General features: G+C 34.8%; 2 protein-coding genes, 1 long non-coding RNA gene and 2 pseudogenes across 3 annotated transcripts; 4 read left to right on the forward strand and 1 right to left on the reverse strand.

The window, feature by feature from the left end:
- The first annotated feature begins 28,185 nt into the window (after window positions 1-28,185).
- LOC120079621 (uncharacterized) lies at window positions 28,186-30,558 on the forward strand (annotated as a pseudogene).
- A 1,537-nt stretch (window positions 30,559-32,095) lies between these two features.
- LOC120079690 (Transducin/WD40 repeat-like superfamily protein) lies at window positions 32,096-44,933 on the reverse strand. The gene is made up of 5 exons (XM_039033996.2): window positions 44,189-44,933; window positions 43,775-43,832; window positions 32,947-33,184; window positions 32,700-32,773; window positions 32,096-32,501 (listed from the first exon to the last, which is right to left on the reverse strand). The coding sequence occupies exons 1-5, from the start codon at window positions 44,815-44,817 to the stop codon at window positions 32,448-32,450; spliced, it is 1,053 nt and encodes a 350-aa protein (XP_038889924.1). The 5' UTR covers window positions 44,818-44,933; the 3' UTR covers window positions 32,096-32,447.
- Window positions 37,002-41,170, forward strand: LOC150035664 (uncharacterized). The gene is made up of 2 exons (XR_016530201.1): window positions 37,002-37,116; window positions 41,113-41,170. It is a non-coding gene; the product is annotated as an uncharacterized LOC150035664 (long non-coding RNA).
- Window positions 44,934-45,502: 569 nt separating the features above from the next.
- LOC150035665 (uncharacterized) lies at window positions 45,503-46,553 on the forward strand (annotated as a pseudogene).
- A 30,279-nt stretch (window positions 46,554-76,832) lies between these two features.
- On the forward strand, window positions 76,833-113,728 carry LOC150035666 (uncharacterized). The gene is made up of 2 exons (XM_090314390.1): window positions 76,833-76,960; window positions 113,101-113,728. The coding sequence occupies exons 1-2, from the start codon at window positions 76,833-76,835 to the stop codon at window positions 113,726-113,728; spliced, it is 756 nt and encodes a 251-aa protein (XP_090170516.1).
- Window positions 113,729-144,179: the final 30,451 nt, after the last annotated feature.

A 144,179-nucleotide genomic window follows, 5' to 3' on the forward strand; every position in this document is an offset into this window, starting at 1 on the left:
TATGAAAATGATTCATGTTTCTTCACTAAAAGAAAATAATTACGGAAAAAAAAACATATTTTTATGTGACTAATTTTCTGTAGGTGTATTTTGGTATCAAGCGCTAATGACAAATAATTATCACCATTAATGTCAAATGCTACAAATTCTAATTTTGTAATATTTTTCATAGTTACACTATTAAAAATATTATATTTATATTAAAAATTTAATATATATCAAATATGTAAAATAACATTTAATTTATTAATTATAACGAAGAGAAAAAAAATCAATATCTTAAAGACCTACCTTTAGCGGAAAAAAATGGTAGGAACTCGTGCTAATATGTATTGTAAAATTGAGGAGCACAACAATACACAAATATCGAGAAATTATAATATTAAAATAAGATAAATAAACAACTTAAAAGAAAATAAGAAATTTATGAAATTATGAAATTTTCTCTAATTTTTTTTTTTTCAAAAAGTTAGGATTTCTCACCAATATTTACACGCTCATATAAACCCACAAAATGTCTCTATTTATAGACAATTTGGCAAGTAGGAGGTGGACTTATTTGGACACTAATAATGTGTAGTAAAACAAATGACCAACATATACAAAGATACATGGAGACATGAAGGATGAACATCTATTTATTTTATTGTAATATTTATATAATAAGAACTTTTACCAGTAAAAGAAAAATTGGAGAAAATTATTATTTGAACCATAATGAGCCTGATATAATGCACAATAAAGTTGGGGCAGAGGTCCACTATAATTACTTAAACTTTTAGGCCATAATATGTGGGCTTGTTGGGCCTTAAATATGGGCTGATCTGCGGTGTAAATTTCTGGTTTGGACCTTTTGGTGGGGCAGTTGGATTTTGCCGCAAATCTTCAGACCTTGGTGTTCAAAGTGTATAAATACAGTTAATGATAATTTAAAGCACTTTTAGAGTTAATAATTAAATACATATTAATATTTTTAAAGAATTATAAATATAATAAAATTCACTCGTAATAGATTCTATCGTTGATAAACTTTTATTTACAATATGGTCTATCACTAATAGATTTTGAGAGTATGACCTAAATTTTGTATTGTGTTGTACCTGTTAATATTTTTGGCTTGATTATTATATTTGCAACTGTCCTATGATAAAATTAGAAAATTAATTCACAATTTTGATAGATAGACAAAAAATTAAAATGAAATCGATAATGTGTACGAATGAAAATAAATGAAATAACTTGTTTCTAAAATTTTAAAAGTACCCCTATCAATATTTATCAAACGTATATAAACAACTTATAAGGGAATAGGGAAACAAAGAAAATAATTAATCTGAATCTAAAAAATTCAGATTGTTACCTTAAAACAATTCTGTTTCCTCTATGGTACTCAATTTGCTATGAACAATTGCTTCACAGGATAGAATTTACCAATTGAAAGGATTGAATCCCGCGGTGGAAGTGAGTGATCGCTTTGTATTTAACTTTGTTTTGAAAAATATTAATACAGAAAAGAAAATGGACAATGGTTAAGCACATAAAAAATACGGTGAGAAGAATGTGATTACCTTTGAAGAATTTTCTTCTTCTCTTCCCCAAGTCTCGAATAAAAACACGAATTCTCCTTCTCGCACCACCAAAAGAGACTTTCCCGCTATTCTCTTGGTCAAGAACCCAGTTGTGTGGGAATCTTTCGAGGGAATTAATAGAGAACTCCTCTATGTTTTTCTTTTTTTTGGCTTTTGAGACAATTTCGTGAGAGAATTATTCTTGAAAGAGAGAGTGTGTGAATGATATGTAAAAAATCCAACCTACTCTCCGCGTAGGGGATTTTTTTTTTTTTAATTATATATATACATATACATATATATATACATATATAATAATTAATTAATTTAATTAAGTATCATATATTTAATTAAGTCTATATTTGAATCACATTAAAATGCACATCTCTCTCTTATAACCTATAGTTTTAATATGAATCTCATTCATATTAAGTTTAGCCTATAGATTTAATATGAATCCAATTCATATTATTTAATATTTGAATCATATCCAAATGCATTAAGTCTCTCATATTATATAGTTTAATTTTGAATCTTATTCATAATCAACTTTATATTATAATGTATTTATAAACATTATGTTGTTGTATCATATACAATTAACATTAAATCCCTTAATAAATTTGAACATTTCAAATCCTTTCAATATCTAATGATCATTGGTTTATCCATTGTGAGCTACTAGGGGAACCTAATCGACCTACAATTATAAGTTCCAATGATTAGAGATTAATTAATTAAACCCTTTAATTAAATTAATCAACATTCATTAACTATGGAGCAGTCCCTAAAGACCCCAGTTTAAAACTGTAGAATATTTTGTTTCTACTAATATAATCATTACAAGTAAGTTGGTCCTTCACGAGTCATTCATAATTACAGCTGGGTCAAATTACCGTTTACTCATGTAATTACTTCTTACTCCTTAAATACCACTGGTTCTCTAGTGAACAATCTATTTATGGTCTAACCATAAACCAAGCCCCTTTCGAGCCAAGAAGAAAGTGGGACCCCATTATTAGAGATTCAGTGTCAGCACTTAGGGAACAATTTATCTACTTAACCTAAAGACGGGAAGGGGTGAATTCCATCTTGTGTAACTATGTTCCTAGCTCCCCACTCGGTCTCATCCTCAAAGTGATGGACATATTGAATCGGTGACTTAGACCACTCTCACTCATACAAATCAAAGGACGATCCTTCGTAGGCATGAATCCATAACTCACTCGAAATTGAGACTGAGTTACATATTGTCATCGTTTGAAATATTAATCTCTTCAGTCAATGGTGTTACAAAGAGAGATTAAATATTTCGTAATTCAGTCTTATAGAAACTCTTTATATAGAATACCTCCACTCACATGCCTTTACATGAATGATTTAGATCAAATCATTTGTAATATTTACAAAGTAGGTCGTATCTGTATTGTTACTAGAATAAGGTACTAAACCTTATATGTATACTATATACATTTTAGGTTATTACTTGAACATGATCCACTTGTATATTAACCATATTCTGTTCAAGTTACAATAAACAACTTTGGATTTTAGTTTATTAGATTGAGTTATACAAGTCCAAATGTCAAATAAAATATATTTTATTTTATTAAATAAATAATTTATTTACAATGTACAGACCACGAGTTTAGGCATAAACCCCAACATCAATAATATGTGAATGCATCATTTCAACCACAGGACCAAGCGAACTTCATAGCATTCGAATAACTGAATAGAAAAGAGAAGAATTGGAACAATAATTCCCTTGGGTTTTTTGTGTGTATAAATTTGATAAGAAAATTACATATTTATAAAGTTTTTGTGGTCATTCAAATAGTCACAACGTATAAAGTTGTGTCTTTTGAGAAAAGACATCTCCTTTCATATGATTGTGTTCTTTAAAAAAAAAAAAAAAAAAAAAAAGGAAAAAAAAGGAAAAAAAACATTTTTTTACTTTGACATTTGGTTTGTGTATCATTTGGGTTACTAAATTATCAAACTCAATAATTTTATTCATGAGACTTAGTCTTTTTGTAGCATGATTGGTCCATTAGTTGGTTTTTCTTTAATTCTTAATAGAAAGCTGACATGACACCTATATTCTATTAAAAAATAATTTCTTAAAATTTTAAATTATTAAATTAAATAATAATATATCTTAATATATTTTTTTTCTTTTTTCTCTCTTCTTCTTTTCTTTCTAGGGTTAATAGTTACACTTTTTTCTTCCTCATTTTTCTTTTATTCTTCTTTCTCTCTTCATCTTTCTTTTCTAATTTTCTCCTTTCTCTCATCTCTTTCCCTTCTTCCTTTCTCTTTCTCTGCACCTTTTCCTTCTCCTCCTTCTCCCTTAGTTGTCATAAAAGGAAAAAAAAAAAAAAAAAGAAAAGAAAAGAAACGCAATAGAGAAGGGAAAGGAAGGACGAGAAACGTGTATATATATATATATATAGCTTGGTGATTGCGACTATGGGAGGGAGAATGTTTGAAGAAAAGGAGAAAGAAGAAGATAGAGAGAGAAAAAGAAATGAAAATATTTATTTTTTAAATTTTATTTATTATCTTTTTGGTCATTAATTTTAATTAATTAATGTTTTGATGATAACAAACTTTCTCTTATTCACTAATAATTTTAGTATTTTGAAGTGTCCATTGTGTAGAGCTCGAAACAATAATTCCAACGTTATTTGAATTACTAAAACTAGAGCTCAAACGGAGAAAATATAGGCGAAACAAGCTTAATAGAAAAATCTGGAGCTGGTGACATGACAAATTATGTTTCATCAAAGTGGACCAATTGAAATGTGTCATTTGGAACAGTGAGAAGTGACACATGGTGGACTTTTGATTTTTTGGATTGGTTTTAAAAAGAAAATGAATTTAATACTATTTTATGTTTGTCTAACAGCTAGTTGTGGACACATAGTGAACATTAGCTTTTTGTTGGGTTTTAAAAGATATATATAATTATATTATTTTTTTTTTGTTTGTGTCTAACGGCTAGTTAAGTTTAAATCGCCATCATTTAATTTTCTTTTACCAACATCCAATGACCCAATTTGAATTTAGTTTTCACCTACTTCTCTCTTTATTTAAACTCATCTTCTTTTCCAAGCTTTCAACAACAATTTCACATCTTTTTACAATCTTCCATAATTTATTAAGCCTTCATTGTTGCTCTTTCCAAGCTTCAATTTTCTTCTTTTTCATCTTATTTGTAAAACTGGAATGGGCCTTATAAGAGTCTTCTCTATATATCAAAGCCCAATAAGCAATTATCTATTGATCTGGCCCAAAAACTAAAAATTGGTAGGAACCACAAAGTGCCACGTCTCAGACTGAAAAGAAAAGATAAGAAGAAAACAAATTTCATTTCTGCCTTTCATTTTGATTCAGATGAAAGTTTATTCAACTAGAGTTCTTTTTCTTTCTAACTCTCTTGAATATTCTATGCAGATTCAAAGGTAAAAGTAAGAGATGAAGCATGCATCATAAGCAATTGAAAGGAGGAGAAGAGAATCAACTTAAAGACTATAGTGGTTTGGTCTAAATGATCTACATCCACTTTACAAAGGTATGAAGAATTCTTTATTCAAGTCTTTTTGTTGTACATTATAGATCTATCTCTTAAGCACATACATATTTCTTTATTTATACATAGAGAGTTAGTTTACAACAGATGTTAGTTTTGTTCCAGTTAACTTCTCTAACTGTTATTTTTTGTTTCTTCTGAGAGGTGAGTTGGTTGAATAAGCTTTAGTTGGATTTTGAGCTGATTACAGGTAAATTTTAGCTCATTTGTTTTACAATTCTCCATCTTAAGCTAAAGATTTTCTTATACCTTGTTTTATGTTATGAAGCTTCAAACTTCAGCTAGATTAGCTTGGATCGAGGCACTGTTTTAGTCAAAAAAATCAGATAAGTTTTCTTCTGTCTACATCTTTTATTCTGTCCTGGAATTGAGGATTTTTAGTTAAGTGCATTGCACTCTGATTATCACAATGTATGCCCATTGTGTCTTGAGTGAAACCAAAGTCTTTTATAAGTCCTTGTAGCCATTTTGCTTCTTTTACAACTTCTGTCAAAGCAATAAACTTTGCTTATGTTGTAGATAAAGCAACAATAGACTGTAGATTAAATTTCCAGCTGATAGTATTACCTTTAAATTGAAATACATACCCTAATAATAACCTTCGTTTGTCTAGATCACTAACAAAAACTAAGTCAGAGTAGCCTATTGGATTTAGGCTAGTTGAATCAGGGTGTCTATATAAGAGACCCTTTCTCTGAGATCCCACTAGGTATCTAAAAACCCACTTAGTAGCCTCCCAATGTGCCTTCCCTGGATTGCTCATATACTTGCTCACTAAGCTGAAACAGTGAGCTAAATCAGGTCTAGTACACATTATTAGGTACATTAGACTACTTATGACACTGGATTAGGGAATTCTATCCATTACACTATTTTGTTCTTTAGTGGTTGGAGAGTCTTTAGCTGATAGTTTGAAGTGTTGTGCTAAGGGGTACTAATAGCCTTGACATTTAACATTTTGAACCTCTTTAATACTCTAGATGTATAATCTGTCTGACATAGAAATAGTTCTCCCTTAGTTTTGTATCTGTAGATCTCCATCCCTAGAATTTTCCTCACAGCCCCTAGGTCTTTCATATCAAACTCCTTGCTCATTTGAGCTTTAATTTCATTTAGTTCAACTGTATTACTTCCAACCAATAGCATATCATCTACATATAGTAGAAGATGTGCTTCTTCTCTATTTTCACTCTCTTATGTAAACACATGAATCATAGCCGCTTCTCTTAAACTGTAGACTAGATGTAAACTCATCAAAACGTTTATACTGGCACCTTGGAGACTGTTTAAGCCTATATAGGGACTTCTTCAACAAACAAACTAGATCTTCTGATCCTTTCTTCTTGTAACCTTCGGGCTAAGACATATAAATAGTCTCTTTCAGTTTTCCATGTAGGAAAGCTGTGGTCACATCAAGTTGCTCTAACTCTAGGTTTTTGTAAGCCACTATAGCTAGAAGCACTCTAATAGAAGTATGTTTTACCATAGGGGAGAAGATCATTGTGGTCTGGTTGGGATTGGTGTCCTAATTCTCCAGAGTCTCGTAGTTTGTAATATACACATTGTTATAAATAAAATAAAAGTTATTTCATACTGACATTTACTCATATCCAATAAACAAAGCTCCATGGTTATCGTATGTAAACTTAAGCATGTATATGAGATATACAACTGGATCATGCCTTAAGTGATACCTAAATAGGTCTTTAGTATAAGGATTAAGGTGGGATTCTTGATTCTAGTGACACTACGGATACGGCTCGCTTTGTAGAGGTTTGCAAGTATTGTGAACTACTACAAATGGTAGATCTTGACCATTCATGTAGAGACATGCGAACGAGGATGTCCTATACAAAGAGTTTTTATAAGATCGAACCACGAGATGATTCATCTCTATATATAATGTCGTTGATACTGGAGACTTACATCTCACCTAAATAACCATAGGTAACATGACCTCAATCTTGAGTGTTTTGGGAACTCCTGTCTTTGAGGGCGTTCCTTTGATTAGTATGGGTGAGAGTGGCTAGATTGCTAACTCAACATGCCTACCTTTCTGGGGACTTGTCTAATTTGGGAGCTGTAAACTCGGTTACACAAGATGGAATTCACTCTTTCCCCGAAGCAGAGGCAAGTAGATAGATTGCTCCCTTAAGGGTTGATTCTGGGGCTTGAACATAGTGGCCACAACTTCTCTTTAGAAGAGAGAACTCAGTCATAGTAGGACTATGACTTATGTTCATTAGAGGGATTAGTGGTACTTAAGGAGTTAGATGTAACTATAGGGACATAACGGTTATTAACCGAGCTGTACTTACGAGCGATGTGTGAAGGGTTATCGCACTATTGATTGGTTAAGATTAACACATAATATATCTGTAGTAAGGAGAGTTCAGCTATCAGTCTTTAGTGGAGTGCCTGACAGTTAACAGATGGTGAATCTTGTGACTAAAGAGTTTAGTCAGTTATTCACGTACCGTTGGAGTTTCGAGCTATAGGTTCACAAGGTCCCCTTTGCAGCTCAATGGATTCAAGTTGAGGATCAGTTCTTGGTGTTGATTTGAAATGTTCAAATTGACAAGTGGTAATTCGACTATATATGATATGATCGGTATAGTGTATGAGATACATCAAGTGGAGGATTAATGTAAATGAGATTTACATTAAGAACCATGGAATAGAAAAAGAGCTATGGTTTATATGTTTCATGAGATGAAATATTAAAACTATAGGTTATAAATATAGTATGGTAAGTTAGTTATCATTTATATTTATAATAATATTAATTATTGGATAATTATCTTTTTTTCTTTAATAACCAATTGAGTGGGAGGTTATTGGTGGTTTCATGGTAACCGTGAGATAAAATAAAAAAGGTTTTCCTAATTTTAGTAATTTTTGCAAGTTGTTGTTTTGAGAATTCCATTCTCGAAAATTACTCACAGAAAGGTTGTCAAGTAAATATGATTTACTAAACGACAGATTGGAGAGACTAGACGATCGTGGAGTTTTTCTATACGATAGACACTCAGCTGGCCAATGAATTAAACGATCGCATAGCTTTTGTTAAACGATTGGGCATCTTCTATATGATAGACATTTGTCATCTCCCACTTGCTCTCCTACGGTTTCTGCCTCTAGCCAAGTCCACAAAAAGGCCACACTTCTGGATTTTCACACCGAGAATACCAAGGTAACCTTTTTAGTGATGTCATACTCAACTCGACATTAGTCAAGGTTCTATGGAGGCCGTTCGTTGCGTTCGCTATGTTCGTGACCTTGGTGATTGTTTTGTTCGAGTTCGCTATGATCGTGCAGTGTAGCGGTCATGGTGTACGAGCGTTTGAATGTTGCAGTCTTGCAAGTTGATCGAGCATTCGTGATCAAGGGGTCTTGAAGATGAGTCTTCAAAGTTATGTGAATTCTTCCCTTTGATCGTGTAGTAAAGCATGCTGTAATTTATGTTTTGCGCATAGCATGTTGTTTCCATTTGTGATTGTAATTGTGTTGTTCATATATGATTGAAATTTGAAACGATCCTTCCCTGCTTATGGAAATTCTCATGTCCGATTTCCTTCAGGTCTAGCCCTTCTCCTTGAATATATCCCCTAGCTACTAGTCTAGCCTTGTATTTAACTCCACCTTCATTTGACTTTCCCAGCTTTTTCTTAAAAATCCATTTGCAGGACACCACTTTCTGTTTAGGAGGTAAAGTAACCAAAGTCCATGTCTCATTCTTATATAAAGAACACATTTCACTATTCATTGCCCTCACCCATTGTTTTCTTTATTTGTTGTTAATGGCTTCTTCATAGCTTTTAGGTCCATCATCATTTAGGTCATCACAAAGGTTAGCAAAAGCAACATAATCATCCTCTCTGTACCTTTGTGATCATCTTCTTTTCCTTCTAGTTTTATCTCTTGTTAGAGTGTAGTCTGTTAAGTTCTGAGGTTGAGGTTCTTAGGTTTCTGCTTGGGTTTTTGCCTCTATCCTTGTCTCTAATTCTTCAGGTTGATATGGGTGATCAGTTTGAATAGGATTGAAAGAAGTTTAAGGAACATCAGAGAATTTCATCTCATAGTGGTCTTGAGTCACTGTTCCACACCAATTTTAGTTGGTTTAAAATCTTCAGAGTCCATATAAAGTACTTCTTCTCTGAATACAACATCTTTGTTGATTATGCTTCGATTAGATCTGAAATCCCACAACTTGAACCCTTTAGTTCCTTCTGGATAGCCAATGAACATACATTTCACAGCCCTAGGTTGAACTTTCCCTTATTTGACATGAATATAGCCTATGCAGCCAAAAGGCTTCAGAAAAGATAGGTTAAATGGGTGGCTTGACCACACTTCTTCAGGTGTTTTAAAATTAATAGTTGAACATGGACTCTTATTGACAGTAAAACATGTTGTAGTTATTGCCTCTGCCCAAAAGGATTTTGCCACTTTAGCTTCTGACATCATACATCTAACCCTCTCTAGGATAGTTCTATTCATCCTTTCAGCTACTCATTCTGTTGTGGGTTGTAGGCACTGTTTTGTGTCTAATTATTCCATTCTCGATACAAAAATTATTAAATTAACTGCCTAGGAACTTTAGTCCATTGTCTGTCATTAAGTATTTAACTCTCTTATTAGATTGATTCTCAACAGTAGATTTCCAATGATTAAATTTATCGAATGTTTGGTCTCTAGTTTTTAGTAAATATACCCAAACCTTCCTTGAGTAATGATGACAGGAAATTAGTTGTCAATTACTCAACAACTAAAATTCCGTGGACGCAATATGCGATGCATGTCCTTAATGTATGTGTTGATTATCATGCGTCGTGGTCATGCGTTGGAATGACTTTGCGTTAACAAATGTATGCGATGACCATGTGTCTTGTCACAAGCTTTCTTGTGCTCACGCCAAGTATAACGCGAATGCAAGTTTCTTGGGTGATCTGAGGTCGAACTCAGGGATGTAACTAAATGCTATGCGATAATGTGCATGCAGTGGTTGAATAAAAGAATGATGGAGGGGTTTCTATGCTAACACTACTCCTACTCCTAAGTAACAGACGACATAATGTGAATAAGAATGAGAGGTACAGATGCGACAACTATGGATTGGGAGTAAATGGATGGAAAATAGATAAAATGTGAAGATGTCTTCATTGCACCTCTTAAGAGTGACCGCAAGGGAAACCTTAGTCAACACAAGCTATGCTGTCATGCTACACACACTTGAGCCTACTTCTAGGACGTATACAATGTATATGCGAAAGTGCCGAGAAGCATGACAGCCTAAACCCCTATAACCCGCTCACGTGCTTTCATCGCATGAGCATGATGGCCGCATATCACCACTATATCCTATTTCTTGGACGCATGCAATATCCTATCCGTAGGGTGCATACACTATGTGATGGCAAACAGAGCTTATTCCTAAATCTCCATTCTTGCTTATGCAAACCTAATCTAGCTCTTCCGAGCATCGATTCTAACCTAGCTCTCTCGAGTCTTAGGTTTTTTCTTTATACTCTCTCTTGAGTAGCTCTAAAGGTGCAGTCAAACTCATACATAAGACAAGGTAACCACATAAACTTGGCGAACGTAAGATTATTCCTATCTTTTGTGAATACTTGCTTACATTGCTTAATATGACCAACCACTTACCCTCCCAGGCAGTTAGTTGTTGCTGAATCTACTCATGGACAAGTGTGCTATAGCTTCGCACTAAGCAAATAAGGTTTTCTCACACACTCACGCAACACACACCTTTCGATTGTTTGCTACATGCTTCATATCTCTAATCCATATGACTAAGTATGCGATACTCTAGCAATTTTACTAAGTGATGCAATGAAAGTTAAGGATGTTAAGTAAAGAAATATGGAGATGGAATCGAGGGAAACACAGAGATGCATTGAACACATAATATATTAATTCCTTAATCACAAAATTTAATACAATACAATATAAGAAAATAAAATGACCAGTTGGAAGCAATGTCTTGCTTCCAGCGGATGTGCGTCAAGGCTACCGGTGGTGCCATGGAAGAGCAGTGGAGCTGACTCTCTCGAGATCTAACTCCGGTCGAAGGCTCCGATCGTCACTCGGAGGGAGATGAAGAACTCTCAAGCTTTCTTCTCATGCATTTGTCTTGATCACAAGGATCCGCCTAAAGGCGAACCTCAGGCAAAAACCTTGGATGCCTTGAAATTCTACTCATCGACTTCTTTATATAGAGCCTGGATCATCGACAGCATTAATGGACTACTCTAATTCTGACATTCGCAGCACGTTAGTCCTTTTCTGAATCTCTGCTGCTAACGGCGTGGTAGGTGAAATGTCAACATCATCTTTTGATTTTCTCGAGAGATACGTTGATGCGTTCATTCCACCAACCTTGCAGTGATCCAACTATTATATGTTATCATGTAGCCACAATCGTGCAATGACCGCATTCGCTTGATACCACAACTTCTACACGATGACCACAATCGCTTAACGATCGCAACTCCTATGCGATGGACACATGCAGCTGATTACCGCAACATTCATGCGTTCGCCTTTGCGATTGAGAGTTCTCCGCATGCGGTCGTTTATGCAGTGGTCTTGCTTCCGCGTTTGCGTCCACTTCTTGTGTTAGCTACAAAAATAGAACATTGAATGAATAATAATGCATAATAATAGGATAGCCGAGATTTCTCATGTTGAACGACGCAAGCTCATTTTCTCATAAATTCCTAACATAATTGTCGCATATTCTGCTTAACAGCCCTCATAATTCTAAATAAAAGGCCTAAGATGACATGCATTTCTGCATGTCATCAAGTAATCATCTATTAGAGAGAGAAAATACCTTGAGCCATTCCATAATTGTGTCTTTGCTGGTCCCCACAAATCAGCATGTATCTAGCTTAAAATTTCAGTGTTTATATAAGTCCTCTTCACAAATTTTGTCTCTTAGACTTCCTATAGATACAATTTTCACAAAAATTCAGTCTCTTAGTATCCTTTAACTTGATCAACCCCTGCTTCTGTAGCTCTTGAATTCCCCTCTCACACATATGTGAGAGTCTTTTATGTCACAAATCGACCTCACCCCCTTCAGGCTTCTGTGCTATAAATGACTGAGTTGGTAATGTAACATTTCTCACAAAGTACGACCCATTAGACTTCATCCTAGTAAAGTCTAAGATGCTGATTTGAAATTTTCTTCACCCAGTAGACCTTTGAAATTTCTAGGCTTCCATTCTTCCCAACAAACTTACAGCCTTGGTCATCAAGCATTTCGTAAGAAATCAGATTCCTTCTAAGTTGTGGAACATGTCTTACTTCTTTGAGGAGTATGTCTCTATTGTCTTGGAGTTTCCGGACCACTGAGCCTATTCCAATTACCTTACAGGTGTGATTGTCTCCCATGAACACTGATCCACCATCCCATGATTTATAGGAGATAAACCAAGCCTTTGATGATGTCATGTGATAAGTAAAACCCGAGTCTAACACCCAGTCTTCTTTAGATGCATGGCCATTTGCTTTTTCTTCAGTGGTCACAAGAATTTCTGTGAATTCAAAACCATCCTCTCCAATAGAGACATTGCCTCTTCCATGTTCCTTTGGCTTATTGCAATCTTTTCTGTATGGTTTCTTCTTTCTCTCCAGACAATCTCTCTTGAAATGTCTTTCTTTGTGGCAAAAGAAACATTTCAAGACTGACTTATCCCTCTGTGCTCGATTCCTCTTCTGAAAGTTAGATTTCCCTTTCTTGAGAAAGATTTTCCTTTTGTAAAGAGATTCAGCATCACCACTGGCCTTGGATTCAACTTTAAGCTCTAATTCTTTACTTTTCGGGACTATGATTACATTATCAACAGAAATTTAGTCCTTTTCATACTTCAACGTTTCCTTCACATCCATATAACTCTCGTGTAGAGAGTTTATTAGAATTACTGGCTCATTGTCTTCTCCTAACTTGTCCTCTGCTTGAGCGAACTCATTTATGAGTTTCTTGAACTTATCAAGGTTTTCATCTAAGGATTTTGAAGAACTCATTCTGAAAGAAAACAATTTTTCCCTCACATAGAGCTTGTTAGGCACATCTTTCTTCATATAAAGCTTCTTCAACTTCTCCCATACCTCATAGGTTGTATTTTCTTTGATGACTTGCCTTAGAACATTATCTGAAGTATTCAAAATCAGTGCTCCATAGGCCACTTGCTCCATATTTTATATTTTCGATTCAGTGAGAGTTTTAGGTAAAAATTTATGATCTTTAAGAGCTTTTTAAGCTTTCTGTGATGCCAAAAAAGCTTGAATTCTCTTCATCCATAGCTGAAAATCTCAATTTCCTATGAATTTCTCTACCTCATATCGAGCTTTTTTCATCTCCAACTTTCTTGATCTTTTGGACAGGTTCTTTGAGCAATCTTGGAGCTTTCTTGAAGAACCAACTCTGATACCAGTTGTTGTAAAGCTGGAATGAGCCTTATAGGAGTCTTCTCTATATATAAAAGAAAGCCCAATAAGCAATTATTTACTGATCTGGCCCAAAAACTAAAAATTGGTAGATGTTGTATGAAACAAAAAGTGCCACGTCTCAGACTGAAAAGAAAATATGAGAAGAAAAAAAAATTTCATTTCTGCCTTTCATTTTGGTTCAGATGAAAGTTTCTTCAGCTAGGGTTCTTTTTCTCTCTAACGCTCTTAAACATTCTATGCAGATTCAAAGGTAAAAGTAAGAGATGAAACATACATCATAAGCAATGAAAGGAGGAGAAGCGGATCAATTCAACAATTATAGCAGCTCGGTCTAAAGGACCTACATCCACTTTACAAAGGTATGAAGAATTCTTTATTCAAGTCTTTTTGTCATACATTACAAATCTATCTCAAGCACATACATATTTCTTTATTTATACATATAGAGTTAGTTTACAATAGATGTTAGTTTTATTCTAAGTAACTTCTCTAACTGTTATTTTCTGTTTCTTCTGAGAGGTGAGCTGGTTGAAAAAGCTTTAGCTGGATCTTGAGCTGATTACAGGTAAATTTTAGCTCATCTGTTTTATATTATTCTTGAGAGATATTTATGTATGGTGAAGATTGATTTGTTGTGAATTCAAAATTTGAAATCGACTCTTTTAGAGAGTTTTTCAAATGTGCTTTTAATTTTTCCAAATATTTTGTAAGAGTTGCTCTTGATCCTGAAAAAAAGTGGTTGTAACGGTTTGACCCTAATATGTGGAAAGGATTGAGTTTGTCTTGAACTCGCAAAAAGAGCGGTATCTGGAAAGAGTCGGTGAGATTCTTATTTAAAATCTCATGAGATTCTTATTCAAAATCTCAAAAGGTGCTTGGAAAACTGAATGTAGGTCGAGTTTGACCGAACCAATATAAAAATATCCAATGTTAACTTATCTATCCCTATACTACTTTAATTGCAATTATTGTGTTATTATAGTTTATTACATTAAATTAATTACAATATTTGTTCTTGAAATTTATTATTCATATTTGTTTACTTTGATTGGTAGTTCTTTGATAATGAATGTGTGAGTCTCATTATCAATCTTGTTATTAAAATTAAATAAGGTGCTTAAAAATGTGAATTTCAATTTTTGTTGATTATTTGGGATTGAACTTATTTGCATATAATTCTTTTTTAAATTACTAATTAACATAATTATAATAATTTGTTTAATTGGGCCCAAACTAGTAAAAAGTTTTCAATAATTTTAATAAACCCTATTCACCCCCTTTAGGGTTGTCATACTGATCCTACATTAATATTTATAAAATAAGAAAATAATAATAACAATAAATAAAAGTACCATGGTGTTCTCTTAGTAATTAACAGGAAAATGATGGAAATACCTAGGGTGCGACCAAAAGTAAACTTCAAAGTTTGAAATTGCAGGGACCCAACCGTAAATAAGAAAATAATAATAACAATAAATAAAAGTACTATAGTGTTCTCTTAGTAATTAACAGGAAAATGATAGAAATACCTAGGGTGCGACCAAAAGTAAACTTCAGGAGTAAAACTATTAAGTTTGAAATTGCAGGGACCCAACCGTAAATCAAATTAAACTTCAAAAATCAAAAGTGTACAATTAACTTTATTCACATTTTCCAACAAACCCCCAATGAATAAAATTAACATAAAACTACTCACATTTTCCAACAAATCCCCAATGAATAAAATTAACATAAAAATACTTAAAAATACCTACTTTTAAAAAAATGAAATAAAGTTACCCGTGAAGCCTAAATACATCAAGATAAGTAGTTTTTTTTTTCTTTTTTTCTTTTTTTTAGAAAAAGAAAAAAATTTATACTACCTCATTGAAGGAACTCTTGAACAAGAGTATCCATGAGTGGGTTTAGATTTCTCCAATTTCATTGTGATCGAATTACCACACATATATTCTAACAAACAGATTTACATTGTAACACTAATTATAGGTATGTTTTAACAATTAAAATACAACAGATTAAGTAAATGTACCAGTTGAAGACAATCTTCACTCGAACTCAGTCCAACAGAAGCAACTCCTTTATGCTTCTTATCACCAGCAATTAGTCGCCTACACGATCAGCAGCACACAAACAAACACCAATCGGGGACGACATCATCACTCGAAGCCCTCGGTATTCTCGGAGTGAGAATCCAAAGGGTTGACTTTGATGAAATTGGTAGAGGAAGGAGGAAAAGACGATCGTATAGTACGAACAAGCAAGTGGGAGATACTAGATGACTATCGTATAGTCGGGTGCTTGTCGTTTAGAGAAAGGTACACGATCGTGTAGGTTTTACTAAGCGATCGTCTAGTAAATAGTAAGAGATCGTTTAGGTCTGCTTGGCGCACTAAGTGATCGTTTAGAAAATGTAAGTCGTCGTTTAGAAATCGCGTGTGAACGTTTAATGCACAGGTGTGCGATTGTTTAGAACGATGGGCGCTATCGCATAGGCTCTCAATGCTAAGCGATCGTGAAGTTTTCACACCGTGAGCGAATTTCTGAGTATCTTACAAAATGAAGCCAATTTTCATTTTATTCTTCAGTTACAAGAACCGAATTCAATTTTCCCACTTTCGCACGATTCTGGATAAATTCTCGGATAATTACTCATAGCTGCCTATTTAATTAAATAATGAATATAATCATATTATATTCTTAACCTATAATTTGATATCACATATCTACTATAGAAATTTCTCCTCTACTTGATATAAATCATATTTATATCTAATTTCCTCCAAAATAATGTATCTCATACGTTTAGTCAATTATATCATATATAATTAACCAGTTCAATTATATCATATATAATCGAACTCCCTCTTGTCAATTTAAACATTTCAAACTGACCCAAAAACTTATTCTTACCACAGATATATTTCTGTGTCTATCGAATATAACAAATCATGAGTACAATGACCCTTCATATATGCTCGTAAGTACAGCTGGGTCAATTTACCGTTTTGCCCTTGTAGTTACATCTCACTCCCTAAGTACCACTGATTCCTCTAATGAACAATAAAACATAGTTCAACTATGTGTGAACACCTCTCGGGCCAAGAGAAGGTATGTGGCGCCACATTGTTCAAGCCCTAGAATCAACCCTTAAGGGAGTTATCTATCTACTTGCCCCTGCATCGGAGAAGGAATGAATTCCATCTTGCGTAGCTGAGTTCCCAGCTCCCAAATAAGACGAATCCCCAAAGTAGTAGGTTTGAGTCGGCGACCTGGCCACTTGTACCCATACAAATCAAAGAACCACCCTCAATGGCAGAAGTTCCCAACTCACTCAGAATTAAGGTCATGTTACCTATGGTCATCCTAGTGAAGTGAAGTCTCTATCATGAACGATGTTATATAACGAGAAATTAACACTTTGTGGTCAGGTCTTATACAAACTCTTTGTATAAGACGCCCCTGCTCGCATGTCCCCTACATAAATGATCAGGATCAGACCATCTGTGACAAGTCACATTAATTGTGACCATTCCACAAAGAGGTCGCATCCGTAGTGTTACCAGGATAAGGTTTCCTTCCTATATCCATATACTACAGACCATTTTGGTTATCACTTAAGACATGATCCACTTATATGTCACCATATACATGCTCAAAATACATCCAGATAACCATGGATTTTAGGTTTATTGGTTTGTGGTAAAGCAAATAAAGCATTCAACTGAGCAAAATCAAGAAGTAAAGTAAAATATCATATATTATACATCACAAGCATTCGTACAAACTGTTTACAAACTACAGGACACGAAACTTTAGGGCATCAACCCCAACAATCTCCCACTTGTCCTAAAGTGAAGTGGGGTGTACAAAAACTAGTACAAAATAATAAACTAGGGCATAAAAGCCCAGGAAAATCTCCCACTTGCCTTAGTCCAACCGCGGGCGATCCTGTAGACCCATGCTTTGAAGGTAAACCTCAAACACTGTAGCCGTGAGAACCTTCGTAAACAGGTTAGCAACATTGTGCTCCGAAGTGATCTTTGTGACGATCATATCCCCTCGATGCACTATCTCGCAGATCAAGTGATACTTCCGCTCTATGTGTTTGTCGCGCCTGTGACTTCTAGGCTCCTTGGAGTTCGTCATTGCCTTACTATTATCACAATAGAGGGTAATGGGCCTAGACATATTTGGAACAACTACCAGTTTTGTCTAGAACAGCTTCACAAACTGCTACGTACTCTGCCTCCATAGTAGAGTCAGTAATGCACCCCTGCTTAGTGCTTCGCCATACTACAGCTCCTCTGTTAAAAGTAAAGACTGAGCCTGAAATGGATTTGCGAGAGTCCCTATCAGTCTGAAAGTTAGAATTCGTGTATCCAGTAAGGATCAAATCCCTAGATCCATACATGAGCATGTAGTCCCTTGTTCTCCGAAGATACTTGAGAATGTTCTTCACTACGGTCCAGTGACCCTAACCTGAGGTAGACTGATACCTACTGACTATGCCCACAACAAAGCAGATGTCTAGTCGAGTACAGAGCATCACGTACATCAAACTGCCAACGGAAAATGCACATGGGATCCGTCTCATCTCCTTAACCTCTTAAGGCGTCTCAGGACACATGTCCTTAGACAAAGTGACTCCATGCCTGAACGGAAGTAGGCTCCTCTTGGAGTCATGCATCAAGTACTTGAGTAACATCTTGTCAGTGTATGATGCCTCAGACAGTGCTAGCACTTTGTTCTTACGATCCTGAAATATTTGTATACCCAGAACAAACTGCAGTCAGTAGACCTACATCATTCCCAATGAGTAGTATATCGTCTACATACAACACTAAGAATACTACTGAAGCATTGATGATCTTCTTGTAGACATAAGGTTCATCAACGTTCTGGTCAAAGTCATACGACTTGATCGCAGTATCAAACTGTATGTTCCAAGATCTAGACGCTTGTTTCAGCCCATAAATGGACCGATTTAGCTTGATAACCTTTTGCTCTTGACCTTAGGCTATGAATCCCTTGGGTTGCACCATGTAAATAGTCTTCTCAAGATTGCCTTTCAGAAAGGTCGTCTTGACATCCATTTTCCAGATCTCATAATTATAATGAGCTGCAATGGATAGGAGGATGCGGATCGACTTCGACATGGCAACAAGCGAGAAATTCTCCTCATAGTCGACTCCCTCTACCTGAGTATATAACCCTTTGCCACAAGTCGAGCCTTGAATGTATGCACCTTCCCTTAACACCCTGTTTCGTTTGTAGATCCATTTACAACCTATAGGTCTTACCCCATCAGGCTGATCTACAAAATCCTATACTGAGTTGAAGTACATTAACTCCACCTCCAGATCTATGGCCTTGAACCATTCATCCCGATCAACATCCTCCATTACCTTCTGATAAGACAACGGATCCTCAACGTCGTCATCTGCTACCATAGCAAGGATTTTCGTGAAATCCAGATAGCGAATGGGTGGGTTCGCAACCCTCCTACTGCGTCGAGGTTCCCTCAACTCTTGAGGTGGAACCGACCTACTTGATGAACTACCATCAACAACTCTTGCTGATGAAGCAGGCTCTTCAACAACTCTTGTTGAAGTTTCAGTAGTTTCATTGGAAAGCTCACGCAACACGACTTTACTTTGTGGACTGTGGTCTCTAATATGATCCTCCTCCAAAAAAGTAGCTTTCATAGATCATAAAAATAAACCCCTCGTGTACCTTTGAGGTAGCCTACAAAGAGGCATAACCTCGACCAAGGTTCCAACTTCTTAGGATTTTCCTCAAGCACATGTGCAAGGTAACCCCAAATGCGGAAGGACGTAAACTAGCTTTACACCTGTTCCACAACTCCAGAGGTGTTCTCGAAACACTCTTGGAGGGAACACAGTTGAGTATGTATACTGCGGTCTCCACTGCGAAACCCTAAAACGAGTCCGGTAAAGAAGCATAACTCATCGTCGAACGAACCATGTCCAACAAGGTTCTACTTCTCGTCTCCACTACACCATTTTGCTAAGGTGTACCCGGCGTTGATTTGGGAAACGATTCCATGTTCTATCAAATAGTCCTGCCGAGTCCAAAAACTCTCCACCTCGATCCAATCGAAGTGTTTTAATCTGTCTATCCAATGTGTTTTCAACTTCAGCCTTGAACTCTTTGAACTATTCAAAGGATTCAGACTTTCGTTGCATAAGATAAATATACTCATACCTAGAGTAATATCAGTAAAACTAACTCATAGCCACCTTGGGCTTGTACATTCATAGGACCACAAAGGTCAGAATGTACTAACTCAAGAGACTCTTTAGCTCAATAACCTTTTCCAGTAAAAGGTCTTTTAGTTATCTTACCCTCAAGGCAAGATTCGTACACCGGTAAAAAAATTTCTTCTAACTCACATAGAAGTTCATTCTTCATCAATCTCTCAATCCTATTGAGATTGATATACCTTAATCGAAGATACCAAATTTGGACATTTTTTTTTGGAGAAATTCGTTGACGTTTAGATTGAGTTACGGTAGTTTTAAACAACTCAGTGTTATGGAGGGAACTAATCACTAACGGTCATAACACATACAAGTTACTTTCCAGATACGCTGTACGAATATTAACACCATCTTTATGAATAAATGCTTTATCCACATTAAACGAAATAGTGTATTTACATTGTAGCAAGTATTTTACAGAGGAACAGGAATAATATATACATCATTTAAAACTAGAAATCTATTCTGTAAAGATAACTGGATCCCTCCCACTGCCACAGCTGAGACAACTGAAGGAACTCTTGTTCAAGAGTACCTACGAGCAGAAGCGGATCTTTCCAATTCATTGTGACAAAATTACCATATATACATTCAAAACATACTAATATGCATTCATAATATTAATTCCCTCTTGTCAATTTGAACATTTCAAACTGACCCAAAAACTGATTCTCAACTTTATCCAAACTACCGAGGGGACCTTATGGACCTATGGTTCGAAGCTCTAACGGTACGTGAATAGCTGACTAAACTCTTTAGCCACGAGATCCACCATCCGTTAACTGCCAGGCATTCCACTAAAGACCAACAGCTGAACTCTTCTTACCACATATATATTTATGTGTCCATCGGATATAACCAATCATGTGTACGATCATCCTTCACAGATGTTCGTAAGTACAGCTAGGCTAATTTACCATTTTGCCTCTATAGTTACATCTCAATCTATAAGTACCACTGATTCCTTTAATAAATAATACAACATAGTCCAACTATGTGTGAACATCTATCGGGCCAAGAGAAGTGTGTGGCGTCACATCATTCAAGCCCTGGAATCAGCTCTTAAGGGAGCTATCTATCTACTTGCCTCTATATCAAGGAAGGAGTGAATTCTGTCTTGCGTAACTAAATTCCCAGCTCCCAAATCAGATGAATCCCTAAAGTGGTAGGTTTAAGTCGGCGACCTAGCCACTTACATCCATACAAATAAAAGGACTGCCCTCAATGACAGAAGTTTCCAACTCACTCAAGATTGAGGTCATGTTACCTATGGTCATCCTTGTGAAGTGAAGTCTTTATCATGAATGGTGTTATATAACGAGACGTTAACACTTCATGGTTAGGTCTTATACAAACTCTTTGTATAGGACACCCCCGCTCACATGTCCCCTACACGAATGATCAGGATCAGACCAACTATGACAAGTCACAACACTTGTGACCATTCCACAAAGCAGGCAGCATCAATAGTGTTACCAAGATAAGGTTTCCCTCCTATATCCATATACTACAGACCATTTTGGTTATAACTTAAGACATGATCTACTTGTATGTCACCACATAAATGCTTAAGATACATCCAGATAATCAGGGATTTTAGGTTTATTGGTTTGTGGTAAAGCAAATAAAGTATTCAACTGAGCAAAATCAAGAAGTGAAGTAAAATATCATATATTATACAGCACAAGCGTTCATACAAACTGTTTACAAACTATAGGACACGAGACTTTAGGACATCAACCCCAACACTCATGAGTTAAAAATGGCATGCATCCATATCAGCAATGTTGAGGAAATGAGCTGGAAAATCCTAAGCCCATATACCATCTTGAAGGTTGACCCTAGTTTCTTTTGTTAAAGCATCAACTAACTGATTACACTATCTATTTACATAATTAAAGGAAACACAACTGAAGCACTTCTTCAGCGATAATGCTTCGTCAACACAACTCCCAATCTCGTTCAATGTAAAATGATCGTTGTTGATGAGATTTACAGCCAGAAGACAGTCTGAATGAACCCTAAGATTGAAAATTCCAAGCGATAGAGCCAATTTCAATCCTTCGATGATCTCAAGTAGTTCAACAACCATAGGAGAAAAATCCATGGCAAGGTTCTTTGATAGTAATGTAATTACAAAGCCATCAAAGCTTCAAATAGCAGCCCCTAGACCAGTTGAAGTAGAATTCACAGTCCATGCAACATCTACATTAAGAGAAAAAGAACCTTGAGGAGGAGGAAACCAATTCTTGTTGCATGCAGGCCGAAACTTGTGTCTTCTGCCTGGGAGCATATCATTTTGAAGAGAACCCCTAGTAGATTGCTCGTGGTAATCTCTTATCCATCTGCTTTTTGCTTCTACTGGAGTTAAATTTACTCCATTAATAATTGCATTCCTATCATTCCACATATCCCAACAGGATATAGCAATCAGTTCCATATTTTTTAAGATACAAGAGTATTGTGGTGCAATCCATATATTTATGAAACTGCTGTTGAAATTTTCTTCTAACAGATGGTTATTCATAATTAATTCCCAAATCCCCTTAGCTCTTCTACGTGTGAAAAAGATATGATCTAATGATTCTGATTCGTTTTGACAAACAGGATATACTAGGAAAAGATCGAATCCTTTGTTACAAAGATTAACTCTTGTAGGGATGATAATTTTTAGAGCCCTCCAAATAATCAACTTTATGTTCGAAGGGATATTGAACTTCCATAAGTTCTTCCACACCATCTCCTTAGTATTTTCACTTGTAGAACAGTAACACAATGTTGAATGTTGGAACCACTTATATCTAGACTTAACAGAGTAAGGTCATATTTGTCAAAATGCCAACAAAATTTATCCTTAGCATTCAAATTAATTGAAATTATGATAATTAGATCTATATCTGCTTCTTGAGTAGTCTCCTTAAGTACTTCCATATTCCATTGACTCGACTAAGTAATAAAATCAGAAACCAAAGCAAAACTGAACTTATTTTTGATACACACTGGTTTAAATAATAATTCTTTAGGAATCCAAGGTAATCAAACATCTTAATAGAATTGCCATTAGCCAAGTAGAATCTAATTCCTTCCTTTAAAAAAGAACAACCCACATTAAACTTTTCCACAAATAAGAAGATTTCTTTCCCACTTTTTTCTTCTAAAATGCTACAATCCCCGAAGATAAGTAGACTTGGGCTTAAAACTTTCCCTAGTAAAATTAAAGAAATTTAAGTTTTCTTCCTTAGACATGCATCTTCACATTAATATTTTACAATCATGACTTTTACATAATAACGTGATTGTGTTGGATTTGAATGGACACCTTTTGGATGTCAATTGGTTGAAAGTTTTTCTTAAATAGAAAATGACACACACAAACTAAACTTATGTTTGTTACAAAGTTTTCAACACTTTGTCTCGGAATAATCTATTCAAAAACATCTATTTTCCCACTAACAAGGGTTTTCTATACCATTGTGCATTTTCTATTTGCTCACCCTATTTTTAATTAATTAATTACCTATCTAACAAAATTAGTATAATTATTTATTTTAATAAGTCAATAATAATTTATTAAAATATTTGTTCAATTCCTTTATACAAGTAATAAATAAATGCAAATACTTATGTGCCTAAAATAATTAATTAGTTAACAATATATTAAATATATTTCATTAGTTAAATTAAGTTAGTAAAAAAATTATTTTTCGATAATTAACTTAATATAAGTATAAAATATTCATTTTTTAATAGAACTTACATTTAACTACCCAATTAAAATGATTATTTTGTTGTTAATTAATTATTTTTTATAAAATTAGTATATTAAAATTATATAAGATTACCATGATTAATTTCATAAAATAAATATCAACATAATTCATTTCCTTCGAATCCCTATAACGTTTTCATGCACAACCAAATACAACAAACTTTTATTCCCCACAATCTTATTTTTTAGACATGTGATTCTCAGACATCTAAAAAATCTTAAACCAAACAATTCTATAAAATAAATTATTAGAGTGAGAAAGAATATTGCAGCTCAAATTTGACAACTTTTGAAGAATAGATGCAATTATATTACCATTTTAAATTTTGCATCATGAGTTATTTGTATAATATTTGAAAAATAGATAAACGTAAACTTTTACAAATATTTGATGATTAAATAATGTAAATTTTTTTATAACTATGATTTTATATATTTTTATGCATGTCATTTAATTTTTCTAAAATATTATATAAGTATATTATATTTAAATCTAAACTATAAAAAATGAAAAAAGGGAAAATAAAATACCAGAAACGATAAACTAAAATAGATGTAAAACAAGTTTTTTTTTTTTCACTAAACAAGAAACATAAATATAAATGTCGAATGAAAATTTGTTTTTGTTTCATTTTTTTAATAAATAAGAAACAAAAATAGTTATAAAAATTATTTCAATGAACCAAGAAATTGAAAATAGAATTATTATCAAACAATTTTCAAAAATAGAATTGAGATGGACGGCCAAACGCATATTCCTTGAATTTTTCAAAAAATCCAGTAACAAAAACATAATCCAAATTGCCTAAGAAAAAAAAAAAAAAAAGTCAATATTCCCGGATGTTTAATTCATACCCATCAAAATAGTATCTGCAATCCTAAACATATTTTAAGTCTAATAACTTACATCAATATTTTAACTCTCATGCGACGTTTTCATTGTACCTATTAGGTTACGAGTTAAGACTTTGATGTATAACTTAGGGCCAATATAATTTTATAAACTCTCACGAATATTCTATTAAATAGCACATTCTTTTTTTATTATTGTTTTAGAAAACAAACCAGAAGGTAGCTATCAATTTTATTGTTATAGAAATCATATAGCAAGTTTTTTTTTTTCAATAAGAGTAAGATTAAGAACGTGTTTGGACTTCCTTTTTCAAGTGTTTAATTTAAAAAATAAGTCATTTTAGAAAAAAATGAATGTTTAGCAACCACACAAAATAATTTTTGAAGAATATTTTCAACAATTTTTATCAAAAGTATTTAAATAAAAATGAGTTTTTCGAAAAATATTTTTTCTCAAGTCAATAAAAACAGACCTAAATTTATGGTTTTGCATGGTTCTTCCACATAAATATTCTTTTTAATCTCATTGAAGGTAAGAATACATTCTTTTACCATATGTTTTTATACCATTTAATTATACTTTCTTTTCAATTAAAAATAACAAAAAAATAGATTTCAGAACACGAATGAATGTGTCGCAAGAAAGGGCATAGGACCAAAAAAAAAAAAAAAAAAACGAAGAAGAAGAAAATAAAGGTTCAAACGAAGTTTGAATTTAGATTAAAATAAATATTTTATAGTTTGAATTTACTATTTAGTGACTACACTTTTGAACTGGTCATTATAATGATTGCAATACTAACAACTAAAGAAGAAATTTGGAAATGGAAGGAATGTCTATTGGTTTAATATTAAAAAACAAAAATTAAAAACTAAATGGTTACCAAAATGCGCCTTCTTAATACACATTTTTATCTTCTTCTTCTTTTTCTTCTATTTTCATCATCTAAACAAAATGCGCATAGCTCAACTGATAGCATAAAACATGTATTATTAATTTTGAAGTCAAAACATCGATTTCTCATATATGAAAATTTGTATGGGTAGCCCCTATTTAGGAGTCAACTCGAAATTTGGCCTCACTTTAAAAAAAAGGCCCAAAAATTGACCTTTGGCTCATGTTAGCCGGGTGCGAAAGTACCGTTTTAGCCCAAACTGCGTGCGAGGCCAGATGCAACCCAGATTTCTCACCCTTTCCTCTCGTTTCTTCATCTCGTTCCCCACTTCATGTTGCCCTCCATTTTTTTCCTTGATTTTTACCTTCTTTTGAACTCTTCCTCTTGCTTTTTCCTCTCGTTTTGATTCACGCTCCAACTTATATTTTTTATTCGAGAAGAAGAAGACGACATTGACATAAACAGAAGAAATCACCGAAAAAAGGAGGACAACTGAAGAACAGAGGGTGAGAATGAAATTTCGCCGAAAAAATGGAGGAAAAAAATAAAAGAGCGACGTAAACATAAATCGTCGAGAAAGAAAAAAGAAAATCGCTGAAAAACAAAGGACATCATAAACAGAAGAAATCATCAGAAAAGGAAAAAGAAAAAGGAAAAGAGGAAGAAGAAGAAAGGCAGAAAAAACAGGAAAAAAAATCTGCAAAAGATAGAAGGAAGAAAGATTAAAAGTGGTAAATTCACATAATAATGATGTCCACATAAGACACAAATAGAATAAATTGAGAAGTGGGACCAAATTTCGAGATGATCCTAAAATCAGAGTCATCGGTGCCAAATTCCCTTTCTCATATTCCATATAATCAAAAAATTAAAAAAAAACGATGTAATATCTTGAAAACTAACACAAGTAATTTACAAAAGAAGAAGCTGCATAAAGCACTCACGAACTCTAAAATTTGTTATACCCGTGAATTTTTTTTATTCGATCAATTGATTCCTATATATATATTTTTAAATTCTTGCAATCGAAATTTTGACATCAACATCCACCTCAATCACTTAATTCTTAATTTTAAACGATTATCAATACTGATATTAAACCCGAGTATATCAATATTTTTATCATTTAATTCACAACAAAACTTCACATCCACTTCATCTTAAATTCTTAAATTTTTAATTTATATATAATTGAAATTTTCAAGTTTGCTTTTACGTAAATGTTCTCAATTTTAAATTTAATTAGATGTCAATTCAATAAAAGAAAAACATTAAAATATGTGCTAATTCACGGACAAAAGTAAATGTAAAATTTTAGTCTTAAATTCTAAACTTTTTTTAATTATCATGTGCTTGAAAATTTTCAATTTTACCATGACATGCTAGTTTAATATAGTTTTGTTGATTTTCTTTCTAAACTTCGAATTTCATCGAAATCACTTCAATAAAGTAATATACATATATCACACTATATGTATATTGTGATCTACATATTAATTGTAAATGGCTAACAAAGAGAAACAAGGTTTTCATTATATCTAAGCTTCAGGAGGTCCAAATTGGGGAGATTTTCAAAAACAAAAAGGAAAAAAAATAAAACAATAATTGTCTTCTTCCAGCATTGAATCAGAGTATAAAGATGGTTTTTTATTATTAAAAAGAGAGAGAAAGTAAAACAACCATTACAAGTAATCATCCAACAATCATAGTAGAGATTCTCCAAAATCTAGCAAATGATTCGTCGTTTTTATTATGATCACACACATTGGACCATAATCTACAATTCCTGCTTTCTCTTATTCCTCGTCTCAAAAATAAGATGTTAGTAGGGGTATTTAATCAGAAAAATAAGGTATTCTCGGAGAAAAAAAAAAGGAAAAAACAACCATTACAAGTAATCATCTAGCAATCATAGTAGAGGTTCTCGAAAATCTAGCAAACAATTCATCGTTTTCGTTATGATTACTCGTCTTAGAGATAAGATGTTAGTGAAAGGGTATTTAATTAGAAGAACAAGATACTCTCGAGAGAAACAAAAGTACAACAGATATTACAAATAATCATCCAACAATCATATAAGAGGTTAGATTTTAAAAAATCTAGTAGTGATTCGTCATTTTCATTAAGATCACATACTAAACCATAACCTACAATTCCAGCTAGTTCCACGATTACTCGTCCAAGAGATAAGATGTTAGTGAATGGCATTTCTCTGATTCATTATATCCAAGTATCAAGAGGTCAAAATTAGGGAGAATTTTTCAAAAGGAAAAAAGATAATTGTTTTGTTTCAGCATTTGAATCAGAGTAAAAAATACAAAAACAACCATCACAAGCAGTCATCAACAATCGTAGTAATAGAGGTTCTTGCAAAATCTAGCAAAGGATTCGTTGTTTTCACTATGATCACACTGAGCCATAACCTACAACACGGCGTATTGAAGCTTCAAGCAATCACTTAATCACAAGCACTGACTTTTATCCCTTAGCAATCAGTACAATGCCACGAATCTTCAAAACTGTAAAAGTGATTGAAAACTAGTTAAAGAATTTAATGGCCACAGGCTTCTGGCCTAGCCTAGCTAGTAGCTATGCTCTGCTCGACTATAATAGGGTGCCAAACGTTATCTCCAAGGTAAACCATTCTTATTTAAGCACTCTAGTTATGGATATATCAGGATTGTTGGTATGTTTGTTAGTGAGGCATCTTAGTAATTAGCTATAAAGTTTGTTGGGATTTTTGGTTATAAATAAAGGGAGTGAATTGGGAGCAAGGTAGGAATGATTTTAGTATGAATTTCCATTGAGACTTTGGAAGAGAGCAGCCTCTCAGATGTCTATAATATATCGTCACTTCTTTTGATATTGCGTTCTGTATATTTCATGAGTTTTCTGGCTAGGTATCCTAACATCTTATTCTTCTGAAAGGTAATAATATATGTGGTGTAGCTTCTTAAATTCCTTGGCTTCTTCAAACTGTTTTATTCCTATTCATTTTTCTGGTTTTGGAGATTGAGCTTTCTTTCAATTCCAGGTTCTTCCTTTTTTTTTAGCATTCAAATATTTTCCCACCTTCTATAGGTTTATAGTTTTCAAGTATTCTTCACTTCTTTCTATTAAAGAGATTATAACGAGATAGAAGGCACTATGTTTTCTGACTTATTTACACGAATGGTACTGGAACATATCAATTTGATATGGAATTACTGGGGCATTGAGTTTCTAGTCTTGGCAAACTTCGTTTTCCAAGTTATCCTAATTTTCTGTGGAAGTCTTAGAAGGCACACACCCATATAAGCTCAGTTTAACTGTTTGGCTTTCTTACGTACTTCTTGCTAGAACTGCAACTGTTGTTCTCGGCAAGCTCACAACAATCGACATAGGCAGTCAACAGCGCAACACGCATAGCCAAGTTGAGGCATTGTTGGCACCACTGATGTTCATGCAAATAGGAAGTCCAGATACAATAACAGCCTACTCAATTGAAGACAACCAACTAGGAGTGAGGCACGTTTTCAGTACTGTAATCCAAGTGGGAATTGTGTTTTACGTTCTTATAAGGTCATGGACAGATTCCAAAACATCGTTTCTTTACTTGTCAATGTCTTTGGCTGGAATAATCAAGTATGGTGAGACTTCATGGGCTCTAAAATCAGCACTCAATGCCAACTTGGACTTGACAATTGCTGATTTAAACAAATATAAAGTAGCTGATTTGTTTAACAAATTGCCACAGGGAGAGAATGAACTTCCAGAGGCAAAATTAATCATAATAGCTTACTACAGATTTTGCTGCCTAAAACCTCATCTTGAGAATTGGCCTTACTATCCAATTGTTTCTAATGACAAAAATCTAAACATTGGTAATTGTAAGTATGAAGATGTGTTCAAAATTACAGATTCTGAATTGGATTTCATGTATTATGCGCTCTACACTAAGGCGCCAATTATATATACTCGTACGGGATTAATTCTTCGTTTCATAAATTTGCTTAGCATGATTGCTGCACTATGGGGATTGTCTGCATTGTTCAAGGATGCATTTGTGTATAATATTAGTATTGGCCTCATCTATTTTGTGTTGATAGCATCTTTGATAATTGAGATTTATCAGATCTTGAGACTACCATTCACAGATTGGGCTATAGTACAGATGGTACGGTACCATGAAGCTCGTCCTATCCTTGGGGGTTTCTTGCAGTCTCTAGCCCCTCAGTCGGCAACTTGGAGAAGGTGGTCTAACAAAATGGGGCAGTTCAATCTTTTAGACTTCTGCTTGCAAACCAAGCATCAGAACTACATCATAAGCAAAATTCTCCGATTTTGGAGGATGGATATGAAACTCCGAAAGCAATCGAGTTTGAATCGAATTGAAGTCCAACCAGAAGTGAAAGAACCTGTGGTCACAGAACTGAGAGAGATAGAGAAGATCAAAGGAAAAGAAAAATTTGATCAAAGAGGCCAATGGACAATCGATAGGTACCAAACGGAACTGAAACTCGATGACGAAGGCAAATTGATCAAAGCACTTAAAACTGTATCGGAGAGGGTTTTCGATACGAGCATCTTTATATGGCACATCACAACAGTTATTTTCTATACTCGTGAGACTACTGTATGCAATAAAATGAAAGCCATCATGAGTCTATCAGATTATATGATGTATCTTATGGCAACTCGTCCACATGTGATATCAACAACTGGAGATATTATATTTAATCATGTATGTGTGAGGCTTGGGAAGTTCATAAGAACTGAATGTAGAAAGAGAGATCATATATGCAATGATATTTTGAAATCACAGGAAGAAGGTAATATGCTTGAAGTTGAAGCAAGTGAATCAGAAGCAGAGAAAGCAGTTGTAGGGAATTGGGATTTGCTGAAGGATGTAAAAGAACTTGTAGATAGCCTATTGACTCTGAGCAATGAAAACAGATGGAAGGTAATTGGCAGCATGTGGTTTGAGATGTTGGGATATGCTGCAAGTAAATGTGAAATGGAATATCATTCAGAACACATCAGACAAGGTGGTGAATTGATCACTCATGTTGGGCTTTTGATAGCCCATAATGTGAAGAGAATCCAGCTATTTCTAGTAGGTTTTCAACTTCTTTTTCCTTGAGATATGAAATTTGATTGCCCGTAAGGAAGTTTTATGTAGTTTTTTTTTTTTTTTTTTGGTTCAATGATTTATTTTGTAAAAAGCATCATGCATATGAAGTTCCCTCCTATCTAGAATGCTACATGGCATTTTTTGATAATAAAAGTTATATTTCAAGGGTTTCTTTCAAGTGGATTGAAAATATGTATACAAATCCCGGATCTAATAACATTTTCAAGGAAGAAAAAGTTTGTTAGAACCCAAATATATTGAAATTTAAACGGCAACTAGACTACAGATAAATCAAGTAATTCAAGGTACTTGGACCCTCCCAATCTTGAGATCACACTCAAGCCCTAATTCACTCACCAAAATATTGTCTATCTTCCCTGTTCTCCTTATATCTTTTTATAACCAAATTCCATAACTCACTCCCCTAACTAATTACTAATATACCCTTAATACTCTAATAATACCCTAATACCATTCCTATCAAAGTTGTCATGGATTGAAATAAATAAATAAAAGGAAAAAGGAAAAAGAAAGTGAACACACATCTAATAGTTCAGAAATTAGGCTTACAAAACATAATTATTTGCCTGTAAAAAAAAGTTTTAATTTCTCTCATTATATATATATATATATATACATTAACTATTTCTCATTCTCTTGAACATGAACTTTCTCCAATTACCATATGTGCTATATCTCATTACTCCCATGTTTAACAATATATTAACTTAGAGTGGACAATCATGCTTGGCATCGTGATAATTCCAGCTGTAGAAGATGGAGATCAGAAAAATCTCTCAACTTGTTAAATAAAAGAATAAAACTACACAAAGATGACAACTATAAATCATAAACAATGCAAAAACAGTAATAGGCTAAAATACTATCATAGTCCCTATGCTTTGGGTTCCTTCCATGTTAGTCCTTGTACTTTCAATTGTCTAATTTTAATCGTTGTATTTTCAATAAATCTTAAACTTAGTCCTTCAAAGTCAATTTTTATAAAAATTGGTTAAATAATAATAATAAATTTTATATTAGAAAAGACAATATAGGAGTATAGTTTCAAAATTTTAGAAAAGAAACACTAATAGAGAATAATTATTTTTGAAAAAAAAACAATAATAACTGCTGGGACTAATTTTAAGATTTAATGAACTCACATAAATTAAAATTGGACATTCGAAAGTATATAGACTAAAATGAAACAAAACCCAAAATATAGGATCAAAATGATATTTTAACCAACAATAATATGAATAGGGAAACCCAACACCAGAGGTAACTCCAAAATCCTATCCCATTCATATATTCAGTGATTATGCATTTTCCATATCAAACATGTTTACTCTAATGATGAAATGAAGTATCCTGGCATGGCCGCATGAGTAACTTCTCATAACTAATTAGCAGATAAGGTTTGTACTCGGTCAGAAAAGTTAAAAAAAAAATACCTGCATCTGCCAATGTACAATTCAATCATAACTAATAATGCCAATTAAAAGTTTTCGATAGAGCTAACTATTTTACATTCTGTAACATAATATTGGGAAACAAAAGTTATTCTATTTGGTATAAAAAATCAAAAGTGAAGCATCAAGCTGAGGAGTTGAATGAAGAACAGATTAAACACATGTCAAATACAATGCAAAATAACATCATAGCTATCCCTCTGATATGGTCGCTGACCAGTATGAAAATCCATACCAAAATTGAGTTCCAATTATGTGGTAAACAAACAAAGCTACAGCCACAAAATTTACATGAGCCTAAAACTAAGAAATTAGATGCACTCAATGAGAGATAAAAAGCTATAGATACTCCTTAAATCGTTAAAGGAATTTATATAGTGGTGCACTGGAACCTGATGATTTAGAAAAGACGATGACTTCTCAAAATCAAGATCTTGACAGGATGGCAATGGATTCCCACTCCAAGTTACATATCACTTCCTGCATAGCATAATTGGAGAGTCTCAAAACATAGCCACCCCAACCCCAACCTAAACCCTCGCAGCACTTTTAAATAAGAAACCAATTTTCACAGTTAGGGGACGAACACTCACTTTCAGTTAGAACTAGAGATCTTACCATCACAACAGGTAAAGTAGACAACACAAGTTCGCATAAAATAGTATATGGACAACTTACTGATGGGTGATGACGGTCAATGTCAAAACCATTAATTGCACATGGTTCTGCCAGCAGGTCCACAGGCTGCTTGCCTACAAGTCATATAATTAAAAAAAAGTTGAGCCAGTCTATGCATATGGATTAGAAAATAATTCTTTTCAGGCATTAGAAAACAGAAACAATATAAAGCAACAAAATGACTTTGGATAAACGATGGTTGGACCCCAGCCCACCAATCAAACAGGTCAACAACACCAATTCGTACCTTGCTCAATACTAGTTAGAATCCCGTCCTCAGAGCAGATCATAGCAGGTAAAATCTGTGAAGATGACATGCCACCTAGGTTGCCAGACTTAATATAAGGATCATAGTGAACCTCCCAAACCTCACTTTCACATGGCGAAGGATTTGATGTTTTGCTCCCTTCTAGACCCGAAAGAATGATAGGCTGCTGTTGTGACCTCAAATCCCAGGCAAAGACAGTACCAAAAGAGCCCCCTGCCTAACATGGGGAATAATAAACACTCTAATATCGCAGCTCATCAATAAGGGCAGAATAAGAAAGATGGAACAAAACCCCCACAGCACTTTTAGACAAGAAACCAATTTTCACAGTTAGGGAACAACACACACTTTCCGTTCGAACTAGAGATCTTAACATCACAGCAAGTAAAGTAGACAACACCAGTTCACATAAAATAGTATATGGACAACGTGTGTGTGCAGGTGTGTGCGTGTGATTCAATTTTATAAATTAGCTCAATAACTCCATCAAGTTAACAATCATATGTTTTTCTATAATTTAATTAGCTCGATAACTCTGTCAAAGTAATCTACTAAAAGACTAAGATCAAGAGGACTTATGAGGAGTTTGAACAGATAGCTCATTTAGCCACTATCCAAACTGAATTGATATGAACTGCCGAGGTCTTTAAACTTTTATTCATATTTTTATTTAATAATTTTGATTCAATTTTGTTGCTTTTCGACTTTATCCTTTCTAAAACATATTAAAAAGGGCCTCTTGAGGATTCATAAATAATTTATCCTTTCTAAAACTATCCAATGTTAATTTTGTCTCTCCATATTGTACTCACTGAATTATTTCATTTATCAATTAAACGTTTCTTATCAAGAAAAAAAAACATATCAAAAAGGGGCCAGGCTTAGTCTTCTTGTCATATTCATGACATGGCATTTAGAATTTTGTTGGGAAGCCATCTAAAACCTTGCCATTAGGTATCAAGTTGTTGAGGATAGAATATGATGAATTGAGTTTTAGCCTTTTTCACTTTTCCTTCCAAGTTTAGCCAACAACATCTTGAATATCCATGCCTTGAGTTGCATGCCAAGAACATTCAAGTACGATTAATCATTCAATCTTTTGGAGTATTTTTCTTTAGGGCCAAGAAGCTGATCTTTCTGTTGAGATTTTGATCTTAAGTCTCTCCGTGTCTAACCTAACCTAGGGTCAAAATCGAATGGATTCGGGAGTTTTAGTGTTTGTGACTTAGGAGCTCATGTAACTAAATAGTTCCTAATTATCATTAGGGTTTTCACATCATTTGGATCAGAGCACTTTTCATATTACATCATGAATGGTAGAGAGTAAAGAAAAAATTTCTCTCACGAAGTTTTAGGATAGAAATATTAAGTTTGAATTTTTTCATTGAAGACTGCAACAAGACTTGAGACCCATATCTAATGTAATGAAGCACCCTCCCTCCTCTTTCCTCTCTCTTCCCATCTTGAGCCATAATCGTCTCAAGCCACCATGCCTCTCGCCGCAACCATCGATCAGAAAAATTTCTCTATTGCCATTTATGAGTCCTCAAGGGGCACTCAGGCAAAGATTATTGAAAGGAAAATTATCCTTATCAACCCAATCCATCTCACTGTTCTCGAAAGCTCTTGACTAGCTTGCCTCTTCCTTCAACACCCTTTGCAAAGAACCCTGCAATTTCAAGTTTGGAAGACACCTGTCCTTTATCTAATGTTTAAGGAATCTTAGATAACCCATTGAATTACTAACAGCTCAAGAGCATATTATTGACATCAACGCTGCAAATCGATGTGGCTCAATGAGGATGACGAAAATACGAGCTGCTCATCTTGTAGAGTTCGTCAAGGTGATCCTCTTTTGCACTTCTTATTTATATTAGTTTCGGATTTTCTTAGCCGACTTATGGCCTATAGTGCTCGTCTAGGTAATATTATGACAAGTCCAATGACACCCTTTTGTTTTCAACTGCCTTGGTACATCCTTTTGAGATTGTTAATATTTTTTGGAGGGCCACTGGTTTAAAAATAAATCTTCCCAAGAATGAGTTGCTTGGGATCCATGTTGATGATTCTGAGATGGATTTGATGCTGTCTACGTTTGGTTGCAAACAGGGTCAGTGGCCATCGACCTACCTTGGTCTTCCCTTGGGTGGAAATTCTAAGACTTTCGTTTTGGCAACCTGTCATTGAGTGCATCCAACACAAGTTTCTGTTAGGTTTCTTCTCACCTGTGAACAACAACCTAACAAGCAAACAAGACAAAACAGAGCACAGTACTCTGGGAAAGATGTATTGATACTAAATTCAGCAGTACAATCAGAAATCCCTTAAATGGCAATACAAGGAAAAGGAAACAAACAAGCCTGACTGTTCACTATAGCAAAATAAGCAAGAAAAGAGAAATCATAGAAAAAGATGGAACCAGCATATCAGAGTGCTGGAATATCTCTCCCTCATAAAGCTCCTCTCAGCTTTACTCCAATTATTCCCTGCCTTTTCTGATCCCTGGGCCGTCCTTTTTATAACCGCTTTGGTGGTCCCTCAACAGAATTCCAACCTTCTCCCATTCCTTTCTATGTAATTCCCATCTTACCCCTTCTTTTATATTGGAATAGAATTGGGGGTTTTACAATACCGCCCTTCTCGAATTGCACCTTGTCCTCAAGGTGGAAGTGAGGGAACCGTTGTTTCTTCAGGGGAACTCCTTCCCAAGTGGCTTCATCTTCAGGCATCCCTTTCCATTTTACCAACCACTCATTGGTAGCCATTTCTCTGTTCCATCGCACCCCTAAAACGGTTTCTAGAGAGACTTGTAATTCAAATTCTTCCGACAAGGTTGGTGATTGATGTTGCACCCGATGGGCTTCGCCCAACTTCTTTTTGAGCTGGAAAATGTGAAACACATTGTGGATAGATGTTTTGGGTTGTAGGTTGAGTTTATATGCCACTTCTCCGATTCTCCATGTGATCCTATATGGTCCATAAAATTTGGGAGATAATTTTTCATTCCTCTTTCGAGCTAGAGAGCGCTGTCTGCAAGGCCTCAATTTCAAATCCACTTCATCCCCTACTTCAAAGCATAATTCTCTTCGATATAAATCGGCTTGTTTCTTCATTCGATTCTAGGCCAACACCAGATTTTCTTTTAAAGCATTTAAAGCCAAATCTCTACTCTTCAACTGTTGGTCCACACTATCAATGGATGTCTTCCGATCTCCGTAGGACGGGGGGGGGGGGGGGGGGGGGGGGGGATGATTGGTTACTGCTTCATAGGGAGTCATTCTAATTGAAACATGGAAGGTTGTATTGTACCATAATTCGGTCCATGGGATCCACTTATTCCATTTGGCTGGCTGTTCATTACAAAAGCATCGAAGGTAGGTCTCAAGCCATTGATTCACCCGCTTGGTTTGTCCATCTGTTTGATGATGAAAGGCGGTGCTCCTTTTTAATATTGTGCTCATTGAGGTAAACATCTCCTTCCAAAAATTACTTAAAAAAATGTTATCTCGATTGGTGACTATTAATTTTGGAACCCCATGATGTCTAACCACCTCGTGTATAAATATTTCAGCTACTTGCTTGGCAGAAAAAGGGTGTTTAAGAGCAATGAAATGTCCGTATTAGCTGAGACGATCCACCACCACCATAATAGAATCATATCCTCCAGCTTTGGAAGTCCTTCTATGAAGTCAATTGTCCGTTCTTCTATGATCAGATTCAGTATTGGAAGGGGTTGAAGAAGTCTTGCAAGTGCTAACGCTTCTATTTTATTTTGTTGGCAAACTTCACAGCCCTCCACATACTTTTTAATGTCATTCTTCATACCTTGCTAGGATAATTCTCCACTCATTCTTTTGTAGGTTCTTAAGAACCCGGAATGTCCTCCTAGCACTAAGTCATGGAACGTGTGAAGTAAAGCGGAAATTAAAGTAGATGATCGTGAAAGCACTAACCTCCCCTTCTATAGAAGCTGATTGTTCTTCCATTCATACTTAGGCTTCCCCTCTGGATCTTCCTTTAGTAACTTGATTATTTTCTGGACCTCTTCATCCTCCTCAACTTCCTTCATAGCTATCTCCACATCTACTAGGGGAGGGGAGGTGAGTACAAAGACTTTCGCTGTTTGAGGGATCCTTGACAAAGCATCAGGTACTTTATTTTGTAAACCGAACTGATATAGGATTTCAAAATCATACCCTAACGACTTGATTAACCATCACTGGAATTGGGGTTGGACCTCTCGTTGTTCAAGGAGGAACTTAAGGGCCTTTTGGTCTGAAATCCCCGTGAATTTGTTTTCCAACAAGTAGTGTCGCCATTTTTGAACTGCCAGTACTACCTACAGCCATTAATTCTCTTTTGTAGATTGACTTTGCTTGTGCTCGAGCGGATAACTTCTGACTGAAGTAGGCAACGAGTCTCGACTCTTAAGTTAGCACTGCTCCCAACCCCAAACCGGACGCATCTGTTTCAATCGCGAAGGGCTACGAGAAGTCTGGTAAGGCTAACACCGGGACTGTCATCATGGCTTGCTTCAGGTTTTCAAAAGCCCTAGTGGCTTCTTCGTTCCAGTCAAAGGCGTTTTTGTGCAGTAATTGGGTTAAAGGGGCTGCAATATGACCGTAGCCTTGTACAAATCTTCGGTAGTACCCAATAAGGCCTAAGAAGCCTCTAAGTTCGGATACATTCTTTCAATGGGGCCACTCCACCATGGCCTTAATCTTTTCCCCATCGGCTTCAACTCCCTTTTGCAATATCCAGTACCCCAAGTATTGTATTCAATCTTGACAGAATGTGCATTTTTTCTTGTTGGTGTATAGTTTGTTATCTCTCAGGACATTTGGGTTGTGATGTTTGGCCTATACACCAAAATATCGTCAAAAAATACAAGAACAAATCTACAGAGGAAGGGTCGGAATACCTAATTCATAAGTGATTGGAAGGTGGCCGAAACGTTTGTCAAACCAAAAGGCATTACTATGAACTCATAATAACCTTCGTGAGTTCTAAAAGTTGTCTTCTCAATGTCTTTGTCTCGCATTCGGATCTAATGATATCCGGACCTTAGATCGAGTTTCGAGTACACAGCTGCTCTCCTCAGTTCGTCCAACAGTTCTTCAATTACTGGGATAGGGAATTTATCAACAATAGTGAGGATTCAGCTTTCGGTAGTCTACGCAGAAGCTCCATCGTCTGTCCTTCTTTCTAACCAACAACACCAAACTAGAATAGGGCCTATGGCTAGGTCAAATTATACTTGCTTGAAACATTTCTTCCACTAACCATTCTATTTCCTCTTTCTGTGTGTGGCCATATTAATAGGGTCGGACATTCACCGACTTTTGATTTCCTTCCAAGAGAATCCTGCGGTCTATTGATCGTTTAGAGGGAGTGTAGTGGGTGTCTCGAAGACATCTTCATTCTGGTCCAGCAGAGCTTGGATCATTACTGGCAGTCGTTCGAGGCAACTTTACGAGAGGTTGTTCCTATCCATATCCTGATCTTCAATTTTTAAGTTCTGGAACTCAATCAAGAACCCCTGATCTTCATCCTCCCACGTCTTCGTAAGAGTTTTCAATGTTGATTCTTATTTCATAAGGGAGGGATCTCCTCGTAGTATGACTTGCAATTCCCCGTTCAAAAAGAACATCGTCAGCGTGGGCCAATGCACGCCCATAAATCCGGTGGTACATAGCCACGGCATCTCCAACACCACATCCATATGTCCCAAGTCCATGACGAGGAAGTCAACTCTTATTAATAAGTCTAGCAGTTCAATCTCAACAGATTTGAAACTCCCTTGCCTGTGATTTCCCTACCATCTCCGATCACCACACCGAATTTGTCCTTCTTGGTCAATGGAAGTTCTAATTCCATCATGATCTTCTGGTGGAGGAAATTATGGGTTGCGCCGAAATCAATTAACACCACCACCTCTCGTCCTTGCAGAGATCCTTTCAATTTCATAGTCCCCTTTGCAGAAAATCCCATCATCGACTTTAAAGCTATTTCCGCCTTCTCCGGTACCTCAATCGTTTTCAACTCCGGTGGAACCCCTTCCTCTTCCTCTATTTCTACTTCTGAATCCTCTTCCTCATTAGCGATGAACAACATCAACTCGCGGTTTTCTTTCCCCTTGCAACGATGCCCTAGTGCGTATTTCTCATTGCATCGAAAACACAATCCTTTGCCTAATCGCTCTCTGAACTCAACATCCGACAGTCGTTTCAACGGTGGCTCCCTTTTTGTGTAATTCGCCCGTGGACCCTTCCTTTTTTCCAACTTGGGCTTCTTTTTTTCCAGGCCCAACAACTCCCAAATCAGATAAGGCTAACTTCAAGCCTACATTCCGGACGTTTACCAATTGGACTTTGCGCATACGATCATCCAAGTTTGTAGGTTGTCTGCTAACCACCTTTGCCTGTAGCACCGACTCCAACCCATTGAGGAAGGCATCCTTCAACACACTCTCGGCCACCTCCGGTAATGGTGTCGAATATGTCACAAACTTCTTCACATACTCCACGTACATACCTTCCTGTTTGATTCGCAACAATCTAGCCCCCAAACTCCCTTCTTCAGTGGGTCTGAAGTGTTCGAACATTCTCTTCTTTAATTCTGCCCAGCTGGTTATAACTCTTCGATTGTGGCTCCATCGGAACCAGTCCACTTCCTCTGGTGCGAAACTTACTACTGCGACCTTTACTTTCTCCTCATCTGTGAGATCATGGATTTCGAAATAATGCTCAACCCTGTAAACTCATGATTCTGGGTTATCGCTGGAGAATGTCGAAACCTCCAGCCGTTTGTACTTGCTTTTGTCCGTACTCCTTATTCCCTGAATTCGTGGTCATCTCGTTGTCTTCCAGCTTCCCTTTTAACTTGGAGCGAGGCCCCTCAATCGTGCCCAATTCTTCTATTTTCAGCACTGAACTATTCTCCTTCATTTCTTCGGTAAGCTTCTCGATGCTTTTACACAGCCCCAGGATTATAGTTTTTATTTCAGAGATTTCCTTCTCATTTGCCTCCATTCATTCCTTCATTTACTTTTGAGCCATTGCTCTTGTTCGCCCCAGAATTGGTGGAGCTCTGATACCAATTTGTTAGGTTTCTTCTCACCTGTGAACAACAACCTAACAAGCAAACAAGACAAAACAGAGCACAGTACTCTGGGAAAGATATATTGATACTAAATTCAGTAGTACAATCAGAAATCCCTTAAATGGCAATACAAGGAAAAGGAAACAAACAAGCCTGACTGTTCACTATAGCAAAATAAGCAAGAAAAGATAAATCATAGAAAAAGAAGATGGAACTAACATATTAGAGAATGCTGGAATATCTCTCCCTCAAAAAGCTCTTCTCAGCTTTACTCCAATTATTCCCTGCCTTTTCTGATCCCTGGGCTGTCCTTTTTATAACCGTTTTGGTGGTCCCTCAACGGAATTCCATCCTTCTCCCATTCCCTTCTGTGTAATTCCCATCTTACCCCTTCTTTTATATAGGAATAGAATTGGGGGTTTTACAGTTTCAAAATTGGAAGTACGATTTTATTTCATAGGAAGGTAGACATGCGCTAATCCAAGCTACTCTAGCTAGTATACCAACTTATTATTTATCTTTGTTTCTTGTTCCTATCAAGGTTATAGAGATTCTAAACAAATTGACCTTCTATGAAAGCTCTTATGGTGATGGCAATATGCATAATGTGAATTCAAAGATTATTTATCTTCCAAATTCGTGGGTGGTACAGACATAGGAAATTTTTGGCATCGTAATTATGCTTTACTAAGTGGATTTGGAGGTTTCATACAGAGGAGATTGCCTTATGGCAGAAGCTTATGAATGCTAGGTATAATGTGTCTTTGATGGGAGGAGGTTGGCCGAGGGTTATTCCATCTAGTCGCTTTAAAGCTCCTTGGCGTTTCAATAAGTAGACTATCGATTTGGTTGCAAGTCGTACTATTGATAACTTGTAGAAATACGAGTTATTTTACTTCTTTTATCTAAAACAATTAGGAAAAAACACTTGGAAAATGCGGCAGCTTGAAAAGAAATTCATGAAAATAATAATATCATGCGATCACATGTGTACAAAGTCTCACAATCCATGAAAGATGTAAAAATCGTGCTCTTTGGATGCAGGAAATCCATTTATGCGATCACCGCAAAGGAAGCCCTAACGCCAACGTTGGAATTGCATAGTTGAAAACATAGCCTCATGCGACGGATGACATGACGCATGGTCGATGGAAGTCAAATCAAAGATCAAGTTGGTAGCTAACAAGAAAGCTTCACAGTAAAGCCAATGAACTTCTAACGCAAAGCAGGCGGCACGCCAAGATATGGAATTTAATGCATCTTGTCAGCACAATCATTAGTGTGAGAGGAAAAAGGTGCTCCTTGGCGCCTATAAATACTCAACGAATATTTCCATGCAAGATATAGCCAAGACATTAGAGAAAGCTCTGCACAAATTCTCAAACACTTTCCATCAAGCCCTCGTGAAATCTTGAGTGAAAGCTCTAGATTTCTTCCGGAGAACCAAGGGGAGACTTCACCTTCAGCACAATCTTTCTGAAGCAGTCATCCAGGGCGCCGGAGGAAGCAAGGAATTGCATACCACGACTTGATTCCCTATCTCTTTTATTCTACAATTGTTATTTATATTGTGTAAAACGTTGAAACACTCCTTTTATCGATATGAATGCATCTACAGTTCATCTTTTATCCATCTACCATGAGCAACTAATTTCTATATGGGTTGAGAAACATTGCAATTACAATGAACTAAGTAAAGTTTAATCATGCGTTCAACTTGTTTTATGTATGTTTTATATACTATTTGAATAAGTCAAAAGATTGTTCTAAATAGAATGAATCAATGTTTGAAAAAGCAAAGGATTTAAACCACATAAAACAAGAAGAGATTATCTTTAGAAATAAAGAGACATTTTTTGCATCAAATACTCATTGCATGCATCCTAGAAATAGGATATGGTGGCTAAATACACTAAGAAGTGTAGGTTATGATTTTCAAGTGATTTGCTTGATCGCATGATTTATGCAGTTACTAAGGAATTGTTAGTGAATATTTTTCTCGACCCTATCTTTATTCATTTGAAATCTATATCTCTCCGCATAGATTGTTTCACTTACGATTGTGAAACTCATCGCATCCATCACCATTTATTTTAACAATAGAATAAAAACAAACTCATTGCATATTTAACAAATAGTTTGCATCAAGATCAAAACGATTATTGTCAATGCATCAATAGAACGAAATCCCTGAGTTCGACCCTAGACTCACCAGGATTCTAGTTAGATTTATACTTGGGTCTAACTAGGTAAAACAATGCGTTTATAAGATAGTACAAAGCGCTTAAATCATCGCATAGATAAAACATATCAAAACACATTAGCTATCTTGGTAATGGAACCTCTACTTTGCTCTAGAAGATCCCTTACCTTAGTTATGGCCCTATTATGATTGTCTTCCCTCGGCTTTTTCATCTTCCTCTTCATTTTGATGTTAGGGAGGCTGGTGTGGGTTCCAAAGTCAAGGTGCTCAAGATTTAAGCATGCATAGAAATTTTAATGATTTCTCGTCTTTTGTCCTTGATCCACTTTTGGCACTCTCTTTGATTCATGGACTTGGCCTCTCGATCCTTCTATGAAATACTATGTGAAATCGCTTGCGGGAGACTTGGTAAATCCTATATATCTTCTTTCGAACAATCTTTATATCATGATTTGGAAGGATCGTTATCTAATTTCCTTTGGGAGCTTAGTCTTGGTGCTAAGGTAGGTTGCAACGATGAATGTCTTATAAGCACTTGTTCCCTACCTGGTGTGTTATGTAGAGAGCTGATGGAACCAAAGTCGAACAATTTCCTTTGTAAAGCCCTAAGAATTTCATACCAATCATCATGGAAGTTCAGTCGAATGATGATGATGGTTGTCAGGGTAGAAGGTTGCAAGCTCGCTAGATTGGGGAGAAGATGAAAAGGGTAGAGTGTATCTGTCAAACAAGGGGGACTTTTGGTTGTTCACAGGACTTCTTGTATTTATGGAGGGCATCTTTGTAGGATAAAGAAGTGGAAAGAAATTGGTATGTTGCATGTTGATGGGTTGTGCGCTTGGAACATTAAGAAGGGAGAAGAAGCCTTTCCAACCGACTTTGTTGCTACTACCGGGTAAGATAAGCTTGTTTAACCCTTCATTAACTCCAAGCTTGTGATCTTTGCGAAGTGTCCTTTTTGGTTAGAGATTTTCTTCACCCAAAGATCGTATTCATTCAACTAAGACTTGTTGAAGAACTTTTGGTTTAATGGTGATTCAATCAAAGAAGAAAAAGTGGTGCGTAACCAAGAGAGGGATTCTTTCGAGAGAGATATAGTGAAGGACTTGTCCCTAGAAGCTTCAATGATCCTAACTCCATGGCGACTTCTATAGAAAAGGTTTTCCTATCGATGAGAAAGGAGGGTGGGGGAGGAAGAAGGTGTCGAGCCATCTCCCTAACATTCCTCTCAAGTGGCTAGAAGGGAAAAGGAAAAAAAAATGAAGGCGGGGAGACGGGCGGAGATGGAGGAGAGAGGAGAGAGGGGAGCATCTTTGGTCCACTTGCTAATTGTATTATTTACAGTTTATCCTTTTTTATTTCCATTTGGTGGTCTTGTTGTAATCCACCTTTAGGCGTTTGGAGTTCTACTCCTTTTCATTTATCAATGAAATCATTTCTTCATAATATATATGTATATACATATATCGTGTAAAAATAAGAAATAAAGGCAACAGATTTTACCAAACAAGTATGCTTTCGCGATGGATGGATATCAATGCCGTGAACTATACCCGAAGCCCTGCAACATTGGCAGAAGGAATTCAGCACATCTTTTAATCAACTGCGGCACCTTGTATTTTTGAAGATTCCACACTACCAATTCAAAATTTCATATCCTAAAATCTATAGACAACACAGAGAAGAACCACTTACTCTCTCATCTGCAGTACATACAAGCAGCAATGACTTCTGAATTTTTCTACAATTAGCAACGCTCTCATACAGCCCACACGACCTTTAATTTACCACATGTAAGCCACTTCCAGTTTCAGAAAGCTGGGTCTTTCCTACAACTCTATCCTAGTCCTAGTTCTAGATGCTAAATGTTCAAACGTATATGAGATGATGCAAGGAAAAATAAACAAAATCACATACCAGTCGGCCTTAAACTGAGAAACTGCTCCACCGGGCTTCCTCTGATCCCACCATTGCAAGCTAAACCCACAACCTCCAGTCGCAAATTCAGTAGGCGATGCCCATTTCACTGCGGTATACGACACCAACCCATTACTATCGAATATCCGACTATAATTCAATCCAGATTCCCCTATGCTCACCAAATTCACCCGTCCATCTTCCGAGACAGTCAGACATTCACCTCCCCCATCCATCACATCGACACATGAAATAGGTCGGTCGTGCAACATCTTCTCGGGCACCGAGAGCTCCGAGTCGAGCGTCGCTTCCATTGGCTCGACAGATAAAACATGAAGAGAACCTGTATAAGTCGAAGCGAAAACAAGAGGATTTTGGTAGAGTTGAGAGGTTTTAAGGGAAGATACTCTTGAAGGTGATGTCCATGTCGAATGAGGAGCTATATCCAGTGGCTTTTGAGTCAACGAGTGAATTTCAATAGAGGATGAGTCGGAATCAGAGTCGAAAAGGGCAATGACGGCAAGCCGGCTAAATGTGGAGAGCGATGAAAGCCAACGAACACCATCAACATACTTGAATTGCGGGAACCTATGGATTTGAGGTTGCTGTTGGGGACTCACGATCGCCATTGTTAGGGTTTAAGGGAGCTTGGTTTCACTTTCAACGAAGACTGAGAATCAGAATGACGTCGTTGAGACTCCGGTCCGGCCAAATTAAGGTTCGTGGTATTTTAGTGGATTTTTTTTTATTAATAATGTTTATTTTTATTTTAAAACTTTATTATAATTTTTTTCTTTTTCACAAAAGGCACCTAGTGTTAGAGACACATGGACAAACAGTCAACATCCTCAATCCATGTCAGCATTCCTCTAGAAGTAAAGGTTGTTAGAAGGAATATTTATTTCAGTCAATCAAAAGTGTACAAATATATTTGCTATTCATTTATTACAAAATTGTATAAGGCCATTTAAAGCCTCTATATATCAACACAGAAAATCAAGGGAAAATAACAGAAAAGAAATCTTCAGGAAAACCTATCGCATTACTTTCTTCCTTAACCCTTCGTCTTCCTCTCTAACTTGGTATCAGACAGTATTAATGGCCAACGCCTCTTTAAACGTTTCATCTTCCTCAACGACCGTTGTCTTCACCAACCCACCCTTGAATCAATTGTTGAACCAAAGTACCTCTATGAAACTCGACCAAAACAACTATCTACTATGGAAGACCCTTGCATTGCCCATCCTAAGAAGTTATAAACTAGAAGGTAATCTCACAAGTGAAAAATCTTGTCCTCCGAAGTTTGTCTCAGCAATGACTGAAGATTCTAGTCTTCTTCAAGGTGGGGATGTTGCCGAAAGCACCGATGAAGCCTCGTCGAGCTCCGTTCGCTCAAGAACAGTAAATCCTCTGTCCGAACAATGGGTCACAACGGATCTCCTACTCCTCGGATGGCTCATAACTCAATGACCCCTGAAGTAGCCTTGTAGTTGTTAGGCTTCAACAACGCTAAGGATCTGTGGGAAGCTATCCAAGACCTGTTCGGTGTGCAATCAAGAGCAGAAAAAGATTTTCTTCGCCATGTTTTTCAGACCACTAAGAAAGGTAACTCCAAAATGGAGGATTATTCACGCATTATGAAAATCAATGCTGATAACTTAAGACAGGTTGGAAGTCTTGTACCTAGACGATGTTTAATATCTTAGGTTCTTCTCGGTCTAGAGGAAGTCTACAATCCGGTCATCGCTGTCATTCAAGGCAAACCAGATATCTCCTGGTTGAATATGCAGTCTGAGTTTCTCATCTATAAGAAAGTTGGAACATCAAAATGCTCAAAGAAACCTTGGTAATGTTGTCCCTACTGTAAACATGGTTCAAAGTCGAAACTTCAATGAATCCAGACAGATGAACAGCTACCATTAGACCAACTCTCAACCCTCCTTTAATCAACAACATGGAGAGGGCAATGGCAACTCCAACACTGGCCGAGGACGAGGTCGTGGTCGTGGCAACAAACCCACATGCCAAGTTTGCGGTAAATATGGACATTTAGCCTTTGTGTGCTTTAACCATTTTAACAAAAAAAATTGTTCGGAATTTTGGACAGAATAGGGGAGGACAAAGCTTAAATTCTGGTAACAATGCCCCACCCAACCCCACAACATTCTTGGCTGCCTAAAACTTCAATCCTTTTACTGGTCCAGAAATAGTGGTTAATCCGAATTGGTATGTGGACAGTGGAGCTACAAACCATGTCACGGCTGATTTTGCAAACTTGAACATTGCAGGGGAATACTCAGGTAATGAGAAAGTTATAGTTGAAAATGGAAATAAACTGCAAATATCCTGGTTGGTGATACCTTATTGTCTGATGGAAAGAATACTATTATACTTTAGAATGTATTGTGTGTTTCTGAAATCACAAAGAATTTGGTTAGTGTGTCTAAGTTACCCCAAGATAATAACATCTACTTTGAATTTCATGATGTGCATTACTTTGTTAAGGACAAGCGTATAGGTCAAACACTACTGAAAGAAAACCTTAAGGATGGGTTGTATCACCTAGACCAAGTAGCTGTGGAAAGGAAAGAGGACTGGAAAAACCAAAACATTGAGGACAGAAGACCTTTAAACATAAATAAAAACATGTCTGCATTAGTTTTGTCTGGAAAAGTAGCAAGAGTTAATGTAGCTGTCTCTAAAGCCTTGTGGCATAGACGTCTAAGTCATCCTTTAATGAAAATTTTGAATTCTATCATTAGTGAATGTAATCTCAAAATTCAAAGTAATGAAGTGAATTTGTTTTGTAAATCATGTCCCTTGGGTAAAGCTCACTGTCTACCATTTTCTAAGTCTGAAAGCCATGCTACTAAACTCTTTGAATTGATTCATTCTGACCTATGGGGACCTGCCTCTACTATTTCTTTAGATGGTTTTCGATACTACATACTATTCATTGATGATTATAGTAGATATACTTGGATTTATCCCTTGAGACAAAAAAGTGGTGTTCTGGAAGCATTTCAACATTTTCTTATCTATGTTAAGAATCAATTCAACAAAACAAGCTCTACAGTCTGATAATGGAGGCGAGTATGCAAAAATTCATCTGTTATGCAACTCAAGTGGAATCCTTGCCCGGCTATCATGCCCTTACACCTCTGCTCAAAATGATCGAGCAGAAAAAAAACATAGACATGTGGTAGAAACCGACCTCACACTGCTAGCACAGGCCAGCCTACCCTTGTGTTTTTGGTGGGATGCCTTTCTCACTACCGCCATGCTTATTAATGGACTCCCAACAGAGGTACTGTGAGGTAAATCCCCTGTTTCTATTCTATTTAACAAGAGCTTAAATTTTGCAGAGCTAAAGGTCTTCGGCTATGCCTGTTTTCCATACCTCCGGCCGTTTCAACATAATAAATTCAACTTTCATTAAGAAAGATGTGTGTATCTAGGCCCCAGTCAACAGCACAAAGGATTCAAGTGTTTAACCAAGGTGGTCGGATCATCATCTCTCGGCATGTCACATTGAATGAGGATGAGTTCCCTTCACCCAGTCAATACCAAAAACCAGCTCAAACCCCCACCCACACTCACCCTACCCATTATTCCAACAAATAATCCCTGCCCACAAGTAAATGATCGTTCACCTATTACTCATCGCCCACAAAATCCAACTGATCGTTTACCTATCACCAATCGTCTACCCGATCGTTTACCAATTACCACACGATCGTCTACCCCATATCTACACAATCGTTTACCTATTGCCCATCGCCTACAAAATTCCACTGATCGCTTACCTATCACTAATCGTCTACCCGATCGTGTATCAAATCAGTTACCACACGATCGTTTACCTATTGCTCATCGCTTACTAAATTCATCACCTGATCGCATACCTACTATCCATCACTCACCTTCTCCAAATCGCCTACCCGATCGTATACCATATTCCTTGTCACACGATCGTTCACCAAATACCCATCGCCTACACGATCGGTTTCCAAATCCCTTACTACACGATCACTCACCCAATTGCCCACCCCTACCAGATCGTCTACCCGATAGCCTACACAATCTGTCTCTAAACGATCGTTCACCTCTTGACGATCACTTACCTACCACCCATTGCCTACCCGCACCCAATAGTTTACACGCTCATTTATCAACAACATTTTTACACGATCGTCTACCAATACCAAACCAACCCGATCGTTTACCTCTCTCATCCCTAAACGATCGTCTACCCACACCCGATTACCTACACGATCGTTTATCTATATCCAACGATCGTCTACCTGTCTCTTCCTCTTTCGATCGTCTATCAAATCCTTTTCAAAACAATCGTTTACCTATACATGATCGTCTATCTGATCGTCTACCAACATCATCACCACCCCAATCGTGTATCCCCTGTCTCCTCCACCCGACACCTTCAACCCGACCTCACCAATACTTCATCAGCCAAACTTATTCCCTTACCTACTCACCCTATGATAACCCGAGGGAAAACTGGTATATTCAAACAAAAAATCCTCACTACTTCATCCTCTGTTGACTGGTTGGCCACCGAACTACCCGAATCAATATGCCTTAGCTTCCCCTCCATAGAAGCAGGCCATAGATGCCGAGTATGCTACTTTAATGAAAAATCGTACCTAGCGGCTTGTACCTCCTACACCAGACATGAACATAGTGGGACACAAATGGGTGTTCAGAATCAAGTGCAACTCTGATGGTTCAGTTCAACGTTACAAAGCAAGACTTGTAGCCAAAGGGTTTCATCAGAATCTGGGCATAGACTTCTTTGAAACATTTAGTCTAGTCGTCAAGCCTTCAACAATTCGAGTGATTCTTAGCATGGTTGGAGTCTACGGTAACTAGATTTTGACAATGCATTTCTGAATAGAACTCTATGAGAGAATGTGTATATGACACAGCCTACTGGGTATGTAAATCAATCCTATCCACATCACGTCTGCAAGCTTGACAAAGCCCTTTACGGCCTAAAACAGACACCTCGAGCCTCGAATGCTGCTCTCACAAGGGAGTTTCTTCGATGGGGATTCACAAACTCACGGTCTGACTCCTCTCTCTTCATCTACAGCAAGCAGTCATCAGTAATCTTCCTTCTGGTTTATGTTGATGATGTGATTGTAATTGGAAATGATCCATCAACAATCAATAAGCTCATTAGGTCGCTGGACAATACCTTTGCTCTCAAAGACCTGGGACAACTCACCTATTTTCTGGGCCTTCAAGTTCACTACCTTGACTCTAGTCTCATTATAAACCAAGCTAAATATGTTGATGATCTTCTATAGCGTTTACAACTAACAAACGTGAAGCCTACCCCATCCCCCAATGTTCTTGGAAAGCACCTGTCAATTACTGATGACACTCCTCTTGAGGACCCATTCGTTTACAGAAGCACCATTGGAGCTTTGCAGTACCTCACCACAACCCGACCAAATATCTCCTATATAGTTAATCACCTAAGTCAATTTCTTCAGAAACCAACGGATATCCACTGCTAAGCTGTAAAATGCATCCTTCACTACATCAGTGAACTAAACATTTTGGTCTATTGTTTCAACCAAGCTCTGACTTATCAGTCTCTGCCTACTCAGATGCAGAGTAGGCCTCTAACATTGATGATCGAAAATTTGTTGCAGCTTATTGTATTTTTATTGGAAACAACTTAGTTTCTTGGTCTTCTAAAAAGCAAACGGCCGTAGCCCGATCTAGTACTGAATCTGAATATCGGGTCTTAGCATACACTGCATCTGAAGTCATATGGTTCAACAACTAATGTCGGAACTTGGGATGTTGTCCTCTGTCAAATCAATTATTTGGTGTGACAACTTAAGCGTTGTTGCCATAGCCACCAATCCAGTATTTCATGCCAGAACGAAACATATTGAGATCGATGCTCACTTTGTACGAGATCATATCCTTCGTGGAGCCTTGGAAGTGCGATATGTTCCTTCAGCAAATCAGCTTGCTGATTGCCTCACAAAACCTCTCACACATTATCACTTCCAGTCTCTTCGTTCCAAACTCGGTGTACTTGATGTACCCTCACGTTTGAGGGGGGATGTTAGAAAAAGAGAAGAACACGTCAGCAACACACATGGACAAACAGTCAGCATCCTCAATCAATGTCAGCATTCCTCTAGAAGGAAAGGTTAGAAGAAATATTTACTTCAGCCAATCAAAAGTGTACAAATATATTTATTATTTATTTATTACAAAATCGTATAAGGCTATTTAAAGCCTCTGTATATCAACACATAAAATCAAGTGAAAATAACAGAAAAGAGATCTTCAGAAAAACCTATCACATTCTCTCTGCCGCATTACTTTCTTCCTTAACCCTTCGTCTTCCTTGCAGTATTTAATTTTTTTTTTTTTTTTTTTACAAAAGGCACTTAGGTCATTGAAATTTGAAGTTATTTATTTATTTGGTCCTTAAAATTTCAAAATAAACACTTTAGTCTCTCACGACTTAAGTTTAAGTTAATAAAATGCTTATTAGACCGTTATGATAGGTTAATTCTCTTTGATTAGTTGATAAAAAATAAATTACAAATTAATATATGGTAAAGATTAAAACGATTGTTTCTCCAATGTGCCCGGAACATCATGCTGTCAAAATTCTTTTACTCTGTTCTACCATGGCTTCCTCTCACCTCCATTTTCTCTCCATCCCAAACTCCATTGTTGTTCTTCCTCAATCTCAGCCCAGCTTGACAAACTCATTACAAATTACATCAAAACAGAAATCAAAAGCCAATGGATAAGGACACAATCAATAGAGTAAAAAAATTAGACTCTTCAGAATCCTTTGGTATAATTTATATTGACAACTCCATACACGCAATGTGCATATTCTCCAAAACAATAACACAATAAACTCATAATTCCACTCCAGTATTGGCTCCACTTCATTACCAAGCAACAATCCAAAAGCATAAAGAAAAGGAATTATGAAAATTACCCATGAAACAGACATGCAACAGCGGTTCCTCACATGGTTAAGCTTCGTTGAATGCAGTGAGTTCCACTCTGAATGATTGAATTGAATCGATGAAGAAATGACAGAGTAAGAGAATTTCGACAGCACCATGTTTAGGGCACATTGGAGAAACGATCGTTTTAACCTTTACCATATATTTTCAACATTTTTTAAGATTTTACAATTAATTTGTAATTTATTTTTACCCACTAATCAAAGTAATTTAACATGTCATCTACACAATTACCCTCCATGTCAACACATAATGGTTCGATAAGTATTCGGTTAACTTAAACTTGAGTCAAGGACCATTTAGAAGTATTTTGCAAACTTAAGGGACAAAGTAAGGGCGGAGCCACATAGAGATCATGGGCACGATTTCTATATTTTTAATATAAATTTTTAAGTAATAATTTATAATATTGTTAATGAATGTGCATTTATTATCAAATCCCTTTTGGGGTTTAGTGGTTAAGGGATTGATTGATGCTATACGAGACTTGGGTTTAAATCTCGCCTGGTTTTTTTCAACTTTGATTTTAAATTCCTGCTAAAACTAGTTTATCTTTTTTAAAAAAATCTGGTTTATCTTGATGAAAATAAAAGTAGGATTTTTATTAACTTTTTAGGTTGCAGTTGCAAATCAAGTAGGTTTTAGCTTTTTAGGTTGCAATAGCAAATCAATCTCTAGAAAAGAAAATCAATGCAATTCCATTATCTTTTGTGGAAGTTTTTTTCTCTTCAAAATTTAGGGGAGTTTTTAATCTCAATTATCAACAACACCCTCTTCAATATATAATGTTTACTTTTCTTTTCCTACGTAATTTTCCTTATATATATTAGTTTTAGAGTTGTACAAGATAATTTATTTGTTACTCGTTAGGTTATTATGTATCATATCATTGATATGTAAGTTTGAAATTCTTCTAAGACTTTTTAATTATTATATTTTTAAATCTACATAATAGTTTCAAATATTTTATTGGTACTTTTATATAGTTATCTATAATTCAATATGGAAAGATGTTTTTATTGTGCCATTAATTTTTTTACATAATTTTTATATTCACATTACTCTTTATATATTTTCATTTATTTCCATGTTATGTTTACATTCACATAACTCGTATAGGTTTTTAAAATTAATTTCAGAGTTCGAGTTAGATGATTATTTGTCGTCACTCGTTTGGATATACGAACTTGGCAAGTAAGTTTTAAAATCTTTTTAGACTTTAAATTTATATGCTTTTAAATCTATATAATAGAATGTAGTATTCTTATTATTAATACTTTTGTAGAGTTAATTGAAAACTAATATGGAGAAATATTATAAAAGAAAAACAACAATAGAGACAACAGAAGCATCATCTTCAAGAAGAAAAATGTTTTGGGTTATGATCGATCTTATACAGAATTCAATCTATAATAACTACACATAGATCCTGGTTTAAGAACCAAAATTTATGGCTGTAATTAAAATATTCGAGATCAAGTTCGTAGACAATATTTGCTAAAAGGTCCTTGTCAACCTCGAAATCATACTTTTCCACTTAAGAAATTTGGTACAAAGTCAATACGACTTAACCCAGCTTGGTTTAGTGAATATTCTAATTGGTTAGAATATAGCATTTCAAAGGATCTTTGTTTATGTTACTATATATCAAAACCAGAAGTAAGTGAAAAGTTAGGAGGTGACTGTTTTGTTAGTGAAAGATTTTCAAATTGGAAGAAAAAAGAGAAATTGCATATTCATGTTGGTGGTCCTAATAGTGCACACAATACGGCTTTAGGTAAATGTGAGGCTCTTTTGAAACAAAAACAACATATTGAGACATTTTTAAATAGGATGTCTGACCAAGCACAAGTTGAGTATCGAACTCGATTAGGTGCATTGATTGATTGTATTCGATTTTTATTACGACAGGGACTCGTATTCCGTGGACATGATGAGATAGATGATTTGAAGAATCAAGGTAACTTTCTTGAACCTTTACAATAGTTATGCAACCATAATAAGGATATTGAAGTTGTGACTTTGAAAAATATCCCAAATAATTTAAAATTGACTTCACTCGATATTCAAAAAGATATAGTACATTACATTGTAGTAGAAGTTGTTAATATAGCTATAAAAGATATGAGTGACAAATATTTATCTATCTTGATAGATGAATCAAAAGATGTATCTTCAAATGAATAGATGTTTGTATTGTGATATGTGGATAAAAGTCGTGTGATTGAACGATTTGTTGGAATCATACATGTTAATGATACAAGTTCTCTATCACTTAAGAAAGACATAGATGATTTTTTTTTCTCAACATGGGTTAAGCATAGTTAGTTTATGGGGACAAGGATATGATGGAGTAAGATACAAGGTTAGTACAATGGATTGAGAGCACTTATTTTAAAAGAAAAGGAATGTGCTTTTTATATTCACTGTTTTTCTCACCAACTTCAGTTAGCTCTTATAGCTACTGCTAAAAATCATGTGGAAATTATTGGTCTGTTTTTTATTGTTACAAATGTGGTGAATGTAATTGGGGTGTCAACAAAACGTCGAGATATTCTACGCGAGAAACATAGAATGAAAAAAATTTAAGCTTTAAATTATAGTGAAATATTAAGTGGTCGAGGATTAAATCAGGAGACAATGATTAAATGACCAAGAGATACTCGATGGGGATTACATTACTATACTTTAACGAGTTTTATTATAATATTCTCTTCAATAATTGATGTATCTGAGACAATTGTGCAAGGTGGATCAAATTCAGAATAAAAATATGAAGCAAAGACTCTAATAAGTTTAATTCTATCTTTCGACTTTGTTTTTCATATATATTTTATGAAAACTATCTTGGGAATCACAAATGACTTGTCTCAAGTATTATATAAAAATATAAAGATATTGTGAACACAATGGATTTAGTTAAAATTTGTAAAGAAAAATTGTAAAAAAACAATAGAGTTTAATTGAGATTCGTTGTTGAGTATGGTTTCTAATTTCTGTCATAGCTATGATATTGAAGTCCGTAAAATTGATGACCTATTTCTAATTCAAGGAAGAAAAAGGCGAAAATCTCAACCAGTTACAAATTTACATCATTATCATGTTGAAGTTTTTTAAGCCATCATTGATATGTAACTTCAAGAACTGAATAATTGTTTTACTAAAACAAATATTGAATTGCTTCTCTATGTGACATGTCTAAATCCAAGTAATTCATTTGTTTCTTTTGATAGAAAAAAGTTTAGTCAACTTGCTCAATTTTACCCAAAAGACTTTTCAGCTATTGAACTCTCTATGCTTGAGGATCGACTTCAAAATTACATTATTGATATGCATTCAAATATTGAGTTTGTTGAGCTAAAAAACATATGTGATCTTCTAGTAAAAATGGCCCTGACGAATAAAGACAATGTTTGATCATTAGTTTATAGATTACTTACCTTGGCGTTATTTTACCTGTCACCACAACTATTATAGAGAGAATATTTTCTGCTATGCATATTGTGAAGACTCGATTGTGTAATCGAATGGGAGATCAATGAATGAATGATTGTCTTATAGCCTATATTGAAAATGATTTATTTGATAAGTTAGATATTGAAGTTACCGTGGATCGATTTCAAAAACATGGAAACTCATAAAGGGCAATTGTAATGTACTATATTAGTTAATTTATGAAGTTACGAATACTTTTTTACATTCATTTATAGATACTTTTTTGCATATAGTGCCACCTATATAAAAGTTTTGGCTATGCCACTCGACTAAAGTGCTTGTTTCAAAACTCCAAAAACCTAATAGACATGAACCTCAAACCTCAAGGACCAAAAGTGCATTTTACTTCTTCTTATATATATATATATATTCATGAGTATCCGGGCTAGCTTACGCGTACCTCTACTAATTTTAGAAGACAACCATCTGACCTTACAATATTTTGGTGTCAAGGAAACTCGTAAGATATTAAATCATAAGTGGTTAGCTTGGATTGAACACATGTCCTGTTTGCTCTTTGTCGAGGTTATGTCCTCCATTTAACCAATCCATGATGATTAAAACTTTATTGTAATTACATAGCTGATTTGAAAATTATTACAAAAATATTGTTGTTGGTAAGATCTCATCATTTTAAAAAATGAAGTTTAATTATTTTCTACGTCTTCGTCTTTTGAAAAGACAAGGAAGAAAAAAATATGAAACACGTGTTATTTTGTTTCTTTATCCTTACTACAACCCACACATAGAGGTCATTTGGATCACACATATCGTTTCATGGATATAAATATTAAATATTTGATATTTGAATGTATGGGTTTTAGATGTTTGGGATAATTAATGTCCGTATTTGGATGTGTAGGATAATTAATATCTAAAAATTAAATATTTGTGTTCAATTCAATAATTTGTATATATAAAAAATTAAATAATTACTTAATTAAATGTAATAGATCAATTAAATTTAACATTAATTAATTTATTGTTATGTTAATTAATAAAATAAAAATAAATAAACACTTTTAATTAAAGACAATTAAATCAATTACTAAAAACAATTAAATAGAATATTGGTAATCAACTATAATAATTTATATTAAATAGTTAAGATATCATAAAATATTAATAGCAAATATATTAGTTGAAATTTATTAAGTATAAATAATATATTTATATTTAATAATTAATTAAAATGAATAGTAATAAATACTCGATATTAATTTATTAATTAATTATATTTTTATTGTTCACTTTTGCAGAGTATTAAAAAACCCAAATCATATGGATTTTAAAGTTCTATAAATAATAATATTGTAAATTTTAAAAAGTTAAATAAATATGGATATTAAATATATGCCTAAAATTCCGTAAAAAAAACTGTGAAACAAACAAGACCTAAGATTTGATATTAATTCTCTTACAAAGGTTGTTTCTTGTTGGAACGATCTGATTATAAACTTTCCATACAAAAATTTTAATTTTGTTAGATATAGGCAAACTCCAAACATTTTTTCACCACGTCAATCGAGGGGGAAAAAAAAAGTAATCACAAAATCACTTGGCAAAAAAAAAAAAAAAAAATGAAAAGTTTGGTCCAAGAACTACTATCGAATAGGGTCTTAGTGAAGCTAATTGGGGTTGGTGCCCGTTTGGCTGCAGGTGGAGGCAGCTGCCGAGTCGGGTTCACATAAACAAATGTCGTTTTTAGGTTACATTACAACTTTAATATATGAATTTTTAGTCTTTTTTTTTTTAAAAAAAAATGTTAATAGATTTGTGTTTATTTTATTTTTGAATTTTTTAAAAGTATCTAATACGTCTATGCATTTTTAATTTGATGTCTAATAGATTTTTGAGTTATCGATGTCTTTCAAAAATTCACAAATCTATAAAATCGCGAAATTGAAGATTTAAAATGTAATTAGACATTGGTATCTAGATTTTGGTTTTAGTTTCTATTTAATCGTTAAGTTTTAAAATGTTAAGTTTTTAATCCTTAAATTTTGAGTTTGATTTCAATTTAGTCCCTAGAGTTCAAAATGTTAAAATTTCACCTAGATTTGAGTTTTGTTTCAATTTAGTCTATAGGTTACAAAATTTACACTTTCGATATTTTTTTTTTCTTTTACTAAATACCCTTTTTTAGTATTTGACATTAATGTTTAATAGTTATTTTATAATGATTATGCCATGGAATTCTAAATAGTGATGAAAAAGAATGAAACTCAATTAATTATAATTCTTTTAAATTAGTTAATAGATATCAATACTAAAGACGTAAAGTGAGTGATAAGTGAAAATTGGAGAATAAAAATGTAAAACTTGAAATTTATGGACCAAATTAAAGCAAAACTCAAATCTCAATGGTAAAATTATGACATTTTGAAATCTAAGGGCTAAATTGAAACCAAATTCAAAACTTACTAACTTTTAAAGTGTAAAATTTTGAAACTTAAGAACCACATGAAAACAATACCCAAAATCTAGAGGAAAAAATGTATTTTCTTTAGAATTTAATCTATTTCTAATATATTGTTTAGGTCACATTTATCTAAGGTGAAAGGTAATCCATCAACGGTAATATAGAAAATAGTCCCAATTGATTACTTTTATTGTTGTTTACTTACATTCCGTAACCGTAATGAGTCGTGTGTCCACCTCGAAATTTGTAATCAAGTCGTGCAATCTAATTGAGGAATGAATGGTGTTTAATCTAATTGTAGTTGAAAATTAGGTGGGACACATTACGTTTATCGTTACCGTTATAGATATTATTACTGTAGTAATATGAAAATTATGAATATGCCATGTTTATTGTTACATTCATCTTTACTATTACTATTATCGTTAGAGTCAACCAATAACGATAACGATCACGTTAACAGTAAAATGCGACAAATTAATAATTATAAGTAAACGTAATAAAATATAATTTAATTATGTTTACAATTCAGCTATGTTATAATTCATTCGTTCATAAAAATTCATTTTAATTATACCAATTTTCATGATTGTGGGATAAAATGGCCTTGGTTTGAAAACTTTGAAATGTATTAGACGCCAATAAAGTTATGGACCAAATGGAAAGAAAGTTGGTGGTTTGCGCAAATCTAGCTGAATTGGAGTTTGTTGGAATAAGTTCAACGGTTTTAAATGCATTAAAAACTTTTTCTTTTAAAAAATTATTTTTTATTTTTAAGAATAATGCATTAAAAGCATTTAAATACATACCACCCAAAGCATACTCTTTCGATAAATAAAAAAAAACAGACAAACAAAATTTTATTTTGTTTTTAATCCAATAAATATATTATCTAAAATTAAAATAATTAGATTAAAATTGGGACAAATATTGTCCCGATCTATCAATTAAAATCTTAAACTAATAATTATATCGAATTAAACCTTGAACTTTCATAAGTGAATCAATTTATATCATCTTCTAAATTTCGTTCGACTAGATAATGTGAAACTCATTACTTGAGTCAATCAAACTCTTAAACTTTCACAACCCGATCAATTTAGACATTTCATTATGATTACCTTTGAAAATCATCAATGCATTGATCCTCAAACGCGTGAAACTTCTTCAAATTTTCATTTTATAAATTTGACGATTAAAGTAAATGCATAGACAATTCTCAAAGGAAATCGTGGCTGAGAATATAAATTGTGGAATGTTTATGGTTTTAAATTACCATATACAATTAGTTTCACACAAGATTTTTCCAAATAAAACGTAATGGATCATGTAAATTGATACACTGTATAGAAGTTTTGAGTTTAAATTGATGCAATTATTAATTCAATATTTGAATTGATATAACATCTAAAGTTTAGTGTTACGAATTGATATTTTCCTTAAAATTATTATCAATACTGATTTATTGTTTTTTTTAAACACGTTAGACAAAACCAAGTAGATTTAAATACTATTTTAGATCCTTGTATTTTAGAGTTTGTTCAATTATAGTCCATGTACTTTCAAATGTTTGATTTTAATTCTAATATTTTCACTAAATCTGAAATTTAGTTTCTTAAAATTAATTTTAAGAAAATAGTTAAATAATAATAATTTTATGCAATGAAATACGATATGTGAATATGTATTCGAAAAGTAAAAATGTTAATTGATAAGCATTTTCTTGAAACATCGACAATAAACTAATAGTAGAGACTAAATTTAAGATATATTGAAAATATATAGACTAAAATTAGACAATTAAAAATATAATGACTAAAATCGAACCAACTTCACAATATAAAGACAAAAAATGTTATTTTAGCCATTATGGTTAGATATATGTGTAGAATTTTACTTATAATTATTATAATAATAATATTGATAATAATAATAATAATTATTATTATTATTATAGAACACAAAAATTAAACTTTCCTTCTTAAAGAAAAAGAAAGTTAAATTATTATCAAGTTAACTCCTAAACAGTTTAATTGGTTAAAACGGCACTTTTTATCTTTATTATTGTTCTCTTTTGTGAAAACATAAAACATCATAATTTAATACCTTTAGTTTAATGGTTAAGTGATCCAAATAATTGAAAAAGAAGATACATTGTCACATAAATTTATTTAAAAAAATAAATAAAATGAAAACAATTTAAAATTCAGAAAAAGAGATAGAAACCCAAAATCCCACAATTCTCCCCTTATTATGTTAAAGCCAGAGATCCTCATATCATTACGAAAATAAAAACAAAATAATTATATGATTAAATTATAATTTAGAAAAAAATAATATTTAGTCCCTATAATTTGATAAAATATCATAAATAATTTTTATAATTTGATGGAATTCTCACAAACAAAATACAGAGACTATTTATAATAGGAGTACAACAAAAGACTGAAAATCCAAACAAATCTAAACCGATCCAATGGTCTGGTTTGATTTTTTTAATATAAAATTGGACATATTGGTTTGTATTTTGAGAAAACCAATAAGTATTGGTTCGATTGCAAACCAAACCAATGATATATATATACCCTTGAAAATAAACTCTTCATTAGGTATTTTTTTATTATTTTAATATTATGGTACAAGGATATTTGATGTTTAAATAAAATTTAATTATTATGGAGCATCTATATTTTTTTTTAGAAAAGTGGCAAGAAAAAAAATAAACACGTCAAATTTCAGTTTATAAAAAAAGAAATAGACCAAAATTTAACTTCAAATTAGCAAAAAGGACCCATTGGAAATATATATATATATATATATATATATATAAATAAAGGAGAAAAAGAGAAAATGCCAAAAATCGAGAACCAAACCGATATAAATAAAATCAATCCACTAATTTTGTTCTTTATGAGACATTATTTGGATCCCTCTTTGTAAAACCAATTGGTTTAGTTTGGTTTTTGGTTGACTCCAAAATCGACGAAATTGAACCGACACAGTGGCCAAATTATAATTCTATTCAAATCATAAGTATCAAAGTTGTAATTTAACAAAAAAAAAAAAAAAAAACCTCCATTTGTTTATTTTTCTTGATAAATTGTAAAATTTATTCCTATGATGATAGGTTGCAATTATATTTTCAAACTTTTAATTATAAAAGTTGAACCTCAAAACTTGTTGAAATTAAGACCTCAAACTTAACGTAATTGTATAAATTGTAACAATTTTATAAGTTAAGAGTTTAATTTTTATCATTTGAAACCTTAATTTCTATAATTATTATAAGTTTGAGGATCCAATTTTAACACTCATAGAAATTTGAGACCCGATTTTTACCATTAAAAGTTTGAGAGTATTAATTGCAACTACTATCATCCGTCTTGTGATTTTACCTTTTTTTTTTTTTTTTTTTGTTTTTTTTTGTTTTTTTGGGTCGCCTTCTCTTCTTCTGAAGTATTGATTGCCAATTTCTCCCTTTTTCCTTCTTTTGACAGGACCAGACAGAAAACCCCATTTACAAGAAACTAGAGAGAGAAAAGAAAGAAGAACAACAAAGAATTCTAGAGAGAGAGTTTAGGGAAGGAAAAAAAAAAAAACAAGACCCCAATGTTTCTCTTCTCTCATCCCTTGTTGTTTATTTTAGATTTTTATTCCATTTTCTTTTTGACTATCATGCTTTTGTATCTGACCCACTCCCCAAATTTACATTCTATCTTTGAGTGTTTCTCAAGTTAATTTTTTTACACCCCCCCAAAAAAAACTCCCAAATCTTTATTTTCCCCCCTTTGCCCTTTCACATGTCTCATCTCATCCTCTTGCGGCGGCGGAGGCGGCGGAGCTGGTGGTGGCGGTGGCGGAATCGGCTTCAATAGACAGAGGAACACGACGGGATCTACGGTGGCGCAAAAAAAAATTAAACGGCCAAAAATGAGCTTACTGCAGGACTCTTTTGGCTTATCTCCTCCGTGGCTTCTCCGGCGTTTGATCTTTGAACCGCCGTGCGCGGCGGTGATGTGGTGGTGGTATTGGCGGACCGGCTCAATCTCTTGTAATTGTTTTTTTTTTCCTTTATTCTTTTTTAATTTTAATTTTTGGGTTTCTCTCTTTTTTCTTTTTATTTCCTTTCTGTTCATTTTAGGTACATTTTGATTTTGCCCTCTTTGTGATTTTTTTTTTTGTTTAATGAAATGGGTTAATATTATTTTACCTTTATTTTTTTATATATAATTTTTCTCTAGAACATTATCAAAAAAGAAAAAAGAATTGAGTAATTTTCCCCCTTCTGCGGCGGAGACGTTGGTGTAGACGACGGCGGTGGCGGCGTTGGAAGTTTTAACGGCCAACTGTTGTATTAGTATTACCAATTTCAAAATTAGAAATAAAATTTGCGAGTTATTATTTTATTTTATTTTCTCTCTATCTTTTTAATTTATTTAATATTTTGGGCACTGTTCTGTCGCTCTGTCTTGCAATTAATGTAAGCTCTTGGGAACGGTGGCTCTACAGTATGTCAGTAGAAAAAACCCTTTTTTTATTTTTTATTTTTAAATATTATTATTATTATTATTATTATTTTAAGAAAAGGATAAATTTAGAAAATAATATTGGAAAATGGAAACTTGGCAATAATACCAAAATCGGTATTTGGAAATAACGTTGAGGACGATTACTTGTGGCCCTATCACAACTTTTTCTTACTATTCTTTTTTCTTATTTTTTTTTTTACTTTTTATTATTTTTTAATAAATTGGGTTATCGATATTGATGCTAATATAATCTATGTTGGTGTGAATATGGATAATCCATCCAAATTAATTAAATGGCAAATGATGATCGATTAATCCAAATTGGAGCAATGATTTGGAATTTCTAATAATTCAAGTCTGTTTTGACATTTTTCATGTTTATTTTATTTATTTGCTTATTTTAATTTTTTTACTATTTTATTTTAGTTCTTAGGTGATAAGTGAAATGAATTATTTAAGCAAATGGCATACACTTTGATTTTTGACCAGTTAAAGTTGAAAGTATTAGGTCAGTTGTTTGGCTTTAAAATAGAAATATTTTTTTAATTATATAACTACTGAAAAATTAATTGCAAAAAATAAATATTGCTAAGTGAGTGAATGACTTCGAGACCAAGATATAGACAAAACACTACTGAAACTAGCCGCTCGGTATAGGAAAAAAATAACCAAGCACACAAATAAAGTATACAAATTCAAGGAAAAATGACCTAAGGAGAAGAGTTCCCTTGGGTCGTCACAAGAGAAGCCCTAGGTCACTTATAACAATAAGTAAAAACCTCGTATCGAAAATCTAGGCTAATCACTTTGGAAGGATGCAAAATGACACCATAGACATGCCATATCATACTCGTGCCTAATATGATAGATGATAGTATACCAAGCAACTCTTTGAACTTTAAGCCTCAGTCACTTTCCTGAGCTAAATTGACAAATCCAAGTATGCTAGTAACCTAATGAGAAATCCTATGGGAATACATTCCCCACAAAAGCATGTCATTCCATATAACCTTACTAAAAGGACATTCAAAGAATAAATGATCCCTAGATTCAACTCACCACTATACATAACACAATCACTAAGAATATTAGGACACTACTGTTTAACACGACCACATGTCTGCAAATAATTTCGAATAACTAGCTAATGAATGAGATAATGTCTACGTAATACTACCTATCTAGGATTTAATATATGAGTTTTCTTGACACCTAGAATATTAGGACACTACTGTTTAACACGACCACATGTCTGTAAATAATTTCGAATAACTAACCAATAAATGAGATAATGTCTACTTGATACTACCTACCTAGGATTTAATATTTTATGAGTTTTCTTGACACTTAAATATTGTAAGATCAGACGAATATTTCATGAGATTAGTCAAGGTGTTCATAAGCTAGCCTTAACACTCACGAATAAAAAAATATGGTATATTACCACTACTTTTAATTAATAGGAATGTAAATATCTTTTTTTCTTTTGAAAAAGTGATGTAAATAACCTTAGGAACTCATTGAATTAGCAAAAATGAAGTCTTTTCCAAAAGTTATACTAGATTAATGAACAAAATCAACTACATAATGTTTAGATTTGCTTACCAAATATATATTAATCAATCATATCTTAAAAAGGTATTAATCATTTTTATTTTAGTCTAATTGGGGTTTAGAGAGATTTGAACCACATTTCTTGTGATTTATGAGATTTGAACCACATATTTTGTGGTTTCTAGCACATTTGCATGCTAATTGAACTATAATCGATTTGTTGATCATTACAATTTTTTTTTTTTTTTAAAGGGATGAAAAAAATAATGTAAGGGTATTATAGAATTTTGAATTAATTCTATGGATGCTTGGGTATCATGCAATTTGATTGAAAATCTTATTTTGTTAATGAAGTTTCTATATTGAAAGTTGAAATCCTTCAACAAATTTGTAGTGTTGTATTTTAGGACATGTAATATTAATAAAAGCAATTTAGAGCACCTTTAGATTGACTTGAAAAAAAATATTTTTTAAAAAACTAATTTTTATTTAAATACTTTTGATAAAAAAAAAATTAAAATATACTTGAAAAGCTATTTTGAGTGGTTACCAAACACTCAAATTTCTTCTAAAATGACTTATATTTTAAACTAGACATTTTAAAATGTATTCCAAACACACCTTAAATTAATATTACGTAATAAATTAACATGTGTGGTTTAGTAGTTATATATTTCAAATAATTCAAATGTTCATTCAATGAGGCATTCACATTTTTAATAACGGATAGAGGTTGATTTGTGTATGCTTCTTAATAATCACTTAACAATATCTAAGGCATTGCTAGAATTTGTCATAGATATTTAATATATATGTTTGTTTCACTTCATTTTTTAAAGTCCAAGATATTATTATCTAGGGAACTTTAAAGGTTTGTTTTCAAATATAAGAAAGTGAACAAAAAATTTTATAAATAATAATAAAATATCATAGACTATCGCGGTCTATCACAAATAAATTATGATATTTTGCTATTAGTTATAAATATTTTTAGCATTTTTCATTTAAAATAATTTTCCAACTTTAAAACCCATTTGGCATAGGTTTTTTAATACCCTTCATACTCGTGGAATTTTTATACCTAGAAGATGAATAAAGTTTGATTAATTAATAAATTAATATCAATTAATTATTACTATTAAATCTAATTAATTGTTAAATATAAATATATTTTTTAGACTTAATAAATTTCAATTAATATATATTTATCATTGATATAGTCCAATTGACATATCATTTGTATTAACCATCAAAATGTCTGTCGTTCAAATCCTCAAACTCAAAAAAAAAAAAAAAAAAAAAAAACTAAATACGAATTTAATGTACTTTTTCATTTTTCATTTTTCTACATTCAGTGTAACATCACATCACAACAAAATATTGGAATTGTTAGTAATAGTACTTTCAACTTTTCATTTTTCAAAACTAGCACACTTTTTGAAAAGTCGTTAAATTAGTTTTTCTCGGTGGATCTCAAGCGAGATTGATCACTGACATTTAGTTAAAACAAAAATACTTTTTCTAACTTATCGATTGTTTTGGCTCTTTTGGGTTCGATACATCTCGAAGAGATTAAATGCCGAGATTTTAGTAATTTTTCTAAATTTCAAAATGAACTTACCAATTAGATTTTTTCAGATGGATGATTGCATTTTGTTTTTTAAATTTTGGGAAAGATTAAATTTTGCAAAAAAAAGTAAAAAAAATATATAAAATCTCGGTACCGAGAATTCACCAATCTGGTGTTAATTTGCCTGAAATTCATATCGAGATTTTATATATTTTCCATATTTTATCTTTTTTAAAAAAATCTAATCTTTTCAAAAATTAAAAAACAAAAATCAATCAATCCATCTAAAAAAATTCATTTGGATAATTGGTAAATTGATTTGGAAATTAGAATTTTGGCTATAGATTTAAATAATTATGTAAGATTTTGATATAATATTTGGTAAATATAATCGAATTTGGAGAAAATTTAAAAATACATCAGATTTGATATAAGATTTAGGAAGATCATATAATATTTTGGAAAAAAATTACTAGAATCTCGTTGTAATCTCTATGAGAGATTATCGAGAAACGCTCAAAAGGGCCAAAACGGTCGATAAGTTAGAAAAAAAATTATTATTTTTAATTAAATCTCGGTGGTCGATCTCAACCAAGATGGACCGAGAAAAGCTATTTGAACTATTTTTAAAAAAGGGTGCTAGTTTTGTAAGGTTTAAAGGTGTTATTTCTGACAATTTCTTCCAAATATGGTTTACAAACAATGTTTTTGGCTATACTAAACGTCTATTTTTTTCTTAAACTTCGGTACTTTCATTTTGGATTTGAAACTTTTTTTCTTTTTTAATATTTGATTTTATGATTCGATGAGAATATTTTTTCCTACAATTTTTTAGGTTTTTTTTATTAATTATATATTTAGTAAAAATAACAAAGATAACAAAAATAGACCATTATGATGTAATTATGTCCATGCAAACAACTTCATACACTTAGGATAAGGTATTCAATTAAGTTTTTAGATAATTTTGAAAATTTGTCCGTTGAATGAGAAATTTTGGACCAATCACAAATTGCCATGTCATTTCTCAAATTAATGATGAAATTACAAATCACCAAATTTAAAACCAATTAGAAGTTAACATGTGTCCCAAATTGAAGTTGAAGATATAAATTGGCGAGTTTCGATAATGCCACGTGTTTTCTTCATGACCGTTGAATTGAATAAAATTAATTTGTTCAAATTTGATGTTTTTATTTGAGCTAAAGTCCAATTGAGCCCAAAATCGGACTTAATTTGACCAAAGTGCCAAATTAGACCCAAATCCAATTAATTAGGTCCAAGGACCAGGTCCATGGATCAACAAAGCCCAAACCCACGAAGCCCACCAGAGAACACTATAAATAGAGAAGCTCTCTTCATTTGTGGAGGTTAGCAATTCTACGTTCCAGAGAGCTCAGAGAGAATTCTCCCAACAATCAGAAAACTCCTAGATTCTTGAATATGCACACTTTTTGAAGACACAAGTCTCCTGAAGATACAAAGACTCTTACATAATTTCGACTTCAAGAACATCACCCACTCCGCTTCTTCAAGTTAAGCATATATATTCAACTGGGAGAGAATTAGAGGATCAAGTGTTAGAGATCGAATAACGACACATAAAATCAACATCGACATTGGCATCAATACAAGTTCAACTCCACGAAATAAGTTTCTTTGGGAACCTCAGGCGAACAAATTGGCGCGCCCCGTGGGACCTCTCTACCTCTCATATTTCTTTCAACAATCAAACAAATCAATGGCACCTAAGAAAGTCGTATCCAGAGCATCTTTTACAAGCGACTCCTACACGGGACCTGTCACCCGCAGTCATTCAAAGGAAGTTATGCATAAGCAAAAGCAAGGTTCCCTTATCGTGCATAACATCTTGAAATAGATGACAGAGTCTCCTAAAGGTGGGATTTTCATCAAGGAAAATCCCTTGTTTGACAACTCTACTTCTACCTCCAACAAGTCAAAGAGGGAATCTCACCTATATGTGATTTCTGTCATGATGGTGGACGTAACAATCGAGGTGGCCATGGCATAAATGGAAAAGAAGATAAATTTTCTGATGAAAGCCATTGAGGAGCGAGATCATGAGATTGATGCCTTAAGAGAATAGATGCAGGCTCGAGAAGTTGTTGAATCAAGCCAAACCCTACTGTAAAAAAAATGACAAAGGGAAGATCGTGTTACAACGAAGCCAATTGTAATAATCAACTTTTGTTGCCTATTTGTCGATCCAACAGCTGAAAAATATGATCATGACCTCCATAAGGGCTCAGTTGTTGGGGTTTGTGTCCTAAAGTCTTGTATCCAATAGTTTGTAAATAACTTTGTACGAACACTTGTGATGTATAATATAAATGATATTTACTTCACTACTTGACTTTGCACATTTAGATTTTACCACGAATCAATAAACTTAAAATCCTTGGTTATCTGTATGTAACTTAAGTATGTATGTGGTGACATACAAGTGGATCATGTCTTGAGTGATAACCAAAATAGTCTGTAGTATATGGATATAGAAGGGAAACCTTATCCTGGTAACGCTACGGATGCGGCCCGCTTTGTGGAATGGTCACAAGTATTGTGACTTGTCACAGATGGTTTGATTCTAATCATTCATGTAGGAGACATGTGAGCAGGAGCGTCCTATACAAAGAGTTTGTATAAGATCTGACCACGAAGTGTTAACGTCTCGTTATATAACACCGTTCATAATTGAGACTTCACTTCACTAGGATGACCATAGGTAACATGACCTCAATCCTGAGTGAGTTGGGAACTCCTGCCATTGAGGGCGGTCCTTTGATTTACATGGGTGCGAGTGGCCAGAACGCCGACTTAAACCTATCATTTTGGGGATTCGTCTGATTTAAGAGCTGGAAACTTAGCTACACAAGATGAAATTCACTCCTTCCCCGAGGTAGGGGTAAGTAGATAGATAGCTCCCTTAAGGGCTGATTCTAGGGCTTGAACGATGTGGCGCCACACACCTTCTCATGGCCCGAGAGGTGTTCACACATAGTAAGACTATATTGTATTGTTCATTAGAGGGATCAGTGGTACTTAGGGGGGAAGATGTAATTACAGGGGCAAAATGGTAAATTGGCTTGCTGCAATTACGAGCATTTGTGAAGGGTCATCATACTGATGATTGGTTATATCCAATGAACATAGAAATATATCTATGGCAAGAAGAGTTCACCTGTTGGTCTTTAGTGGAATGTCTGGCAGTTAATGGATGGTGGATATCGTGACTAAAGAGTTTAGTCAGCTATTTACGTACTGTTGGAGCTTCGAGCCATAGGTCTATAAGGTCTCTTTGGTAGCTTGGATACAAGTTGAGAGTCAGTTTTTGGGTCAATTTGAAATGTTCAAATTGATAAGAGGGAGTTCGATTATATATGATATAATTGAACGAGTTAATTAAATATGATATAATTAACTTTATGTATGAGATACATTAATTTGGAGAAAAATGGATATAAATATGATTTATATCTAGTAGAGGAAAAATATTATAATTAATATATGATATTAATTTATAAGTTATGAATGTGATAAGATCACATTCATTGGACGGTTATAAAGGAAATGGGAAGGCGCCTCTTCGTTCTAAATAACGGATGAGTGCATTATAAATAGCAGACGGTGTGTTGGTCTCAGGGTGCGCGAATATTGTGAAAAAAGATAGTGTCATCGTTTAGAAAACCAGTGCCTATATGATAGTGACTGCATGATCGCTTACATATACGATATTGCTAAGCGATTGCATACCGATTATATCGTCATGCGCTATTATCTAAACAATCGTTTACCTTTGTCCTAAGCGATCGTTTAGTTCCCACTATTTACTAAACGATCGTATAGACAATCGCTTAGTTTTCCCTATGCGATCGTTCGGACAATTGCTCACCCTTTTCCTACACGATCGTTTTCCTTTTCCTACACGATCATTTAGACGATCACTTACTTTTACTACACGATCGTATACTTCACCTAAACGATCAAGCATATTGTCTATGCGATAGACGACCCACCTCCCACTTGCTTGATCATTGTGTACGGTCGCTCTTCCTTCTCCTCTCTACCAAATCCGAACAAAGCCCACACTTTGGATTCTCACTCCAAGAATACTGAGGGCTTTGAATTAGTGTTGTCTTCTTCGTTTCCTTCTGTCCAAATGGTGACTATTTGAGGTAAACGGTTGGGCTTCAGACTTGCTGTAAAGAAGAAATCTTCATCTGGTATGATTTCTTGATCCCTTTAACATTATGAAAGTAAGTTTGAATGTATATACGGTAATTCTGTCACAATGAATTGGAAAGATCTGCTTCCGCTCGTAGGTACTCTTGAATAAGAGTTCCTTCAATTGGTATCAAAGCACTCGGTTTTCTGATATTTCAATTCATTGTTGCAAAAGAATTGCAAATACGTTCTTGGTGGGTGCATTTCTACACTGTTTAATCGTTAAATTGCTGTGGATGTGTGGATTTATGGATGTTTTCGTGGATGTTAGCCTCGGTTTTATTTAATGTTTTTACATTTTCGGTTGTTTGTAAAGGCCCCTGTGTTTTTTGGGCATTAATAATTGTTATCGAGTTTGTATTCAAAGTCTGTTTGATTTTTGAGTCGTTCGTGAAGAAGATCGGAGCAAGTGCTGTGGTTCTTCGAGGAAGGAGACGATCAAGTGTTGATCGCATTGTGCATCTGATGGGGTACGCGATCGCTGATGATCGCATTGTGTAGACGATCAGGTAAGCGATCAAGGGTTGATTGTATCGTGTCGAAGATTGGTTACGTGATCACTGAGTATCGGGTCGTATAGACGATGTGATGCTCGCGTATCGCCTAATGCGCGCGCGCACTAGACGATCGTTTTGGTCAGCAAGCTTCATCACTTAGTAACTGACTAAACGATTGCTTAAGTAACGCAAGGTAAATTGTTTACTTAACGCCGCGTTAAGTGATTGCATAGACGATCATTTTGGTCAGCAAGCTTCATCGCTTAGTAACTGACTAAACGATCGCTTGCGCTTGGTAACGTAAGGTAAATCGTTTACCTGTCGCCGCGTTAAGTGATCCCACTAGACGATCATTTTGGTCAGCAAGCTTCATTGCTTTGTTACTGACTAAATGATCGCTTAGTAACGCAAGGTAAATTGTTTACCTGACGCCGTGTTAAGTGATCGCATAGACGATCGTTTTGGTCAGCAAGCTTCATCGCTTAGTAACTGACTAAACGATCGCTTAGTAACGCCAGGTAAATCATTTACCTGTCTTCGCATTAAGCGATCACATAAACGATTAGGTTTCGTTGCCTCGTTGTCATCTACGCGATCGTTTAATTTTGCTCCTATCATCTAGTTCGCGCTAGACGATCGTCTACCTACGAAATTTACTACATGATGGAGTCCTTCTAGCGGTTCAAGACCCGGTTTGCCTGTGAACTGGTTTGCTCGATGAAAAATGTAATAGCTAGGGTTATTTCATTCCGATTTTGTAAAGGCTCATCCCGATCCATTAATCCTTTATTTATTACATGCAATGTATGTTTTTAATATGTCATATGGTATGCACATATAGATAAATCCCACCTTAGGTCATGCATATTCTCTTTATTATAAGTGTTATAATTTAGAGAAGAATGTTTTAATTTACATAAATGCATGCTCATGCATCATATAATATAAGAGTTATATTTATGTATGATTTATTTTATTTAACATTATATTTATAAGCGTTATAAATACTTCGTTATGTGGGATGAGTGTTTTAGTTGTTTATTTTATAAATGGTTATAAAATGAAATTAGAACTAAAATAATTAGTAAAAGATTAATATGTAGGAAGTCTATCTATAGTAGACTTTTTGTCAAAGGTGGGTTCTGTCTAGGCTGGGGTATTTAAGATGACGGCAACAGAACACCCCTACTTGGGAACCTACCTGGAAAGGTAATTTAGATAGATTTGATGCATGCATGCAAACTAAAGTCAGTCCATTAAAGAGTTTAATGTGACTACTTGGATGTATTTTTTTTTTTTTTTTTTCAAAGACAAAAGTTGTTTTTGAACAAACTTTATAAATGACTTAGATCATAGTCAGTAGTCGGATTGTCTAGGTTAATAAACCCCTAGGTAGAATATTCAGTGGGAGGTTCTTAGGGCATTTGATGCCTCATTTTCACCTCTCGTGTTTCTCCCTCATCCACACCGTGAGATTTACCCTCGGCCTCGAGGCACCTTTGGCGTGTCCCCCCAATGGATGGTATTTGGGTAGGTCAATATCAAGGTGGATGGAGAGAGTGTTCATAGTAAGTGGGAGCGGGAGGTGCGACAGCATATCCCTCTCTCTCGTTGGATCAAATAAAGTTTATGCGCATCGCCTCGTGGCACCCTGGAAGTGTCCCCCTATAGGATGGTTGTTTTGCGCGTTTCTTTATTTGATCACCTGTAAGAGGATAAGGTTACTTAGTCTGTTGTCCTAATCTGTCTTTTCCCTACAATGAGCGTATTAGGATCGAACTCTAGGGCTGAAAACGAGGGGATATACTTACGCAGGATTGCTAAGGGAACTATTCTGGACCAAACAAATGGTGGCTATTAGGTTTAGTTCCAAGAGTTGGTTCTGCCTAATGGTTGAGAATGTCTTATCTCAATGAAGGGCTATCCGATCACCCCACCGGTGACGTTTGTCCTGCCTCACTGGGGTATCATTGCAAAATAGAAGTCTTTTCACTTAAGGTACTTGGAATCTGTTTTACTAAAAATAAATTAATTGGTTAATTAAAATGTGGTTTTTCCAAAGTCTTATAAAAGGTTATTCGTTTTTTTTCCAGTAACGTTTTTTAATAGCTTTAGCACTATCAATTTACTAAGCGCCGAAAAACTGAATGGCCTTGACTATTCAAGTTGGAATCATATGCTCACGACGATACTCATCATATAGAATCTCAAGTTTGTCCTTACGAAGGAATGTCGTCCTATTCCACCTCAGGACGCTACACGAAATGTTGGGGCGACGTACGAGCGTTGGACACGGGCAAACGAGAAGGCTTGAGCCTATATTCTGGCCAACATTAGTGACGTGTTGGCCAAGAAACACGAGTCCATGGTCTCAGTTCATGAGATCATGGAGTCCCTGCGAGGAATGTTTGGACAACCGTCTAGACAGCTCAAGCATAGGGCTCTAAAATGCATATTCAGCTCCAAAATGGAGGAAGACACCTTTTATGAACACGTGCTGAAAATGATGGTCCAATTTAACGTGACGGAGATTAATGGGTCTAAAATCAATGAGGGTTGTCAGGTTAGCATTATCCTGCATTCATTGCCGGAGAGCTTCCTCCACTTCGTTAGCAATACGATTCTTAACAAAGTGGACTACTCCCTTACCACTCTCTTCAAAAAGTTACAGACTTACCAATCTTTGCTGAAAAGTAAGAAGAAAAAGAGAGGCGAGACAAATGTTGTCTCGTCCTCTAAAAAGTTCTATCGAGGTTTGACCTCAGGAACAAAGTTTGCACCTTCAACTTCTAACTTTAAAAAAGGGAAGAAGAAGAAGGGTGGTAAAGGGAAAGGGAATGTGCCTGCTAACCCGCCACCTGTCGCCCAGAAAAAGCGTCCACCACTGGTTGGAAAAGGAAAATGTTTCAATTGTATCTAGGATGAACACTGGAAGAAGAATCGTTATCTGGAGGAAAAGAAGGCTGCCAAGGCTAAGACCAAGGCAGAAAAAGGGGATTAGATCTTGCGACAGTTGGAGGCTGGTGAGATGACGTTGCGAGTAGGTATCAGACACATCATCTCAACTGTGGTAGTGGGAGACATCTAGTTTACTTTACAGAATAGGTTTCTTATATTAAAAGATGTCTTTGTAGTTCCTGAACTATAAAGGAACCTTATTTCTGTAAAGTGTACGTTACAATACAATTACACTATTTCTTTTAAATTGAATAAAGCGTTTATTCGTAAGGATGGTGTTGAAATTTGTACAGCTAAACTGGAAAATAACTTGTATGTGCTAAGACCTTTAGCCGTAAGTTCCCTCCATAACATAGAAATGCTTAAATCTGCCGTAACTCAATCTAAATGCCAACGAATTTCTCCAGAACCTTTGTGGACATAATTCGTTCGATGATGAGTTACGCTTTCTTATCGAACTCACTTTGGGGTTTCGTAGTGAAGACTGCGGTGTACATTCTCAACTGTGTTCCTTCTCAGAATGTTGTAAGAACACCTCTGGAGTTGTGGAACGAGCGTAAAACTAGTTTACGTTGCTTCCGCATATGAGGTTGCCCGACACATGTGCTTAAGGCAAATCCCAAGAAGTTAGAATCATGATCCTTCTTTGTAGGCTACCTTAAACGTACACGAGGATGTTACTTTTATGATCCGTCTGAAAATAAGGTGTTTGGTTCCATGAATGCTACATTCCTAGAGAAGGATCATATTAGGGAGTACAGTCCACGTAGTAAAGTCGTGTTAAGTGAGCTTTCCAAATAAATTACTGAAATTTCAACAATAGTTGTTGAAGGACCTAATTCATCAACCATAATTGTTGATGATAGTTCATCTAGTAGGTCGGTTACACCTCAAGAGTTGAGGGAACCTTGACACAGTGGGAGGGTTACGAACTCGCCTGATCGCTATCTGGGTTTCACGAAAATCCTAGCTATGGTGACAGATGGCGACGTTGAGGATCCATTGTCCTATAAAAAGGCAATGGAGGATGTTGACCGGGATGAATGGGTCAAAGCCATGAATCTTGAGATGGAGTCGATGTACTTCAACTCGATATAGAATCTTGTAGATTGACCTGATGGGGTAAGACCTATGGGTTGTAAATGGATCTACAAGCGCAAATGAGGTGCTGATAGAAAGGTGCAAACCTTCAAGGCTCGACTTGTGGCAAAGGGTTATAACCAGGTGGAGGGAGTCGACTATGAGGAGACTTTCTCACCTATTTTCATGTTAAAGTCGATCCGCATGATAGTGTATGGAGGTGACGTGATCGTCATGAAGATCGCCTTGGAGAAAAACGTTGCTGATTCGTTTACGAAGGCTCTCACGACTATAGTGTTTGAGAGTCACCATTAGATCATGGGTCTACGGGACCGGCCACGGCTGGACTAGGGCAAGTGGAAGATTTTATTGCACTGGATTTTTATGCCCTAGTTTATTGTTTTGTTCCTGTTTACTTGTACTCCCCACTTCGTTTTAGGACAAGTGGGAGATTGTTGGGGTTTGTACCCTAAAGTCTCGTGTCTAGTAGTTTGTAAACAACTTTGTACGAACATTTGTGATGTATAATATAAATGATATTTACTTCACTACTTGACTTTGCACATTTAGACTTTACCACAAACCAATAAACTTAATATCCCTGGTTATCTGTATGTAACTTAAGCATGTACGTGGTGACATACAAGTGGATCATGTCTTGAGTGATAACCAAAATGGTTTGTAGTATATGGATATAGGAGGTAAAACTTATCCTTGTAATGCTACAGATGCGGCCCGCTTTATGGAATGGTCACAAGTATTGTGACTTGTCATAGATGGTCTGATTCTAATAATTTATGTAAGGGACATGCGAGCGGGGGTGTTCTATACAAAGAGTTTGTATAAGACCTGACCACGAAGTGTTAACGTCTCGTTATAACACCGTTCATAACTGAGACTTCACTTCACTAGGATGACCATAGGTAACATGACCTCAATCCTTAGTGAATTGGGAACTCCTGCCATTGAGGGCGGTCCTTTGATTTGCATGGGTGCGAGTGGCCAGAACGTCGACTCAAACCTACCATTTTGGGGATTCGTCTGATTTGGAAGCTGGGAACTCAGCTACACAAAATGGAATTCACTCATTCCCCGAGGCAAGGGTAAGTAGATAGATAGCTCCCTTAAGGACTGATTCCAGGGCTTGAAGGATGTGGCACCACACATCTTCTCATGGCCCAAGAGATGTTCACACATAGTAGAACTATGTTGTATTATTCATTAGAGGGATCAATGATACTTAAGAAGGAAGATGTAATTATAGGGGCAAAACGGTAAATTGGCCCGCTGTAATTACGAGCATCTGTGAAGGGTCATCGTACTAATGATTGGTTATATCCAATGGACATAGAAATATATCTATGGCAAGAAGAGTTCAACTGTCTGTCTTTAGTGGAATGTCTGACAAATAACGGATAGTGGATATCGTGACTAAAGAGTTTAGTCAGCTATTCACGTACCGTTGGAGCTTCGAGCCATAGGTCCATAAGGTCACATTTATATCTAGTAGAGTAGAAATATTATAATGAATATATGATATTAGTTTATAATTTATGAATGTGATAAAATCACATTCATTGGACGGTTATAAAGAAAATGGGAAGGCGCCTCTTCTTTCTAAATAATGGATGAGTGCTTTATAAATAGCAGACGATGTGTTGATCTTGGGGTGCGTGAATATTGTGAAAATGATAGTGTCATCATTTAGAAAATCGGTGCCTATATGATAGTGACTACACGATCACTTACATATATGATATTGCTAAGAGATTGCATACCGATTACACGGTCATGCGCTATTATCTAAACACTCATTTACCTTTTTCCTAAGCGATCATTTAGCTCCCGCTATTTACTAAACGATCATATAGACGATTTCTTAGTTTTTCCTATGCGATCGTTCGGACGATCGCTCACACTTTTTCTACATGATCGTTTAGACGATCGCTTACTTTTACTACATGATTGTATGCTTCACCTAAATGATCAAGCATATTGTCTATGCGATAGACGACCGTATCTCCCACTTGCTTGATCGTTGTGTATGATCGCTCTTCCTCCTTCCTTCTACCAAATTCGAACAAAGTCCACACTTTGAATTCTCACTCCAAGAATACTGAGGGCTCTGAGTGGTATTGTCTTTTCCATTTCCTTCTGTCTGAGTGGTGACTGTTTGAGATAGACGGTTGGGCTTCAGACTCGCTGTGAAGAAGAAATCTTCATTTGGTATGATTTATTGATCCCTTTAGCATTATGAAAGTAAGTTTGAATGTATATGCGGTAATTTTGTCACAATGAATTGGAAAGATCTGCTTTCGCTCGTAGGCACTCTTGAATATGGAGGTCGGCCTCTTTTATGTATTATAAGCCATACACCTAGAAAATTGAAAGTTTAAGAATGCCTGTTGGGTGCCAACCCTCGAAGTTCCAACAATTCGAGGGAAAGGACAATCCAAAGCAACACATTGTCCACTTTTCGAAACATGTGAGAATGCGAGAACCAGAGGAGATATGCTAGTTAAGCAGTTTGCCAGAACCTTGAAAGGGAACGCTTTTGACTGGTACACTGACTTGAAGTCTAAGGTGATTGACAACTTGGAGCAACTTGAAAGAGAATTTCTGAACCGTTTCTACAACACCAGACAGACTGTCAGCATAATGGAGTTGACAAACGCCAAGCAGCGGAAAGGGGAGCCAGTCATCGACTACATCAACCGATGGAGAGCTCTGAGTCTAGACTGCAAAGATCGACTTACCAAACTTTCTGCTGTAGAAATGTGCACCCAGTGTATGCACTAGGGACCTTTATATTATGCAGGGAATAAAGCCCCGTAAGTTTGAAAAATTGGCAACTCGCGCCCATGATATATAGTTGAGCATCGCCAATAGTGGAACAAAGGATTTCCTAATCCCAGAAGTGAAGAATGACAAAAAAGAAGCAAACAATGCTGAAAAGATTGTGAAAAGCGCCACGAAGAAATCGATGGTCGTTAATATGACCCTGCTGAAATTTTCTTCAAAAGGAAAAGAGAAAAAAATTGAGAAGAAAGATGATGGAGGCGAAAGACATCGCCTAACTTTAAAATAGAGGTAGGAAAAAGTTTATTCGTTTCCTGTCTCCAATATTACATATATGCTTGGAAAACTGCTAAAAAGGAACTTATCCAGCTACCAGAATGCAAACGACCGAAACAAGCGGGGAAATTAGATGATTCTAACTACTGCAAGTATCACAGGGTCGTTAGCCACCCGATCGAAAAATGTTTCGTGCTAAAGGAGCTGATTTCTTGGCTCGTGAGAGGAAGATTGAATTGGATCTAGATGAGGTTACTCAAACAAATCATGTTGCAGGGGCAATAACTCAGAATACTCCAACATCAACTATATGGTATGATGAAAGAGAGAGTTTGGTCCAACTAAGGACTCTTGATCCTGTGGTCCTATGGTTTAGCAAGCGATCCGAATGATAAATTTTCAAAATAGAGAAGAACATGTTGATAGTGACGATGATGAAGGATGGATTCTTGTAACACGTCGAAAGAAGAAAAAGTAGAGTTCTAACAAAAAAGAGTCACACTTCTATTAGAGTTATAAAAGAGGGAACATGACTTAGAAAAGGAAAGGAAAAAAAAAGGCTTGGAAGCCCAAGCTTGTTGAGAAGGAAGATGAGAATTTCCTTCAACTTAGGTGATAGATGATGTTAGTATATTTCCTCTCGGAGAACTTCTACGGTTGCTGTTTGAGGACAATGCCAGAGGTTGTCGTCTGTCACGCTGTCAGTGTTAGGTTTTATGCCCTAAAACTCATAGATAATAAATGTTATTAATTGACCGTCATCAATAAAGAGTTATGGATGTTAAATCAACAAATGTTATTATTTGTATTGCTATCTACTTTTTCTTAATAATCCTAAATCCAATAGACTAACATCCAAGACTGTCTTATGAGTCTTGAACTGTATGTGGAGACATATAGAGATCAATGTTCAAGATACAACCTAAAGGGTCTATAGTATAGGGATAAGGCTGGGTATCTTATCTTGGTAACAGTATGGATACGACCCACTTTGTATTTGATATAAACATAATGATCCAACGCGTTCGTGTAGGTGACACGTGAGTGAGGATATCCTATGCAATGAGTTTGCATAAGATTAGATCGTGAAATGTAACCACTAGATGTAACACCATTGACCAGTTAGGTTTCTATTTTAATAGGATGACCTAGGCGACTTAGTCTTAATCTTGGGTATATTATGAACTCCTGTTTACGAGGGATTTCCTTTGATTTGCATGGGTGGTGGTGACCAGTTTATGGACCAAATATGCCTACCATTTTTGGGATGAGATCGAGTAGAGAGTTGGGAACATAATAGAATTCACTCCTTCCCTCCTTGAGGGTAAGTAGATGAGTGTGTCCCTTAAGTGGTGTCTCCGTGACTTGAACAAAGGGCATACCTTCTACTTGGTCTGAGAGGTAACCCAAGGGTAAAGCGGTAATTTGACTCAGTTGGAGTTACAAAAACTCGTGAAGGACTAACTTGCTGGTATTGGTCTATATCTGTGAACACATAAATATATATGTAATGAGAAGAGTGTAGATGTGAGTCTTTAGTGGAATGTATCCAAAGTTAATGAATATTGATTAACTTGGTTAATGAGTTTAACCAATTAATCTCATATCGTTGGAGCTTCTGATCTACAGGTCCACTAGGTCCCCTCGTTAGCTCACTAGTGGATACTTAAAAGGGATAATTTGAATCGTTCAAATTCGTTTGAGGAAACTATATATTAATGAAATTAATATATAATTAATTATGGATATGATCTATAATTAAATTAGAGAGCAATATTTGAATAAGATTCAAATTAATCAATTCAAGTGAATTAGATTAATAAAGAATTAATTAATAGAGAGGTTTTGTACATATACTTGGGATGTATATGATAATTAAATGTATACATTAGATTGGTTTTAATGTATAAATAGTTATTTAATTATTGTGAAAATTTAAATAAAATATGTGTTATTTAATTGTGCAAATTAAATAAGTTTGATTTAATTGGGCTAATTGATTAAATAAGTATTATTTAATTAAATGGACTAATTAATTAAATAAATGTTATTTAATTAATTATAGAAAAGGAAAATATATTGAGAAAGGGCTTGGCCCTTCTGTATATAAGGACCTCCCCATGGCCCTTTGGGAATACACTGAATACACAATTCTCATTGCAGAGAAACTCTGTCTCTAATGTTATTATGCAGAATTTTTTCTGAGCCTCTCTACTCTCCAAAACCTTATTCTTCTCTTTTTCTCCCAATAGTTGGATACCACCTATCCCTCTATTGGAATCCCAGAGAATAACGAGGTAACTCTCGTGGTAGTGTTTGAGATCACCCAAGGAGTTGTTCGTGATCAAGATCATTTGGAGATTCGTTCGTTGGAACCTTGGAGAGGATTATTCGTGGCACTTGGAGAATCTAAAAAGGTAAGAATCGTTCTAATCCTTTCCTCAATAGCATGCTAATTTTCATGTTTATATGTTCTGTTTTATATAATGATTTTGTTTAATGTAAAATCGATTTGCGAGTTATAAGACGTTCTAACAAAACACTTATGTTGCGAGATTTGATCCATTATGTCAGCACGATAGATAAAGTGGATAATCCTCTAACTTCATTGAAAATGATGGAAGAATTAAAAGACTTACCATCATTCAACATAGATGACCTGTTGTTACTCCCTCAGGTAACTAAGACGGCTCTCATTGACCCATTGTTAAAATCCAACGCATCTAGTGTATCGGTCTCTACAGCGCACGCATATGCCTCGTGTTGTATGTTCATAGGTTTCTCAGATGAAGATCTACTGTTGGGATCAAAGCTTCACAATAGGCCTTTGTACGTCTCGGGATACACTCGAGAACAGAGAATTGGTTGAATTCTCTTCGATAATGGATCAACCATTAATATAATGCCTAAGACGGCTATGAAACAATTGGGCATCCTCATGGAAGAATTGTCAAACAACAAGTTGATAATTCAAGGTTTCGACCAAGGCAGCCAAAGGGTGATAGACATGATACGCTTAGAACTCCTCATTGATGACCTGAAGGCCGACGCGTTGTTTCATGTCATAGACTCGAAGATCACCTGTAAGCTGTTGATGGGACATTTTTGGATTCACGAAAACTGTGCGATAACATCAACACTGTTGTAGTTGATGCCCTAAATCTCGTAAGGTTCTATAATTTGTAAACATTGTTGAATAAACGCTTTAAGTATTTAATAAAATATTTGATATTTGATTCATTGTCTATAAAATATGTGATATTTTAGTTGCATCAACCACAAACCAATAAACTAACATCCAAGATTATCTTTGTAACTTAAACATGTATGTGGAGACATACGTGTGGGTCATGTTTAAGTGGTAACCTAAATGGTCTGTAGTAGATGGATAAGATTGGTTACCTTATCCTGGTGACACTACGAGTATGACCCGCTTTTTAGGTATTACAATTGTTGTAAAGTGCTACAAATGATTTGATCCCGATCATTCATGTATTAGACATGCGAGTGAGGATATTGCATATAAAAGAGTTTATATAAGACCAGACCACAAAATTTTAGTCTCATTATATAACACCGTTCATAATAGAGACTTACATTTCATCAGGATGACCATAGATAACATGACCTAAATTCTGAGTGAGTTATGAACTCTTACCTATGAGGGCGATCATTTGATTTGTATGGGTGAGAATGGTCAGATCGTCGACTCAACAAGCCTACCATTTTGGGGATTCGTCTAATGGGGGAGCTGGGAACACAACTACACAAGATGGAATTCACTCTTTCCCCGAAATATGGGTAAGTTGCTCCCTTAAGGGCTGATTTCGGGTCTTGAACAATGTGGCGCCACACCCTTTCCTAGCCCGAAAGGGGTTTAGTCATAGTAGAACTATGATCTATTGTTCATTAGAGGGATCAGTGGTACTTAAGGAGTTAAATTAACTACAGGGGCAAAACGGTAATTTGGCCTTGCTGTACTTACGAGTAATTCGTGAAAAGTCATCATATTGTTGATTTGTTATATCCAACGGACATAGAAATATATCTGTAGTGCGAAGAGTGCAGCTGCCGGTCTTTAGTGGAGTGCCCGACAGTTAATGGATGGTGAATAATGTAATTAAAGAGTTTAATTAATTATTCATGTACCGTTGGAGCTTCAAGTTACAGGTCCATTAGGTCCCCTTGGTAGCTCAATAGGATTTAGTTGAGAATCAGTTTCTGGATAAATTTGAATTGTTCAAATTAATAGAGGGATTTAATTATATATAATATAATTAAATTATTTCAATTATATCAAATTATATTTGAATGAGATTCTAATATATTTCCTACAAATGGGATTCGTAGTTGTTAAATTTAATATAAATGAGATTTATATTAAATGCCATAAAATAGGGAAAAAAGCTATAGTTTATATTGTATATGATGCAATATTAAAACTATAGGTTATATGTTATATTTGATATAACATATAACATATATATTATATGATAAGTTAGTTATCATATTTATATTTATATTATTATTATTATTTTGAATAATAAGGAAGGAAGTTACAACTCCCTTCCCCATCTTTTCTCTCCACCCACATTAGTGGGTGGTGGTTATGTTTTATAGCAAGTAGAATAAGAGAAAAATAATTTTTCTTCTTCTTCTACGAATGTTGTTGGTATTGAACGATTGAGAATTGTGAACAGAAGTGTTCTGTGACTTTTGAGTTCTTGTGTGATACTTCTCAATCCTTTTCCTCCACCTAAACTTTCCCCTAAACCAAAATAGTCAGAGCTCACCACTCCTAGGTTCTCACCCTAAGAATACCAAGGTTTCATTGTGGTAGTGTCCGGGTTTTCTGGTTCGAGGTTTTTTTTAAGAAGGTCTTCAAAAGGTTCGTGATTCTTCTGAGGGAGGTTCTGAAGAAAAAGGTCTTCAATGGTGATATTTCTTGAATTCTTTTTCTTGTAAAGCATGCTGTAATTTAATTATAAATGCATATCTTGTTGTATGTTTACTGTAAACTTTGTATTCGATAATTTATAGAATTTAGTCGTTCTGCTCCGCTCAAGGTTCTCCTCATTAGAGATCCTTCAAACACTACATCAATGTTTCAAGTTCGATCAAGATGAGATTGAGGAAGTTGAAGCATACTCTAATTCATTTTTAGAAGCTGAGTCTCATTTCGCAGATGCGAAATTTTATTTGAAGAGTGAGGGTGTTGTGAGGCAATGCCTGCAAAGACTTCATTAATAAATAATGAAGGTGAATCCAAGACAAAATCACAAGCCGATGTAGGGAAATAAATAGGCAAAAGGCACGAGCCTCTAGCTCAAAAGGGAATGAGATATCCATCAGAATTACAATGACACCGATTTTGAAAGACGAAAATGCTCTAAGTCCTCGATCTTGTGCTATGTCCCTTTGTCGAGACGCAAGAAGGGTGAGTCCTTTATGCAATGCTCAAAAGGCTTGAAGGTCGGTGATATTGAAATCTTAAAGGAGATTTTTGTTACACCATTCATGCCGATAACGAAGCAGGAAATCCATAAACCAAAGGGAGACTTGACAAAGGTAAATCTGCCTAAAACACGAACAAAAGACGGGTTCGATCCTAAAGCTTACAAAATATTGGCGAAAGCAGGTTATGACTTCACAACTCACACCGAGTTTAAGAGCTTAAGGATTTATGAGTGACCCGAGCTTTCTTCGACCCATAAAAAGCTTTTGCAGGAGGGGCATGCTATACCTCATCAAGGAAGGGGCTTGGATATGAGTCATCAGAGCCAATTCGCATAACTAGAAGAGTAAAGGAAAAGGTGGTCCACAACAACCATATAACTGTAGAGGAAGTCGATGATGTAGAAGAGGGGGAGAGCAAGGATAAAATAGCCTCAAGCTTCGACCGCATCAATGTTGGGAATGTCCTAGAACTCGTAGTTCGTGTTAAACATTCTATTTATCAATAAAATATTATTGAGTAACTTATTCAATACAGTTGTTGATTTTGCATTCTATTATGAAAATCCAATAAACATATCCATGGTTATAGTCTGAATACTTTAACTTTGTGTGGTGACATAAACAGAATCAAGTTAATAGTATATAGCCTAAATGGTCTAATAAGTATATCGATGAAATTGGGATATCATCCTGGTAATACTATTGGATGCGACTCACTCTGTAGTTGTTACAAGAAGTTGTAAAGTGCTACAAACGATGTGATCCACAAATCGTTCATGTAGGGATATGTGAGTGGGGGCATCCTATGCAATGAGTTTGCATATAGACTGAACCACGAAAATAGTCACTTTTCTTTATAACGACCATTTACTGTTAAAATTGACTATTTCATTATTAAGTAACCTAGGTTAACTCAATCTTAATCCTGAGCTAGCTATGAACTCCTGTTTGTTCGGAATTATCCTTTGATCGGCATGGGTGAGAGTAGTCCAACAACATTCTCAATAAGCCTTCCATTTTGGGGATAAGACTGGATGAATAGCTGGGGACATAGCCCTACAAGATGAAATTCACTCTTACCTGATTTAAGGTTAGCAAATAGGTTGTTCTCTTAAGTACTAATTCCAGGTCTTGAACAGTCGGGGCCCCGCCTTCTCATGGTAGAGAAAGAACTTGATTAATAGGTATTATGAATAAAAAATTATTCATTAGAGGGTCAGTAGGAACTTAAGGAACAAGATGTATTCACAGGGTAAAACGGTGATCTTGACCCAACTTTGATTACAAACAATCTGTGAAGGATCGACTTACTGATTATGGTTATATCAAGTGGACATAATATATCTACAATGAGAGGAGTTTAACTATGAGCTTTAGTGGAGTGACCCATTAGTTAACGAATGAGGGTTAATTCGGTATAATGAGTTTAGCCAATTAATCTCGGATTGTTGGAGCCCATGATCTGTAGTTACGCGAGGTTCCTCTACTAGCTCGTAAATGGATAAGCTTTAGAATAGCATGATAAGTTAATTTGAAACGTTCAAATTAGAATTAAACGAAATAGGAGAATTTATATTTAAATATGATTTAAATATATGAAGGTGGATTTGTGAAAATTAATTTAATATTTGATATTAAATTAATTAGAATTAATTGAATTATTTAAATAATTAATTATTAATTTTATAAAATTAATAATATTTTCAATTTTAAAATAAAATTGATTTTGAAATCATTTGGTTTTTTGGAAAATTGAAAAATTACAAAATCTACACAAAATGGAAAAAAAAAAATGAGATTTTCCATTATCATCTTCAACTAGCTCACACAAAACCCATTTACATTTTGCTTCATTAATTCTAAGCATGAGCCGCATCTCATGGAGCCATCTTCTTTGTATGATAACCTGTAATAAATAAAGAAGATTGGAGTGGAATTAAGGCATGCATTCAAAGAGTTTTTTAAGAAAAATTCGACCTGAAGAATTGTTCTTCAAAGTGGGTTATAGCAGTGAGCTACTCTCCTTGTTTTCGGTCGTTCAAGCTGTTCTTGAGTCCCACAACTCTTTCTAAAGCTCCAAGAGAATAGTGGGAAAGATCTTGAGGTGGTTCGCAGCAAGTTTTGAAGAAGACAACAGCTGAGAATCAAGATCTTAAAGAGTTTTACAAAGGTATGATTTCAAGCCCTCTTATGTTAGATGAGCATGCTTTAGTTTATGCCAAAATTAATGAATTAGAGTGCTTACTTCCGCTGCATGCTGATATATTCTTACAATTAGATTGCCTGTAGCACGTGCTTTGGTCTTTAGGAGATTCTTTAGGAGATTGAGCATGATGGAAGTAGAGAAAAAGAGTCCACGCACGACCTGTGGCTCTATCCGACACTCAGCCTTTCGAAGGTTGACTATGCCTTCTAATAAAGAAGAAAAAATTGTTTGTCAATCTCCACTAGTGACGCGACCATCAGCCTTTGAAAGATTAGGTGTAGTTTCGAAGAAAAGCAAAGGAAAATCCCGCGCATCTGTATTTGATTGCCTTAAGCACGAGGGTGTCGAGGACCACTTCAACAAGCGTGTCTCTAGTGAGATAAAGAGTGAAGGAAAAACTCGCAGTGTCATCCCCATTGTAGCTATAGAAAATAAGGATCCAATATCTCGCATGTCAATCTGGCAGCGCCTTGGGCATAAGAATACAGAAAGTTCATCACGTGAGAAATCATCTTGTGAAGCAAGAAGTGATGGGGAAGTCCATAGTTTGTTCCTTCATGGACGAAAAGAAAGAACTTCATGACTCTCAACACAAGCGAGGGTTCCCTGAAGGTGAAAAGGCGTGGCATTATCTTCACTAACCCTTAGAATCGAAGCTTAAAGAAAGAGTAAGGTGAAACTTCATGTCACCACATTACCATCATCGAAGAGTCCGAAAATAAAACAACTGAAGAAAATGTGGAAGATGCTCCACTAGGTCTGGAGGATGGTTGTCAATCCATAGTGGATGAACTCAAAGAGGTGAATCTTGGCACAGTAGAAGAGTCGCACCCGACTTCCATTAGCGCATCTCTTTCTGGTGAGAAAAGAGGCGAATACATGAGTTTACTCACTGAATATAGGGACATCTTTGCTTGGTCTAACAAAGAGATGTCGGGGCTCGATCCAAAGGTAGCAGTCCATCATCTCGTAATTAAACCAGGGTGTCGGCCAATTAAACAAGCCTAACGATGCTTTCGACTAGAGCTTATCCCTCAGATTGAAGCTGAAGTCATAAGTTCATCGACCCAACGTGGATAGCCAACATTGTCCCTGTTAGAAAGAAAAACGAACAGATTTGTGTTTGTGTGGACTATCGTGATCTAAACAATGCATGCCCGAAAGATGATTTTCCATTGTCCATCACGGAAGTCATGGTTGATGATACAATAGGACACGAGTTCTTGTATTTTATGGATGGATCATCCGGGTATAACCAAATATGTATGGCTCTCGATGATGAGGAAATGACGACCTTTTTGAACTCCAGAAGGAATATATTGTTACAATGTGATGTCCTTCGGGTTGAAGAATGCTGGTGCTACTTAACAACGCGCCATGCAGAAGGTGTTCGATGATATATTACATAGACATGTAGAATGTTATGTTGATGATCTCGTGGTCAAGTCCAAGAAACGGCAAGATCATTTGAAGGATTTGAAAATTGTGTTCGATCGCCTACGAAAATACCAGTTGAGGATGAGCCCTCTCAAGTGTGCATTTAGTGTAACCTTAGGGAAGTTTCTTGGTTTCGTTATAAGGCATTGAGAGATTGAGATAGAACAATCCAAGATTGATGCCATTTAGAAGATGCCGAGGCCAAAGAATTTACGTGAATTAAGAAGTCTTTAAGGGAGCCTGGCTTACATTCGAAGGTTTATTTCCAACTTGGCTTGTCGATGTCAACCTTTTCAAAGTCCGATAAGAAAAAGGAGAAGAATTCGAATGGGATGAGGCCTGCCAGAATGCTTTTACCAGCATAAAAAGGTACTTGCTTAGTCCTTCTGTTCTAGGTGCTTCTGTAGTAGGCAAGCCATTGATATTGTACATCGCCGTGCAAAAAAGATCGTTGGGGGCATTGTTAGCACAAGAAGAAGAGAAAGAAAAAGAGCATGCTTTCTACTACCTAAGTAGGATTTTAATCGGACCTGAAATCAATTACTCTCCTATTGAAAAAACATGCCTTGCACTCTTCTTCACTATCGATAAGTTGAGACACTATATGCAGGCCTTCACAGTTTGTTTAATTGTGAAAGATGAACCCTTAAATACGTTCTATCTAGGCCAATCATCTCTGGGTGTTTGGCCAAATGGGCATGATAGCACTGAAAATGTACTATTTTCCTCTTCTTAATTCTCGGTTGTTACTATGTTTAATGTGTTTATTTAGTGATTTTACGGGTATTGACCATTTTGGAGGTAGAATCAGTCGTTATGAACTATTTAAGGTTAATTTGGAGCAATTGGGAGCTAATTGAGCAACCGGGTTTCAAAGAGAGTGAACGGACGAAAACACCCTTGGACGGAGCGTTGCGTAACGCTATAAGGTAGTAGCTACTTATTTTGTGCAAAACAGGGCAGCGTTGTGACGCTACAGATAGTGTTGCAACGCTACGAATTGAAGACGGAACAACGCTGCAAGCCAGAGTAGCGTTGCAACACTGCTTCTAGCATTGCAACACTACCACTTTTCATTTTTGCAGCGTTACAACGCTACTTGCAACGTTGTAACGCTGCAACACAAATCTATAAATACCAGCTCTTCGTTTTAGGTAAGATCATCGATCTATAATTGACCTTCAGTCGATTTTTACCCTTTTTCTGACATTTCTTCTTGTATTTTTATCCCTTTTTCTTCTCATCTCATGTAACTAATGGAACAATGTCGGGATTTGTCTTCTTCATCTCAATAGGAAGGTATGTTCTAGCTATTTTCTAATTTAGGGAAATTTGGAACAATGTAGTTTTTTGAGAGTTTTGCTGGAATGCAATCTTTTTGTTCTTGTTTATGGGTTTTAATATGAACTTTGTGTTTTATGAATTGCATGATTTTTAATTATTGATTAACGCTCAATAATTTTTCGTATGATTCTAATGCTTTGTGATTACCTTATAATATCTGACAAATATTTATAGGTTAATCCCATTGGAAGCAATAGGTTAGTTAGGCAAAAAGGACTACTCTTATCAATCTAGAGAAAAACCATATTGAATGTTTAATTAGACGATGGAAGTCGAACACTCATCCTAGCGTTATCCTTAGAACTTAATGCGATTGGTTAATTTGTATGGAGCGGATTCGTTTTCTATGCATGTTGATTAATTATGTAATTAGGACCATTGATTGGGATTCCAATCAATTGGGCTAGACATATTCAAAAAATTAAATTGCATTTAAATAACTTTATGAACAAAAATTACATTGGCCAATTCTGATTCCCTTAAGCTAGATATTTTCTTTAATTACATTGCTATCTTTTATTTTCTTGCACTTTATTTCTTTTATGCATTTTCCTTTATCTTATCCATACCAAATCCCCCCAATTTATCTCTTTAACTGAAAACATGCTTCGAGGAACTAATCTTTCGCACTTCCTTGAGGTTCGACCCCGGACTTGCCACTTGTGCTACCAATTAGTATAAGTAGTGTTGGAAATGTTCTAGAACTCGCAGTTCGTAAATTGTGTTAAACATTTATTTATCAATAAAAATATTATTGAGTATTTTATTCAATAAAGTTGTTGATATTGTATTCTTTTATGAAAATCCAATAAACATATCCATGGCTATAGTATGAATACTTTAACTTTATGTGGTGACATAAATAGGATCAAGTTAATAGTATATAGCCTAAATAGTCTATAAGTATATGGATGAAATTGGGTATCTCATCCTGGTAACACTATTGGATGCGGCCCATGTTGTATAGGTAATACAAATGATGTGATCCACAAATCATTCATGTAGAGACATGTGAGTGGGGGCATCTTATACAATGAGTTTGCATATAGACTGGACCACGAAATAGTCACTTTTCTTTATAACGACCGTTTATTGTTAAAACTGACTATTTCATACTAAAGTAACCTAGGATAACTCGATCTTAATCCTGAGCTAGCTATGAACTCCTGTTTATTCGGGGTTATCCTTTGATCTGCATGGGTGAGAGTAGTCCAATAGCACTGCTCAATAAGCCTTCCATTTTGGGGATAAGACCGAATAGATAGTTGGGGACATGGCCCTGCAAGATGGAATTCACTCCTACCCAGGTTGTTCTCTTAAGTGTTGATTCCGGATCTTGAACAATTGGGGCTCCGCCTTCTCATAATAGAGAGGGACATGATTCATAAGTAGTATTATGAATCAATTGTTCATTAGAGGGTCAGTGGGAACTTGAGGAATAAGATGTATTTATAGGGGTAAAACGATAATTTTTACCCAGCTGTAATTACGAACGACCTGTGAAGGATCAACTTATTGATTATGATTTACATGGACAGAAATATATCTACAGTGAGGAGAATGCAACTATCGAGCTAGAGTGGTATGCCTTGATAGTTAACGAATAATAATTAATTCAATTAAAGAGTTTAACGAATTAATTACAAATCATTGGAGCTCATGATCTGTAGGTTCATTAGGTCCCTCTACTATCTCTTAAATTGGAATAACAAATTGAGTATTAATGTATGATATTAGGGTTATGAATTTGAAATGTTCAAATTCAATTTTAGGGTTTTTCAATTGATTGTATATGATACAATTAGAAAGTTTAATTTAATTGAAATTAAACGAAATTGGAAAATAAATTAATATTTAAATTATGATTTAAATATAAAATTGATTTATATTGGTGAAATTGGTGTTTTATTAATTTAATATTAAGATATTAAATTAATATTCTTTTAATTAAAAAGTTTAAATGAAAATTAAAAATTAAAAATAGTTTTATTTAAATTAATTATTTTTGAATTAATTATATAAAACTAATTTAAAAATAAAATAAAATGATTTTTGAAATCATGTTAGTGGATTTTTCCAATTTTTGGGAAAAATCCACTAACTACATTTTATTGGATTCTCACCAAATTCCAATTGAAGTTTGCAATAATCATCAAGTAGGTGGTGACATCCATGCAACCTATTGGTTTGCATGATTTCTATATATATATAGAAGCTCCATGCAGAAAGATTATTAATCAATCTGAGATTACTTACTGAAGTGAAAAATCTGAAAACCCTATTCAATCCTCACTAGTTCATCCACAATTTAGCTTGGTTTAAGTGTTTCCACCACACATTCCTTCTTGAGCATAGTGGAGAAGATCTTGGTGGTGGTATGCTTAAAGATTCAAGCTCAATCTTGATGAAGTTCTGTTGAGTTTGTGGAAGAGATCTTCAAAGGTAATATGTGTTTCAAACCCTCTTATGAATGTCATATGAATAGCATGTTTAAAACTCAAATTAATTGTAGTTTAAGTGCTTATTGATTCTAAAGTCTTCTGTTGCATGTTATATTACTCCTTTAAGTAGTTTGTTCGATGATTTATAAATATTATTTGTATAGCAAGGGTTTGGGAGCGACACCAAAAACTTGCGAATCATGCTTTAGCAATACGACATTGTCTATATGTCGCAAAAGGCGATTAAAGGACAAGCGTTGGCCGATTTCTTAGCATATCATCCAATTTCGTTAGATTGAAAGTTAAGCGAAGACTTGCCCGATGATGAGGTTCTCCTCAAAAAAATCAAGGAGTCTTAGATTATGTTCTTGTTGAAGTTAGCATGCAATTAGCGGAAGCAAACAAAATTATTAAGCACTCTAATTCAATCAATTTTAGCAACTAAGCAAGCATGTTCATAAACTAAAAGTAGGGTTTTGAAATTATACCTTTGAAGAACACTTTAATCTTCGAATTAACTTGAATCTTCACTAAAAAATATTGTAAACCACCAATTGATCTTCCCTACTATCCTTTAGGACCTTAGATTGGATTGTGGGATCCAAAATGAGTTTGAATTCAAGGAAATTTTGAGAAAAAAAACTGGTTTTTGATGTCAAGTATATTTTTCTTTAAGATCCAACATGCATGAATGAATAAGTTAGCACATTCCATTGCATTTTGTTCAACCATTTCATGCAATAAGATTTAAATATTATCCAATGATCCAATTTTGTTTAATTCAATAATTAAATGTTTAATTATATCATATATAATTAATAATTCCCGTAATTCGAATTTGAACGTTTCAAATTCCCTCATCACACTATTCTAACGCTTGATTCGTTTTTGAGCTAGTAGGGGGACCTAATGAACTTACAGATCATGGGCTCCAATGATTCGAGATTAATTGGCTAAACTCTTTAAACCGAATTAACTAACATTCGTTTCGACTGGGTCACTCTACTAAAGCTCAGTAGTTGCACTCCCCTCACCGTAGATATTTTCTGTCCACTCGATATAACCATAATAAGGAAGTCAATACTTCACAGGTTGTTTGTAATAATAGCTGGGTCAAAAGTTGTTTTATCCCCGAGGATACATCTTGTTCCTTAAGTCCCACCAATCCTCTAATGAACAATTGATTTGTAATCCAATCACCAAACCGGTTCTTCTCGGGCCAATGAGAGGGTAGAGCCCTTTATTAAAGACCCGAAGTCAACATTTAAGGGAACAACCTCTCTACTGTTGGGTTGTATGTCATAAAACTCGTAGTTTGTAAATTTAAACATATTCTATTTGCAATAAAGATGTTATTGAGGTTTTTTTTCAATAAATCTATTATTGAATATATAAATTGCACTAAACCCAATAAACTAAGATCTATGATTGTTACATGAATACTTGGACTTTATGTGGAGACATAAGAGTAGATCAAGTTCGAGTAAATACAAAACGGTCTATAGTATACGAATAAGGTTGGGTACCTTATTCTGGTAACACTATTGGATGCGGTCCACTTTGTATTTAGTACAAACGATGTGATCCTAAATCGTTCATGTGGAGACGGCATTCTTTGCGATGAGTTTACGTAAGACCGGACTAAGAAACAAGTCACTCTTACTTTATAATGTTGTTTACTGTTTAAGACTGAGATTTCAAAGAGATGACTTAGGTAACTTGACTTTAATCTTGAGCTAACTATGAACTCTTGTTTATTCGGGATCATCCTTAGATTTGCATAGGTGAGGGTTGACGCAATAACACTGGCTCAATAAGCCTTCCATTTCAGGGGTAAGACCGGGTAGATAGTTGGAGACAAGGGTGTAAGACGGAATACACTCCTACTCACTTTTAGGGATAGTAGAGAGGTTGTTCTCTTAAGTATTGATTCCAGGTCTTGAATAAGAGGCCCCACCCTTTCATTGGCTTGAAAGGGACTCGATTTGGTGATTGGATCACAAACCAATTGTTCATTATTGGATCGGTGGGACTTAAGGAACAAGATGTAATCTCGGGAGTAAAACAACTTTTGACCTACCCGTTATTACAGACAACTTATGAAGGGTCGACTTACTGATTATGGTTAAATCAAGTGGATAGAAATATATTTAAAGTGAGAGGAATGCAACTACTGGGCTTTAGTGGAGTGACCCGGTAGTTAACGAATGTTGATTAATCCGGTTTAAAGAGTTTAACCAATTAATCTCGGATCGTTAGAGCCCATGATCTGTAAGTTCATTAGGTCCCCCTACTAGCTCACAAACGGATTAAACTTTAGAATAGAGTAATGAATAAATTTGAAACGTCAAAATTCGAATTAAGGGAATTAGTAATTATATACGATATAATTACACATTTAATTATCGAATTGAATGAAATTGGAGAACTGGATAATATTTAAATTCGATTTAAATATTAATTACATGAATAAAGATTCATGACCATGGAATTGGTGTTTTAAAAATTTAATATTGGATATTAAATTATTTTAATTAATTAAATAAATTTTATTTAAAATTAATTATGTTTAAAATTGAATTTTTGAATTTTATGAAGATTCAAAATATTTAAAATCAATTTTTTTTTTCAATTTGATTTTTAGAAAATTAAATTAAAATTGAATACATAATTTATTTTAATTCAATTTCAATTTTGAAATTAAACTTAGTGGGGTCTTCCCACTTTGAACACTAAATTCCACTAAGCTTTGGTGTTTTGAGTTGTCAAGCTATGCTTTTTTTCCTTATGACATGTAAAAGACAACAAAATTGAAATTGGATTAGGTTGAAAAAAGGGACATGCAAAACTTGAAAATTCTCCAATAATTCTCTTAAATTTCAACTCATTTTGGATCCACCTTTCAATCTAAGGTCTAAGAGAATAATAAGGAAGATCAAGTGGTGGTCTACAACATTTTGGAAAGAAGAATCAAGCTGAATTTGAAGATAGAAGAGTTCTTCAAAGGTAAACTTTAAAAATCATATTTTCTTTTTGTGAACATGCTTAATTAGATGCTAAAATTGATGAATTAGAGTGTTTAATGATCTTGATTTCTTCCACTGATTGCATGTTAACTCCAAAATTTACTATCCCTAAAAGGGGGTAGATGTGAATTCTATCTAGCACTCTATGTCCTCAGCTATCTACCCAGTCTTACCCCGAAATGGGAGGCTTATTGACTGGTGTTGTTAAGCCAACCCTCTGATGCTTGTATTTTATGAAGTGGAAATGTGGATGATATGCGTTGATGGAATTGCGTTGTGCACTCAAGTTTCCCCAGCGTAATTCAAGTGTAAATTCCTCTGAGTTTCTTGGTAAGTCCAGGGTCGAACACAGGGACTTGCAAAAACAGAATGCGTTGGTAATATTTATAAAGACTTTGCGGTAATTGGATAAATAAATAAAATGTTGGGTTTGTTGTTTGCATTGATGAAAAGTAAATAAATGCGGCAGAGTTTAAAAAGAGTATGTAAACGAGAGATGCGATGAATATGTGATGAACGGGTTGAGAAGGGTTTTGGCTAACACTCCCTAGAATGCGTTCATGCTATGCGATCATGCAACATGCATACAACAGTAAAGCACTTCTCGGTGCGAATACCACGGCTTCTAAGGCTAGAACGCATATGATATATGCGACAAGTCTACAGGGTCTACACATAAACCTCTATTTCTATTTATGCGATGACAACATGACATCCACACAAATATGCGACCACATAATATCATTCCCATCTCTAGGATGCATGCGATGCAGGTTGACAAATAGAACTTATCTTTATGTCCCTATCTCTTGTTTATGTAGTTCTAATTTTGCTCTCTCGAGTCCAGATTCTAACCTAGCTCTTTCGAGACATTAAGTTCTTTCTTTAGACTCTCTCTCGAGTAACTCTAAAAGGTATTTTGCACAACATAAAACAAGACAATCGCAAGCAAAGAACTTCCTAGGTCATGTTAACTTATTTCTTCTCTACCCATTCGACTAGTTTAGCTACTCATGCATATTAAGAGAGTGAATAGATGTAGAAATAGAATTTTCATTGTATAAGTATGAAGATGAAGTACAGAATAACAATGCAAGTATAGAATAAAGAGCCTGGTAGAAATTTCTTGCTGCCAGGCATTTACACTGTTTTTACTCATGCTCAAAATATAATCTCGCTCTCGCGAGAATCGGCCCACTCTCTGCCCTTACGCCCCAAGGTTCTCTCTCGAGTTGCCCTGAGCAATCCCCAGTGCCACCACTCTTCTCTTGCTCCGCCTTAAAATGGAAAGGAAACTATGAACAGAAGTGTGAACTAAACGGTGAACTAATCAATTGGTTTACCCTTTCTCTGAAGAATGCCCTTGGTATTTATAGAGCATCCATGGTGAAAGGCAGCTTCTCTCTTTTGGTTGTATAGATGGAACATCTTTAATTCCTGACTGATGCACCGGATAATTGTCGCCGATAAAGCTGAATGTACTTTGTAACCATTATCGGTTGTCAACTTAATTTAGATTCGACTGTCATCAGCTTTCTATCCCATCGCTTTTAATTATCCTTTCATCGGAATGCGCCCACCATGTTGCGTTGACCAATTTGCGACGATCCTTCTCGGGCGAATGTTTGCGAGCACGATCAGTGCAAAGCCTTGCGGTGAAGTTGCGCTCGACCACTGATTTCCTATGATCGCAATTCTTGCATTGTGTTAATGCATATTCTGCACAAAAATACAAAGATCAACTGTTCTAATGCGCTGAACGCATGTCATCTTAGGCCTCTTACTTAGAATCATGAAGGTTGTTAAGCAGAATATGCAGCAATTGTGCTAGGAATTCATGAGAAAAAGAGTTTGCGTCGATTAGCATGACGAATCTCAGCTAACCTGTTAATTTGCGTTAACTATGCGTTCAATGTTCTATTTTTGTAGCTAATGTAGGAAATGAACGCAAATGCGGAAATCAGACCATCTCATAGATGACCGTATGCGGAGAAACACTCCATCACAAAGGCAAACACATCGATCAATGCATGGATGTTGCGGTAATCAGCTGTATGCATTGATGACATGCAAAAATGCATGTCATCGTAGGCATTTTACTTAGAATTATGAAGGTCGTTAAGCAGAAATTGCGTCGATCATGCTAGGAATTCACGAGAATATGAGTTTGCACCGATCAGCATGTCGAATCTCAACTAACCCAATATTTTGCGTTAATTGTGCTTTCAATGTTCTATCTTTGTAGCCAATGCAAGAAATTAACACAAACGCGGAAATTGAACCAACACATAGACGACCGCATGTGGAGAAACACTCCATCGCAAGGCAAACACATCGATCAACGCATGGATGTTGAGGTAATTAGCCGTATGCGTCCATCGCATGGGAGTTGCGCTCGTCAGGCGAATGCGATCATCATGTGGAGTTGCAGTGTTAAGCGAATGTGGTCATTGAATGATTACAACTACGCGACAACACATTCTACTGGGATCAACACAAAGTTGGTGGAATGAACGCATCAATGCATCTACCTCGAGAAAATGAAAAGCTGATGCTGACATTTCACCTAACGCGCCGTTGGTGGCAAAGATTCAGACATTTCACCTAACAACGCAGTTATCTCTTCTTCTGTAAGCATTCTTTAGAAACTAATTTCCTTGTTATGCTTTTTCTGCTTTCTTTTTTGCAAGGTAGTTTGGGTATTTTCTTCTTTAGTGTCCCTCTTCCCTACAGTAGAAAAATTTTCCTTTGTCTGCAACTTTAACATTGCCTTTGGGGTCAGTAAGAGCCTTCCTTTTTCACTTACTCTTTTACATATGAACATTCTTGTTCTTAGAAGAAGAAGAAGAAGAGTCATACTTTATTTTAGAGGACGATCCTCTTTTATCTGCGGTTTCAACATTTACCTCTACTTCCTGTCCCTTAGTTTTCAAGAGGGACTAATAAGTCTGACATTGAGAAGGGTGGTCAAGCTATATTCTATCTTGTTCATCATCGCATTTCTATAAAACTGACTTGACTTTTCTCGTCTATGACAACTCTGTTTACTTCTGACACATTGAAATGGACCATCATGTCCAGGACATGTTCTCTAACAGAGGTCCCTTCTTTTAGACGACAGTTATAAATGTACTTGATGGCATCACGTTTAAGGGAGAAGAATTGTTGTCCAAACATTCTCCGTTGAGATTCCATAATCTCTTTGGCGGTATGCATGCAATCATGTTTCTTAGCCAAAACATCAGATATGCTGGCACGAATATAGGCTCGGGCTTTTTCATTTGCCCTTGTCCACTTGTCATATGCTTCCCGAATAGTTTGATTTCCGTTTGAGCTGAGGTTTGGAGGACATTCCTCAGTTAAAACGAACCTCAAATCATCGATTACTAGTATTGTATTCAGGTTTGATTTCCATGTAGTATAATTGTCCCCATTAAGTTTCTCAGAAGCCAATAACTGTATTAATGAACTAGTCATGCTGAATGTATAAACAATTTCTATTAATGAACTGCTTTTAAATCCAATCAAATTTTAGCAAATTAATAATGTACCAAAATTTCATTATTTTATTTGCAATGGTACTTTAGTGAGCAAGCATGTTGATACATGTTCATAAACTAAAAGTAGGATTTTGAAATTATACCTTTAAAGAAAACTTCAATCTTCGAATTCAGCTTTGTAGGAACCTTTGAAGGTCCTTAAGCGGAAGCATGGAGATCGATCCAAAATTTATTTTCACAGAATTAAAATTATAGAGTACAAATTTTATGCATAAACATAAATTTAAAACATGCAAACAGAAAGAAAATGAGAGAATTAGGGTGAATCAAAACTTACCTTTAAAGAACCCTTCTTCATGTATTTCCTTTCTTCGAATCTGTCACGAACAAACTTGATCCAAATAGTCATCACTACAAAAAGAACCTTCTGTATTCTCTAATGGGATAAGAATCACCAAGGATTGTGAGCTCTTAGATTTTTGGAAGAGAGGAAGTGATTGAGAGGAAAAACTATTTTTCCAGAGAAAAACTTCTATCTCTTTTTGGAATTCTGTAAAACTCTCTTGAGCACTACCCCTCACATTTCTATCTCTTTTCCCTTTACTCTTTTTCATCTGAACATTTTTGTTCTTAGAAGAAGAAGAAGAGTCATACTTTATTTTAAAGGACGATCCTCTTTTATCTGTGGTGTTAACATTTACCTCTACTTCATGTCCCTTAGTTTTCAAGAGGGACTAATAAGTCTGAAGCTCATTGAAAAGAGTGGTCAAGCTATATTCTATCTTGTTCATCATCGCATTTCTATGAAATTGTAAAAAGCTCTTCGGAAGAGACTCTAGAATAAAACTAACTTGACTTTTCTCGTCTATGACAACTCTGTTTATTTATGCCACATTGAAATGGATCATCCTATCCAAGACATGTTCTCTAACAGAGAACCCTTCTTTTAGACGACAGTTATAAACGTACTTGATGACATCATGTCTAAGGGAGAAGAATTGTTGTCCAAACATTCTCCGTTGAGATTATATAATCTCTTTTGCGGTACGCATGCAATCATGTTTCTTAGCCAAAACATTAGATATGCTGGCAAGAATATAGACTCGGGCTTTTTAATTTTCCCTTGTCCACTTGTCATATACTTCCCAAACAGTTCGGTTTACGTTTGAGTCGGGGTTTGGAGGACATTCCTTAGTTAAAACGAACCTCAGATCATCGATTACCAGTATTGTATTCAGGTTTGATTTCTATGTAGTATAATTGTCCTCATTAAGTTTCTCAGAAGCCAATAACTGTATTAATGAACTAGACATTCTGAATGTATAAACAATTTCTATTAGTGAACTGTTTTTAAATCCAATTAAATTTTAGCAAATTAATAATATACCAAAATTTTATTATTTTATTTGCAACGATACTTTAGTGAGCAAGCATGTTCATACATGTTCATAAACTAAAAATAGGATTTTGAAATTATACCTTTGAAGAATACTTCTCTTCGAATTCAGCTTTGTAGGAACCTTTGAAGGTCCTTAAGCGGAAGCATGGAGATCGATCCAAAATTTATTTTCACATAATTAAAATTATAGAGTACAAATATTATGCATAAACATAAATTTAAAACATGTAAACAGAAAGAAAATGAGAGAATTAGGGTGAAAGAAAACATACCCTTGAAGAACCCTTCTTCATGTATTTCCTTTCTCCGGATCTGTCACGAACAAACTCGATCCAAATGGTCACCACCACAAAAAGAGCCTCCTGTATTCTTTAATGGGATGAGAATCACTAAGGAGTTGTGGGCTCTTAGGTTTTTAGTAGAGAGGAAAAACTATTTTTCCAGAGAAAAACTTATATCTCATTTTGAAATTTTGTAAAAATCTTTTGAGCTCTACTCCTCACATGCACTAAAATAGAGAGAAATAAGGGGAACAGAGTTACAACTCTCTCCCAAAATCATTTTTAAAATAAATTAAAAAAATTAATATATAAATATGTGATAACTACCTTATCATATAATATATATTAAACTATATGTTATATCTAATATAACACATAACCTATAGTTTAATATTGTATCAAATACAATATAACATATAGTTTTTATTCTCTCAACAATGCATGATATTTAATATAAATTCTATTTATATTAAACTTAATTATATGAATCCAATTCACATAATTAATATCTGAATCAAATTCAAATATTTATTTCCTTTAATGTATCAAATACATTATAGTAATTATATCATATATAATTAAGTAGAATTAAATATCACATAAATTAATTCCTTCAATTAATTTGAACAATTCAACTTAATCCAAAATTGATTCTCATTTAATCCCTGTTGAGCTACAGAGGGAACCTCGTGGACCTTTAGGTTGAGGCTCCAATGGTACTTGAATAATTAACTAAACTCTTTAATTAAATTATTCAACATCCATTAATTGTCGAGCACTCCACTAAAGACTAACAGCTGCACTCTTCGCATTATAGATATATTTCTGTGTTCATTGGATATAACCAGTCCACAATATGATGACCCTTCACAAATTGCTCGTAAGTACAACTGGGCAAAAAATACCATTTTCCCCTTGTAGTTACATCTACCTCTTTAAGTACCACTGATCCCTTTAATGAATAATAAATCATAGTCTAACTATGAGAAGAGTCCTCTCAGCCAGAAGAGGGTGTGGCACCACATTGTTCAAGTCCCGAAATCAACCCTTAAGAGAGCACTTTCCTTGACGTTGGGGAAGAATTAAATTCTATCTGGTGTAGCTGTGTTCCCAGCTCCTCAATCAGACGAATCCTCAAAATGGTAGGCTTGTTGAGTTGGCGATCTGGCCACTCTCACCCATACAATCAAAGGACCGCCTTCATAAGCAAGAGTCCACAACTCACTCAAGATTTAGGTCATGTCACCTATGGTCATCCTGGTGAAATGTAAGTTTTTATTATGAACGATGTTATATAATGAGACTAATCATTTCGTGGTTCGGTCTTATATAAACTCCTTTGTATAGAATATCCCTACTCACATGTCTCCACATGAATGATAAGGATCAGATCATTTGTAGCACTTTACAACAATTGTAACATCTACAAAACGGGCCATCCTCGTAGTGTCACAAGGATAAAGTATCCAGCCTTATCCATCTACTATAGACCATTTAAGTTATCACTTAAACGGTACATGTTTAAGCTATAAGATAACCTTGAATTTTGGTTTATTGGTTTGTGGTTAATGCAACTAAAAATGAAATAAAACATCATATATTTTATTAAATAAATAAGATGTTTGTACATTACAATTATAACTCATAGGACCCTACGAGATTTAAGGCATCAACCTCAACAAGCTTGAATTTTCACTCCAAAATGTTGTAGACCATCACTTGACCTTCTCTACTATCCTCTAGTACCTTAGATTGGATTGTGGGATCCAAAATGAGTGTGAATTCAAGGGATTTTTTTAGGAAAAAACTAGTTTTTGGTGTCGAATATATTTTTCTTTAAAATTTAGCATGCGTGAATGAATAACTCACCACATTCCACTGCATTTTATTCAATCACTTCATGCAATCATATTGCATCAAACCTTGACACCTCAAAACACTAAAAAAAAATAGAATTGTGAATGTTCAAAGTGGGAAAAACCCACTTTGAATTTTAAATTCATTTAAAATCAAATTCTTTATTAAATTTTCATTAAAATTCAATTTTAATTTAGATTTCCAAAAACTTAAATTAAAAAAAATTGATACATTCTAAAACAAAATGAGCAATCCATAAATTCAATAACAACTTTATTGAATAAAACTTTAATAACATCTATATTGATTAACAGAATAAATTTATTGTTTACAAACCACGATTTTTAGGACATAAAACCCAACAGTTCTTCGATGGTGCAACACAAAGGAGTGGTGTGAGGGCAGGTATCGTTTTCATTTCACTAGAGAAACACATGCTACCTTATATCTTTGCGCTTGTTGAATTGTGCTCGAACAATATCGCCAAATAATCGGCCTCCAAATGGCTTTAGAGATTGGAGTATCATACGTAGAGATTTTCACTGACTCAAAGTTGATAATCAATCAACTCTTTCTCCAGTATGATGTGATGCATGATAACTTGAAGCCTTACTTCATTTATGCCAGACATTTGATGGAGGAATTCGAAAGTATGATGTTGGAGCATGTCCCAAGGACAGAAAATAAGAAGGCGGACGCCTTGGCGAACTTGGCTACTGCCCTAAAAATTTTAGATGATGTATCTGAAGGGATCGAATCCTATAGCGGAAGTGTTCTCTCGTGTGAGATCACCTTGCATCCCGCGATTCAATTTTTACAATAAACAAAATCGTTATACTAGATGAAATAGAATAAACACATAAACTAGCATGCTATTGGAGAATAGATTAGAATGGTTCGTACCTTTGTAGATTCCCCAAGTGCCACGAACAATCCTCTCCGAGGTTCCAATGAACGGTTCTCTAAATGGTCTTGATCACGAATAACTTCTTGAGCGATCTCAAACACTATCACGAGAGTTACCCCGTTATTCTTTGAGATTCCAATAGAGGGATAGGTGATATCCAACTATTGGGAGAGGGAGAGGAGAATAAGGTTTTGGAGAGTAAAGAGGCTTAGAGAAAATTCTGCACAATAACACTAGGGAGTTGTGTATTGTCAGAATTTCTCTGCTATGAGAATTTCAGTGTTGTGTATTCTGAGAGGGCCATGGGAAGGTTTTTATATAAAGAAGAGGTAAGTATCTTTCCCAATTTATTTTCCTTTTCTATAATTAACTAAATAACATTTATTTAATTAATTAGCCCATTTAATTAAATAATACTTATTTTATTTGCACAATTAAATAATATTTATTTAATTTTGATTTGCACAATAATTAAATAACTACTTATACATTAAACCCAATTTAATGTATTCATTTAATTATCATATACGTCCCATGTATATGTGCAAAACCTCTCTATTAATTAATTCTTTGTGAATCTAATTCACTTGAATTAATTAATTTGAATCTCATTCAAATACTATTTTCTAATTTGATTATAGATCATGTCCATAATTAATTATATATTAATCAAATTAATATATAGTTTCCTCAAATTAATTTGAACTATTCAAATGATCCCACTTAAGTATCCTCTAGTGAACTAATGAGGGGACCTAGTGGACCTGTAGATCAGAAGCTCCAACAATATGAGATTAATTGGTTAAACTCATTAACCAAGTTAATCGATATTCATTAACTGTGGGTACACTCCACTAAAGACCCACAACTGCACTCTTCTCACTACAATTATATTTCTATGTCCACAAATATAGACCAATATCAGCAAGTTAGTCTTTCACGAGTGTTCGTAACTCCAACTGGATCAAATTATCGTTTTACCCTTAGGTTAATTTGGCGTTTTAAGTACTAGTGCTCCTCTAATGAACAACTCGTTTATGGTCCAACCAATAAAGAGAAACCCCTCTCGGACCAATGAGAGGGTAGGTTTATTTGTTCAAGTTCTAGAGACACTATTTAAGGGAACATTCATCTACTTACCCTTAAGGAGGGAAAAAGTGAATTCCATCTTGTATTATTATGTTTTCAGCTCCCCACTCGATTTTGTCCTCAAAATGGTAGGCATATTAGGTCTGCGATCTGGTCACCTTTACCCATGCAAATCAAAGGCCAATCCCTCATGAATAGAAGTTCATAATATACTCAAGATTAAGACTAAGTTGTCTAGGTCATCCTATTGAAATAGAAAACTAACTAGTCAACGGTGTTACATCTAGTGGCTACTATTTTGCGATCCAATCTTATGAAAACTCATTGCATAGGATATGCCCACTCGTATGTCACCTACATGAACGTATTAGATCATTATCTTTGTATTAAATACAAAGTGGGTCGTATCCATAGTGTTACCAGGATAAGGTACCTAGTCTTATCCTTATACTATAGACCCTTTAGGCTGTATCTTTGATGCGTTATTTTATTAAGTGGAATATGGATGATATGCGTTGATGGAATTGTGTTGTACACTCAAATTTCCTCAGTGGAATTCAAGTATAAATTACCCTGAGTTTCCTGGTAAGTCCAGGGTCGATCATAGGGACTTGTGAAAATAATTTGCGTTGATAATTTTCTTATGAAAACTTTGCGGTAACTGGTAAAATAAATAAGGTGATTGGTTTGTTGATTGCATTGATTAAAAGAAATAAATAAATACGACGGATTTGAGAAACGAAAGTTGCGTTGATAGATGCAATGAGTATGCGATGAACGGGTTGAGAAGATCTTTCGCTAGCATTACTTGGGAATGCGTCAGACTATGCGATCATGTTATTATCATGTACAACAAGTCATTTTCCAATGTAAATACGATGCTCCTAAATCTAGGATGCAAGTGTTGCATGCAAAATGTCCACCGAGCTTATTCCTAAGTCTCTACTCTTGTCTTATACGTTGATGCAAAATGCATGAAAGCAAGGTGACCGCATACAATCATATCTTATTGCTAAGATGCATGCGATGTAGTGCTCATCCCTAAGCGCACATCTGTCGTTTATGCGTTCTAATCTGGTTCTTCCAAACCTAGATTCTGACCTGACCTTTCCAAGTCTAGATCCTGTCCTTAGACTACCTTCCCGAGTATCTCTAATAGACGAATGAAGCATACATAAATAAGATAATTTGCAAAGAATGAAGATTCCTCGTTGTGCTAGCTAAATACTTCTCAACCCATTCAACTAATTTAGCTATTCATGCGTGAATCACAGAGAGTGAACAGATATAGAGAAAGAAATTCCATTCTTATAAATAAGTTAAGTACAAAATGCTAATGGAAGTTTAAGGTAGAGATCCTGGTAGCAATTCCTTGCTGACCGAGGCTTTTTACACTAGAATCTCTATTCTGAACTAAAGATATTCCTGCTTCCGCATGAGTTGGCTCTCTTTCTGCCTTAGTAGCTTCTGGTGCTCTCCCAAGCTTACCGGAACGATCTACCGGCACAACTTCTCCCTTGTGTTCGCCTTAAAAAGTGAAAGAAAACTATGGATAGAGGCGTGAACTTCTAAAATGGTGAACTAATCGACTGCTTAACCTCTCTTTTGAAGAATGCTCTTGGTATTTATAGGGAATCAATGGTGAAAGGCGGCTTCTCTCTCCTGGTTGTACAGATGGGACAGCTTTAATTCCTAACTGATGCGTCGGATGATTGTCACCGATAAAGCTGAATGTACTTTGTGACCATTATCTGCTGTCAACTTAATTGGGATCCGACTATCATCAGCTTTCTGTCCCATCGCTCTTAATTGGCCTTTTACCCAGATGCGCCCACCATGTTGTGCTGACCAAGTTGCGGTGATTCTTCTCGGGCGAATATTTGTGAGCACGATCAATGCAAAGTCTTGCGGTGAAGTTGCACTCGACCAATGAATCTTATGATCGCAATATTTGCATTGCGTTAACGCATATTCTGCGCAAAAAAATTATAAAAATCAATAGTTACAATGCGTTGACGCATGCGACCGCAATATTATAGAATTTATGCTTAATGGACGCAATTGATCATATTTCATCAATGCAATCCAACATTGTTTAATAACTTAGCACTATGATAATGTGCATTTCTGCCTGTTATCACACCCCCAAATTTAAACAATGCTTGTCCTCAAGCATAAGCTAAAGATTCCTTTAGCAAGTCCATCGCAAAGTTCTTTTCCTAGATTTCTCAAGGATACTTCATTCAAATCCTATATACTAGAATTTTCTTAAGTCTTATTCAAGTCTACTCTTAAAATATTTCTATGACCTACGGACTGCAAGTTTAACTTTCAAAAGGACTTTACTAAATTCCGGAACATTGCATGATTTATTTCAAAAAGAAAATTTTCTACTGGGGTGACAAAAAGATTTATCCTTGTATAAAAATTTTCTTTGTTACTATTTTTTTCTGACCTTGCGCTGATCCAAGTGCCTTGCCTTAATTTTGGCTTGCCCCAACAGGTGTCATGCGGACATCGAACTACGAGCAATGCACTCTTTCTCAGACTACACTCATATCGATTTGGCATTGGAGTTGCGGTCATCGATTTATGCGTTGATCCTGGTAACTTACTTTCGTTTTGGCTTGCCCCCATGTATGTCATGCGGACATCCAACTACGGGTAAATGCCTTTCACAACTTAACTCTTATCAACATGGGTTTCCCCTTTGCGTTGACAGTGGAGTTGTTATTCTCAAAAATATTTTTTTTTTCTTTTTTTTAAATGATGTAGAGAACAGAAGATAGCAAGGTTGAAAATAAATACCTCACCCCCAAATTTAAAATGCGGCAGTGTCCCCATTGCCAAAAGATTAAAATAATATGTGATGTTCTAAAATGTGTTGTAAAGAAAGTTTGAAAGAAAGCTAGGAAACTCCTAATTTGTAGAAATATTTTATGAGGTGAATATCATAAGATTAAGTTGACTCTAATATATACAAAAGAAATAGAAGCATATTTTTCATCATTGAAATCATACTTGGCAAAGAAACAGAATGCGGCAAACTACTAAATTTATCTCTTGTTAAATGATTGCGCTATTCAAGAAGGATGCGGTGATAAAACTTTGAAAAGTGAAATGCAATGTGATAATGCAAAATTTGAAATAAAGATAAGGAAGAGTACACCCCCAAATTTTGCGTTGTTGCCTGCATTGTGCATTGTTGCATCCATCATTGCGGCAATCTTTGCTACTGCGGATTGCGGTGATGGAGTGAGATCATTTGCTTCTTCTGGTGATATTTCCGCAATCCTATACCTTAATCATTGTAAATAGACAAAGAGAGGGTCAAATGATTTTAAACAAAACAAAAAATGATTTTTTTTTTTTTTTAAAAAAGAATAAATGAAAAACTGATAGTAGTAAAATGACGAAGAGTTAAATGTTCAAGAGTTGAGTAAGAGATATTCCGGGTTTTCCAACTTTGCGGAGACTTTGTCTGGCTGGAAATCTCCTCTACAATAAGCCTTTATCTATTGTCCATTAACTTTAAATGTTCAGCTGCCATCCTTGGTGGTCAGTTCCACCGCACTATGTGGAAATATTTTTTTGATGATAAAGGGACCGAGCCAGCGCGGTTTTAATTTTCTCAGGAAGAGCCGCAATCTCGAATTGAAGAGTAAGACCTTTTGCCCAACTTGGAGGTTTCTAACGCATATGCGATTATCATGCTAGCGCTTGGTGCGCTCTTTATAAATCTTCGCATTCTCATATGTGTTGACCCTCCATTTTTCTAGCTCGACTAGCTGCAGTTTTCGCACTTCCCCTGCTTTCTCCAAATCAAAATTTAGTTTCTTGACCGCCCACAATGCTTTATACTCCAGCTCAAAAGGAAAATGATACGCCTTTCCAAATATCAATGCATAGGGGGACATACCTATTGGTGTTTTAAATGTGGTTCGTTATGCCCACAACGCATCATCAAACTTCACTGCCTAATCCTTTCGCGAAGGTTTTACTACCTTTTCAAGTATCAATTTAATTTCACGCTTGGACACTTTAGCCTGGCCATTTGTTTGTGGATGGTATGCGGTGGCCACTTGGTGAAGGATGTTGTACTTATGCAGTAGCTCCTTTATATGTTGGTTGACAAAGTGTGATCCTTCATCACTTTGATGGCAGGGGGAGTGCCAAAACGAGTGAAAATATTTTTTTTGAGGAACTGGGAGACTACCGTCGCATCACTTGCGGCGCATGTAATTGCCTCTACCCACTTGGAAACGTAATCGACGACCAATAAGATATAATGCTTGCCATGCGAATAAGGGAATGGTCCCATGAAATCAATCCCCCAAACGTCAAATAATTCTAGCTCCAAGATAGTGTTCATTGGCATTGCATTTTTCCATGAAATGTTGCCGGTGCGTTGACATCGGTCACATTTCATTTCGTAGTCAGCAGCATCCTTAAATAATGAAGGCCAAAAGAATCCACTTTACAAAACTTTAACTGCAATGCGTTGCCCTCCAAAGTGCCCTCCATATGGCGAATCGTGGCACTGTGACAATATGCGTTGTTGAGCATCATTTGGTACGCATAATCGAATGATTTAGTCTGCGCCTCTTTTATACAGATTCGGCTCATCCCAATAATAATGTTTGCTTTCATGCTTGAGCTTCTTCTGTTGATGGTAGGTGTAATCTTCATGATATTGTTTACAAACCAAATAATTAACGATGTCCGCATACCAGGGAAATTCTTCTATGTAGAATAGCTGCTCGTTCGGGAACACAACACTCACCTCAGATTCATTGTAATCAACCTCAGGATTTTCCAATCTGAACAAGTGATCCACAACTTGATTCTCTGTCCCCTTCCGATCAATTATCTCGATATCAAATTCTTGAAGGAGGAGAACCCATCTGATCAATCTCGGCTTTGCGTCTTTTTTTGTCATCAAATATTTGATTGCCGAGTGATCAGTAAATGAGTACCTTGGTTCCCAATAGATATGCCCGAAATTTTTCCAACGCAAAAATCACAGCCAGAAGTTCTTTTTCAGTGGTGGTATAATTTATTTGAGCAGGGTTTAGAGTTTTGCTCGCATATGCGATGAGGTACAAAATAGTTTTCTTCTTTTGCACTAATGCAACCCCCATCGCATACCCGCTTGCGTCGCACATGATTTCAAATCGCATTTTCCAATCGGCGTAATTAGTACGGGTGCGATAATCAACGCATCTTTTAAAACTCTGAATGCGTTGGGGCAGTTATTGTCGAACTCAAATTTTATGTCAACCTCTAGCAATGCACTCAGTGGTCGTGCTATCTTAGAAAAGTCTTTGAATTGTCTGTAAAATCCGGCGTGCTCCAAGAAGCTTCGCACAGCCTTCACGCTGGTTAGAGGTGGAAGCTTTTCAATTGCGTTGACCTTTGCTTTATCCACCTCCAACCCTTCTCGGGAGACCTTGTGTCCCTACACTATTCCCTCTTTCACCATGAAGTGACATTTTTTGCAGTTGAGCACGAGGTTCATCTCTTCACATCTTTTCAGAATTTTCTCCAAATTGGCCAGGCAGACTTTATAAATGTTCCCATAAACGGAGAAGTCATCCATAAATATTTCCACTGAGTCTTTGAGAAAATCTGAAAAGATCGCCATCATGCACCTCTAGAACGTGCTCGACTCATTGCAGAGACCAAACGGCATACGGCGAAAAGAAAATGTCCCATATGGCCGGTGAATGTGGTGTCTTGGTCTTCAGGAGCTATCTTGATTTGATTGTACCCAACTTATCCATCCAAGAAGCAGTAAAAATCATTCCCTACTAGTCTGTTAGCATTTGATCAATGAATGGCAGAGGGAAATGATCTTTCTTTGTGGCCGCACTCAATTTGTGGTAGTCCATACATATGCGCCATCAAGTGATGGTTCTTTGCGGTATTAATTCATTGTTCTCATTCGGGACTACCGTCATTCCGCCTTTCTTCGGCACACATTTCACGGGGCTGACCCACGGGCTATCTGCAATTTGATAGATAATGCCCGCATCTAGCCATTTGATAATCTCCTTCTTGACGATTTCTTTCATCGCAGGGTTGTGTCCACGTTGATTTTCAATAGTTGCTTTGTGGTCGTCCTCAAGACGAATGTGGTGCATGTAGTACGCGAGACTAATTCCTTTGATGTTAGCGAGCGTCCAGCCAATTGCTCGCTTATGTTTCTTGAGAATGCTTATCAACGCATTCTCTTGATCTGCGTTGAGCGCAGAGGAAATTATCACTGGCAGCTTCTCATTCTACCCCAGAAATGCGTACTTCAAATGTATTGGATTTTTAGTTCAAGTGTTGGTGGTTCCACGAGGGAAGATTGTTTTGTTTTTCTTTCTTCTTTTGGCACTTCTTCTTGCGTTATGATCATTTCTTCTTCTTTGTTTGTTTTTTCTATGATCACATTGCAGGCAAATACGGATGCATTGACATCCTCTTCTTCACACTCTTTATCAGACTTTTCTTCTTCAATCAAATTTAGGTCCTCATCATCAGATTCTTGTAGGTCATCTTCATCCGGGAATTTCATGGCATGAATTATATTAAATTTGAGATTTTGTCCGTTTATGCTCAAAGTGATTTCTCCCTTGTGCACATCAATCTGAGCACGACCCGTTGATAGGAAAGGTCGCCCCAAAATGATGGGCACATCTTTGTCGGCCTCATAATCTAGGATGATGAAGTCAGCTGCCAGAATAAATTTATCAATCGTGATCAACACATCCTTCACCTTACCTTCTGGATGAACCAGAGATCTATCAGCCAATTGGAGAGTCACTGATGTGGGCACAAGTTACCCTACATTTAATTGTCAAAAAATCGACAGTGACATCAAATTTATGCTGGCCCCCAAGTCACACAAGGCTTGCCCAATATAGAGTCCTCCTATGGAGCAAGGAATAGTGAAGCTCCCAGGATCGCTCATCTTCGGTGGGATAATGGATTTGGAACTTTGCGTTAATGCCACCGTGACAAATTTTCCAGTGCCTCTTTTCTTAGTTATCATGTCCTTCAGAAACTTGGCATAGGCAGACATTTCCTCAATCGCTTACTGAAAGGAATGTTAACATGTAATTGCTTTAACATAGATAAGAAGCGTTGGTACTGTACCTCTTCGTTTTTCTTCTTCCTTAGCCTCTGAGGGAAAGGTGGTAACTAAACTTTCACGGTTTCCGTTTCCTTTGACTTTGAGGTCGACGCAACCTCAGGTTCCACTATTTCATTTTCTCTTTCTTCTTCTTGCGTTACCGGAATCTCAGGCTCATTTGTGATGGAAGTTGATTTGTTCTGCTCCTTCTTTTCTCCTTCCGCAATCTTTCCACTACGCAATGTCACAACCTAACATTGCTCCTTCACTGATCCCCTTGGGTTGCATGGTTGCTCGATTGAACTTGGCAACACCCTTTGCGGTCTACTTTTGAGCTCATTCGCAATTTGGCCCATTTGCAAGTCGAGGTTGTGAATGGACGTAGCCTGACTTTGAAGCACTGTCTGTTTTTTATCTATATATTACTTCAATAGCCTGACTTGCGTTGGTTGTTGTGAGCTACTTGCTTGGTTGCTCTGTTGACCGTTGTTGAGCTAGAAGAATCTTGTGGCCCTTCTTTTTGTGCCATAGGTTGAAAATTTTGTTGTTGGTTCTTCCAGGTAAAGTTAGGGTGGTTTCTCCACCTGGGATGATAAGTGTTTGAAAAGGGGTTGTTCTTTTCAAAATATACAGACTGTGGATTTTGTGGGCAATCTTCCATCGCATGCCCATCACCGCAAGTCGCACACCTTGCGATGTTTTGACTTATTGCGTTAATTTTTCCAACTTGCGGTGTTGGGCTACTGATCGTCATTTCTTGAATCAAATTCATCATTGCGGTCATTTGGTTTTGTAATGAAACAATGGCACCGTTATTTGCGTCCGAATCTTTGAGTCTTAATCTTTGGTCACTCTCCTTCCAGTCTTCATGGTTCTTGGAGATGTAGTCCAGAATATTCTTCGCCTCTTCATAAGTTTTGTCAAGCAGATCATCAGTGGCTGCCGCATTAGCAGCGGTCTGCGAAACGGGATTCAAACCGTGATAGAAGATTTCCATTTGAAGACAATCTAGTAGCCCATTATGCGGACAATCTCAGACAACCTCATAAACCTCGCCTAGGCATCACTGCGCGATTTGTCCATATCTTGTTCAAAATTTGTGATAAGCTTTCTTCGTCCATATCTTGTTCAAAATTTGTGATAAGCTTTCTTCATCTTGCGTTCTCGGTAGGTGGAAAATACTTTTTCATGAATTTCTCCATCACCTACTCCCAAGAAGTAATCTCTTCTGGTTCGAGCGAATAAGCCCATTTCCTAGCCTGATCACAGAAAGAAAATGGGAACAACGTTAGTCGAACTTCTTCAGCAGAGATGTTCGGAAATACAAAAGTATTGCAGATTTCAATAAAACTTCGAAGGTGAGCGTGCGGATCCTCGCCACGCCTTCCTCCGAATTGACCTGCAGTCTGGATCATCTGCAGCATCACCGATTTCATCTCAAATCTGCTTTTGTTGAGGGCAGGCCTTATGATTCTAGGAGAGAAATGATAAAGGTTTGGCGATGCATAGTCCCTAATGGGCCTATTGTGATCGTTTGCCAACAGAATCGGATTCACCATTACATTATTATCATGTGGTGCTCCTCCTCCAGGCTGCTCCGCCATCTCTTTTTTATCGGATTGTGGTTGCTGATGGCGGTCTCTCAATCTTCGTCTGAAAGTCCTCTCAATATCTGGGTCGTAATTCGCCAGAGATTGAGAGTCCTGCAAAGAAATAAAAAAAACTACAGTTAACAAACTATTTTGTCGAAGTCCCCGGCAACAGTGCCAAAAACTTGATGCGTTATTTTATTAAGTGGAATATGGATGATATGCGTTGATAGAATTGTGTTGTGCACTTAAGTTTCCTCAGCAGAATTCAAGTGTAAATTCCCTTGAGTTTCCTGGTAAGTCCAGGATCGATCACAGGGACTTGTGAAAATAGTTTGCGTTGATAATTTTCTTATGAAAACTTTGCGGTAACTGGTAAAATAAATAAGGTGATTGGTTTGTTGATTGCATTGATTAAAAGAAATAAATAAATGCGGCAGATTTGAGAAACGAAAGTTGCATTGATAGATGCAATGAGTATGCGATGAACGGGTTGAGAAGATCTTTAGCTAGCGTTACTTGGGAATGCATCAGACTATGCGATCATGTTACTATCATGCACAACAAGTCATTTTCCAATGTAAATGCGATGCTCCTAAATCTAGGATGCAAGTGTTACATACAAAATGTCCATAGAGCTTATTCCTAAGTCTCTAGTCTTGTCCTATGCGTTGATACAAACTACATGAAAGCAAGGTGACCGCATACAATCATATCTTATTGCTAAGATACATGCGATGCATTGATAACAAATAGTGCTTATCCCTAAGCGCACATCTGTCGTTTATGCGTTCTAATCTGGTTCTTCCAAACCTAGATTCTGACCTGACCTTCCCAAGTCTAGATCCTGTCCTTAGACTACTCTCTCGAGTATCTCTAATAGATGAATGAAGCATACATAAACAAAATAATCGCAAAGAATGAAGATTCCATCGTTGTGCTAGCTAAATGCTTCTCAACCCATTCAACTAATTTAGCTACTCATGCGTGAATCACAGAGAGTGTATAGATATAGAGAAAGAAATTCCATTCTTATAAATAAGTTAAGTACAAATTGCTAATGGAAGTTTAAGGTAGAGAGCCAGGTAGCAATTCCTTGTTGACCGAGGTTTTTTACACTGGAATCTCTATTCTGAACTAAAGATATTCCTACTTCTGCAGGAGTTGGCCTTCTCTCTGCCTTAGTATCTTCTGGTGCTCTCCTAAGCTTACTGAAACGATTTACCGGCAAAAATTCTCCCTTGCGTCTGCCTTAAAAAGTGAAAGAAAACTATGGACAGAGGCGTGAACTTGTAAAATGGTGAACTAATCGACTGCTTAACCCCTCTTCTGAAGAATGCTCTTGGTATTTACAGGGCATCAATGGTGAAAGGCGACTTCTTTCTCATGGTTGTACAGATGGGACAGCTTTAATTCTTGACTAATGTGCCAGATGATTGTCACCGATAAAGCTGAATGTACTTTGTGACTGTTATCGGCTGTCAACTTAATTGGGATCTGACTATCATTAGCTTTCTGTCCCATCGCTCTTAATTGGCCTTTCACCCAGATGTGCCCACTATGTTGCGCTGACCAAGTTGCGGTGATTCTTCTCGGGCGAATATTTGCGAGCACGATCAATGCAAAGTATTGCGGTGAAGTTGCGCTCGACCGATGAATTCTTATGATCGCAATATTTGCATTGCGCTAACGCATATTCTGCGCAAAAAAAATATAAAAATCAATAGTACCAATGCGTTGACACATGCGACCGCAATATTATAGAATTTATACTTAATGGACGCAATTTATCATATTTCATCAACACAATCCAACATTGTTTAATAACTTAGCACTATGATAATGTGTATTTCTGCCCATTATCAATCTTGAACATTGATCCCTATTGTCTCCACATACAGTTGAAGACTCATAAGACAACCTTGTATGTTAGTTTATTGGATTTAGGGTTATTAAGACAAAATAGACAACAATACAAACAATAACATTTATTGATTTAACATTATATCACTTTATTGAAGATGGTCAATTAATAACATTTACTATCTACGAGTTTTAGGGCATAAAACCCAACAATGTCTCTAAAGATATCACTTTTTCGAAGATGGGTTATACCTCCTGTTGAGACTACATGTGAAAAGATGAATGTGATATCAGTCTGCTTAATTAATAAGGAAGACTGGCGATAACCTATCATAGAGTACCTTGAGCATGGAAGGCTTCCGAATGACCTCCGCCATAAAATCGAGATTTGAAGAAGAGTTGCTCACTTCATTTATTAAAAAGGGATTTTATATCGTCGCTCCATTGAAGGGATCTTTCTTCGATGCCTTGGAAAGGAGGAATCAATGAAGGCTTTAGAAGAAGTGCATTCATGTATTTGCGGTGGGCATCAATCTGGACTAAAGCTTCAGTTTTAGCAAAAAATGATGGGTTACTATTGGTTGAGGATGATCCAAGATTCGATGGAGTATGCAAAGAAGTGTGAGGCTTGTCAATACCATGCAAAACTTCATTCATCAATCATCTGAGCCTCTGTATCCGATTGTAGCTTCATGGCCTTTTGAAGCTTAGGGACTTCATCTTGTTGGTCCTATAACACCTAAGTCGTCAACAAGACATTCTTACATCCTCGCAGCCACTAATTACTTTTCAAGGTGGACTGAGGCCATCGCCTTAAGAGAAGCTAAGAAGGAAAATGTGGGGGACTTTATTCGTACTCACATCATCTAGCAGTACGATATTCCCCATCGAAGTGTGACAGACAATGGAGGTAATACTCCAATGGCTTGATGAACAGGTTGTTTGAGAAATTCAAGTTCAAACAGTACAAGTCATCTATATACAACGCTGTTGCAAATGGGTTGACAGAAGCATTCAACAAAATGTTGTGCAACCTACTGAAGAAAATTGTTTCTAAGTCAAAGAGGGATTACCATGAGAAGATTGGCGAGGCATTGTGGGCTTATCGAACCACGCATTGTACTCTTATAGGAGTTACATCATACTCTCTTGTTTATGGAGTAGAAGTTGTCCTCCCTTTGGAAAGAGAAATTCCATCACTAAGGATGGCAGTGCAAGAGGGATTAACTACAGAAGACAATGCTAAGTTACGCCTTCGAGAGTTAAAAGCACTTGATGAAAGACGACTGGAAGCTCAACAAGCATTGGAATGTTACCAAGCACGAATGTCTAAAGCCTTTGATAAGCATGTGAAACATCAATCTTTTCAAGTCGGTGATCTTGTGCTTGCTGTAAGAAGACTCATTATCACGACAAGGCATACGAAAAATAAGTTCACACCTAAATGGGATGGACCTTACATCATCAATGAGGTCTACACAAATGGAGCGTACAAGATCATTGATGAAGGCAAATTAAGCATTGGCCCAATCAACGACAAGTTTCTTAAGAAATTTTGTGCTTGATAAATATATTAAAAAAAACTCCTCATCGTAAGAGTATAAAATGTATGGTGCTCCTGGCCCACATGAGCTTAAAAGGTGAACGACCTAAAAAAAGCTTTTCAACTACGTTATGACTTGATCCCTGATCATTATAAAAGGTACATAGGCATCTTGATGAAAACTTCAAGTTCAGTCCAGTAAAAGGAAAGAAAATTCAGTTGAACCACATCATGGATTGATCCCTTTCTTAAAGGGTACGTAGAGAACTTAAAGAAATTTAAGTTCAGTCCAAGAAAAAAGTCACCACCATCTAAAGTGTGCCACTAGAAAATTGACGGTATTCATTTGCATTAAAGAATGGCACTAAGAATTGAGGACGACCCTAATGGACGCAATTCAAATCGAAGATGTCCATCCTTATTGGGGGAAACCTTGTTGGATCAACACCAGCACGAAGCGGAAGAAATCAGGATCCATAAGCATTCTAATTCATTAATTTTGGTTGAAAAGAAACATGCTAAAAACAGAGTATAATGGATTTCAAGAACATACCTTGGCCGAACCAATGAAATCTCCATTTCCAGCTGCAAAATCCTTCGAATCCTTGTGTAGACCACCACAAGATTTTCCCTACTATCCTCTTGGTGCTCTAGATTGAGTTGTGGGACTCAAAATAAGTTGGAATCAAAGGGCATATGGAGAAAGCTCACTGAACCAACCCATTGAAAAACACCTTCTTCATCCGAATTTTTCAGCAAAAATTCAGTCGGTTCACCACTCTATTCTCCACTCTAATCTCTTCAATATATTGCAAACTATCATGCAAAGAGATGTGCTGCATGGGATGCAGCTCATGCTTGGAGTAAACCAAAGAAGAAGAAGGTGGGTTCCTTGTAAGCTACTTTGAATATGACTTGAAAAACCCATTTTTTCAAGTTTTGTGTAATTTTTCAATTTCCAAAAATTGGTTTTGATTTTAAAAACATATTTTATTTCTAACATCAAAATTTAATTTTACAAATTAATTTCATAAATTAATTTTCTAATAAAATTAATAAATAATTACTTAAACAATTTAAATAATTCTAATTAATTTAATATCCAATATTAAATTAATTTTTACATAAATTCATCTTCATATATTTAAATCATATTTAAATATATTTTATCCAATTCCATTTGACGCTACTCTAGAGATAATCCATTTCCGAGCTAGTAGGGGGGACCTACAGATCATGAACTCCAACGATCCGAGATTAATCGACTAAACTCATTAGATCATTTAACCCCCATTCGTTAACTAATGGGTCACTCCACTAAAGCCCATAATTGAACTCCCCTAACTGAAGATATATTATGTCCACTCGATATAACCATGATTAGTAAGTTAACCCTTCATAGGTTGTTCGTAATAACGACTGGGTTAAATCTCTATTTTACCCAAAAAATTACCTCTTATTCCTTAAGTCCCCACTGATCCCCTAATGAACAAATGTTTTGCGATAAAATCACAAAATCGAGTCCCTCTCATCATGAGAGGGCAGGATCCCTTGTTCAAGCCCCAGAATCAACACTTAAGGAAACAACCTCTCTACTATCCCTAAAGCGGGTAGGAGTGAATTCTCTCTCACACTCTATGTCCCCAGCTATCTATCCAGTCTTACCCCTGAAATGGCAGTCATATTGAGCCGATGCTGTTGAGCCAACCCTCACCTATGCAAATCTAAGGGAAATCCCAGATAAACAGGAGTTCATAGTTAGCTCAGGATTAAGGTCAAGTTACCTAGGTTATCGCTTTGAAATAGTCAGTCGTAAACAGTAAACAACGTTATAAAATAAGAGCGACTCATTTCGTGGTCCGATCTTGTACAAACTCTTTTGCACAAGGACACCCCTACTCCTCATGTCCAACATGAACGAATTAGGATCACTTCGTTTGTAGCACTTTACAACTCCTTGTAACAACTACAGAGCAGGCCGTATCCAATAGTTTACCAGAATAAAGTACCTAACCTTATCCATGTACTATAGATCATTTTGACTATTTACTCGAACCTGATCTTCCTTTATGTCTCCACATAAAGTTCAAGTACTCATCCAATAATCAAGGGACTTTTAGGTTTATTGGATTTCTATTTAAGCAATAGATTTATTCAATAACACCTTTATTGAATTTTCAGAATAAGCTCCATTGTTTACATACCACGAGTTTTAGGACATAAAACCCAACAAACTCCCACTTGGACTAAAACTCCAGTGGTAACTTATACATCCGATATATAAAACTGAGTTTCTGAGTTTTATAGAGAAATACAATAAACTAGGGCATCCCATACCCATCTTTTACCATTCGGTATCTCTATACCTGATATTTCTCCTACTTGCCCTAGGTTATCTAGTATTCCTAGTCCTACTAGGTAATTCTCAAACACTTTAGCCGAGAGAATTATTGTAAACATTTTAGGTATACAATAGGATTTTGATAAAACTATAAGGGGATTGTATCTTAATCTCAATAATGGTCAGGAAGCACACTTTCCTCCAACTACATTGAGGTACTTTCAACTCTTTGAGCAAGATGCATCTGACCTGTCTCAACAACTCTTTGTTAATAGTCAGATCTAGAAATCTTTAACTTTTTATACTTTGATCTAGCCATTTAGATATCTGAATATCTACAAATAGCATTTAACAATTTTATTGTCAACAGAGGTTGCTAGAACAAACATAATTTTTGAAAATGAACATTTCATTTATCCCAAAAATATATACAATTTGTTCTATACATGTTTTAACAATTAAAAACAAGTAGTAACTTCTCCCATTGGATGAGCTGAGCAAATGGTCCCAGGGTCAAGTTAGCCTGGTTACCTTTTCTCTGCTCTCTTCTCGACAAGATATTGAAGGCAGTGTCTCCTCCAGTGCCCTTCATTGTTGTAATGGGAACATTTCCCTTTGCGGCGCTATCCTTGCCTTTCAATCTAGTAGGTTTTTTCTTCCATTTCCCTTTGCCTTTCTTCATAAGAATACTCTTACTCTTTGAAGAGGAAGTAACTTCAGGCTTGGAAGACATTCCTCACTTCTCAGCAGTAGTAACATTTACTCCTGGCATCAGACCCTTTGTTCTCAACATTATCTGGTAAGCCTGTAGCTCATTGAGCAGAGTAGTCAAATTTTATTCATTAAATGCATTCAGAATTGCAGAAAACTCTTCGGAAGAGATTGTAGAATGAAACCAACTTAACTTCTCTCGTTTATTACAGCACCGTTTACTTCTGCCATATGAAAGCGGACCATCATGTCCAGGATATGTTCACAAACAATCGTCCCCACTTTGATACGACTGTTGTATACGTGCTTAATGAAATCCCTCATAGAGATTCCATAATCTATTTGGCAGTACTCATATCCTCATGCTTCTTTTGTCAACACATCAGATAAGCTGGCGAGGATATAAGCACAGGCTATATCATTAGCCTTAACCCATCTATCATATACATCCCAAATATTTCAGTTTGTGTTAGAGCTAGGAATGGGAGGATAGTCCTCAGTTAAGACAAACCGCAAATTGTCTATCACAAGTATCGTATTCAAATTTGATTTCTAATTCACATAATTATCCCCAATAAATTTATCTAACGCCAACACTTGTATTATTGAACTTGTCATTCTGAAATTAAATATCCAATCAAGTTTTAGCAATTTTAATAATTTACCCAAGATTATTCTTTTGCAACGATACTACATCAAGACATTCTTGACTAAATACTACTTCCAGAATAACTCAGATTCTGATAGTCATTTAGGTACCGCTTTTGATCAGACATTATTAACACTTAATAATTCTGTAAATGTAGACCCGCCATTTTCGGATCTTATAGAACAATATGAGTATCGCTCCGAAATGGAAAACAATACCCAAGATGGAGCTATAAAACCCTATTCATTTTACTGAACCCTAGGTTGTTCCGAATCCTATGTTACAACCCTCCGGGGGGATAGTGGTCGTTAAACAACTAGCAAAGGGCCACTTAAAGCTAACCAGCAGGCACAACATAAGAATCTTACGGTTCAGACTAATGGAGGAGACCGCAGGATATGTTGACACATTTTCTTCACCCACTTACTATGAACTACTTCCTCAGTTCACCTTGGTATTGACGCATACATCTGCTCTCCGTAGGGAGGTCACTTCCAGGGTGACACGAAGCGTCATATGAATCTCACGGTGTGAACTATGTGGAGACGTGGCAGTTGAAATCATACACTTGATTTTTGTTCGAACAATTTCCCCTTATTCACCAAAGTCTAAACTTAAGCTAAAAAAAATACTCTCCGTAGGGAGGACACTTCCAGGGTGACATGAAGTATCGCTTAAATCCAGACTGTGAACTCTTAGGGACACAAGAGCTAAGAATAACATACCGAGTATGTTATTAATCTCCTGCTGAAGTTTTCTAATAACTCTATCATATAGAAGTTATTCACTACCACTGAAGTGTTCTAACGTTTGGGTAACTTTGTACTTATGTTCTTTTCCGGCTAAATAAAAATAACCCTAAGTTTATGTGATTTATCCATGTATAACTCTTATAAATGGACTTAAACCTATGACGTCTAGATGATAAACGCTTTTATTACCTCATATCGCTCACGAATACTCATAAAACTGGTTACCAACGCTCAATTATTCAGCCATAATCCCCAAGTAGGAGGTGTTTCGTAGACCGTCAACTTAAATACCCCCAACCTTCGATAGGATTATATACCGTATGAGTTTGTAACCTTAGTTTTACAAGTTTAACGACCTATTTTAACTAATTAAAATAAGTGGTTAACCTACGTGAGCATGCAACCGTTCTTCGTTATGCATTTTAAATGTCTAACCCAATTTTGTAACAGTTTATAAAACTTTAGACATGCTAATCATCCATAACATACAAACATTCAAAATCTAATATAACATTTATATTAAATACAAGAGACCCTAACATGCATACTATATATTATCACAAATTATAACATACTTTCAATGCATGTTGCACGCTTCCTATGGTGGGATTTTAAATCTCAATGGCATACTATATGCACATACAAAATTTATTTAATTATAACATATATCCAATGCATAAATAATTTAACACGTACTGATATGGTTTTAGTTTTGGCAAAAACAAACAAGCAAAAGCCTAATTATTACAAAAACAGCTTCAACACCACTCGAACCGCTCCAAAACCGCTCGAACCGGACCCAAACCGTCTGAACAGGACCAACCAAAAACCATTTGAAGCTGAACCAGACCAAACCTCAAGAGAATCGGCCAAACCGACTTCTCTTTCTCTCGCCCAAAATCTCGCTAAGTCAGATCGTTTAGCATTGATGACCATCGTCATTGATTGGCTTGATCGTTTAGCAACCAACGCCTATCGTTTAACAAAGTTACACCATTGTATAGTGTTCGCCTTCTATCGTATAGTGTCATCGTCTAGCGCCGGAGAATGCTACACGATCGCTTAGTGTTAAACATTATCGCATAGCTCCATCGTTTAGCACTGCGTCTTGATCGTTTAGCGTGCACCTGAGGTAAGCAATCACCTAGTGCTATCACATAGCAATCGACGCATTGCTCAGCTACCTCTCATAGGTAAACAATCATGTAAGCGATCGCTCAGCGCCATCGCATAGCTCTTCGCCGCATTGCTTAGCTCCCGATCAAGGGTAAACGATCGTGTAAGCGATCACTCAGCGCCATCGCATAGCTCTTTGTCTCATCGCTTAGCTCCAGATCAAAGGTAAATGATCGTGTAAGCGATCGCTCAGCGCCATCGCATAGCTCTTCGCCTCATCGCTTAGCTCCCCCCCGAAGTTACATGATCGTGTAGTGCCATCGCATAGCAAAACAACGCATCACTAAGTTCCAGAGGTAGACGATCATCTAACGCACAACACCTAAACGATTAACGCCTGAAGCTAGAGGATCGTTTAGCTTTTCCTTCATATCATCTAACGTATGAAGCTCAACAATCGTTTAGCTACTGAAGCTCGACGACGATATGAATAGAGGCTGATCGTCTGGAATCTGCAACTCGACCCCTTCGTTTGTTTCTTCGAATTACAGCTTAATTTCAACTCTAATGACTCCAAATAAATTACAGACTCTTGGGAAGACATGAAAGCTCATCAAGCAAGAGCAAATTACAAATTTAAACGAAAAATCAAAGAGAAATTAAAGGCCAAATCTCAGAAAATTATATCATTACAGCAGTTTCATATTTTCATACAAAACACCCACCAAACCAAAATTAATCCGAACTGAATGCTTATAAGATGCTTTTATACCAACTGTTGGATCAACACCAGCACGCAGCGGAAGAAATCAGGATCCATAAGCATTCTAATTCATTAATTTTGGTTGAAAAGAAACATATTAAAACAGAGTATAATGGGTTTCAAGAACATACCTTGGCCGAACCAATGAAATCTCTATTTACAGTTGCAAAATCCTCTGAATCCTTGTGTAGACCACCACAAGATCTTCTCTACTATCCTCTTGGTGCTCTAGATTGAGTTGTAGGACTCAAAATAAGTTGGAATCAAAGGGAATATGGAGAAAGCTCACTGAACCAACCCATTGTAGAACACATTCTTCATCCGAATTTTTCAGCAAAAATTCAGTCGGTTCACCACTCTATTCTTCACTCTAATCTCTTCAATATATTGTAGACTATCATGCAAAGAGATGTGCTGTATGGGATGCAGCTCATGTTTGGAGTAAACCAAAGAAGAAGAAGGTGGGTTCCTTGTAAGCTACTTTGAAGATGACTTGAAAAACCCATTTTTTCAAGTTTTGTGTAATTTTTCAATTTCCAAAAATCGGTTTTGATTTTAAAAACATATTTTATTTCTAAAATCAAAATTTAATTTTACAAATTAATTTTCTAATAAAATTAAAAATTATTATTTAAACAATTTAAATAATTCTAATTAATTTAATATCCAATATTAAATTAATTTTTACACAAATTCATCTTCATATATTTAAATCATATTTAAATATATTTTATCCAATTCTGTTTGATTGTAATTTGAATGTTTCAAATTAACTTATTACGCTACTCTAGATCTAATCCATTTCTGAGCTAGTAGGGGGACCTCATGGACCTACAGATCATGGGCTCCAATGATCAGAGATTAATCGGCTAAACTCATTAGACCGATCTAACCCCCATTCATTAACTAATGGGTCACTTCACTAAAGCCCATAGTAGAACTCCCCCCACTATATATTATGTCCACTCGATAAAACCATGATTAGTAAGTTAACCCTTCATAGGTTGTTCGTAATAACGACTGGGTCAAATCTCTGTTTTACCCCCAAAATTATCTCTTGTTCCTTAAATCCCCACTGATCCCCTAATGAACAAATGTTTTGTGATCCAATCACAAAACCGAGTCCCTCACATGCCAAATGAGAGGGCGGAATCCCTTGTTCAAGCCCTAGAATCAACACTTAAGGGAACAACCTTTCTACTATCCCAAAGTGGGTAGGAGTGAATTCCCTCTTTCACCCTATGTCCCCAGCTATCTATCCAGCCTCACCCCTGAAATGGCAGTCATATTGAGCCGGCGCTGTTGAGTCAACTCTCACCTATGCAAATCTAAGGGAAATCCCATATAAACAAGAGTTCATCGTTAGCTCAGAATTAAGGTCAAGTTATCTAGGTCATCGCTTTGAAATAGTCAGTCTTAAACAGTAAACAGTGTTATAAAGTAGGAGTGACTCATTTCATGGTCCGATCTTGTACAAACTCTTTTGTACAAGGACACCCCCACTTTTCATGTCCAACATGAACGTATTAGGATCACTTTGTTTGTAAAACTTTACAACTCCTTGTAATAACTATAGAGCAGGCCGTATGCAATAGTGTTACCAGAATAAGGTATCCAACCTTATCCATGTACTATAGATCATTTTGACTATTTACTCGAACTGAACTACCTTTATATCTCCACATAAAGTTCAAGTACTCATCCAATAGTCAAGGGACTTTTAGGTTTATTGGATTTCTATTCAAACAATAGATTTATTCAATAATACCTTTATTGAATTTTCAGAATAAGCTCCATTGTTTACATACCACGAGTTTTAGGATATAAAACCCAACAAACCCAACAAATCAAAGAAGTGCAACACTAGGAGCAAGACATTGCAAGTTAGAGGCTTATAAGGCATTGCTTAACTAAAAATCAATTCTTCATCTTCAAGTTTAGAAGTTCTTCAAAATTAAGTTCAGAGGTTTTATTGATACTTCCTCAGATTCAAATTGGAAGGTTTCATCCAGGCTTGTCCAAATGCAAGCTCAAAGATTTCACCGAAGCTTTCTTAATAAGCAAGTGTTAAGGATTCGTCAATGTTTCTTCAAGTTCAAATGAGAAGGATTCTCTGATGTTTCGTCAAGCTCAAGTTCAGAGGATTTATCGGTGCTCCATCTTCATACTCAAGTTTGGAGGCTTTGCAATGCCATCTATATACTTAAGTCGCAAAGTTAAGCTTAACGTGGAAGGCGAAAATTCGAGACTAATGTGGAAGGTGGAAAATCAAGCCCAATGCAAATTGGCAGAAAGACAAGTTTGGTGTGACTTTACTTCATCAAGTTCGATCTGCCTGGCTCTGCCTCATATGCGAGATCACATTCGATCTGCTTGGTTCTAGCTCATATGCAAGATTAAGTCATGTCTACATGGCTCTGCTTCATTTACAAGTTCAAGTCCGGTTTTCCTAGATCAACGTTATGTGTGAGATCAAGTCCATTCTGCTAGGTTCTATCTCATATGCGAGATCAAGTCTGGTTTGTAATGTTCTGCCTCAATTGCGAGATCAAGTCCGGTCTGCCTGGCTGTTCTTTATACGGGAGATCAAGTTCAGTCCGCCTCTCTGCCTCATATACGAGATTAAGTTTGGTCTGCCTAACTTCACCTTATATGTAAGATTAAGTCTAGTCTACCCAGTTTCGCTCTGAAGCCTCATGCCATATTACCTCACCTTCAAAACTCGATGGCGTATCTACCTCATCTTCAAAGTCGGATCAAGAAGTGGCATAATAAGGTTGTTTAGATCTTTCTAGGGTCATCTCTATGTAAACCAAACCATCATATAATCGTGGATTAAGAAGCGATGTAATAGGGTTGTTTAGACCTTTCCATGGTCATCCCCGAAGCAAATTAAACTAGGAATAGAATCTCAAATTTATCTCAAAGTAAATTTTGGTTATATTCCAAATTTTATCTCAAATCCTCAATCAAAATCAAAATGGGGAAAAATCTCAAATTAAAACTTGGTCATATTCCAAAGTCTATCCCAAAATTCTAGTTAAACTTATATACTAAATTCATAATTTGACTAACATATCAAATGGGGTCAAATTCAAGAATAAATAAATTTGAATTTTGATTCCAACTATATCTTTTTTGAGATTCACCCACCCATATAAGTGCATAAATCTCGAAAAGAGGGCATTTTGTTGAACGAAAAATTTTGGACCAATCACAAATTGCCACATCATTTCTCAAATTAATGACAAAATTACAAATCGTCAAATTTGGGATCAATTAGAAGTTGAAACGTGTCCCAAATCGTACACATTCAACTAAGAGAAAACCAGAGGATCAAGTACTAGAGATCGAACCACAACACATCAAATCCACATCGACATCAACATCAACACAAGTTCAGCTCCATGAAATAAGTTTCTCCGGAAATCTCGTGCGAACACAAGCATGATGTGAACAAGTTCATGTGCATCATTATTTTGTTTCCTATATGTGAAAAGAAAACCAATAATCATATCGAAATTTTGTGTTTGCACGAATTGTTGGATCGACACCAGCATACAACGGAAGAAATCAGGATCCATAAGCATTCTAATTCATTAATTTTGGTTGAAAAGAAACATGCTAAAAAAGAGTATAATGGGTTTCAAGAACATACCTTGGCCAAACCAACGAAATCTATATTTCCAGCAACTAAATCCTCCAAATCCTTGTATAGACCACCACAAGATATTCTCTACTATCCTCTTGGTGCTCTAGATTGAGTTGTGGGACTCAAAATAAGATGGAATCAAAGGAAATATGAAGAAAGCTCACTGAACTAACCCATTGAAGAACACCTTCTTCATCCGAATTTTTCAGCAAAAATTCAGTCGATTCTTCCTCTTTTTCTTCACTCCAATCTCTTCAATATATTGCAGAATATCATGCAAAGCGATGTGTTGCATGGGATGCAGCTCATGCTTGAGTAAACCAAAGGAGAAGGTGGGTTCCTTGTAAGTTAGTTGAAGATGACTTGAAAAACCCATTTTTCAAGTTTTGTATAATTTTTTTCATTTTCCAAAAATCCAAAATTGATTTTAAAATCATATTTTATTTCTAAAATTAAAATTTATTAATTTTACAAATTAATTTCATAAATTAATTTTCTAATAAAATTAATAAATAATTATTTAAACAATTTTAATAATTTTAATTAATTTAATATCCAATATTAAATTAATTTTTTACACAAATTCATCTTCATATATTTAAATCATATTTAAATATATTTTTTCAATTTCGTTATATTCTAATTTGAACGTTTCAAATTAACTTATCACACTACTCTAGAGCTAATTCGTTTTCGAGCTAGTAGGGGGACCTTATGGACCTACAGATCATGAGCTCCAACGATTCGAGATTAATCGGATTAGACCGATCTAACCCCCATTCGTTAACTAATGGGTCACTCCACTAAAGCCCATAGTTCAACTCCCCTCACTGAAGATATATTATGTCCACTCGATATAACCATGATTAGTAAGTTAACCTTTCATAGGTTGTTCGTAATAATGACTGGGTTAAATCTCTATTTTACCCCCGAAATTACCTCTTGTTCCTTAAGTCCCCACTGATCTCCTAATGAACAATTGTTTTGTGATCAATCACAAAACCGAGTTCTTCTCATGCCAAATGAAAGGGCGGGATCCTTTGTTCAAGCCCCAGAATCAACACTTAAGGGAACAACCTCTCTACTATCCCTGAAGCGGGTAGGAGTGAATTCCCTCTTGTACCCTATGTCCCCAGCTATCTATCCAGTCTTACCCCTGAAATGGCAGTCATATTAAGTTGGCGCTGTTGAGCCAACCTCACCTATGCAAATCTAAGGGCAATCCCAGATAAACAGGAGTTCATAGTTAGCTCAGGATTAAGGTCAAGTTACCTAGGTCATCGCTTTGAAATAGTCAGTCTTAAACAGTAAACAACGTTATAAAGTAAGAGCGACTCATTTCGTGGTCCGATCTTGTACAAACTCTTTTGCACAAGGACATCCCCACTCCTCATTTCCAACATGAACGAATTAGGATCAGTTCGTTTGTAGCACTTTACAACTCCTTGTAACAATTACAGAGCAGGTCGTATCCAATAGTGTTACCAGAATAAGGTACCCAACCTTATCCAGGTACTATAGATCATTTTAACTATTTACTCGAACCTGATCCACCTTCATGTCTTCACATAAAGTTCAAGTACTCATTCAATAGTCAAAGGACTTTTAGGTTATTGGATTTCTATTCAAGTAATAGATCTATTCAATAACACTTTTATTGAATTTTCAGAATAAGCTCCATTGTTTACATATCACGAGTTTTAGGACATATAACCCAATACGAATAACATCTATTAGGGGTATACACGAGTTGGGTTGAGTTAGATTGTGGGAGTTTTTTTAACAAATCCAAAAATTTGGGTTAGTCAAGTTGTTGGATTATTTGTATTACATACCTCACAGTTAGACACAAGAAATCGGCTACTAAATGTGAGAGATAAAAAATGGATATATAAAATTTAAAAAAAATTGTCAAACAAACCTTTAAGTTCACCAAAGATTTAAAAAACGTAAAAGGAGAGAGAGCTACAAACGTTATATAAAACAAATGTAAAAAAACAAAGCAGACATCGATTAAAGTACCCATCTTGAAGATGATGAACGATTGAAGTGAAGGAACCTGTGAAGGCCTTGAGCGGAAACGTAGATCGTCTCAATTTTTTATTTTCACAGAACAAAAATTACAGAAACATGATTATGTAAAAAAGACAAAAATTACCGCATGCAATATAAAATTAAAGAAAGAGGAAGAATAGAGTTTATAAATCCTTACCTTTGAATAACAAATTTCTTCACGTAATCCTCTTTTTCAAAACAATCACGAACAACACACGATCAATGTTCAAATGGCCACTACCATGAAAATTTTCTCTGTTTTCTCTTGGATGAGAATCCAATGAGTTGCGTGAGCTCTTGAAATTTTAGAGGAGAGGGAGATTGAGAAGAATTGAGAGAAGAGAATAGTTTGGGAGTTTTTATGTGATTTTTCTTTTCTTAGAGAGCACACTGTTTTTTTTTTTAAAAAAAAATGTGAAGAAGAAAAAACCCCATAACCACTACACTCACAAAATTTGAAAAAATTTAAATTTCAAAAGATTAAAATTAATAAATAATAAATAAATAAATTTTAATATAATATATACACACACAACTATATGTTATATCATATATAACATATAATCTATGGTTTAATGTTGTATCATATACAATATAACCTATAGTTTTAATTCTCTCATCAATGGTATTTAATATAATTCTCATTTATATTAAATTCAATTATATGAATCCAATTCATATAACTAATATTTGAATCATATTCAAAAATTTATTTCTTCTCAAATGAACTCTATATCATAATGTATCAAATATATTATAACAATTATATCATATATTATTAAGTAAAATTAATTATATCACATATAATTAATTCTCTCATTTAATTTGAACAATTCAAATTAATCCAAAATTGATTCTCATTAAATCCCTATTGAGCTACATAGGAGATCTCATAGACCTATAGCTTGAAGCTCCAATGGTACTTGAATAATTAATTAAACTTTTTTAATTAAATTATTTAACATCTATTAACTGTCGGACACTTCACTAAAGACCGAAAGCTGCACTCTTCGCACTTAAATATATTTCTGTGTCCATTGGATATAACTAGCCAACAATGCGATGACCCTTCACAAATTGCTCGTAAGTATAGCTAGACCAAAATTACTGTTTTGCCCCTGTAGTTACACCTAACTCTTTAAGTACCACTGATCCCTCTAATGAACAATAAGTCATAGTCCAACTATGACCAAACCTCTCTCGGACCAGGAGAGGGTGTGACGTCACATTGTTCAAGCCCCAGAATCAGCCCTTAAGGGAGCAATTTATCTACTTACCTCGACGTCGAGGAATGAGTGAATTTCGTCTTGTGTAGCTGTGTTCCCAGCTCCTCGATCAGACGAGTCCTCAAAATGATAGGCTCATTGAGTCAACAATCTAGCCATTCTCACCCGTATAAATCAAAGGATTGCCTTCATAAGCAAGAGTTCACAACCCACTCAGGATTCAGATCATGCCACCTTTGGTTAACCTGGTGAAATGTAAGTCTCAATTATGAACGTCGTTATATAATGAAATTAGTCATTTCATAGTCCGGTTTTATACAAACTTCTTTGTATAGAATACCCCCCTCACATGTCTCTGTATGAATGATCATGATCAGATCATTGTGTAACACTTTACAACAATTATAACATCTACGAAGTGGGTCGTACTCGTAGTGTCACTAGGATAAGGTATCCAACCTTATCTATCTACTACAGACCATTTAAGTTATCACTTGAGCATGATCCACATGAGTCAAATGACATACACATGACAGAAGAGAGGAATGCTAAGCAACGCTTTTAAAACAAAAACCCTAAAAAACTAATAACTTATAATATATATATATATATAGTAATTCGAGTTGGGTTGGGTCAACCCAAATGTTTAAAAATGTAACCCGAGACCTAATCCAACCCGAAAAATACAAAAAAAATTTAACTCAACCTAACCCTTATAATTTGGATTGGGTAGTTCGGGTTGATCAGGTTGTTGGGTTATTTGAACATCCTTAACATCTACTTAATGTTGAATTTTGTTACATAAATGGTCATTTCCCATCAACAAGTTTCAAAGGATGAACGAATCAACTTCCTCCCACATGGATACGATTCCAACTTCCACAACTTTTGAGATGCCTTCGTAAAGAGCAATAGCCTTAACCAACTCCACTAATCCAGTTAACCTTACAAATTATTCAACCACGAGTTTAACACTTTCTACAAGCTAACTAGCTTATGCTTAGTTTAACCAAATTTTAGCAATGTATCACTACATTTGAGTGATTTCTAGTATGGTTTTTAACAATATTAATTTCATCACTCATTTAAGTAATTAGCCACTAAAAGTTACTAGCTAGTTGATTTGGAGGGGTAAATAATGAATTTTTCCCCTTGTTATCTTGATTCACAACTAATTAACTAAATTAATTATTACCGGTCCTTTATCTTCTAGTATATTTTTTTTCTAAAAATAAAAAAAATAGTTGTTATTAAACAATAAAATAATTTCTCCCCTGTTATTTAGGGAGCTAAAAAGTGAAATTTATTATAAATATTATGATAATAGATACACATTAGATGCTCATGTTTAGTGTTCATTAACCATGTGTCATGCCCTCATTTCCCAAAATGTTATCCATGTGTCTGAACATTACACATTATTAGTGTTCATGTAATCCACTTCTTATTTGCCAAATTGTCTATAAATAGTGACATTTTGTGGGTTTTGGAAGACATGCACATTGGATAAAGTCCATGAAAATTGAAGAAAGTAGAGAATTTAGATAAATTTCTTATTTTATATTTTGTTAATTTATATATTTTGTTTAATTTATTTTAATATTTATTTTAATATTGGTATCCATGTTCCCGTTGTGTTCACCAAGTTCACGACATATTATCAGCACAAGATCTTATTGTTTTCCCTGCTAAAGGTAAGTTCTAAAGTTGTGTCGATTTTTCTCTCTTCGTTATAATTAATAAATTAAATATTATTTTACATATTTGATATATATTAAATTTTTAATATTTTGTAATAGTGTTACTATGAAAATAGTATAAAATTAGAATTTGTAGCATTTGATATTAATGGTAATAATTATTTGTCATTAGTGCTTGATGTCAAAATACACTTAGATGCCATAAAAATGTGATTATCAGAAAAAAAAATTTCTTCCTAAAGCTCGTCATAAATGAATGCACTTGACGCTCCAAAATTTTAAATCAATATGTTAGAAAAGACATTTTTTATATTCCGGATATGCTCCTACAACAGCAATATCAAGAGAAAGGTTTTAGACAGTATTCTAAACTAATTTCATGTCTTCTTGTAGTTAAATAAAATAAGAAGTTATTAATGAAAAATCATGAATCTCGACCAACTGGGACGATACCATTCCCTAAAGTTTGAATTTTAATGATAATCGTAGTCGAGGTTGTAACTGTGACAATGAAAGAAATAACTATTATTTTCGTGGTGGTCGTTCTAATCATTCAAATTTCAAAAGAACCATACAAAATGATGATCACAAAGGAAAAACTCCACAAGAAAAGAGTTCAAAAAGTGTTGAAAATAAATGGTTCTGATGTGAAATGACTGGGCATCGATCACATACCTGTCGTACATCAAAACACTTAGTTGATCTCTATCAAACATCCCTGAAGGAAAAAGAGAAAAATGTAGAAGCAAATTTTGCATACCAGGATAATGACATATTTGATCCATCCCATATGACAAATTTGGATGTGGCGGACTTCTTTGGATCTTCTGAAGAGAAAATCGACAGAATTGATGGAACATCAAGTGTTTCCTTTGACTTTGAAAATATCTAGACTTAATGTTGTTTTTTTTATTCAACTCCATGTTTTTTTCCTCTTAGTAGATGTTAACTTTTATATATTCAAAATATTTTTTTATTGTAATTATTTTCTTTTAATGAAGAGACCTGGATCATTTTCATATGTTGGGTGACTAAAAAAATGAGTAAAGAAGATCTATGTCTGGCAGACAACGCAACTACACATACATTACTTGCACGTAGAAAATATTTTTCTAAACGAACAATGCTGGAAGCAAAAGTCAATACAATATCATGCAAACCTAATTGAAGGGCTTGGAAAAGAAAATATAATCAATCAAAGAGAAATCTAATTAGTTTTAACGATATACATTGCAATGGTTATCATATTGAGACTGATAGAAAGAATAATATGGAGTATGTTTATATCATATCTACTGTCTCATATGAAAAACGTATATGGGAAAAGTTTCCTACTTTATCTTCTGGATTATATTATACTCATATACAAGTAATTGAAATATACGCGACAATGAACCTGAAGTTCATGAATCCAGGCATATTTAATATTTGGCATGACAGATTAGGTCATCCAAGGTTTATAATGATGAGAAAAATTGTTGAAAATTCAAATGGACATCCATTGAAGAGCTAGAAGACTCTTCAATCTAATAAATTATCATGTGATGCTTCCTTTCAAGGCAAATTAATCATTAGACCATTACCAGTCAAAGTGGGGGCTGAATCACATGCATTTTTAGAACGAATTCATGATGATATATGTGGACCTATTAACCCACCAAGTGAACTGTTTAGATATTTTATGGTATTAATAGACGCATCCAACAGATGGTCACACGTGTGCTTATTATCAAGTCAAAATCTTGCATTTGCAAGATTACTTACTCAAATAATTAAGTTAAGAGCACAATTTCTTGATTATACAATTAAAACCATTCGTCTTGATAATACTGCTGAATTTACATCTCAAGATTTTGATAATTATTGTATGTCAATTAGGATAAGGTTTGAACATCTTGTAATTCACATTCACACACAAAATGGTTTAGCAGAATCATTCATAAAGCGGTTGCAGTTAATTGCTAGACCATTGTTTATGAGAGCTAAGCTTCCTACATCTGTATGGGGACATGCTATTTTGCATACATTGTCAATTGTACACATTATGCTTGTAACTTATCATAAGTACTCGCCATTATAATTAGCTTATGGTCATGAGCTAAATATTTCTCATATGAGAATTTTTGGATGTACAATATATGTTTCAATTGCTCCACAACAACTACTAAGATAGGTCCTCAAAGAAGGTTAGGAATATGTATTGGATATGATTCCCCATGAATTATCAAATATCTTGAACCCTGACAGGTGATGTATTTACTGCACAATTTGCTGATTGTCATTTTAATGAGAAAAATTTTCCAACATTAAGGGGAGGAATTAAGAAGTTGGAAAAAGAAATTATATGGAACGCGTCATTCTTGTCTCATTTAGATTCCCGTACAGATCAATGTGAACTTAAAGTTCAGAAGATAATTCATTTAAAAAATATAGCAAATCAATTATCAGATGCATTTATAGATGCAAAGAAAGTAACTAAGTCACATATACCAATTGCAAATTTTCCATAAAAAATTGATATCCCAATACAACAAGTTGTTACTAATGAGTCTAGAACACGTCAGAAGCGTGTTAGACCAGTGGATTCCAAATATAAAAATCCTCGAAAAGAAAAATAATTAACAGTCAAGAAGACTTGGTTGAGGATGTAAATACCTACGAAGAAATTCATGACATGACTAATGAGGAAAGTGAAATACATAAAGATAATAATGAAATCCCAATAAACTATGTAATGACAGGAAAAAGATGGAATCGAACTCATATAGTTATTGATAATATTTTTGCGTATAATGTTGCACTTGATATTATATATGAAAATTAGGATTCTGAACCAAAATTTTTTGAAGAATGCCGACATAAAAAGATTGGCTTCAGTGGAAAGAACTAATTGAGGCAAAATTAAACTTACCTTTAAAACGTCAGGTTTTTGGACCAGTAGTTTGAATACCAGAATGTGTTAGACCTGTGGGATTCAAATGGGTATTTGTGAGGAAAAGAAATGAAAATAATATAAAGTCACAAGATATAAAGTAAGACTAGTTGCACAAGGTTTTTCACAAAGATCTGATATTGTTTATGAGGAGACATATTCTCTGATGGTTTATGTAATTACATTAAGATATTTAATTAGTCTGATTGTGTATGAAAGTCTAGTTATGCATCTTATGGATGTAGTCACAACATATTTATATGGATTTCTTGATAATGATATTTATATGAGAATCCCAAAAGGATCTAAGGTACATGAAACATATAAATCAAATTCCCATGAATTGTATTCAATAAAGTTACAGAGACCACTATATGGATTGAAACAATAAGGACGAATGTGGTACAATCGCCTGCGTGGATATTTGTTGAAAGAAGGATATCAAAACAATCCAATATGTCTATGTGTTTTTATAAAGAAATCACGGTTAGGATATGTTATTATAACTGTATATGTTGATTATTTAAATATAATTGGAACTCATGAAGAGCTTTCAAAGGCAATAAAATATCTTAAGAAAGTTTTGCTTGGGTTTGAAAATTGAACATTTAGTAGACGAGATATTTGTTCATCAGTCAACTTATATAGGAAAAGTTTTGAAAAGGTTTTATATTAACAAAGCACATCCATTGAACATCCCAATGGAAGTTCGTTCACTAGATGTGAAGAGATATATTTCGACTTCGTGATGATACCGAAGAACTTCTTGGTCCTGAAGTACCATATTTTAGTGTAATTAGTGTACTTATGTATCTTGTTAATAATATAAGACCAGATATTGCATTTCAGTAAATTTATTACCAAGATATAGTTCTTCTCTAACAAAAATACATTGGAACAGAATTAAGCATATACTCTGTTATCTCCGAGGAATGATCGACATAGGTTTATTTTATTCAAATAAATCAAAATTTGATCTAGTTGGTTATGCAGATTCTTGATATTGATCTGATCTATACAAAGCTAGATCTTAAATAGGTTATCTGTTCACATGTGGAGGAACTACTATATCATGGCAATCGATGAAACAGACCATAACAACCACTTCCTCAAATCATGTTGAAACTCTTACAATTCACGAGGCTAGTCGAGAACGTGTATGACTAAAATCTATTACTCAGCAAATTCGTCAAACATGTGGTTTGTTTTCTAATAAAAATATTATACGAAGACAACACAAAATGTATATCCCAAATCAAAGGAGGATATATTAAAGGAGATAGAACAAAACATATTTCACAAAAGCTTTTCTACACTCATGATCTTGAAGAAAATGGCGACATCACTACATAACAAATTTGTTCGAAAGATAACTTGACAGACTTATTTATAAAGGCATTACCTACCACAATCTTTGAAAAATTAGTGCACTACATTAGAATGCGACGAATTATAGATCTCAAGTGATGTTTCTATGAAGGGGAGTAAATGAAGGAATGGTGAAGTTCCTCAGCGGAAGTGAGAACATTCCTAATTTCCATTTTTCACAGAATAAAAATTTACAGATAAAAAAAAAACATTTATGCATTAATTAGGAAAATCAAAACATGCTAAAAAAGGAAGTAGAGAAGAATTGAAGCTTACCCTTGAAGCCAAAAAATTCTTCAAGAATTCCTTCGAATTGGTTATGAACACTTTATACCAAGAACTAACAATACAAAATGACCACCACCACTTGAGAACCCTCTATATTCTCCTTGAGGGTGAAAATTGAAGAGTTATGGACTCTGAATTTTGGGAGAGGGAGGATTTTTTAAAGGAAAAAGAAAACATTTTTCTTCTTTGTGTTCTTGGGAATTACCAGAAGAATCTCTTCATAAACACACTCTGTGAAGAATAGAAAGAAGGCGTCAAAATTGAACCCACTCTCCACGTTTTTCTGAGAGTAAATTAAGGGGAAAGAAGTTGTAACTGATGGGATGTATAATCATTCAATAGAAGCATTCAAAATCAATAAACACTCTAATTACATTTAATTTGAGTTCTAAAAGCATGCAAATATAACATTTATCAAAGTAGAGGGTGGTTTCGGAATTGATACCTTTGATGAATCTTCCAATTCCAAGCTGTTCTTTACAAAATCTCAGCTTTAAATCCTCAATGAATGATCAAAAGATCTTCTCTACTATTCTCAGCCTTGAAATTGAGTGGTGGAACTTACAATTGAAGTGAATTTGAGAAGGGAATGGAGTGGAAGAACTATAGTGCAGAAAACTATTTTTTAGCAACCATCATCATCCAATATGAGAAATTCTAAGGTATTTATCAATAACCTTCATGCAACCACTAAAATTCTTAGATTTAGACACTTCAATTTGGAGCATTAAATGGGCTAGGTGTTGGAATTGTGGTCAAACACATTAAATGCCAAAAGTTTTGGAAAACTCCACTATCAACCTCAATTTCCATTTTCCATTTCTAAATTTAATTATCTCAAAATTAACTAACTTAAAAAAATCAAAATTCAATTTCTGAAATGGAATGAAAATGAAAATTAATTTGATTTTAATTAATTAAATAAATTTAATTAAATAAATAATAATTTAATATTAAATTAATCATATACCAAATTTTGAACATGAATCTTATTCATGTATTTAATATTTAAATCAATATTTAAATATTATAAACTCTCCAATTTCATTTAGTTTCGGTAAATTAAACGTCAATTATATCGAATATAATTATACAAACCCTAATTTGAAATTGAACAATTCAAATTCAAATCCTAATTTAGAATTTGAACAATTCATATTGAAACCCTAAATTCAATTTGAATATTTCAAATTGAAATTCAATTTCAGCGCTTCAAATTGAAATAATTTTAAATTCACTCAATTTACTAATTCAAGGTGTTCATGTTTTATGAGCTAATAGAGAGACCTTATGGATTTACAGATCATGAGCTCCAACGATTTGAGATTAATCTCCTAAAATTCTTTAGACTGAATTAATCAATATTCGTTAACTACCGTGTCACACCACTATAGCTCGATAGTTGCACTCTCCTCACTGTAGATACATTTGTGTCCATTTGATTTAACTATAATCAGTAAGTCGACCCTACACAGGTTGTTCGTAATAACGGTTGGGTCAAATGTTGTTTTACCCTCGAAATTACATCTTGCTCCTTAAGTTCCATTGATCCTCTAATGAACAATTGATTCGTTATCCAATCACTAAACCGAATCCTTCTTGGGCCAATGAGAGGGTGGGACCCTTTGTTCAAGACCTGGATTCAGCACTTAAGAGAATAACCTTCCTCCTATCCCTAAATCGGGTAGGCGTGAATATCATATTGCACCCTATTTTCCAGCTATTTACTCGGTCTTACCCCTGAAATGGGAGGCTTATTGAGTTGACGTTGTTGAGGCAACACTCACCTATGTAAATCTAAAGATAATCCCGAATAAATAGAAGTTCATAGTTAGCTCAGGATTAAGATCGAGTTACCTTGGTCATCTAAGTAAAATAGCCAGTCTTAAACGGTAAACAACATTATAAAGTAAGAGTAACTTATTTCTCGGTCCGATCTTTATGCAAACTCATTGCATAAGATGCCCCTACTCCTCATGTCAATACATGAACGAATCAGGATCACTTCGTTTGTAGCATCTTACAATAAATTGTAACAACTACAGAGTGGGTTGCATCCGATAGTGTTATCAGAATAAGACACCCAACCTTATTCATATACTATACCGTTTTGGCTTGATCCATCTTTATATCTTCACATAAAGTTCAAGTATTCATATAATAGCCATGAATCTTAGTTTACTGGTTTTGGTCTTTATAAGTGAAATTTTACAAATTCAAGAACAACTTTATTGAATAAATGTTGAATGACATTTTTATTGATAATAGAAAATGTTTAACTTTACAAACTGCGAGTTTTAGGACATACAACCCAACAGTAACTCCTTCCCCTTAATTGTTAATAAATTAAAATAAATCTAATTTAATAATATATTAACACATAACCTATAGTTATTATATTGTATCAAATACAATATAACCTATAGTCTTATTATTCTCAATAATACATGGTATTTAGTCTAAATCACATTTATACTAAATTTAATTATATGAATCTTATCCATATAATTAGTATTTAAATCATATTCAATATTTAATTCCTCTCAAAATAAGAACTTTATGTTATAATATATCGAATACATTATATTAATCATATCACATATAATTAATTTAATTAATTATATCATATATAATTAATTTCTTTAATTAATTTGAAAAATTCAAATTAATCCAAAATTAATTCTCAATAGCCCCTGTTGAGCTATAGAGAGAACCTTATGGACCTGTAAATTGAAGCTCTAATGGTACTTGGATAATTAATTAAACTCTTCAATTAAATTATCTAGCATCCATTAACTGCCGATCACTCTACTAAAGACCGACAGCTGCACTCTTCATACTACAGATATATTTCTATGTCCATTGGATATAACCAATCAACAATGCGATGACCCTTCACAAATTGCTTGTAAGTACAATTGGGCCAAAACTACCATTTTGCCTTTGCTACATCTAACTCCTTAAGTAATACTGATCTCTCTAATGAACAATAAGTCATAGTCCAACTATGACCAAATCCCTCTCGAGCCAATAGAGGGTGTGGCCACATTGTTCAAGCCCCAGAATCAGCCCTTAAGGGAGCAATTTATCTACTTACCCCGATAGTAGGGAATGAGTGAATTCCTTCTTGTGCAGCTGTGTTCCCAGCTCCCCAATTAGACGAATCCCCAAAATGGTAGACAAATTGAGTCGACGATCTGGCCACTCTCACCCATGCGAATCAAAGGGCCGCCTTCATAGGCAGGAGTTCACAACTCACTCAGGATTCAGGTCATGTCACCTATGGTCATCATAGTGAAATGTAAGTCTTTAATATTAACGATGTTATATAATGAGACTAATTATTTCGTGGTCCGATCTTATACAAATTTTTTGTGTAGGATATCCCCGCTCACATGTCTCCACATAAATGATCAGGATTAGATCATTTGTAGCACTTTTACAACATTTGTAATATCTACAAAGCGGGTCGTATCTATAGTGTCACTAGGATAAGATACCCAACCTTATCCATCAGACCGTTTAGGTTATCATTTAAACATGATCCACTGTATGTTTCTACATACATATTTAAATTACATAAAATAACCTAGGATATTTTTTTATTAGATTGAGTGTATGCTTATAAAATAACAATTATTTTAATAATAATAATTTGCTTATACAGAGTTTATAAACTACAAGAATACAAGAGAGATTAAGGACACCAATCATAACAGTAAATATACTTTTGAGGAGTATGAATAATATGAAATATGTACTATTTCCCCTTCACTAAGACTTTTTTTCTCATTGGGTTTTTTCTTAGTAAGGTTTTATCGAGACATATTTTATATATATAATGGGCATCTAAGGGGGAATATTATAAATATTATGATAATAGATGCCCATTAGATACTCATACTTAGTGTCCATTGACCATGTGTTATGCTCCCATTTTCCAAAGTGTTGTTCATGTATTTCAACATTATACATTATTAGTGTCTAGGTAATTTACCTCCTAGTTGCCAAATTACCTATAAATAGTAATATTTGGTGGGTTTTGGAAGACACACATTGGGTAAAATCCATGAAAATTGGAGAAAGTTGATAATTTAGAGAAATTTCTTATTTTATATTTTGTTAATTTAATTTAATTTAATTTATTTATATATTATGTTTAATTTATTTTAATACTTATTTGTTTTATTATTATATTATATTTATGTCAATATTATATTTTATTAGTATCTGTATTCCTATTGTGTTAATGAATGTTTATTTTACAATGTTGCATAATATCAATACTTATATTTTATCCATCCAATTGGATAAATCTGAAAATGATATTTAAATGCATTATAAAAAATGTAACAATACTATCTAGATACAAATTGAAACCAAAACATAGTTAAATTGGTTAAAACATATATTCTCTCAAGAAATCAGATGTTTGAATATTCCACTTTCACTTATTAAAAGAAAGGCAAGCTATGAAAACATGAAATAAATGACGTAAAAAATCGAAAGAAAAAAGAAATAATATAGATACATAAAAAGAAAAAAAAGAATTGAAAAATAAGTAAAAATAAGTAACTACTCAATTGACAAAAAATGACGTAAGAAAATAAAGTAATAATTGTTCAATTTTTGCTATTTTATCCACTAATTTTAGGGGAAAAAAATCACTAATTTTAATAATATCAAGTTTTACATCATATTTGATGCGATTAATGAACAATTGGATAACCTTACGTTCATAACTTTAAACAAAAAATAATGTTCTATAAATTTTATAATTCATATGAAAATACCTTTTATTAACGATATTTCAAATTTGATTGGAGGAAGAAAATTATAATACTTTTTATCCCTATTTTCTTAAGTTTGAAGAAAAAATTGATTCAACTTTTTTTTTTTTAAATGGTTATTATTATTATTTTAAAAAATTCACAAAAATATAAAAATGGGTAATTGTGAAGTGACAAACCAAACTGATGGAGGTGGTCAGGTCTCAGGACAGACTGAACCAACTGATTTATATGGACCCCAAAGCCTTTGGAGCACCAACCTTTTTTTTTTCCCAAATATAATTTAAGATTTTTAAAATAGAAATAATAATATGGGCTCTTGTTATTGGATTGTTTATTTTCCTTTAAATTTAGTCTCAAATATTTTTTTAAAAAAGTTTGAATTTAGTTAATATATCCAAATGTTAAAAAATTGATTGATGATATGATATTTAGTGATATAAAAAAGTTTAGATGAATAATGGAGGTCAACTTAAAATAAGGGGGGAAAAAACAGTAAATCAAAAATTTTTATATAATTGAGACTACAATAAATAAATAAAATCAAACATTAGGAATTAATATATATAAGGAAATTGTTTGTTTGAGAAACTTGTTTGAGATAACTTTAATAATTGAATGATTTATAAAAAACAAATATTTAAAAAAAGATTTTACAGTTTCTCTAATATCCTTTTTTTGTGTGAAAAATAATGTTAGTTGTTCTAGAAACAAGATGCTAGTGAAAATATAAGAGATTGAACTGAAAAAAAACACCTGAATATTAGAGACTAAATCATATAAAAATAAAATATCAACCACATATTTTTTAAAAAGGTAAAATTGGAAGAGAAATAAGTATAAGATTAAAAATATATTTTGTGAGGTTTATTCAATTTTAGTTAAAATATGTTTAATTGTCCAATTTTAATCAACGTACGTTCAAGAAATCTTAAATTTAATCTGCACAATTAGTTTATTGCTATTTTTTTTAAAAAAATTAATCTACATTTTTATTATAAAATTTGAAAACATATTATGAAAATTATTACTATCATGTAACAAATTTCAGTAAAAATTAATTTTGAGCGACTAAATTTAAGATTATTGAAAATGTGGAGGCTAAAATTGAACAAACTTAACAAAATGAGGATCAAAATGATATTTTGACCTACTTATAATGTAATATTTTGCACACTTATTTATTAGGGGAAAGAAACAAAGTGTTAGAATGAAACAAATGGGTTTTTTATTTTGTGGTTGTGAATAAATATGGACAGAAATGTTAGGTGATGGAGATTACATGGGAACATAAAATATTAGTGAAAATGATGGGTCTTAAGGTTTTGTTATTTTCTATGAATCTACTTTGGAATTTTTCTTCACTTTTTTTTTCTCAAATATGTTGAGTAAATTTATTAGTATTTGTTTGTCTAAATCCATCCTTCTATATTTTCACCAGAAATTTTGTTGATTTTTTTTTTTTTGGTTCTTTGACTAAAATTATTTAATTCTTAAAATATGTACATTTAAAAAAAATTCACAAAGATGTTACAACATTTTTTCAATTGAATTTATACTCTATTATTGTGGATGATATTTGACAAGGGAGGAAAATGTCTTGGAATGGTACCACATTAAGTTGGGTAAGATAAAATATATACATTAATGAATGATTCTTATTTTGGATTAGTTCAATTAGATTTTTAAATCGAGAAAATGAGTGATTACTATTTACCTTAGGGTAATAGTTAGTTTTAATTTCTCAATTTTGAAGTTAAACGAGAATAAAATCAAACCAATTACTTTTATTGAATAAGAAAACAACTCGATGTACAATAAATGACAAAACTAATTATTCGATTTTCGATCTTTTGGATTCATGTTGGTTTTATATTGTTTCTTATTGTGACTTTTGTTTTGAATTAGACATTTTTTCCTTTTCTCAAATTTAAATTTGAGCTTTTTTTTTTTAACACTAAAATTCGGCATTTGTTTTTTTATAATAATGATATAGCCTCCATCATTCATTTTACCTAATAAAATACCAAAAGTTTTAAATAACACATTGTCCATCCAAATTTAAGGATATATATATCATCGATTTGGTTCAGTTTTGATTGCTTTCTTCGATCAAAAACCAAGTTGGGTCAATAATTTTTTTGTTTCTTTAAATACCAATATTCAATATTACATTAAAAAACCGAAGGGACCTAGTGGATCGGCTTGATTGGTTTTTTTTTTTTAAATAATAATAATTTAAATTTTATTTTGGTTGCACTCTTAATATATATGTACTTATTTCAATTATTATGCCATGGAAATATGATATCATCACAAAAAATAAACCATTTCTATTGTTTAAGTGAGTCGGAGATTGCTATTTTTTTTTCCCGAAAATACACTTAAAATTACTTTTTTTTAAAAAAAAAAAAAAAATTGTAATGTCCGTAATTATTTTTATAGAAATAAATAACATGTTTACAATTAGCCTTGTTGGGGTTAATGCCCTAAAGTCTTGTGTCCTGTAGTTTGTAAACAGTTTGTACGAACGTTTGTGTTGTTAATATATATATTTACTTAACATTTTAGTATTTTGCTCGGTTACTTATTTTATTTGTTTTACCACAAACCAATAAACATAAAATCCCTGGTTATCTGTATGTGACTCAAGCATGTATGTGGTGACATACAAGTGGATCAAGTCTTGATAACCAAAATGGCCTGTAGTATATGGATACAGGAGGAAAACTTTATCCTGGTAACGCTACGGATGCGGCCCGCTTTGTGGAATTTCACAAGTGTTGTGACTTGTCACAAATGGTCCGATCATGATCATTCGTGTTGGGGACATGCGAGCAGGGGCATCCTATACAAAGAGTTTGTATAAAACCTGACCACGAAGTGTTAACGTCTTATTAGATAACACCGTTCATGACAGAGACTTCACTTCACTAGGATGACCATAGGTAACATGACCTCAATCCTGAGTGAGTTGGAAACTTCTGCCATTGAGGACGGTCCTTTGATTTGTATGTGTGCGAGTGGTCAGTTCGCCGATTCAAACCTACCATTTTGGGGATTCGTCTGATTTGGGAGCTGGGAACTCAGCTACACAAGATGAAATTCACTCCTTCCTCGAGGCATGGGTAAGTAGATAGATGGCTCCCTTAAAGGCTGATTCCGGGGCTTGAACGATGTGGCGCCACATACCTTCTCTTAGTCTGAGAGGTGTTCACATATAGTTGGACTATGTTGTATTGTTCATTAGAGGAATTAGTGGTACTTAAGGAGAGATGTAACTACAGGGGCATAACGGTAATTTGGCCCAACTGTACTTACGAGCATCTGTGAAGGATCATCGTACTCATGATTGGTTATATCCGATGAACACATAAATATATCTGTGGTAAGAAGAGTTCAGCTGTTGGTCTTTAGTGGAATGTCTGACAGTTAACGGATGGTGGATCTTTTAGTCAGCTATTCACATACCGTTAGAGCTTTGAGCACAGGTCCATTAGGTCACCTGGGTATCTTGGATAAAGTCGAGAACCAGTATTTGGGTTAATTTGAAATGTTCAAATTGACAAGAGGAAGTTCGATTATATATGATATAATTGGTTAAATGTATGAGATACATTATTTTGGAGGAAATTAGATATAAATATGATTTATATCAAGTAGAGAAGAAAATACTATAGTAGATATGTGATATCAAACTATATGATATAAATATAATATGATTATATTTATTAATTTATTAATTGGTTAATTATATGATAATTAAGCCAAAATTCACGTTCGGACGTGGGTTAGTGGGCAACGTGGGTTAGTGGGCAACGTTGGTTATTGTAACCGACGAGTTAAAACAAAAAATATTTTCATTTTGAATTTCCCCGTCGTTTAATCGAAAGCCCCAAATAGAAATCGTCAAAAAAGAAAAAGAGAGAGCACGCGTTGGAGAATTGTAAACGATTGCTTAAGAAAATCGAGAACCTATACGATAACACTCTCCGCCTAAACGATTGCCCTTCGCGTGCCTAAACAATCGCACACTGTTTCCTACACGATCAGATAGTTTCTCTAAACGATCGTATACTGTGTCGGTTTTACTAAACGATCATGTACCTTTTCCTAAACGATCGTTCAGTAAATCCTACACGATCGTGTAGCGCCTCCTAAACGATAAGCACTTATGTTATGCGATAGCGTCGTTTTCCCTCCCACTTGCTTATTGCCTACACGATTCGTGTTCCTCCTTCCTCTACCAAATTCACCAAAGTCCACTCTTTGGGTTTTCATTTCGAGAATATCCGGGGCTCTTTAGTGGTGGTGTCGTCCCCGTTGCGGTTGTGAGTTCGCGTTATTCGTGTTGCTGTAGTCTGTTGGATCGATATGGCAACCCTAGAGGGGGGTGAATAGGGTTTAATGAAATGTTTTTTTTTTCTAAATTAACCCAATTAAACTAATTAATACACTTTTTATAAATAATAGAAAAATTCAATTTATATAACAAATAAGATGACAAAAATGTGATAATTTAATTCTATCAAATTTTAGTAAATAAATAAGAACAAACTAAAACATACAATAAATTGGTTAAATTAATTGCAAAAATAAAAAGGAAAGAATTAGAGAAGAAGACACCGTAATTTTTATAGTGGTTCGGTCAAACTTGACTTACTCCACTCCCCAAGCGCCTCTTGGGAATTTGAATAAAATCTTTCCGACTCTTTCCATGGATTAGAGCCCAACCGTTACACCACCGCTCCTTTTACGAGTTCAAGAGCAAACCCGATTCTTTCCACAGTTTAGGATCAAACCGTTACCAATGTTGGAATTTTTTAAGAACACAATACAACTCTCACTAGAGTGAATTTACAAGTTTAAGCACTCAACAAATTTATCCTCACAATACAATAACACTCTCAAGAATAAGATGAAAAGAAAAAAAAATTGGGAACTTAGAGAGAGCAATAGTGGAACTTTTGAGTTTTGGAGGATTATGAAATGTAAAATTTGTTAGTTTAAAATTTGGAGAGGAAGATGGTTTATATAGAGATGAAAATTTTTTAGAAACCACAATTAATTTGGACCATTGGATTTTGGAAAAGAAAAATCAATGATGAAGATTTTAAACTAAACTAGTCGTTAGATACAAATAAAATATAATATTAAACTCTTTTTCTTTTGAAATTCATTTTCTTTTTAAAATTAATCCAAAAAATAAAAAAAATACCATGTGTCAAAAACTAGCTGTTAGACACAAACATAAAATAATATTAAATTCATTTTCCTTTTAATTCATTTTCTTTTTAAATTCAATTTTTTTTTATTTTAAATCAATCCAAAAATCAAAAGTCCATCATATGTTAATCTCTTAATGATCCACCATTCAACCAATATGTTGTCACATGTATACATGCAAATGGTCTGGTTATGCCACGTCATCCACTACGGCATTTTCTCTATAGACTTGTTTCGGTCATATCGTCTTCGTTTTAGCTCCAATTTGAGTGATTCAAGAGGTGTTGGAATCGTTGTTCCGAGCTCTACGCTATGGACATATTAAAACACTAAGATTTTCAGTAATTAAAAATTGAGTCTGTTATCATCAAAACATTGATTAATTAATTAATTAAAATTAATTAATTTGAGATTAAGGGCCAAAAAGCCAACACAGTCGACGTTTTCGCTAGGCGTTGGTAGATCACTTGGAGGTTTTCCACTGCGTTGGAGTTCCGAAGTGTGAAGACTGTCTTCAATTAGTATGAAACTTTCTCCCTTGTTGTTATATCTCCGTCTTAGCATGCCATTAATTAAGTTTTGTTTGCATAACTGTTTGTATTGAATATATAATATATATTTCGGTCATGGTGAGATCGGAGCGATCCGAACGTGCTCATAGAACTCTACGATATGAGATCCTTCACTTTCATCTATTGCAACGAAATAAAATATACATTCATGGTGGGTGCATTTCTACGCTGTTTAATTGTTAAATATGTTGTGAATGTGTCGGATTAATGGATGTTTTCGGGATGATTTGCCTCGGTTTGATTTAGATCCTTTTACGTTTGCGTTGTTTGTAAAGGTCCGTACGTTTTTGGGCAGTAATAATCATTATCGAGTCTGTATTCAAAGTTTGTTT

This window comes from Benincasa hispida, chromosome 6, assembly GCF_027475165.1.
Source record: "Benincasa hispida cultivar pf3 chromosome 6, pf3_genome.v1.1, whole genome shotgun sequence".
NCBI classification, from domain to species: Eukaryota; Viridiplantae; Streptophyta; class Magnoliopsida; order Cucurbitales; family Cucurbitaceae; genus Benincasa; species Benincasa hispida.

Excerpts from the sequence above, each read along its gene's own strand:
- LOC120079690 (XM_039033996.2), bottom strand. The coding sequence starts at position 44,817 with ATGGCGATCGTGAGTCCCCAACAGCAACCTCAAATCCATAGGTTCCCG. Across the intron at positions 43,833-44,188 it reads TCTCAGTTTAAGGCCGACTG|GGCTTCGGGTATAGTTCACG; the intron begins GTATGTGATTTT and ends CCAATGTTGCAG. Across the intron at positions 32,774-32,946 it reads TCTAACTAGTATTGAGCAAG|GCAAGCAGCCTGTGGACCTG; the intron begins GTACGAATTGGT and ends TATGACTTGTAG.
- LOC150035666 (XM_090314390.1), top strand. The coding sequence starts at position 76,833 with ATGTTTCGTGCTAAAGGAGCTGATTTCTTGGCTCGTGAGAGGAAGATT. Across the intron at positions 76,961-113,100 it reads ACTCCAACATCAACTATATG|GTTGTTTGAGAAATTCAAGT; the intron begins GTATGATGAAAG and ends CTTGATGAACAG.